The 144,179-nt window shown below is 33.8% G+C and overlaps 2 protein-coding genes and 1 long non-coding RNA gene across 3 annotated transcripts; 2 read left to right on the forward strand and 1 right to left on the reverse strand.

Moving 5' to 3' along the window:
• Positions 1-16,389: 16,389 nt before the first annotated feature.
• LOC123667555 (irregular chiasm C-roughest protein-like) lies at positions 16,390-85,820 on the forward strand. The gene is made up of 21 exons (XM_045601438.1): positions 16,390-16,548; positions 21,524-21,674; positions 26,020-26,100; positions 40,974-41,125; positions 48,611-48,702; positions 49,387-49,495; positions 66,130-66,205; positions 66,516-66,598; positions 67,272-67,374; positions 69,576-69,709; positions 70,849-70,972; positions 74,538-74,683; positions 74,993-75,146; positions 78,068-78,306; positions 78,841-79,008; positions 80,231-80,346; positions 81,647-81,789; positions 82,025-82,198; positions 82,499-82,605; positions 84,421-84,520; positions 85,755-85,820. The coding sequence occupies exons 1-21, from the start codon at positions 16,390-16,392 to the stop codon at positions 85,790-85,792; spliced, it is 2,649 nt and encodes an 882-aa protein (XP_045457394.1). The 3' UTR covers positions 85,793-85,820.
• A 17,385-nt stretch (positions 85,821-103,205) lies between these two features.
• On the reverse strand, positions 103,206-104,813 carry LOC123667637. The gene is made up of 3 exons (XR_006745470.1): positions 104,751-104,813; positions 104,547-104,597; positions 103,206-103,277 (listed from the first exon to the last, which is right to left on the reverse strand). It is a non-coding gene; the product is annotated as an uncharacterized LOC123667637 (long non-coding RNA).
• A 131-nt stretch (positions 104,814-104,944) lies between these two features.
• LOC123667438 lies at positions 104,945-107,707 on the forward strand. The gene has a single exon (XM_045601336.1). The coding sequence runs from the start codon at positions 104,945-104,947 to the stop codon at positions 107,705-107,707; it is 2,763 nt and encodes a 920-aa protein (XP_045457292.1).
• The last annotated feature ends 36,472 nt before the right edge of the window (positions 107,708-144,179 follow it).

A 144,179-nucleotide genomic window follows, 5' to 3' on the forward strand; every position in this document is an offset into this window, starting at 1 on the left:
TCGCAGGACCGATGGCCGTTGGAGTAGACGGGTCCTAGAGTGGAGACCGCGTCTTGGCAAACGCAGTGTGGGACGTCCTCCGGCCCGTTGGACCGACGATCTACGTAAGATTGCCGGTGTAGGCTGGATGAGGATTGCGAAAGACCGGGATGTGTGGCGCGAACTTGGGGAGGCCTATGTCCAGCAGTGGACTGCGATAGGCTGAAGTGTTTTGTTGTTGTAATCGTGAACATGCTTTTGAATGAGTTTTACAATAAACTACATTTATAGTCAGTTAAAGATTTTGCAAGCATGTACAAACATGTGATTTTATTAATGAAACAATCAATTCAATGTATTCCGTTAGTTTCGAACGACTCGATAAACGGAACGATTTTATTAATGTAACCATGCATACTTGATTGTACTTCATTATTTTCACGAACAACTTTATTGTGACACTAAATGTTCCGCGTGGATTCACCCAATTTGAATTTTGGTAGCTTCAGATTGATTAAAAGTATTATAAACTTTAATCCTAAATAGTTTTTAATCAGCCTCAAAAAGGAGGTTATTAATTCGCCTGTATTTTTATAAGAATGCTACCTCATAAATTTTTACTGGATGGACCGATTTTGATGATTCTTTTTTTAATTGAAACGTTGATATGTAGCACGTTTGATGTTTAATTCTTTTACAAAAAAAAATTGATTTTTTAACCGACTTCAATAATGGAGGAGGTACTCAAATCGACTGTATATTTTTATGTGTCATTTTTTATGCCTCATAACTTTTTACTGGATGCACCGATTTCGATGATTGTTTTAAAGGGAAGGTTGCGCTTGTCATGTTGTCTCATTTAAATTTGATCGAGATGTGACTAGTAGTTTTTAAATTTGCTCTAATAATTATTTGACCGTTTTTTCGCCTACGTTACGTTGTATTACTTGTCGATGTAAAGAAAGTCGGTTGTTTTCGTTTGCGAGTTAACGCATTTAGGTACTTACCTATATATAAAAATATTCAGAAATTTTGACTTGGTGATATATAAAAAAGCGTCCCAAAAATAAAAATATCGAATGGTAAATATCTATCGGAAGTATTAGTTTCTTAATAAGTGTAAGTATATATGTATATACTAAAGATAAGTAATATCATTAAAACTATTTTTAATTTTATTTTCTTTTTCAACTCTCAAACTTGGTTTGAAACAAAAAAACAAAAAAAGGGATTGAAAAACTAATTTCAATACTAAATATAGAATCAGAGAGTAATTTGAGAATTTCACACATTTAAAACTGAGCGTATTCTATATTTAAATAAAGACACCTCATTGGCTGACCGGAAACAGTGCATTCTACGTGTTCCAAACACTAATGTCTCTAACGAAGATAAGATCGAGTTTTACAGTCATTTCACTTTGAAAAACGTGTCAGATCAAAACTACCGACTTAAATGGAGGAAATCGTAACGATACTTGGGTTGTGGGTATTTTAATTACAGAAATACCCAACTAACATTACTTCTGTTTTATCTTTTTTTTTACTTTAAATTGGATCTTACTTTTTAAATGGATGGCTTTTTGTTTATCGATTGTAATTGGATTGTTTTAATTATTAAAAGTTCTTCCTCCCTAAGATAAATAGATATAAGGTGCGGGGTATGATGAAAAGTGTGTGTGATCGACTGTCTAAATAGGCACAAAAAAGGTTTACTAGTCTAAGAAAAAGATTAATAACATATCCAATGGTAAATAAACGCATTATTAGAATATTAGAAAACGTAGTCGTTTCTAATATTCTATCACTATTGGGTTCCGATAGACGACAATATTCGATAGATGGCGTTACGAGAAACTTAACGAGGTAATTCGTTTAGCAGATTTTACTCCTCATATTATTTTCATACTGGGGATCTTATATGAAAATCGATTCTGAAGGAGTAAACTCCAAAAATATGGGGAAAAATCGTATTAAATAACGCTGAGCATTGACCCTAGAGAGTGACACTTGACAGAGCCTTTAGCTGTGTAAGATATAGGTATAATAGTATACCAGCATTTACTTACTATACCGATACGAATTGCAAGCGTGGATTTATGGTTTGATTTTAGAGTGTCATTGAATTTATACTTCTTTTGGTTAGGGAAAAATTATGAAAGAAAAAACCGACACCCTGATGTTTGCTCGTCAACGAAAAAGATGTTAACAGCGTGGAGTTGGCTTGCAATGGAGGATAAGTTCTTACGTGCACATACACACGTACTTTTGTTGTTTTAAATATTCTAATAGAACGTCTTAATTACTAAATATGTATATACAGTACTTATTATTGAAGACTAAACTTTTTTTTTTGCGTGTCGGGGCTGACATACACTTTTATTTGCTCTAGAAGCCTTTATTGTAGCATCTTGAATAAGTCCAAGTACTTTCATCTCGTCAGTAAAAACCATTCAACCATATATATCCTACTTTTATATAAACGTATATCCAAAAGTGAATAGTCCCAAACAATTAACCGTTTCTAAATTTAAAAGCGACTAAAATTAAAAATAAACCGCCATTAAGCATCGGATGTGCCATCGTTCTGACTCAGACAGCTCACAAGGGGTGGGTTAAAAATACCCACAATGGACTTAAATGCATCGTTCGCTCAGTCGCGAGGGTTTGTTCGGAGGGACCACGCCGTGATAGTATTGTACAGTAGACGACGCGTGCACGGATAGGGTTAAAAAGAAAATTTTTCAGTTTTGTGTTTTGGTGATTTTTATCTTGGTAAGTTTCTATTAATTTCCTTTTATATATATATATTTAAGTACATACTTACTTCGATGTATCAATTAGATATTATATACAATTATATAACATTTTTTTAATAAATCAAATATGCAATTAGATATAATATATCATTTAAATTATTTATTAATTATTTTAAATTGTGTTTTATATACACATGCGATGCTTTAATTAATTTTTACGAGAGCAATTTAACAGACATAAATATAATATTATAGACAATAATATAATATCATAAATACAAACATAACATAACATAACATAACATAACAATACACTTTATTGTACACCAAAACAGAAATAATACATATTATGAACTTAAACAGAGTATCATCAGGCACAAAGGGCGGCCTTATCGCCAAAAAGCGATCTCTTCCAGGCAACCTAGGGGCAGAGGAGATGGTATTGTGTCAGTGTAGGTGTACAAATTGAGACATAAACGTTTGAATATATTTACTTATTTACATACATACATACATAAACATATACATAAATACATACATACGTACATACATACATACATACACATATACATACAAATATACATAAACATATACATACACAAACACATACATACAAACATACATACATAAATACATACATACATATATATATATATATATATATAATTTTATTCACGTTGAATATCAAGATAATGCTTCCTGACAGCCTTTTTAAAAATAGAAAGCGATTGTACACGTCTAATATGCAAGGGTAAAGAATTCCAAAGTCGAGAAGCTTGAACAGTGAAAGATTTAGTATAAAAGGAAGAGGAGTGAGGGGGAATTTCAAGAAGTAAGGTATTCTCAGAACGAAGACTGCGTTCATGGATATCACTAAGAAATTTAAATCGTTGCTTTAGATAAGCAGGTGCAACAGGGTTAAATAGAATAGAGTAAAGTAAGTTAAGAATATGCGTATTCCTGCGAAAGCGAATAGGGAGCCACTTAAGTTTTTTACGGAATTCAGAGATATGATCATATTTACGAAGTCCAAATACGAATCGTATACATAAATTCTGGATTCGCTCAAGTTTATTAATCTGCTCTTCAGTAATGTCAAGATAACATGTGTCTGCGTAGTCCAGAATTGGTAATAGAAGACAATTTGCAAGAGCAATTTTGGTGGGAATTGGAAGTAGATTACGCAGCCTGCGAAGAGATCCAGCCGAAGCAAAAACTTTACGACTGACTTCACAAATCTGTGGGCCCCATGATAGATGTTGGTCAAAAATAACGCCTAGATTCTTCACACTTTCACTATATGGAATTACAATACCATTAAAAATTACAGGAGGTAGTTGAGATCGATTTATACGGCTAATTAATTTAGAACTTCCTATAATTATAGTCTTAGTTTTGGTTGGATTTACTACTAATCCGTAAGCTTTACTCCATGTAGTAATGGCAAGTAGATCACCATTTATACGAGATACACATTGAGGCAAGTCACTTACAGTAGAATGAGAGTATATTTGGAGATCGTCTGCATAGAGGTGGTAGAGAGAAGTTATAATATTACAAATGGAATTAATAAATATAGAAAATAATAGAGGGGAGAGCACACCACCCTGGGGGACACCAGCAGCAACCAATGACCAGTTTGAAAAAGTGTCATTCAATTTAATTCGCTGCCGGCGACCCTGTAAGTAACTTTGAAACCAATCAGTGGCCTCTGGAGATATGTTAAGAGAACGCATAATGTCACAAAGTATATCAAAGTCTACAGTATTGAAAGCGTTACTGAAATCAAGCAACGTCAATACTGTAACCTCGCGCCTGTCCATGCTAGATCGTATATCGTCAGTTATTTTGACAAGTGCAGTAGTCGTACTATGACCAGGACGGAAACCGGATTGCGAGGTATTTAGGAGACTGTGTTTCAAAAGGAATAGGTTAAGTTGATTATACACAAGGCGCTCGAAGACTTTGGATAAAAAGGGAAGAATAGAAATGGGACGATATTCGGACAGGGATGATGGATTAAGTTTTTTCGGGATAGGTATAATATCAGCATCTTTCCACGTAGACGGAAAAGAGCCAGTGGAGATTGAAGTATTAAAAATTTTGGTTAATATGGGTGTAAGTAAATTAAGGAGAGGAATGATCATCTTACGACTAATGCTGTCAGATCCGACGGAGTTGGACTTAATAGCTAAAATGTTCTTCTTAACATCACATTCAGCCATCTGATTAAGAAAGAAAGTGGGAGTATTAGGAGTTGGCAAGGTTGAAAGTCGATTTCTTGTCAAAGATTTAGTCACACTATCAATGGTAACAGATGAGGAAAAATGGAGATTCAACTCGTTAAGGTCTAAATTTTGAGAGCGATAATTCTGATGCGCTTTGCCAACTCCCAGTGATTTTAGAAAGTTCCAGACTTTACTAGGATCTTCTTCTTCGATGACAGATTTATAGATGTGGCGTCGTTGTGCATCTCTACACACCCTATTACAACGATTCCGAGCCTTGATATATATCTCTCTATTAGCTTCACAGCTATTCAATCTGTATCGTGACTTTGCGCGAACCTTTTTCTCCTGTAATTTTCTAATTTCAGGAGTAATCCATGGAGCAGGGTGATGTCTTACCCTTACAGGTCGAATGGGTGCGTGTACATCATATAGTTGAATTAACAGAGAGTTAAAAACAGCCACTTGGTCGTCGATTGTATCTGCATTACAAACAACCGACCAATCGATTTTCGCTGCATCATTCTGGAGTCTATCTAAATCGATCCCACCAAAATTCCGTTGCAGAAGAATTCTAGATTTAAGTTTAGGGGGCTTGATTTTGTACGATAGATACAACAAATCGTGATAGGAGAATGCATCGGCAGAACATTGACCGTGTTTTTCGACATGGTCAACGGAAGAAACAATAATGAGATCTAAAAGAGATGGAACACTATTAGGAAAAGCATGAGTAGCAAGTAAAGGCAGGATATGAAGATTTGACGCATTAATAAGAGTTTTAAGACGGGAAGACCGGTGATCGTTTTTGAGCAGGCAGGTGTTAAAATCACCCATGATCACTGTGTGACTATACAGAGGAGTTAAATTTTGAAGTAAAGATTCTAATGAGTTAAAGTAATCAACAGTAAGGCATGGGCTATAGAAGACACCAAGAAGAAGTTTTGTATGAGAAAAAATCACCTCCACAAAAAGATGCTCTGCACCACCGGTCTGAGGTTGCGAAGTGTCAATGATATTAAAAGGGATATGAGAGCGGATATATATTGCAACCCCTCCACCAGCCCGACCAATGCGGTCGTTACGGATCAGGTGGAATCCCGGTAAAGAGAAATAAGTAGAGGGCAAACAAGGTTTGAGCCAAGACTCGGAGACTAGGACACCATGAATATTGCCATTATTGAGAGAAGACAACAAGTCTGGATAATGACCAGGGATACTCTGTGCATTTATGTGTACTAAGTTGAAGTTCTTAGGAGTATTCGCAAAACAGGAGTCTAACGTGTCGCTCAAAGATGGAATACTATAATAACTGTCACCACTACTTAAATCATCGGAAGCAGAAGATAGCGATAAAAAAGCATCACTATCATTAATGAATGACATTTATGATATTAAAGATATATAAATAAATTAATAAAATAACTAAATAAAATATTTGTGATGTATATTTCTAAAAATATATTATGATAAAATAAATAAAATAAATAAATAATAATTAAAAACCAATATATATTAAAATTAAGAAATAATAATAATAATAATAGGTTGATATAAAATTATATGTATATATATTATAATAAAATATGTGTAAATACCGTTCAATGCACCCACCAGCTGCATGGAGAGTAATTTAATATACTAAAAATAACAAAAGATTAATAAACATGAGTCGTAACTAAAATAATTACAAAATCATCACTAAACTATTCATGTACTTACTATGAAAACATTTACATGTATATAAAGAAGTCTTAGTAAGATTACGCAATTTCATAGACAAAAAACTATTATCAAATAGCAGTAAATGCATCTATTACCTGTGCACATCGGGTAACACTATCAACTAGCTATCAATATCAATAAGTTAAAATAGCAAAAAAAAGTCATAATTTATACTAAGTAACGAGTTATTAAAATTAATATAAGTTAATACAGCAAATTAAATAATTAAATACCGATGACGAATAACAGGACTGGAGGAGATGCCTGTCACGGTGTAAACTGCAAAACACAAAGCTATTTCTTTAACCCCCGTTTTGGTCGAGATGTAGCCACCTTGCTTTCCGGCTGTTTCTGGACGGCAGTGGTGTTTTTAGACGGCGACTTAGACGCTTCTGTCGAACTGGATCCTGGGATTTTATCGAGGTCAGCCAGACACTCGGCCCGATGCCGCGTTCCGTCCGGGGTAATTACGAAGATTGTGCCTTCACGTGTCCAGCACCGACTGACACCAAACCTCTCTCTAGCCACAAGGAATGCATCATGACGAACCTTAGTTAAGAATTCTGATTGTGTGACACCAGTTCCTTTCAACTTCGTCTTGGCGTACCAGACTTTATCACGGACTGCGATATCCCTAAAGCGAACCACAATAGGACGCGGTTTCCCCTCAGATGGACGGCCTAATCTATAAGAGGTTTTGATGCTGGTACTAGAGAAATTGGCTAGGTTCAAATTCTCAGCAACAATGCCGGTAACTCGCGCCGATGTATCTTCACCCTTGTCTTCAGGGACACCGTGGAAAAGAATCAGCTTGCGCCTAGTCTTCATCTCTTGGCGGTCAATAACTAGGGTCAAAAATTCGACTTGCCGCTGGAGTGCTGTGAGAGCAGAAAGAATGAACCTTTTGAAGTTGTTGAAGTCAGCAGCCAATGATGTGGTAGTCGCATGAGGCGAAGTCTTCAACAAATCTTGCTGAAATTCATACATCTGGGCTTCAAATGTTTCAGTCAGAGATGCCACTGTGTCTTTCAAGGAATCCATATTGATAACGATGTTTAGGGGTGATTTTTAGTGAGAGGAATTACTTGCTGGTGGGTAATGGAACTTAAATATCACAATTAAACATAAATTGTACAAAGATTACTATTTTTAAATAATAAAAGTCTTGGCACAAAATTTTGTTGTTACTACTTATTTGACACCTACCCACGAATCATATGTATACAAACATTAATAGTCTGCAAAAAACTCCTTGGGTAATGTTTTTAACCGACTTCCAAAAGAGGAGGCGGTTCTCAATTCGACTGTATTTTTTTAACCGACTTCCAAAAAAGGAGGAGGTTCTCAATTCGACTGTATTTTTTTTTTTTTTTTTTTTATGTATGTTACATCAGAACTTTTGACCGGGTAGACCGATTGCGACAAATTTTGTTTTCATCGAAAGGTTTTGTGTGCCAATTGGTCCCATTTAAATTTATTTGAGATCTAACAACTACTTTTCGAGTTATATCTAATAATGCGTTTTTACTTGACGCTTTTTTCGTCGACCTACGTTGTATTATACCGCATAACTTTCTACTGGATGTACCAATTTTGATAATTCTTTTTTTGTTGGTAAGGAGATATCCCTAGTTTGGTACCGTGATAAGGAAACCAGGATCTGATGATGGGATCCCAGAGAAATCGAGGGAAACTCTCGAAAATCCGTAATAACTTTTTACTGGGTGTACCGATTTTAATAATTTTTAATTTAATCGAAAGCTAATGTTTATCATGTGGTTACATATAAATTTTATCGAGATCTGATGACTACTTTTTGAGTAATCTTTGATAACGCGTAGTTGCTTGACTATGTTTTCGTCGATCTACGTTGTATTACTTGTCGATGTAATTGAAGTCGGTTTTTTTTTCGTTTGCGAGCAAACACAATTATTAAATGTATGTTACATCAGAACTTTTGACCGTTTGGACCGATTTCGACAATTTTTTTTTAATCGAAAGGTGGTGTGTGTCAATTGGTCCCATTTAAATTTATTTGAGATCTAACAACTACTTTTCGAGTTATATCTAATAATGCGTTTTTATTTGACGCTTTTTTCGTCGACCTACGTTGTATTATACCGCATAACTTTCTACTGGATGTACCGATTTTGATAATTCTTTTTTTTTACTTTTTGAGTAATCTTTGATAACGCGTAGTTACTTGACTATTTTTTCGTCGATCTACGTTGTATTACTCTTCGATGTAATTGAAGTCGGTTTTTTTTTCGTTTGCGAGCAAACACAATTATAAAAACTGAATTATTCACTAAAAACATAAAGTATTTTGTAATAAAAATACCCTTTTTGCATTTTTATGAACACTACCTGATATATAAATTATTTTTTTATATTTACAAGCTACGAGCAACAGTTCCGAGAATTTATATATTTTAAAACATATCGAAGTATAATTACGAATAATTTACAAGATAATATTTAATAATGGCGTCTCGAGTCTCGAGAATGTTTCGTAATCTTCGATCGTAACGATTTTATTACTTTAATTAGTGAATTCCCATCGAATTAGATCATGTACGAAATTAATTCACTAAAACGCACACAAGAAAAAGAGAGATAAAACGGTTTATGCGTTTCGTACGTATTGACGAGAGTTTTGAACGTACACGGTTCCGTAGGGAATTATCCCTGTTAAGTATAACTTATTAATATCTATTATTATTGGTACGCTTTCATGTTAATGTAGAAAATAATATTTTTTGTTTACGTTAGTGCATTTTTGGATACAATTCTTATTTTAAGGAACCTTCACTAATATAATAAATTTGAAGTGTTTTTGAATTTGCTAATCACGGGATATGATGTTATTTTTTCGGCTTTTTTAATATTCTTGTTTGTTTATACATTTTTAAAAGAAAAAAGTTTAATATACTAAGCTATCAGACCACACCTCTCAAAAATAGTAAAGTAAAGTAATACGGAAAGAAATTCACGCTGCTTGTCTAGTCTATAAAAATAACACAATGCTAATTTCACGAATGCTATAAAGTATAACGCTTCAGCCTGTAATATCCTACTGCTGGGCATAGGCCTCTTTTTCCATTTAGGAGAAGGAACAGAACTTAATTCAACTCGCTGCTTCAATGCGGGTTGGCGTATATATTCCCTACTATGAGTAACGAAAATCTATCAGGTATACATGATAGCAACCGGGACCGATGGCTTACGTGCTCTCCGAGGCACGGTGGCGAGATCCACAAGGACTGCACAAACACCCAGACTACGGCAAACATCTGTATGACCAATACAAATGTTTGTCACGCCCGGGGATCAAATCTGAAATCGCCAGCGTAACAGTGACAGTGAAATAGTAGTTTTAGATAGTTTTAACAATTTTATGGTATTGTAAAGCTAACAGTTCAAAAACACTTCTAGTCACTTTTACTCCTATCACCGAAATGATTTATAGAATACACAGATAATATAGAAAATAGAGAGAAGTCTACGTTTTTTAAAAGTTTGTCGTTTCGTCCATGGCTAATTTTACTTTAATGTTGGAAGTCAGCAAAATGATATACTTTAAGATATTTTACGCCTTTATGAGTCATGAATTGATTTTCTATTATTATTATTACAGTGTATAATAGAGTGTTGAGGAATGAATTGTGGTCAACATCGTCCATGAATGGTGTGAGCAGTGTCCTCATACGAGCATTGCAATCTCTTTATAGGGATTCTAGTGCTCGTGTGAGGATAAACACACTGAATGGTTTAATATCGAAAAAAGTGTTAGACAGGGATGTCTAGCATCATCGTGGCTGTTTAATCTGTTCATGGACAATTGTTTGACATATTTAAAAGAGAATGAAAGTGGGTTGAGAATGAATAGGTTACTCGTCAAATGTCTTCTCTATGCTGATGACAAAGTATTACTTGCGTCTTCGGCCGAGGAGTTGCAGGAGATGGTAACTGCTATGAGTGGAGCTTTAGTAAGAAAGGGAATGAAGATGAATGTAAAGAAGACGAAAGTGATAGTGTTTGAAAGAGATGAGGCAGTGACAGACTGCAATATCGTGATTGGAGATGAACGAATTGAACAGGTGAATGAGTTTGTGTATCTGGGTTCAAAGTTTACAAGAGATGGAAGGTGTGAGAGTGATATTGAAAGAAGAGCGAATGCAGGAAACAGGGTGAATGGAGTTTCGCACTTCTTTATGAGCACTCGGAAGGTGTCTAACAAGGCTCGTTTGGCCGTGCATGAGGGTGTGTTGGTTCTGACACTCATGTACGGAAGTGAAAGTTGGGTATGGCAAAAGAAACATGAAATCAGAATAAATGCAGTTAGGATGAGAGCGTTAAGAAGTATGATAGGAGTTAAACTGAGTGACAGGATAAGAAATAGTGAGATAAGGAAATGTTGTGGTCTGAAAGAAAATGTAGTGACAAAAATTGAGAAAAGTATGCTCAGATGGTTTGGCCATGTCGAGAGAATGAGTGGAGAACGATTGACGAAAAAAGTGTATAAGGCGAGTATGAATGGAAGGGTTGGAAGGGTAGACCTAGGCGGACGTTCCGAGACCAAATAAGGGACGTCTTGAAAAAAGGCCAGGTCTAGAGTACCTTAAACCGAAGAACATGTATGAAGGGCATGAAAGTGGATGAGGCGAATTAAGTATGTAGCGATCGTAGCAAGTGGAAAGAAGTAGTCTCTGCCTTACTCCTACGGGATAGAGGCGTGATTATATGTATGTATTATTACAGTTTAATTTAGTTGTACCATTGTAATATTTTAACAGGCTTAGTTACTTAATTGTTAAAAAATCTGATTATTTAGTATTAAAATAATGTTTGAAGTAAAGTTTAAACCATTTGATATGTCATTAGACCAACTTCGACTTTTACTTTTATATTCCTTTTACCTAACTTACTCAACTTGTACTCAAGCTTAGCATTAATATTTTTGTATTTTAGGTTATTTAAATATTGTATTACGGAGCCCTAAAATAAATCGATGGGACGAGACTTATTATCCTCGATCTAAATAAACGAGTTCTGTATTTTTTTTAACAACCATGGAATAATTTTGATTGGATTGCCATGAACGTTTAATATATTTTATTTCGATTTAAATTATATCATATCAATAAATAATACATTAAAATTAAGATATAATTACTTATTTAGTAAATATAATAAAATCAAAGAGACCAATGTTTCTAAGAATATTTTGTGGCTTTTTATTTAATATTTATCTACTTGTTAATAGTTCTATCACTAATTATGGTTGATAACGTTAAAAACCTACTGTAGTAGTAGCCTAGTAGTGCTATGGATATATATTTATTTTGTCGCTACAACCTATCGCAGTCCCCTGATGGACATAGGCCAAGTTCGCACCAAATTTCCCGGTTCTCCGCAGTCCCCATCCAGTCCCCACCGGCGATACCTACTGAAGTTAGTGTATTTTTAAAGATACACAAGTATGCTATATGAACGTTTTTATTCGGACATGCACTATTCTGAGGTTCTGAGGTTCACAATCAATTATGCAGGTGTATTTTAATACGCATTCATTTTGTGACATTCCCAATAACATAAACACAGAATAGAAAAGCGTATCAGTAAAACTGGAAGTACCATAATTTATATAAAGTCCAATCAAGCCGCTTTCTTAATGAGCCATAAGTAATGGTATATGAGAATTCGTCTACCCATCTTAACTGCTTCCGGGATGCTGGATTTTGAAACCTATCAGATATATTGTCTCATATGTTTGTAAATATATGATTTGCATATAAATGATTTTTTTATTAACAATGATTAAGAGATGAATGAACTATTTGCATTATTTTTTATTTTATATTAAAATTCCTCTGCATCTTATGGAAAAAGGTATTCCGTTTTCCGTAACGTGATTAAATACTTTACTAATTAGTTAAAGAAATGGTTTGTGTGTCTTTGGGGATTGTGTTTTACGATCTTTTCAAATGTGGTTTTATCGCGTGGGTTTCATTTGTTTGACAAACATTAAAATGTTTTGATTTAGTTTCTTTAGATGGTAATTTAGATCAGTCCACCAACGCGTTTTTACCTGTGTACGAAACTCACATTGATGACACTTTTGGCTATTGCTACGTTCTAAATGTAACTTTTGCCTTGTTTGTTTGTATAACCTTCTTTAATAATAATATTATATAACTTTGTTTGTTAAAAAGTATCTTTATTGTTTTTCTTCGGTATTGTTGATTCAACAGTACAAATATGGTGACGCTATCTACTACGATTAGTCAGTCACTATATTTGTTGTCTGTTTCGTAGGGTAGTTTCACAATAAACACTGTTATCATTTAAATGTGAGCTTCTAATAATTTTATAAGACTGTATCGTTCTTATTTTGATTATTATTTGTTGAAGTACCGGATGAGCTTAAAGGTGCACCGATCTTCCGAATAGTTAATATTAATTTTCTGATTGGTCAGCCGCCATCTTTGTTAGGTATTGGCGGAATTGTTGTCCTTTAAACATGATAATTTGTAAGTGAAGAAGCACTATTTTTTAATTTTGGTCGGCTAGCGTTGCTGCTCGATAAGTGGCGTATAAGTGATTTGTGTGACAACTTATTACATGTAGTTAGAAGTGTGTATTGTGAATGAATAACTATAGATTTGAAGTGAGAAATAAGTGTTGCCTTGAGTGTTTTTAATTGTGTTCTACACTTATTATAGAAAGAGGTAACGTAATCTAATTGTAAAAAGTATTGAAGACAAAGTTACAACTTTGTTAATTTTTTGTTGACTCCTTTTTTCTTCTAGTGTACTCAAGTCTCAAGTGCTAGTCTGATAAAAAAAGGGTCACAAAGTAATTTACTGTATAAAGTTAAAAGACAGAAAAAATGACAATAACAAGTCATGAAATAAAATTGGTTGATACCTACCAGGCATTAATGCAATGCTAGATAATATCGAAAATTGTACAATTATTGTTCAATTGCCTTTTAGAAGTGCTACGCGAAAATATTCGTATCAGTTCGTGTGTTAGTTTTGGAGTTGTTTCTATGCAAAATGTATGTGACAATCAACAAACGATCATCGAGCAATCACTTGGTAACGCGGTTATAGAGCAATCGATCGCGCGATGACAGTGCATTTATCACAAATTGCCTGCAGGCCAGTCGTTTGGTTTTTGTTGTATTTTTATTGCTTTTCATAAATATATACATGATGTCTAATTCGATTTGTTGAGACATTTCGCTGAATGTCATATTTTATAAGTGAGTTACTATGAACTGACCGAAGTTTTAATTCCATTCGTATTCAAATGAGTTTCACTTAAAATATCGTAAAAGTACACATTGCTAGCTCGCCGGGCGTCCGCGGCAAACAATCGGAAAACTTTAAAAGACAAGCAACACAGAAACTGAAATTATTCCTGCGCGGACCAAGTTCTTGAAAACTTATTTATTTGATTAACTGGATGGTTAAGATTCTTGCTCATTTATTTGAAGAGTGAATTCTATAAATATAAAACTGAGGTAGGGCACTGTGGGAAATTTCCTGCTCATAATATGGAGCAGCCCGACTGGGGAAGTACCTCGACCTTACAGAAGATCACAGCAAAATAATACTGTTTTCAAGCAGTGTTGTGTTTCTGTTGGTGAGTAAGGTGAATAGAGCTCCTGGGGGGAACTTGCTTGCGATGCTTCTGGTGTTGCAGACATCTATAAGCTACGGTAATCGCTTACCATCAGCCGAGCCGTACACTTGTTTGCCGATCTAATTACATTAAAAAAATGTGCACTGTTACTATATGACCTCGTTTACATTCTTTACTTCGTATTTACTGTTCCGTCTAACTATACGTCGTAGATCGTATCGTCGGATCTTATTCCTTATAATTGTCATTTTACTTATGGCTGTAAGCGCTTTAATTACAAGATTCCATGCTGTTAATTATTATTAATAGGACAGATCGATAGTTTATAATAGCATATTAGTACCTATTACGTATAAATAAAACTGTCAGCCACTTTATTTGTGCTAGTTTAGGGTTCCATTTGGTAGATAGCCGCCGCATTGGCGCAACGGTCACAGCGATGGATTGTACCTGTTGCGCTTGTGGTTGCAGGTTCTATCCCCGCACATGACAAACATTTGTATTGGCCATACACGTGTTTGCCGTGGTCTGGGTGTTTGTGCAGTCTTTGTGGATCTTCCCACCGTGCCTCGGAGAGCACGTTAAGCCATCGGTCCCGGTTGTTATCACGTACACCTGATAGCGATCGTTACTCATAGTAGAGAATATATCCGCCAACCCGCATTGGAACAGCGTGGTGGATTAAGCTCTGATCCTTCTCCTACATGGGAAAGAGGCCTATGCCTAGTAGTGGGATATTACAGGTTGAAGCGTTGGTAGATAGCAAAAAAAAAGTTTTGCTGTCGATGATGATAATGATGAAGTGATGAATAATTAAATGAACATATTTATAACTATTTCACACCTCAAATTAAAAATAAAAAGCTAAACTCGCAATATTCATAAGCTTATTTTTAATCTAAAATATTTATGACTGTATTTTTCTGTATTTTTTCTATTATCTCTAATGAAACGTTGAAGGACGGAGAATTTCATAACGTTATTTTCTTTACATTTTCTAGTGAGAATAACTTCAGAATTATCTAAAGAGTTCTTGATTTAGTGTTTGTAAATTAATCTAGGAAGGCTAATAGAGTTCTAGAAGCTTGTTTGCTTTGATAATCGGATTTAAACGCGAACACACTTTTGAAGAAATATTCTGATACACATTTTTAAGTTATGAAATAATGAATTTAAGTTTTATATTTTTTAATATTACATGTTTAAATAAAATTTAATTTTATTTAAAATTAAAATGTCTACTTCATGAACTGAACTTATTAAATGTTTAACGCTGATTTTTAATAACTATATAGATATATGTTTTGCCGTGGCTGTCCGACCCTTCTCCTCTCATATGTAGATGCCCTGCACTGGGAAAACAATGTAGATCAATTCTTCATTCAATTTTTTTTGTAGACATTATAATTAGGATCATCACTTCACTTCAGACTAACGCAGTCCACTGCTGGACATAGGCTCCACAATTTCGCGTCAAAAATGGCGTGAACTCATGTTTGTTGCCCATAGTCACCACGTTGGGCACGCGGGTGGTGACCGCAGGCGCAGGGCTATATATAATAAGAATAATTATTAGCTAATAAACGTTTTTCAATTTAATGTTGGTTAATGGTTCGTTTGATTATGATCAAGTAGGTACTTTAATATGACCCACTTGATATGTTTGGAATTTTTCTTTTAATTATATCCTCTAAAGTGTTACTCAGGCCATTAAAAATAATCTAAGAGCTAGTGATATATCAAATATTAAAATCCTGTAAGCCGTTTAGGACGTAGTGGAAAACATAGAAATCTACGTAGATACACTCGAAAAACATCCCCCCCCCCTTCTGCAGTCGTCTACAAATATACTCTGTTTTAAGAATATTTTATTAAATAATTGTTATTTTGTTTCAGATCACCCCAAGATTAAACGAAAATAGACATGGCGCCTAAACACCATCGTAAAAATATACGATCACTCATCAGATAGGGAAAGTCGAACTTCCTTTCAAAATGTAAAAATAAACTCCGGATATCCCTATGTTTAACTAATATTAGACTACAATGGTCGACTACAAAAGTAGACTACGCGTGACGAGTAGATGTGTGCAACCTTTGTTTCTGTTGTTGCGGACTTGGGTTTGTGTGTTTGTGTTTATGACATGTGTTTGTGTGTGTGGTGGTTACGTTGAACAGAAGTTTGCTATGGAGCCACAGGATCAGGTGAGTTCATTCATTTTGAGATATTTATACACTAAATTTATCTTCATCTATTTATTTACTTGGTATTGGTAAATGAAAACTGCCAAACACAGGATACAAGTTTTTTTTTTTATGTCTCTAGGTCGTACAAACAAGCGTACGGCTCACCTGATGGTAAGCGATTACCGTAGCTTATAGACACCTGCAACAACAGAAGCATCGCAAGCGCGTTGCCGACCCGATCCCCAATCCCCCCCCCCCAAGAGCTCTGGTCACCTTACTCACCAACAGGAACACAATACTGCTTGAAAACAGTATTATTTTGCTGTGATCTTCTGTAAGGTCGAGGTACTACCCCAGTCGGGCTGCTCCATATTTTGAGCAGGAAATTGCTGCTGTGCCCTACCTCAGTGGCCCTTCTACGCAACTTATAGTAACAATGCTTTTTACTCAAAGGATACTCGATTCTCGCCTCAAATATGAGTGTATATATTTGTTTATTAGTACTTACATTCGTCACAAAAAAATATCTAAATAAACCAGCTGTTACCTAAAGACAGGCATTGTATTACTTTAAAACAGGCAACCATATCTATATTTATGTTATTTATTTGCTAAAATTTAATGAACGTAAAAACTTTAAGTTATACATATGTATCCCATAATTGATTCCGATTGGCAATTTCATTATAACTTCCATGATCAAGAATTGATATACATTAATCGTTGCTATACGACTAGTGTTGTGTGTGACAGTTCCTCAACCGCAGTCTGATTGGAAAGAACGGAACGCGATTTATCGCCTTCCTATTCAATTAGTATAACAAGTGTAGTCTATTTCAATAGTAGCATTTTCATAATATTTGGGTTATTGCTTAATCAATAAATACATTTTTGAATAACTTTTATGAATGATAGAAATATATATCATTATTCGTTTGGTTTAATCAATTTGAATGGCACTAAGAAAACACAGATGGTTATCTTACTTACCATTAAGATGGAGAATTATTCTTTCACACTTAGGTGAGAAACATGCAAACACTCAGCCTGATTGTAAGCGATTACTGTAGCCAAACTGCTCTCATAACTTGGAACATTAGGCTGTTGTCGACCGTAACCTCACCAACAACACAGAGTAAGCCAGCTTTTCCTACCTTACTTAGCACTGGTACATAACACTACTTGAGGCTGTAGCTATTTTGGGAGCAGAACTGTTTTGCTGCTAGCTACCTAAATCAATGATGAAAACATTTGAAAAAGCAGTTAAGTTTTGTCATATCCGTCTTCTGCTATACGTTCTTTACTTTTTGATCATTTTGATATCGAGTTGATTAGATCACAGCAAATGACTGCTGTGCTAGCATTTGCTCGTTTAACCTACGCTTAATGTTTTTATAGGCCAAACATAGACATGTTTTTCGCGCTCTGGACATTTTCGATCATGTTGTGTGTGTTCCCGGACTCCTGATTTAGAATTCCACCCTACTAGGTTTTTTATTATTACTAAAATCTTACAAAGTTGATCGAACCGCTCACACACCAATATTTATTATTTTTGAAAAAAAAAGGACTATAATATACCCGTCCCATTGTCCTAATCCATATATTCTCAAGTCGAACCCAAAAAGCACTTGTAGATAAACATTTGTCTAGGACAAGAAAAACATAGTATGGCTATTCCCTGATTCTGCGGTAAAAGAAAAACGGGAAACTCATAGTTTTCGATGTGTGTACGTATATATTAAGTTTTTTCTCTGTCATGTTAAAACGAAAATATTGTGTTTTAACAAAGCAATTTTTTTTAAACATACACACATGGTCGTCTGTCTTAAAGACGAGAAATTTTATTCTTGTTTCTAAAGTACTTATGGCGTGCAGTCTATATATATAAATAAATGTTTGTCTGTATGTCCTTTACAGAATCGTAAACTATGCATTTGATCATGTCATGATCTTCAGCAAAGTGTTGTGCACGAGCCTACAAACGTTTCTGAGTCGGTATGACCAAAAAAAGGGTAGCATCGCCCGCAGGGTACACCTAGTGACCTATAAATAAATACAGTTGATCACAGCTAAATAACACTGCTTGTTCCTGTGGTAAGGTGGGCAGCGCTCCTGTGGGGGTCGGGGGGGTAGAGTCGAGATGTGGTCAAAGTCAAAAATGAGAAAATTACATTATTTTATTTAAAGGGTCCCATAATAAATTATAAATCCACTATCACATAATTTCGAATTCATATAACAATATGAGTAACTGGTATTAGTATTTTAAATCTTTTTTGTTTACTCACTGTCATCTGTTTATAAGGTAAGCAAATTAATCCTTATGTTTTTAATTAACTTTAAACAAAAGAGAGAGAGAGAGACCTATGACCTTAAAGAGAAAATCAGGGTAACTACGCGAACGTATTAGACAAAATTAAACTACATATATATACTTAGAATATAAAAATTTAAGACCGGATATCCAATGTAATATATATTCTACTACAAAACTAAAATAGTTCTCTAATACGCCAAAATATATATACACTAACATATACTGCACACACGTACATAGATCAAACTACAGACACGTAAATAATTATTCAGTATATTTTATGCGTGTGTGCGTCCGTGATTGGTTGCGGATCCTGTACAATTTGTGGTAAATATTTACGACAACTCGTTTCGGCTTATGTTGCTTTGCCCATTTGACAAGCGATAACTTTTCATATAACTAGAATATATTTCAGAACATTTCCAACTTGGTCGCCTATTAGCGTTGTTACGTCAGTCACTTCCCTTACTAGAACGAATTTCCTCCACACGCGTACACTACAAGTTTTATAGTTCACGGTACTAACTAAACTAATGAATGAATATGCAATTTCTTCGTCAGTCCTATGTGTAATTAACTTTAATGTGTTATAGTTTTAAATTTAAGTATTACAATTGTTGTTGCCTATAGTTTCTATTGTTATTAATTAGTTTAGTTTTTTATTTCTTTTATTTAATAAATTTGCTTTCACATCGCATTCAGCCTGTACCATTCCATTGCTGGCCATAGGTGTCTTTCTCCGCGTAGGAGAGGGATTGGAGGTTAATCCACCACGTTGCTCCACTGCGGGTTGGCGGGTATGTTCCCTACTGTGAGAAAAGATCGCTATTAGGTATGATAACAACCGGGACCGATGGCTTAACGTGCTCTCTGAGGCAAGGTGCCAACAAGGATGGATATCCGAACCGGAAAGGAATATTAAAGTGCTTTTTTTATTTTATTTTTATTTTAAAAGTAAATAAATATCATATAACACACACACGGTCGTCTGCTCCTATGGTAAGCAATTTAATGCTTGTGTTACAGGTAACAGCCGACTGTTATAACTAATTTTTTGATAAACATACATAGAAATAATACATATATAAATATGTAAATGCAAGCATTATATTACACCCAGACTCAGGCGGGAATCGAACTCGCAACCCCCAGAACAGAAAGCCACTAGTAGCTTTTAGCAAAGCCACTATAAACTGCGCCAACGGGCTAGTTATTCAATGTTTATACAAAAATCCATTCCAAGCGAGGTTCAAACCCACAAACCGTCGATGTTGCACCACTACACCAGACACGGTTGTTATAAATATATATGTATAATAAAAAATAATATGTCAAATCTTATTTATAGTAATTGTGGTGTATATTTTTAATAGTAAATTACCTCATTGATATTTTACACTTATTGAATTTTTACTAAATATAACAAAATTTCATTTTTACGATTTTTTATCAAATGCTACGCATGCAATAGCTTAACTTTGACAAAACAATATTATTTTTCAGTGAGTCTAAATCGAAGTATTTTTATTTGTATCCATTCCTGGAAAATATAAATATTGAATACTTAATTAATACGTTAAACCGTATAATATCTACTATTTTTCGGGTTTATAAATGCACTGCACTAAACTTTTGACGTAGGTAGGTTAAATTATCCGTTTGGCACTGAAGCCATTGCTTTCAATGAAAGAATATTTCAACAAACGCACAGAACACTGATATTAGTGTCACAATGAACACCGAGATTGGAATCTAGTGTCCCCAAACATAAATTTGATGTATACACTGATTTCAAAATGCGACACTCAAATCAAACAAACTGGATTGAAAGAAAAACGTCTAAACAGATCGCGTTGCTTCCGTTTTCAAATAACTGTACCATAAATCCTCTTTGATTCCCGATGAAGATAAAACAAAACTAATATTAAAATGTCAATTCTAAAAAGGTTCTACTTTATTTGATAAATTAATAAATTTGATAACATCCAGATAAGGACGTGTGACTCGAGTTAGTTCATTTTTACCGGTCAAGATGATTTTAAGATAATGCTTTATTAATTTATGTTAAGACTACGCTTTGGGTGGGTTACTTGACAGGGCTTAATGATTTCCTATTTGGAAATATACAGCTAGGCGTTTATACCTAATAGTCAACACGTATATTATCTAGTAGGTAGTTTGACGCCTTCGATTTCCTGTAACATAGAATTTGGGTGGCTATTTCTCAAAAACCAAAATTTTAAATAGTTTTATACAAAAGATATTGTTTAAAGTATTTGGGTAATTATAACATATCATCGTTCAGCAGATTACTTTTAGCGCACGTAAAAAAATATACTGTTATTAACAATAAAAAGCATTTTATGTATTAAGTTTTATCTGACTCGCTTGTTGGCGCGATTGGCATCCTGATTTTTGCACTTAATCGGGATGTAATATTCATATATGAATAATAAATAATGTTTATTTTTCCATAAGGAAATTAGTATATATGTCATTATTTTAGTATTAATTATTACCCAAATATAGTAATATGTAAATCTGTCATCTGTTACCTCACGACAAAGTTATAAGCATACCTACCTTAAAAACAGACGACCTTGTTTGCATGTTAAAAGTTTAGTAAAAAAATGTAACTAAAGTACGTTAATAACCTGTTATATTTTGTTTCAGACTGCGGTAATGGGCTCCAGAGTGACATTGCCATGTAGAGTTGAAAATAAAGCAGGTCAATTACAGTGGACGAAAGACGATTTTGGTCTAGGTCTGCACAGGGATCTCAGTGGTTACGACCGGTATAAGATGATCGGTAGCGACGAAGAAGGTAAGTTCAAAATAATTATATATTATACTACTATACTTTGTAGGTGGTTATCGCATTAAAAAAATGTAACTTAGTGTGGCTTAAGTATCAAAATTTTTATAGCCATTACTCATCACTTTATTTGACCTTAACTGAAAGAAATATTTTTCAAATTGGATTGCGAAATCTTTAGATAAACCACTGAGATTTTAAATAAAAATGTAAGTGTAGATCTTCAATAAAAAGGCGAACGCAAATATACATTTTATCAATCAGATTAATAGTTACCGATAAGATTAAAGTGCCAATATATTGTTTGAGTTTAAATTATTTTTTAAGGTATAAAAGAGAGATTTACTAAAATATTATTATGTTCTTACTGATTTTAAAATAAGATATCGTAAGATTTTTTTTTAGTAAAAACCGTAGAATGCTTAGTATAGTAGTAGTAACATCGTACTACGATATAGGAGTGAAGCAGTGACTCATCTGACAAGACGTTTAAACTATTCGGTAGTCTGTGTACAAATTTTTCAACAATACTAAGAGTATTAAAAAAAAAATGATAAAAGCAAAATTCTGTATAATATCCCAATTTTAGACAAAGCTCTCTTATTAAAAACAAAGATGTAGAGCTTAACGAAGCTAAACTCATACTGTAAATAAAGCTCGTATACCCAACATCGAGGCATCATAAATAGCTGGTGCATAGAAATTAGCGCATATAATACACTAGCCGCGTATGTTGTATGTAATTTTCAAGCGATTAAATTAAACACATTATGTTATTAAATTTTAACTACCTCGAGAATTAAAACTGAAGATTATGCGGATAAAACTAAAGAAATCAGGTTTAAACTGGTTCATACTGGTAAATGTATATATGGTTATTTCTTGTAATAACTAGTTAGACTAAGATTTAGTCTTCATCTTATATTGCCTATACGTGTAATTACTACGGAGAAAACTTCAACCATTCCATTTAAGTTATCGATTAACGTGAAAACTATGGAATACACTTACATGAAAATAAGTGTAAAAAAATATTAAATTACTTAACTGTACGTAAAAACATAATGAAATAGTTATAATAATGTAGTTTTGTGGTTTTTATTGAGGTAAGTTTAAATTTTGATGTGGCAGCACAGTGTTGGCAGTCCTTTTAGAAATACGAGTATATAATTTTGACAAAGGTAATTATTACTTACTAGCTTCTGTCCGCGACTCCGTCTGCGTGGAATAGGAACAATTCTGTCATAAATGATTTTTGCAAAAGTTTTACTGTTTACGCAGGGCACGCAGTGGGAGCTCTCAAAAGGAAAAAAAAACCGATTTTGAAACATTCTTCATTGGTACTCCACTCCTTTTGGTCTTAGCGTTATGATATAAAGTCTATAGCCTTCCTCGATAAACGAGCTATATAACACTGAAAGAATTTTTCAAATCGGACCAGTAGTTGCTGAGATTCGCGCGTTCAAACAAACAAACTCTTCAGCTTTATAATATTAGTATACTTAGATTCTTAGACTTAGATTAAAATAATAATTTGGGACATTAATATAGCAAAAATTCTGTAAACATTTTAAATGCCAAATATTCTGCCATCTTAAATAAATATTCATTTAAATCAATAAAAAAATCTTACTTCTCGTTAGTATTTACAAATGTCAGTAATTTTAAGATTTTATTACGTTTTGTGTTACATTATTAACCGCAATTATTCCACAGCTTAAAATAGCAGGGATTAAAACATTGATAAATCCTCCTCATTAGCTAAACTACACTTGATTTACAAACCAAATTATTGCTTAAAATAAATCGCGTCAATATATTTTAATCTATCTTGTTTTCTTTTGTCTCTTGTTTTAAAGTTTATTTTTATTTCGAGAAATTCTTAATTAACATAGACGACAGATGTATTTGAAAGTTTTAATGATATTTTCTATTAAAAATATTTTGGGTGCCAGAGGAATCACTTATGTCGTTAGGTTACTTATACGTGTTTCTTATGAGTTATGAGTTAGTAATAGTTCACTTTCTAAAGGTATTGGGCGGTACCGTCGGGTAGTTAAACGAAGCATGTACAAGCTACAATCTATTGGTTAGGATCCACAGTAAAATGTCTAAGTATTAACCGGAGCATAGATAGGTAGGAGCTAAATATTTCTGAAATTTTAAACTAAAACTGTTCTTGAATCCGAACAGTCGCCAAAGTTTACCCTTTTAGGTGAATTCTAACATTTCAGCTCAAATACGACCCTAGATATTCGTCTAAAGATAACGTGACTAGACATCTACGAAGGAAGTGTCACAGTTAAATATTTTATAAATAAACTAGCTGACCCCGCAAACGTTGTTTTGCCATATGTGCTACCCCCTTAAGCCCCCCCCCCCAAAAAAAAACTTAGGGATATGAAAAAATAGATGTTGGCCGATTCTCAGACCTACCCGATATGCACACAAAATTCCATAATATTTTATTAACCCCCTCAATCCCCCCCATTATAACTGAGGGGTATGAAAAATAGATGTTGTTCGATTCTCAGACCTACCCAATATGCACACAACATTTCATGAAAATCGGTCAAGCCGTTTCGAAGGAGTTTAACTACAAACACCGCGACACGAAAATTTTATATATTAGATAAAAATTAATCTATACATGTACTTATCTATATAAATAAAAAGTGATCAGCGAAATGTATGTACGAGCATACCTTCTAAATGACTGCACGGGATCGGATTTTATTGTTTTCGTCATTGTCAGGGTCAAGTAAAAAAACAAAAACAAATAAAACACGTACGAAAAAAAAAATAAGTCGGCACAAGGTTGGTCGTGTCAGCTAGTAATTATACAAATTTACTATACTAGTTAAGCTCGCGACTTCGCCCGCGTGGAATAGTGAATTTGTACAGCATTTTTTGGATATATCTTTTGTTTTACTTTGGACATCAGAATGGTTCTAATATTTTGTCTCTTGTCGCAAACTTATAAAAACATTACCCTTACATATTTCTTTACGATCTTTCATCCTCTATTCCCCGTTGTTATTTTACACCCTTGAGGGTAAAACTTTGACAACCTTGAATGTCATATTGATTTATATCCAATCAGCAGTCTAAAAAATAAGTTCAAGCTTCTAGCTCTAAAAATGACGATACTTCCATACAACTTTTCATCCCCACCTTTAACTCCTTACACCCCTTTTTGCATTAAAAAGTAGCCTATCTCCTTTCTCAGGCTAAATACTATCTGTGTACCAAATTTAATTTTATTTAAATCCAAATTTAATTTAAATCGGTTCAGTAGTCTTGGCGTGAAACCGCAACATACACACAGTAAGACAGAGTTACTTTCACATTATAATATTAGTAAGGATAATATAATAATAATGCTTTTTTTAATTGTCAGGCTTAGAAACATATTGCAACTTCATATAAACCGCCTAGTAAGTGGTCTTTTTCAAATACAATCTTGTCATACAACTACACTGCAGATATAGTTTTATTTAATGAACCACCGAATACATTTTAAATCTCTTACAAAAAAAATAAATAATCTAAAATGTAAATCTAACGTTTTAGAGTTCAGTGGTTAGTTAATAAGTTTAATATAACAAATAGATTGACCTAATTAGAATTCCAAATATTGACAAATTCCATCGTGTGATTTCTGCATATAATCCATTAAACTGTATTTATATTGACTAAGGGCCAATTTCATAAATAGCTGATAAAATTTAACTGCCATACAAGTTTCTGATAGGACATATTTATGTTGTATAAACAAATATACTTTAAATACATCATGAAATACAAAAAAATCTAATCAAAAATAATTTAGGGTAAAACCATAAATCTAATCAAAAATAATTTAGGGTAAAACCATTTAAAGAATAAGGTGGGAATCAGTACGAATCTATTATCAGAAAATTTGAGAATAGGAATATCTGACAGATAAAATGGAATTCGATTGTGGAACAGAGTACACACGTCAAAAATGTCTATCTGTTATTCAACAGATGAATGTCTGAACTTTATCAGCAATGATGATATTTATGTAACATTGATCCTAAAGTTCGTTAGTTTATCTCTAACCTAGTTATAAGTGTAAATTACCATCATCATAATCATTCCAGCCTATTGCAGTCCACTGCTGGACATATGCCTCCACAAGCTCGTGCCAAAAATGCGTGAACTCATGTGTTTTGCCCATAGTCACCACGCTGGGCAGGCGGGTTGGTGACGGCAGGGCTGGCTTTGTCGCACCGAGGACGCTGCTGCCCGTCTTCGGCCTGTGTGTTTCAAATCCAGCGGTTAGACGAAATGTAAAATATATAATATTTTAATATTGTTTTCTTGGCAGGTGATTACTCTTTGGACATCAGAGAAGTTACGTTGGAAGACGACGCCAAATATCAGTGTCAAGTCAGTTCTGGTTTAAGAGGTGAGTTCTAACTTTTTTATTCCATCATTAGTCAGTATGTGTACTGTGTGGCTACGGTACTAAAGAATATAGCCACCTCCCTTCCCGTGAGTGTCGTAAGAGGCGACTAAGGGATAATACAGTTTCACTCCAACCTTGGAACTTAAGAAGCCGACCGATGGCGGGATAACCATCCAACTGCTGGCTTTGAAATACACAGGCCGAAGACGGGCAGCAGCGTCTTCGGTGTGACAAAGCCAGTACTGCGGTCACCAACCCGCCTGCCCAGCGTGGTGACTATGGGCAAAACACATGAGTTCACGTTATTTTTTGCGTAAACTTGTGGAGGCCTATGTCCAGCAGTGGACTATATAGGCTGTAATGATTAGTCAGTATTAATGGCTTTGACTACTGTCATGATAAAAGTCTACGAAGCAGACAAATTAATGCCTGTATTGTAGGTAAAAGATATACAAGTTTAAAATATTTCATTTAAATGAATACATAAGTGATACAGTCGATGTGAGAACCGACCTCACAGCTATTGGAATGCAAAGCAAACTGCATCAAAAGGCCAATCAAAATCTTGAAGCAATACCATATGTTCCAAACGTCGGCTGCACAAGCATCTTTTCTCTAAAAGCCGGCAACGCACCCCCACTTCTTCTAATGTAGATGTCCATGGGCGACGATATCCATTTAACATCAGATGGCTCCGTCTGACCACATTTTATATATAAAAAAGCTGTACCTTGCGCGCGTTGCTACGCTTTTTTCGTTGGTCGTCTTTGTGGGTTCATGCACAACACTTTACTGAAGACCATGACATGATCAAATGAATAGTTTACGATTCTATAAAGGACATACATACGAAAATTCGTTTTTATAGATATAGTCTGAACCTCTTGCTTCATTTGAACAGTTTCAACGAAACATCTTCTGTGAAAAACGAAACGTTCTAAATAATAGGAGGATCTTTACTACTTCTCGTAACTTGGATACAAAAAAAAGGTTTTCGTTTCATCATAATGACACGGACGTCCAAATTACATAAATACGTTTTAAGACGTCTCACGATATCTGTTGTTTGTGAAACAACACGTTAATTATAATGCTGTTGTTCAAACAGCCTCTTGTTAACGTCAATGGTAGCTGTATAAAAAAAATAACTAGTAATTTTCAAGTCAAGCCACGAGCGTGGTAAATCATTTGTTTTTCAAAGTTATAGATGTTTCATATAACGATAAATTACGGTGAGCGATGGTATTGTGTAAGTAATACTTAGAAGTGGTGTTATATTATAGTTGGTTCTATAGGTCTGATATACTTTTGATGCTAACGACCTTTCAAGCAATTTCGGTATAAGTTATTATGATATTAAATATGATATTATTATTATTATTTTATGTTACAGATCAATTTATTGGTTTTATTTGTTGCCTATACTCTCTATCTTTATTGTAGGAAATTTTTAGTAAAAAATAATAATAAAAAAAGTTTCTTAGGGTGTTTATTTTTAAAGTACTCTACAATTACAAATACGTAATCATAGTTTAAAAAATTAAGAAGACCAAGCGAAATATTTAACACGTTTATAATAATAGCATATACATTAAGAACTATCCTCTTATTTACTATATTGCTAGAAACATATGTAATTATTTTTGCGCTAAAATAAACAATATCAATCGTACTCGTAAAAAAATCGTAAATATGATTTATCAAATGAAAAGCGCTCCCAAGTTGTAACAATTTTCAATATTTTCTTTACACAACTATTGTTTTCCTTTTTCGTCCAGTATCGAGAAATTGTGTTTGCTTTTAATAAATTGAGAATATCGCCGCTAGTTCCTTTGTGTGTCTTTTGATAGAAACGTATTATTAAGGAACAACCCTTCACAAATACTCTACAACTACTCAGTTCTATATAACAATTATTATTAACTGTTAGTAAGGAAATATAGGCGACGAAGATACGTGAATGTATTGTAATTACTGTGGCAGAAATGGCGTGATAAACGTATAACAATTAAATTTAGATATTGTGTACAGTTTATAGATTATTTTTTATGAATTTTTATTTCTAACGAAGGAGACTTAGATACTTTCCTGAGGAGGGAGGCGACCTTAGTGTTCGAGGGAGCCTCTCAAGAGTTACGAATCGCGTCGAGCTTGAAAGGCAACCGCTAGCGGTATCGCGGAAGTGCAACTGTGTCCCTGTGATTCCGCCCAGGCGTGTCGAAGGAACACCCCAGAGGTTTTAGTCCGTGCGACTCGGACATACCCTCCAGCTCTCCTGGGCTGTAGGCATCCGTTAGGGATTTCCTCTAGGTAAAAAAAAAAAGACTTAGATACTTAGTCTAAACCAATTCGTTTGTAAATAAATCAAAATAAGAATGATATTTTCTCATTATTACGGAGCGATTTTTAGTAACTAATATTTTCACAGTATACTAACATCGACGCCATTTTATTATAACACATTTAAATAAGTAAACATTTCAAAGTATAAATAATTAAAAAAAACCGGGGTCAAACATCACAATATACTTACAAATGGTAACTAAATACATATAGAAACAAATAATTAACTTATGCTTATAAGATCCATAGCATGCGAGGGTGACAAATTGATTTTTTGCGGTGCATTTGCTATTTCGTGCTTAATTGTACGGTTATTAATAGTCACACATACACAATATGCGAATTTGTTTCTCGTGCTTGCTGTATTATGTACCTTTTTTTATACAACTAGATCGACAAAAAAGCGTACGGTACACCTGGTGGTAAGTGATTACCGGAGCTTATAAACGACTGCGACACCAGAAGCATCGCAAGCGCGTTGTCAACAGTATCCCCAATTCCCCCAGGAGCTCTGGTCACCTTACTCACCAACAGGAACACAGCACTAAGCTAAAATAATACTGTAAACACATTATTATTTAGCTGCAATCTTTTGTAACGTCGAGTTACTATCGAAATTTCCTGCTGTACCCTACCTTAGTTAAACCTGCAATTAATTTTATTATATAACTAGCTTCTGCCCGCGACTTCATCCGCGTGAAATAGTTACCTGAAAAAAACCCCGATTTTTTAATATTCTGCATTGGTGCTCCGCTCCTATTAATCTTAGCCTGTTGATTTATAGCCTAAAGCCTCGATAAATGGGCTATCTAACACTGAAAGAATTTTACAAATCGGACCAGTATTTCCTGAGATTAGCGCGTTCAAACAAACAAACTCTTCAGCTTTATAATATTAGTATAGATTTTATTAGCTATCTTTAAAAAATGAATATTTGTAATTGTTATAATAATGTTATTTGAATTAATTAATTCAAATACAGAATAATTTCAAGGGAATTCGTTCTTCTCGGAACGGAATTTGTGAACAGTGACCGAATACAGAATACCGTTGTGTTATTCCGTTTATTAATTGTTATCATAATTTTTCATTAAAACCTTATTAGTTAAAGTGACGCAAAAAAATCACTAATGTCAAATCTTTTGAATTGTTACGATAACAATCAAAGAACTGAAAGTTTAATTCTAATTTATTTCCCTTAAAAGTTATTTATCCTCCCTGACAGACTAAATGATTTGTCCATGTTGTTTTATTTATAACTTGTACATCTTGATTTTTTTAAAGTAATGAGTATGTCCAGTAGGGTTCTTTAGTTAACATTCGATAATAAATCTTTTAAAATTTAAAATAATCTAATTTAAATGTGAAGTATTTTTTAAGAATTTATTTCCAAGGAGGAATTCGTTACTCGTAAATATCCGCTTGCGTGTGTTCCCCATCCTTAGGGGATAAAATGAGTGATGATAGTTTTTACGGTAGTTCTGTGACCGTTGAAGATAAAAAAGTAAAAATTTAGGTTTTAACTGTAGAAAACAGAAATTGCAGGTGTATTTTTTTAAATTTTACTTTTAAGGAGGTGAATATGACGTACACTTTTGACGTGACAACGTCAAATAAATCAATGAACGCCGGTGGCATACACGAAAAAGGATGTCGCATTGTACCGTTACCCCCATTGTCCTGTTACGTTAAGTAGAACACACTCGATTGGCCTATGCGTCCGAGGTTTTGTTATGACGTTGTCACCTTAAACTATCGCCCGCAAACCAACTTTTCAGACAACCAATTTTTTTTATACATAAAATCTTACTATAAACATTATTGTATCTATTATATTTCATCTGTTTATGTTTTTGACCTTTTTTCTGTTGTAATTATAAATGCAATTTGCATGTTTAGAAATATGATTTATAAATTATTGCAATATAGTGAACGACTTTCAAAATAATTGTGTATGCTCGCATACGGAAAAAACCGACTTCAATGACATCGACGAGTAATACAACGTAGGGAAACGAATAAATAGTCAAGCAAATACGGGTTATCAAAGATTACTCAAAAAGTTGTTATCAGATCTCGATGAAATTTAAACGTGACCACATAATAAAACATCAGCTTTCGATTAAATTAAAAATGATCAAAATCGCTACACCCAGTATAAAGTTATGCGGTATAATACAACGTAGGTCGACGTAGAAATAGTCAAGTTAAAACGCATTATTGGATATAACTCGAAAAGTAGTTATTAGATCTCAAATAAATTTAAATGGGATTAAAGGCCACGCACTATTTCTCGATTAAAAAAAAAAATCATCGACATCGGTCCACCCAGTCAAAAGTTCTGAAGTACAGTCGAATTGAAAACCTTCTACTTTTTTGTATAATAATATAATAAAATATGTAATATAATATAATAATATATATTCAAATACCTTTAAAAATTGATTTTAAGAGCAGATTTCGTCGATAAACAAACAAAATAGGGTAAATTTTATGCAGGTTACTTTTAGGGTAAACTGGGTAAAGATAAAGAAAATAGATGGACAAGGAAAAGTCAGGAAAATGTCAAGGAATTTAATTAGGGAGCTTTTTAGTTTCGAACATAAATTCCCCATACGCAGCGTGAAGTACCCATTGTTTCCCACATTCCCATTTGCTTTTGTGTATATCTTTTTTCATTTCAAATTTTTGTCTTTTACCTAAAATGAAGCAGAGAGAAACAGCAGGAACTTACCTTGTTTCGATTGAATTAAAGCAAAAGAAAAACTTGCTAACGAAAAACTAAGAAGTTTATCATGAAATCGACCACGATTCTGCATGTAACATCCCACTGTTGGGCATAGGCTTCTCCATATACAAAAAGGATTGGAGCTCAATCCAAAACGCTGCTCTTTTGCGGGTTGGCGGATTAAAAATTGAGATTTAAATGATATGTATTATTTCCAAATATTTTCTCGGTTAAATTATTCTCACTACTCCTTAAATAGAAATAGAATGTAATAGAATATTATAAAGAAATAATATTAAATTTTAAGTAAAAAAAAATTAATAATCATTTCAATTCATACAATTGAATTAGAAATTCTAAATTCAAAATAAGCGCATATCTACTAAGAAAATACCAAATACCCTTCATTTATTACATTTAAAGTTAGTACGAAAAGTTAATTAAAAGAAAACACAGTTCGCTAAAAATATTTTTGACACTGCGATTTAAAATTTTTAAATAAATTTTCCTCTGTACATCTCCAGCTTAAAGTTTGTATGAAACGTATCTCCTTCAAACAATAGACTATCTAATTGCGTACCATAAGCCCGTGTGTATTGTATTTTGAATTAATTTAATGACAATTACTTGAATTCATTATAGCCGTTCCTATTAAGTGTCGGGTTCTCGATTCATTTAGCATCTAACCCTATTCAGACAGGTTTACAAATTAATTTACATAAGCTTTTGTAAGACTTTTGATAAATTCTGCTCTCAAAATTATGTTGGTATATTCTTATCGCCGAGTGCCTCTCATGGGTCCTTCGGCTTTTGTTTGAAGATTTAAGTTAAACTCTGTATTTAAGTAATCGCTGCTCTTATTTCCTTTGAGGCATTAATTAAATTTGATCCCGATTTGAGTAATGGACCTCCTTTACCTTGCTGTAGACGTGTGGGTGTGTGTGAGAACGATAAAGTTAATTTTCATGTTTGTTTCTTGTAAATACCTACACGTATTAGTAGATTTAAAGTTGTCAGTTGTGTATTGGATACGTGTGTACCTACCTATAAGTAAACAAACTTTATGAAGTCAGTCGGCATTTGTGACTGACACGCATACATGAGTAAGTTTTTGTATAAGCAATGTCCTTCGAATTAATAAATGGTATAGTTTTATGGGGTTAAAATTTCGTTTTATGTTTTTATTACTTGATTTTGAGAATGAAAAACGTATAAAAAATCGTCAGTCATTCTGATTTCAATCGTACTAATTCCTACGATTATATTATTCTATATCGCATAACTATTATTTGTATGTAAAAAAATTAAATAAAATTTACTATCATAAAACCTGGTACAAAAATAAAAATAAAAACGAGTGTTCTTTAGACATCACGACCCCACGACTGAAGTAATACTTCTTTAACAAGAGGCCTGCACAATAGGCCTGTACTGTGTCTTATATATACGAAACTTAACTGGCTATGAGAGGAAGAGAGAAAGAAAATGTATGCCTGCACGTCTCTCTTGCTTCGATCGCTTCGCCCGATCATAATTTGCGTAACGATCTCGTCACGTAATCATCGGCTTACTCTCCAAGTTAAACGTGCGTAAAGAAATTGTACTTAAAAAAAAATGTACAAAATACGTCTGTATACTATATATAGTCTATTGGTTTAAGCTTCCAACCTTAGTAATTTCTATGCGTTTTTAATTACAGTAGTTTACTCAAAACACATAAAACGATAATATACTACATTACTGTACGGCGATAGTGTATCTGGGTAGTTTGTTGTTCGAAACGGGCTTAGGGTATATCAATGTAAACGTTTATGACCATAGGATAGGTGTTGAAACATTTACATTTTATGTTTAAATTATCGTGAGAAGTTTTCAAATAACTTAATTTACATAGAACGTTTGAACTAAAACTAGTAAATGATGTTTTATTATTTCTCATACAACCAGTAGCCATTCTATATTGATACGTAGAGCTACTGAAATGACGGCTAAATAATTACTTATTCTAAATTTTACGGCTTTTCTCTTCGAGGTTGTAAATTAGGTTGGTAGTAAAAGTAAAATATAAGTAATTAATAGTATTGGAAACCATTAAAATATTACGGGTTGTTCACATACTAGAACTTTCGAAATATTCCTTAAATGTATTCAGAATGTTAATAAAGAGTAATAAAAATAAAAGGCTTTATTTAAAAACAAATACGCTATTAACAGTTACATAGTAATGGTGCGTTAGTTCCATTCAAACGAAGGTCGCAAGTACGATTCCCATCCTGATCTAATATTTGTATCTGTAGATCCCTTTTTTCTGATCTAGGTGTTCCTTGTGAGCCTTCACACCGTTACTCGACGAGTAAATTAACTTCAGGTAGCCATTAAAAACACGTTTTAGTCTTCAATAGAGGCATACAATATTATCTCATTCAATTATATTATCTCATTATTAATAGTTGTCGTAAGGTTACCACTAAGGCTTGCATTCAAAATGGTCTATATGCTGAGAAGGATCGCCAAGGAACTCAACAATTACTCTTTATAAAATAGTTATAACCGTAAGTAATACTGACATAGACAACAAGACAGCCAAATTTCTACAAGAAATTGCTATGTTAATGACTGTACATACTATACATAAATATGTATAATAAGGGCTAAGACCTATTTTTAAGAAGAATAGACGCAACATGGACGTAACGCTCCAACACTTTTTTTTTGTACCAGGAGAAGAGAAATCTAGCAATCGGACATTTACTCATAAGTCTTATTTGAGTTCACTTGTTACAACTAATATTAAAACAATTAAAAGCCAATAAACGCCTCGATTAACCGTGTATGTAATGAATAAAGTTTTATAATATGAGTCCCGAAAGGAGTAAGTTAGTTCTTGTTTTATATAATCCAGAAAATTCAACTAGTATCAAAACTCAATCAGAACTTAATGACAGGACTTCAGCCTAACAGACTTAAGAGTTAATTGGAAACTTTCATGACATAAGCTCCTTAAGTTTTCGAAACGTCCAACTTTGTTTTAAGTTTTCATTGATATTGAAAAATTATATAAGTGTTTGTTAGTGGAGAAATCTTGAGCTGATTATGTTATTGGTATTAGTTATAGATTGCTATACACAGTCTTTGAAATTTATAATGTTTAAGCGATTATAAATTATAATGTTTATCCGTCCTCTCAAAAAGTGTTACTGAATATTGATATATAAAAAAAGACAGACGACATTCCAATTCGTATTGAAATGCTCAAGTTTTGTGGTAATTTCAGAATTACTGCAGCCTATATAAAATACGGAAAGAAAGAAAAACATACAATTTCAACATACCGGAGGACTTGTTTTTTTACATATAACTAGATCGGCAAACAAGCGTGCGGTTCACCTGACAATAAGCGATTACCGTAGCTTATAGACGTCTACAACACCAAAGACAAGCGCGTTGTCGATACCATCCTCAGTTCCCCTCAGGAGCTCTATTCACCTTACTTACCAACAGGAATACAACACTGCTTGAAAACAGTGTTATTTAGCTGTGATCTTCTGAAAGGTCGAGGTACTACCCCAGTCGGGCTGCTGTATAATTTCAGCAGGAAATTTCCTGCTGTGCCCTACCTCAGTTAAGTCAGTGTTTCAGTTGTATTATAAGTACCTACAGATAAAAAAATATGATATCTAAAACATTACAATTCCACGCAATTCTGCGTGTTGATCTGTGTAATATTTCTAACACATGAGTCAGTAAATTAGAAAGCTTCGGAATACCTGATCCAGTATTATCTATGAGTTTACTGTAAAGAACTATGCGATAATACATAATTATCATCACCAAGTTTTCGTCCACAGTTGGACATATGCCTTTTTAATAGCACACCAGGATTAATCATCATCATTACGGTTCCGTACCTCAAAAGGAAAAAAACGGAACCCCTAAAGGATCACTTTGTTGTCAGTCTGTCTGTCAAGACCCTTTTTCTCAGGAACGCGTGGAGGTATCAAGCTGAAAATATCAAATACTCAGGTCTACTGTCCCTTGGACCTGTGAAAAAATCTAACTTCTAAGCCAACGCAACCAAAAGATACAGCCGTTTATGCTGCAAATTTTCGACACTCGCAAGGGAATCAAAACCTAAAGAGACTTTTTACAGACTACTTTACTTCCCGACTTTTACTTCTACTTTTTGAGACTTTTTTACTTCCCGCGAACTCAACATCTTGAAATTTTGTACGACGCATCGTCTTACAGCACAGATAAAGGAAAAGTTCCGCAAAGCATAAATTTTAGTTATATCATTTATTAAAAATATTTTTAATAATTTTGTTTCTACGGAACCCTCGGTGCGCGAGTCCAACTCGCACTTGGCTGGTTTTTCTTTTAACTGCTTTCAGTTTTCACGACGAGAAAATTTATCATGTCAAAAAAGTCGCTCACACTTCACTTTAGCCTATCACAGTCCACTGTTGGACATAGGCCTACATAAGTTCGCGTCAAAAATGGCTTAAACTCATGTGTGTTGCGCATAGTCACCACGCTGGGCAGGCGGGTTGGTAAGCGCAGGGCTGGCTTTTTCGCACCGAAGACGCTGCTGCCCGTCTTCGGTGCCTCTTACGACAGCCACAGGAAGTGAGGGGGTGGCTATATTCTTTACTGCCGTAGCCACACAGCTTACTGCTCAGAAAAGTATATTTATCTAATTTCTGATGAAAATTAAAATAACCATCATAAAAATTATTCAATGTTTTCATTTTTTATCAAGCGCAACGTACTTCCGTCTAAATTGTACAACTTTGCACTATTTAACTTTGAAACTAAGTTGGGGACTTAGTTTCCCTATAGAAAACTACCTGGATAGCGCTCGCTCTGTATTGTCTTTTCACCTAGCACACGAGTGGATATTTTGCGCTATTATATAAAAACTTGCGGTATTAACTTTTAGTTTTATTATTTCGTTTTTCGTATTAAGTTTTATATTTTAAGTTATGCTTATTTTGTAATATGCTTATAGTTTTATGATTAAAGTAGTGTGCATAATATCTTCATATCATCATCATTCATATCTTATATATTATATACGTCAGTATATATTTTTGTATAACTTTGATTCTTATTTAAGTTTTTGTTGTTTATTATCTACAATTTTAGTAAGTATACGAATTTAAACGAAATTATTGGGTTATTTTGTATTTTTTAATAAGTAATTACAAAATTATATACCTAACAATAAGTGACGCCGCGTTGACGCAACGGTCACAGCCATGGATTGTGCCGGTTGCGCTGGCGGTTGCGGGTTCGATGACATGATAAACATTTGTATTAGCTATACATGTGTTTGCCGTGGTCTGGGTGTTTGTGCAGTCCTTGTGGGTCTCCCCACCGTGCCTTGGAGAGCACGTGAAGCCGTCAGTCCCGGTTTTATCATGTACACCTGATAGCGATCGTTACTCATAAGTAGGGAATATATCCGCCAACCCGCATTGGAGCAGCGTGGTGGATTAAGCTCTGATCCTTCTCCTACATGGGGAAAGAGGCCTATGCCCAGTAGTGGGATATTACAGGCTGAAGCGAATAATAAGTGGAATGTTTGCCCATATTTTGAAAGGGTTGAAATGATAGTAGATGTTTCATCTTTTTATCTGACTCAAAGAAATATGAATATTTTAATTTTATACATGTATAATATTCTTTATTTTTTTAAACATATCCATACGAAAAAAGCAGCTAACTGTACTAAACTGTTGTGTCAAATATATTTGAAAACCGCAAGCATATAGTTAAACATTTAACCAACTATTTAGTTCATTAGTCGGTGACGATCAGATTTAAAATTAGGTCAAATACAATCTTTCTCGACTTCAACTAAAACCTCAGAGAGAATTAATTTCAACGGTTACACCTGCTTGATTGGATAAGGTATATTCTAAGTTTTAAGCTTGAAGCTTCTGTGTAAGGGTTATTCAGTTTTCGCGTTAATATCCGACTAACGAGCTATTGATTGAAGCTGTTTAAGCTGTAGTCTGTTGAAGCCATTAGCTGTAACAATAACAGTTGTTTATTTATTTAATGATTTATTGCACATCTATAATTATTATATGAAATAAATAACAATAATTTCACTACAAAAGTATAAAGGCGATCTTTTCACTAATGATATCTCTGACAGACAACCTTTGTCAATAGAGAAAATATTGATAACATTACACAATTTGGTAAACGACACAAAAAAATATAAATATTTATTTAACAAATAAATGTGTATCATATTGAAAGTTCATAAGTGTTACCGTAATTATATGATAGCTATATATATATATATATATATATATATATATATATATATATATATATATATATATATATATATTTAATATTTACAATACACACACGGTCATCTGTTCCTAAAGTAAGCAACTTAATGCTTGTTTTACAGGTAGCAGCTGACTGGTATAGCTACATTTTTTTTCTATAAACATACATATAAATAATACATACTGGGGGTGGGAATCGAACTCATAACCTCCGGAGCAGAAAGCAGGGTTACTAAAAACTGCGCCAACGGGCTAGTCTATATATAGTATTATACGTGGCAATATCTTAAAATTAATTTAAGAAAACAAAAAATATAATTCATAACAGTAACAATATTTATTTTCATAAATTTCATTAAGTAAAACGCAAAGCGAACAATACACACATAAAAATGTACCATGAGCATCATTTTAAATATTTATATAATGAATCGCATGTAACTGTCAATTCAATAAGTTAATACATTTAAAAGAAATGATATCGTAAAATGATTTTTATATTTTAACAATACGAATCTGATTCATCGTATGCTTTTGTTAACGATAAATTTATCGTTAAAACACAGTTCTTTGTATGGTTTTACAAAATATTGTTTAAAGGAAACAAAGGGAAAAAGTATAATTAAATAATATCAGTCCGAGCTTTTGATCTCGTCCCTTAAATAAAACATAATGTACCTATTAATTTGTCATATTTCAGTCGAGACAGCGTAATGGATTTTTACAAAACAATGTTAAATGAAATTTTCGGACAAAATTTTCTTTCGTTTTTTGGCGACGACCTTGGAACTTAATTACATTTCTGAGATTTGTAATAGCTTATTGTCTTCTTGTGATGAAGATTGAAGAGACCAGATATAAATTATTTTTAAATATATAATTTTATGCATTTATAACTACAATTTTCGTAATTATATATCTTTATGAACAGGCGGATGTCTCGAGATATAGGCCTCATTAATCGAATTCAAAACAGAATATAAGTAGTAGCAAATATTTTTGTAATATTTTAGTTCTTTTTTTCAAATTGCATTAATGTCTTGTGATTTTTAACACATTCTTTACTTTTAATAATTATAATAAAACGCAAATACATTAATCGAATAAAAGTTAAAGCAAAGCGATTCGTAACAGGAATTGGTGTATCACCTACTAATCCATGAGCTTTGGTATCTCAGGAGCGCAGCACTTTCAGAAGTTTAGCATTACTATCGCTCGATTTCACATTACAGACCTGTGTAAAGTTTCTTAGCGGGGAAACTTGCATTGCGTGGGGTTGATAAATTTTGAATTAAGAATTTGTCTTGTTTTTGTTTTTAAAATAGAACTACATAACTGTAGTAGTAAATAAAAATTATTATATTAATTTATCCCCCCTCTTATAACTTAGGGGTATGAAAAATAGATGTTGGCTGATTCTCAGACCTACCCGATATGCACACAAAATTTCATAAAATTCGGTCCAGCCGTTTCGGGGGATTATTTTAACTAATATTGTGACACGAGAATTTTATATATAAGATAGAGCTGTGAGCTTTTAAATCTCTTTGAATATTGATTTTAATAATATAAAAATTATGATTCGTTTTTATTCAAAAGATGACTAGCCCTTTGGCGCAGTTTGTAGTGTCCTGCTTTCTGTCGGCTGCCACATAACACAGCCATTACGTTACTTACTTTAGAGGTGACTGTGTGTGTCTGTTATAGATAAAAAAAAAATATGCAAATAAGATATATTATACTAACCGTTAGAAACAGTTTTCCTCTTTTCGTTCTTTGTTTTTTTACAGGAAAAATAATGTGAGGTAAAGAATTGGTAAAAAGTCTTATTTCAAATTGTATGTTATCTTATATTACAGGAAAAACATATCCATTTGTTTCTGTCGCTCAGAAAAATATTCCTAACTCAGAATCAAGGTAAACTGTGACCGGATCGAAACGACATACATTTTTTATTTACTAACCCATAACATCTCTAAAAATTTATAAACATTTTTTAATTTACCTACAAACTCAAACTGTAAAGGCCACTGGTTATTTTAAAAGTCGAATATTTTTAGCTTAAGTGTTTAAGCAGAGTCCGCATTAAAGCTTGAAAAATATTTCAGTGCGCTGAGTGAGGCGGTGTAATAATATACTAAGTGAGAAATTTTAACGTACAGCTCGAAACATTTTTACAATTTTAGGTCATATTTTACAACCTACGACGAGAAAAGGGGTTTTATGTTTGATACCAATTTCTCTGTGTCTGTCTTTGATATTGTAACTTTTGAATGGATGGACCGGTTTTCATTCGGATTTACGAGAACCTTTTTAACGTTTTTACGAGAAAGCGTGTCTTACGGTCGTTCTTAGCTATATTTGTTAGCAGCTGGAAATATTTATATACAATTTTAGGTCATATATTTAGTAACCATCAATGCGAAATGAGGGGTGCTTGGTGATGTCCGGATGGGCTTTTTATATATTCGTATTCTGTACACAATTAAATACAACTATCGAGAATACAATAATAATACAAAAATAAAGCTATACAAACTGGCAAAACATTTTCATGTAAAAAAATAAGTCAATTTCTTTCGATCAAATATTTGAACTATAAATAAATAATTTCATCAACTTTCCAGTCTGTACACAAACGCTGTTATTGTTTCTGTTACAAAAACGTGAACGCTCACAGTCCTCGTTCAGTTTTCATTTTCTAAAAGTTATAAAGTTAAACTATTTCCGTGGCTAAAGCGCTAAAAACAACGTGTTAAAAAACATACCTAAAAAGTATTAATTCTGGACTTGTTGTCGGTCCATCCATATGGTATGCGTACAGCAAATAAAATAAATTTGACTAGCCCGTACGAACGGGTGCTGAATCTATTTTTCCAACTGTTGTGGTTTTTAATCCCGCCCATAGCCTGGGTGTAATGTAGGTATGTGTCTTTGCCTCTTGTGATGAGTGATATAAGTCGAGTCACATAAATCCTTTTTTATGATGTGATCGTGGGCACTATCAAAAAAAAAAAATTATGGTCTGATTCACGTTCTTCTGTTTGTTAAGGAGGCACAGATGTATTTACTTATATATGAATATGTATTATTTATGAAAAAAAAAATATGTAGCTATAGTATCCTGCTATTAATTATAGCATAAGCATTAAGTTGTTTATACAAGCGATGGCCGTGTATATGTTATACTTAGATATTTATTTATTTAAAGCTGACCCTAACGACGTCCTGTCTTGCGAATTGTCAAATGCATTATGTTAAATTGATCGTTATTTTCTTAAATTTTCTAATTATTTGCGCAGGTTTTTTAACCTTTATTTTCGTTAGAATCTTTTACAATGTATTTGGAAAACCTTATAAAAAAATCGACTGGAATTATTGCAGCCGTTCTTTAGCTTAGCTTTAGCGACACATTTAGCAATTCATTTTTGTTTAATTATACAGATTTATTAAAATTAATAAATCAATAATAATAATTTTAACTCTTTGTCCAGGTGAGCCAGCAATCAGGTCACGCTACGCCCGCTTGACTGTTCTAGTGCCGCCGGAACCGCCGAAAATATTAGAAGGAAATTTATTTACCGTGTCAGTGGGTAATATGATTCATTTGGCATGTGAATCCGTTGGAGGGAAACCCCCGGCCGAGGTGAGTTGTCAACACGCATTATTTTAAAAACATAAAAACTTATTATTATTTTTTAAGTTTTCTACTGATCCTGTACTGTTATTAGTAGTGTAACAAATGCAGTAACTATGTGCAATGTGATACGACACGAGGTAAATAAAATATTTTGAAACAAATGTTAAACTTTGACGTTATGTATCGCTATACGGGACTTTATGCGATTGACATTTTGAAAGTCCCGATATATCGGCGACGTTGCAGAAGCCGTTGGCACGACTCAGTGGGCGATTCAAAATGAGTTGTTGTGTTTATAGTGACCGCGGAAGTTTAAAAACGTATGTATGACTACTATCATAAATTACCGCTCATGATAATTCACGTTGTGTAAATTATCGCTTCATGTCGCATCAGTTACTTAAGCAATTATCTGACACTTCTTAACAGAATCGATATCTTGATTTCAAAATGTGAATTTATAACTTTTATTAATTTAAATAAAACAACCGCTCTGGTGTAGTTGCCTAAAACACGGCTTGCGGGTTTGATTCCCACTTGGGATGGATATTTCTATTTGTACAAATATTTCGTTCCCGGTTTAGATGTCTTACCTTTTGGGTCTCCACAATGTGCCTTGGAGAGGACGCTAAGCCTTCGGTCCCGGCGGTTATCATAAAAACCTGATAGCGAGCGTTACTCATATTTGGGAACATATCCGCCAAACCGAAGTTGGAGCAGCATGGTGGATTAAGCTCCAATGCTTCTCGTACCTGGAGAGATAGGCCTATACCCAACAGTGGGATGTTACAGGCTGAATACGATTAATCTAAATATAGATATTATATTAAGTAAGCTTGTATTAAGTACATTTTGAGTTTGTTTCAACTCGATAAGCCGATACTTTTAAGTATTCTATCAAGGGCTGCCACTGCATTTGAAAATTCGTTTTATCTTGTTTAGCCTATTTTTAAACAAAATTGATGAACAAGAATTTAACAAAATTAACTATTTATAAAAACTAATTAAATATTATTAACGATGTATCATATACGCTATGAAGTATGCTTATTTTTCACGACAAAATATAACGTTCGTTTTGTACAAACAAAATACGCTAGGTTTTAGATTTGAGATTCTTTATTTACTTATATGAATTTATAATTAATTTATGGAATAACTTATACTGCGAAATGATAAAACTTAATTACAACAGGTGTAGTTACAGACATGTGCGGTACTTGTGGAATAATTCCAAAGTAATTATGTAATTTATCATTCAAATATTAGATTCAATATTATGTGATGTATTTTTGTGTTATATATTTAAAAAATGTAAAGCTTTTGATTACACATATAGTTTAATATAAATACCGTTATAAAAGTAAATAGATATAAACAAAGAACTAAATTAATGCGAAACATTTGCGGTTTTTCATCATTTGACCATATAATATTGGACAGAGTGGAAAGCACTGACTGTGCCTTAATACCGCAGTTGAAAATAATAAGGGTTTTATTTATATTTGAAATTTTAAATGAACGTTTTAATTTACTGTTCCTTTAGAACATAATGGTAACAAGATATAGAGATAAATTAATTTTGTAAGTAACATAATTCGAATATTTTTTTATAAAAAATTAATGAAAATTAAGTGTTTAATGACATGCCGTGACCGCACCATGATCAATATTGTTTTAGAAATGTGACTACACTGATATACATTTGAAAATTCGACTGCTAATTAAAAAAGAATAAGCCTATTTTATCAAACACTACCTGGCACATTACCTTATTACAGCATATACTTGACTATCAATACATATGTCTGAGATGCTCTGTAACGGTATGTGTCTGTAAAACTAAATTTCTTGCAAATAAATGATTAATCAACAAATAATCTGCTATATCGACCTTTGTCATATAATATAAAACTTTATATATTTCTTCGTTGTACTCGTTAATTTCAGTTGATCAAATCGATTAAATTTAAATTTATTTATTAGTAGGTAGATTTAAACAATAAACAATCTAGCCACTAGCGGTTCCCCTTACGACGTCAGTGGCGGCTTTGATTTCTGCTCAGGACAGAGAAATGAAATCTAGATTTTGCTAAGGCGGCATGAATTAACTTTTGAAAATTGTCAGTATATTTTGTTCCGTTTTCAACGTTAAATGTTCTTTAATTTTTAACTTTCCGCGCGCTTATTAATTTAACCAATGTAATGTCAGAATGTCGTCTCAAAAGATGCACGCTTGTGTATTTGACCAATGAAAGCGCGCGAATCACCAGCGCGCATGCGCATTCGAACCTCACGAAGAAAGCAGCGCCCGCGGGGGCCAACAACTATAACCTCTGTCATCTAACGTGCGTAAAGTCGCCATTGCGGCCGTTGAAACCGAAAAATTAACCTGACTGTCTTAAATATACGTTAAGAGTAAAGTTTGTGTGTGGCGTGATTAGTGGACTATTCATACATAAAACATGGCCGGCTGGCATATGTCCTAAAAGTCGAAACAATATTATCAAGAACCACTCCGTCTTCCGTTCCTGCTGAGCACGGTGAGTTGTGCATGATATCCCTCGTTTATCTATTCAAGTCGTGTACCGTTGATTTACCGAGTGTATGTTTATGCTCGATCCAGACTGCACGCAGATTGACATTGCATTATTATAAAAGAACCGCATTCGTTTGTGTACACATTTAATAGCCACCTATATAATCATTTGACCTGAAAGATGGCGTTTAAGCTTAACTTAAATCGCACAGCCTTCAACACGACTAGACTTTATAGTTACCGTTCTTCTATAAATCTTCTCTTTGCATAATGTGTTATGGCGAAACTTCTTCCTTAGCTTATAATTTTATGGCCTATCTCTAAACTAACTTCATTAACACAACGTTTTCCAAAAATAACGTTCTCATTTGAACTCAAACTTCAAACAAAGTCTTTAGCACTGTATTTGGATAGTAGCTTTACACTCGAGGATTCGCTCGCGCGAAACCAAAAGAAATTGTATTTATATATATGATTATGATACAGATCGGCCTCGCTTCGCTAATATTAGTTGAAACTTGATGTTATATAGCCTTCCTCGATCTCTATCCAAAAATTAAATAATTTTTCAATTTGTATCAGTAGCTGTTGTAATTAACACGTTCAACGATACAAACTCATTAGCTTAATAATATAGTATAGATAATATTATAAATAAGTAACGTTTTTTTGAACCGACTTCAAAAAAGAAGGTTTGATAACCTTTTGATAATTCGACTGTATATTTTTGTGTGTTAACTCCTAACTTTTTACTAGGTGAAACGATTTTGATGATATTTGTTTCAATCAAAAGCTGACGCTTGTCGTGTGGTCCCATTTAAATGTTATCGAGATTTAACTAGTACTTTTTGAGTTATTTCTAATAAAGAGCACTTACGTAACTATTTTTTAGTCTTCTACGGTATAAACAAACGACACAAGCACAAACGCTAAGACCACGATAAACACTTATATGGCCAAAACAAACGTCTTTCGTAACGGGGATCGAACCCGCGACCGCCAGCACAACGATCAGTGCTGTAACCGCTGCGCCAGCGCGTCGTTTGATTTGATATTTCTTTTTTTATAACGAATAAAGTACAAAACTATATGAGCGATTGAAAAAAAAATCTTTAATCAGTATATTAATGACTACGTTGTCACTGAGTGATATAGGCTATTTAGTTCAAAGTAAATGAAACAGCCAAAATCATAATCCGAGAGAGTTAAGCCACGGGCGAAAAGATAGTTATTTATAAAACAGAAAATAAAATTATTTTAATGGCGTGTGTTTACAAGTAATTAATGTCCGGTTAAATTTTAGCATCGTCGAGTAAATGACTTGCAAACATTTTTGGTGCTTAAATTACCGAGACTTTTAATACAAACGACCGAACTCTTCACCCTTCTCTAACTTTTCTTTAGATTTATTAATTTTAACATTTTTCGTTAGATTATACTTTTAATTTGTCTCTAATTATCGTACGGGACCTTTTGAAATATATATAAATGAAAATTTATCGTTGACATGTATTCACACATCACACATGTCGTCAGAATGACTTCCATCAAACTGAATACTTCTTTTTTATTATTCTTATTGAAAGAATGTGAAAGGAAATTTAAAAAAAAAAACCGAAAAAAACCGACTTCAATTACATCGACAAGTACCTAATGCAACGTAGGTAGACGAAAAAATAGTCAAGTACGCATTATCAAAGATCACTCCAAAAGTTTTAATCATCTCGATGAAATTTAAATGTGACCACATGATAAACATCGGCTTTCGATTAAATTAAAAATCATTAAAATCGGTACACCCAGTAACAAGTTATGCGGATTTTGGAGGGTTTCCCTCGATTTCTCTGGAATTCTATCATCAGAGCCTGGTTTCCTTATCATGGTACCACACTTAGGATATCTCCTTTCCAACAAAAAAAAAAAAGAATTATCAATATCGGTTCATAAACGAACATACATTTAAAAAAAATATGTATATATGTAGACGGTTGAAGTAAACTCCTCCTTTTTTTAGTCGGCTAAAAAAGAAGTTAGTTGTGAGTAGACATACATTTCGGCGATTGATTTTTATTTGTAAATATTTTAATAGTGCGTAAAATACAGTTCGTTTTTTTTTTTAATTTAAGTTGACAAAGAGTATTCACAATAAAGTTTTACTTAATACAGACAATATAAACATTATGACACTAACACCGTCAACTAAAGATTATAATTTTTATAATGGTGAATGACGTCCTTGTACAGATGATAAGCTAAACACAACACCTAATCTATTCAAATTGAGTACGTATGTTTCCCGAGAGACGAGATACAATTAGGAGTTAAATTGAAAATGATGTCACGACGAAACACGGATACTCGGGAGAGACTAAGCTTTTAGAGTTTGAAATATTTACGTTTCGAGAACGGTCCTGTTGTGGTTCTCTTTATTTTATTCAGTCGTTTAATAAACCATGGCTTGCGAACGTTTTGACGTCAAAATAAACTTGAATATGTTCTGTTTTGTGGAAATATTGCATTGTTTGTTTTAGTATTTGAATCATGCTGTAATTAGTATTTTAATTTGTTACAAACCCCTTTTAGTTGAGATAATTGGACTGATACTACTTTAATAATAATTAATTGCTAATTTGAGGTACCTGAACCTTACTTAAAATCACAGCTAAACAATACCGGTCTTAAATAGTGTTGTGTTCCTGGGGTGAGTAAGGTGACTAAAGGTGACTAGAGGTCCTGGGTGAGATAGTGGGTAGGGTTGCTGCGCTTGCGATGCTTCTGGTGTTGCAGGCGTCTATAAGCTACGGTAATCGCTTACCATCAAGTGAGCCGTACGCTTGTTTGCTGAACTAGTTGAACAAAAAGTAATAATGAACTAGGTCTGGTTTGTCTTAGCTTGGTATAAATGTGTTTTTGTAACTATTGTAGTTGTAAATGTTATAGCAATATATAATATATAATAAGTGTTATATAAAATGTTTGAGACTGTTACTTGCGGACAAGCCTAAGGGCTTTTGTAAGTAAATGTATTTAATGCATGCTTTTCTTAATATTACAAATAAATAAATAAATCTAGAATATGTTGATAGTACCTAACATGTAGGTTACGATATAGATACATAGGTTATCATAGGTAATATAATTTTATGCTGCCGTGTCACAACTCACTAGGGATGTACGCAAAATACGACTTTTAAATTAGACGAACCAATTAGTAAGCACTCAATAAATAAACAAAAATACAAAAAGTATTATCATACATACTTTGGTCACCTTACTCACCAGGAAAACAACACTGCTTGAAAGCAGTATTATTTAGCTGTGATCTTCTGTAAGGAAGATATTGTTTATTTTGTTATAAAAATGAACAGAACTTGTGTGTGTAACAATTTATTATTCATCTTAAAAGGACTATAAGTAATATTTTTCTCCCAAATATTATTAAATAATATTGTTATTATCCTTTCAAAATAAAGCGACGGACAATAGACCGATGTCATGATTGGATTTGACCCTTATCCTGTTAAGATTTCGCTTCGTCATATAAAGCAGCCAATATACTTAATACCACGAGCAAAAACATAAATTAAAGAGAAAATAATTACATTAAAGTAGTTTCTCGAGTCATTGCGGAGTATCTGATACTAGATATCTATTGTGTTTCTACTCGTATCAAGGTTCGCTTTCTTTTTTTTTTAATGAGTTTTTATGCTGCTTTTGTGTCCCTTCCCCAAAGTCAAAGCGTAATCCTTTGTAGTGTATAACTGTATACTAACTTATAGAAAAAAGGCTTATAAAGCCTTTTTTTTAAGAAAAAAAAGGTCAACGAGTTCAAACAAAATAATAAACATTTTTATAATTAATGATAGATGTACTGAACGAAGTTATAGCCAGTTTCAATATTCCATCTATCTCTGAATTTGCCTACGATAATTAATTACTAGAACTTTAACGTAAGCTTCATACAAATTATGTCAAAAACGTATCGTTAGTAACAAAAAACTGAGATATATAGATTACTAGCTGGTACCCGCGACTTCGTCTGCGCAGGATTAAGTACTTCGAGTAGCTTATTATCCTCTCAATATCTATCTTTACACCAAAATTCATCAAGATTGGTTCTGCGACATACGTAAAAATCAATTTGTTACAACCAAATGTGCATTAGAAATATATTATCAATTTTTATTGTATTTTATTTTCACAGTTCTTCCGGTAACGGCTTACTCATAAAACATAGATATATGCTGTCGCAGACTTTTTTGTAGGACTAAATAAGATAAACGTTTCTCTTATACATTATATACGTGTAAACTCTACAGTTTTTGCACCGTACGCCAGAATAGCTTGCAGATGGCAGATTTTTTTCCGACTTACTTGACAATTATCGCTATGTTTTGGACAATTCACACACAATCTTTAAAAATTCTAGCCTATGTGTTATTCTAATGTATAAGCTGTAATTATTATTGTAAACTTTCATTAAAATCCATTCGGTAGTTTTTGCGTGAAAGAGGAACAAACATTCATACATCCATACATACAAACTTTCGCGTTAATAATATTAATAGGATAGTAAACGACCGTTAAAGTAATCTTGCGAGAAAGCAGTTTATTGGAAAAGAATTACTACACCACGCTTTTGTAGTGTAGATTAGCGGACACACCTCAAAATTTCTTCTGAAACGTGCAGATTCGACTAAGAAATTTGTCATCACATCTCAAAATGATATTGTATACTAAAAGCGCTTAAAAGTTGTGTTAAGCCAATTGTATACCTCGTGCTCATTTACAAGCTTTACCCACTGGGCTATCTCCAATATTGATAAAGTAAAGATTTAACAGATTAATATTCCCATTAACTTGATCAATATTAGCTGATCAAAATCTTCTTTTATCAGAACCCTTTTGTTAGGGTGAGTTGAGATTGTCTCATTAATTTCGTTTAATTTTAGATCACGTGGGTTGACAGCAACGCCGGTGTTTTGACGCAGGGCCTTACGTACACCGTGGAGCCTATGAGCGATGGACAGAGATTTACGGCAAGGTAATTTACTAGCCAACAAGGTGAATTGTATACAAGTATATAAGGATATAGCTTTTTCATATAAAAGAAAGATCACATTTTAAACTTTAGTTAGGGAAACGTAAATTTTAATATTGTTTTTTTTTTTTCGTGTTGATTATTTTGTTTTTTAACTACGTAAAAAACCTTTTTACGTAGTTAAAAAACAAAATAATCAACACGACAACAACAAAATAATCATTTAAATGTAGTTTCAAGTATGTGATCTATAAGTATAGATATATATGAGACGTAAAAATACAAGGCTGAATGACTTTGGCTAATATGTAAATTTTATATTTGCTTTCAATTGTATTTCAAAAGCATATTTTATTCATAATACACCTTTATATATGTTATTAAGTTAACAACTACCCATAACACATATTTCGTTTCTAACAATAATTATTACAAGTAAATTAATCCTTTGATACTTTCCGATACAAAAACATAATTTAAACCAGTCTATTTATTATGAAGCGTATTGCAATCATTTGATTTATTTCTGTAATCAAATATAATTATATACAGACATCCATAACGTCTTAATTTATTACCGAATCACTCAACACTTTTAAATTACTCAAAGTTCAATGACATTTAAAATTGTATTAGTTTTATTACTGGGAATTTCGATATTGCTTTAATATTATATCATTGTTGCAGGTCAATTATCAGAATGCCGGCGAAGTACGAGCACAATAATCAAACGTTTACCTGTCAAGCTCAGAATACAGCCGATCGAGCTTACAGAGCTGCTAGTATCAGGATTGAGGTTAGTCTGAGAAGTATTTATGTTTATTTTTTTTGTATGAAGTAAATGATAACGATATGTTTAGCATCACTCTAACATACATGATATATAGAGTATATTAACTATTTCAAATCCCTTAACGTTGTCTGAATGTTACTTACGTATTTTTGTGTGTGACGTACTCACATATCTATGTGAGTACGTCATCATAGTGTGATCTATATGTATATAATTGAACGTTTGTCTGCATGTCATTTATAGAATCGTAAACTATGCATTTGATCATGTCATGGTCTGATACAAAGTCTTGTGCCTACAAAGGTTCCTAAGTTGGTACGACCAAAAAAATAAAATTAAAAAAAAGCGTAGTAACGCGCGCAGGGCTAGCTAGTATGTATATAAATTTTCACTTTAGGATGATATCGATCCTCAGTTTTTTGATAGATGTCAACCATTTATATTTTAGATTTATACATTACGATTTATTATTTTCTACGAGCAGGTACTTAGTTATTCTGTCCTAAAATAAAAGCTCGTGGAACTTTTAAGGTTATTTCATTGCATCTCCACTACACTGAGGTAGGGCACAGCAAGAATTTCCTGCTCAAAATATGGAGCAGCCCGACTGGGGTAGTACCTCGACCTTACAGAAGACCACAGCTAAATAATACTGTTTTCAAGCAGTATTGTGTTCGTGTTGGTGAGTAAGGTGACCAGAGCTCCTGGGGGCTGGGGGCATGCTTCTGGTGTTGCAGGCGTCTATAAGCTACGGTAATCGCTTACCATCAGGTGAGCCGTACGCTTGTTTGCCGACCTAGTGACATAAAAAAAAACACTGATGACCCCGACCTTTGGTTGTTTATTTTTATAATTTATTTCATTATTAAGGTAGATTTTAAAAAGGCAGATAGGTATGTAGGTTCAATGGGTAAGGTAGGTTAGGCTGTAATCATTACTTTATGTTTTATAGTGGTGTGATAACAATAAGAGTAAATGACGGGAGGCAAAATTTCTTATAAATGAAAATAACATAAATTAATTGTATAAAATATCTGTTTGAATTGAGATGCGCTATTTCGTATTTTGGCAGCAAGCACGATCTACACTGCCATAGGATGAAATTGTCTCTGGAAAGGGTATGAACGAACTCAACAAAAATAAAACTAAAAAACACAAATCTATAAGTAGATTTATTTATTACATATACTTTTTGATATTAACATTTATAGTTTAACATGCGGTTAAATACGAATCATTTCACTATATTTTGTAGCGTACAATATTCTTTAGTGGTCTTTATTATGCAAAAATAATTATTATTATACAAATCACACTAACCAGTTCTATAACACCAACCATCGATGTTTAGAAATTTCAAAACTACTATAACTTCACAGTATGTGATTTCAGGTACCTTTTTAATCAGTCACAACTTCAACACTATATATAAATCTTACATTAAATACATTTTTTCTTAATTAAATCTTATATATATGTATAACCGTATAACTTTTGTAGTTTTTCTATCATTACACGTGAAAAAAAAAATACTAAAATATGTTCACACAAACAAACAGTCATCAAGTTTACAACACAAGACCAAATACCATTTCTAAAATTTCACGTTCGTTGTGATAGAAAAGCGCGAATAGAGTGGAATGAAAATAAAAATCGATGTTTACGGCGTTGTGCTGCATATTTTGTACTGACAGTATTTTCAAATTGGATGTTCCATCCAGCGAATACGGAATTAGGATTTATTTCCATATAAAGCGAATAATGGAAGAAATATTATGAATACTTATTTAAATACTAGCTGTGGCCCGCGGTCTGAACCGCGTTAATTTGAGGTAAACGTACGAAAATACTGTACAGCCTAGCCCTCTCTCGCCTAGCCACTCGGGGCAAATTGACTGTCAAACAAAAGTGATTTTTCAATTCGAACCAATAGTTACAAAGTTTAGCGTATATATGTAATTGTGTATTATAGAATAGAATGCGGTGGTTTGATTCCCGGTTGGAGCAGACAGTATTAGTACCAATATTTTTTTCCGGTAAGGGTTACGTTCTATGAATACGTTCTTATGATCTTGCAATCCGATTGTTAACTGTAGAAAACTGATAGACTCGTGGTAGGAAAATTATCCACTACTCTGCAACGAAGGAGCGAGGTGGAACTACCTTCCACCTTTATCCTGTTTGGAGGAAGGCCAGGATTGCAGGCCTTTGCCCAGCAAAGGGACGCTTGGAACATTTAAATATTAATTTTGTTCAGCTCAGACGATTACTATTGTAACGAGTTTCGTATATTTTATCCTTACACGTAAATAAAGAAAGAAATGAACACAAAGAGAATTCTTAACTTACTGAAGTAACAGGAAGATTACATTCGCCATGCCGTCTTCAAAGGCGCGCCTTATTTACTTTAAAAGCTACAAAATATTAGGGATATGAAGTAGAGAAGTAATGTGATTATAACACAAGTCAAAGTGATTTAGAAAATTAATTAAATGAAATATGATTTTAAAAATTAAATATGTAAACTTTAAATTTTTCAAAGTCGAGAATGAAACTAATTAATAAGAACTTCATTCTTTACGACAGATCGAACTACTGTATCAATTAAATCAATAATATGATTTAAGATACCATATTGTCTAATAACAATTAATATACACGAAATATAGGTAAATAAGTGAAGAAGAATGTACGATGAAGTAACTTATACTTAAAAAAAATTGTGTACATTTTATGTAAAAAAAATCGTATTATCACTTTACTGTAATTGTACATACACCACTTTTTCGTGAAACCCTAACATTTTTAAATAATTTAAATACAATATAATATAATTAAATATGATACTGGAATTGCTTTTCAAATTTCGAACTAAATCATGTTGCAGTTTAACAGTGATTTAGAAATCTATAATATAAAAATGAGTTGCTGAATGTGTTGCTAAGCGCAAAACTCGAGAACGGTTGGACCGATTTCGCTAATTCTTTTTTTAAAATATTCCTTGAAGTATGAGGATGGTTCTTACGGAGAGAAAAATTCAAAAAAAAAAAATTAAATTTCCTGAAAAAGTCTAAAAACAACACTTCTCTATACTCCCATACAAAAGATTTGTGATAATACTTAAAAGTCAATTTGAACTTTAATACCATACGATAAAGTTTGTGTTAGGCGATACGAAGTTCGCTGGGAATTGAAGAAATGGGGTATGTTCTCGATTCGACTTAAATGTTTAGCGAGATCAGACGAGTACTTTTCGAGCTATTCCCGATGTAATATTAATATGTCTAATACTTAAGTGTGTGTTTGATATGATATTCAAAAATGTTTAGAATTCCTAATGTGTGGGTACACAAACGTACATATTAAAAATAGCATGGTGTCGTCTCCTGTCAAAGATTTTCATTGTAATATGAAACTTTGAATAGTTACGGGTCTCTGTAAAGAACTCACTATAGACGGCGCCACGGTTCGCTTAAACCGAAAATAAAATCATCATATCAAGAATTTCGCTCTAGCGGGTACATCGTTCCATAGCTTAATTGGCTAGAGCGCTGACACGGTCAGTCGGAGACGCGGGTTCGAATCCCGCTGGAGCGGTCAATTTTTGATATGATATTCAAAAATGTTTAGAATTCCTAATGTGTGGGTACACAAAAATAAAATCGTACATATTAAAAATAGCATGGTGTCGTCTCCTGTCAAAGATTTTCATTGTAATATGAAACTTTGAATAGTTACGGGTCTTTGTAAAGAACTCACTATAGACGGCGCCACGGTTCGCTTAAACGGGGTACATCGTTCCATAGCTTAATTGGCTAGAGCGCCGACACGGTCAGTCGGAGACGCGGGTTCGAATCCCGCTGGAGCGGTCAATTTTTGATATGATATTGAAAAATGTTTAAAGTCGTTTTTTTAACTTGCTGTGTGATTACGGCATTAAATAATATAGCCACCCCCTCTCTTCCCATGGGTGTTGTAAAAGGCGACTAAGGAATAACACAGTTCCACTACCACCTTGAAACTTAAAAAGCCGACCGATGGCTGGATAACCATCCAACTACTGGCTTTGAAATACACAGGCCGAAGACGGGCAGCATCGTCTTCGGTGCGACAAAGCCAGCCCTGCGGTCACCTACCGGCCTGCCCAGCGTGGTGACTATGGGAAAAAACACATGAGTTCACGCCATTCTTGGCACGAACTTGTGGAGGCCTATGTCCAGTAGTGGACTGCCATAGGCTGATGTGATTTTTTAACTTTCAGCATTATTTTGAATGTATGTGTGTATATAAAACTAAAAATGCACTTAATGCCATCAATCCTCCTTCATTCTACCAAATTCCTCATTACTGTCACACTATGTCACGATATCGTTAGCGATTGCGTGCAAATTGTACCATTTTACGTTTCATGCGGCAAAAGCATTGATTGTCGTCACAATTACTGTCACCAAACTAAAACGCTTCGTTAGACCGCTTATTGAAGCTATTGCAGTTGGTTATCATAGTATTTTCCTTTGACGTTATACTCAGTCAAATATTTATTTCTATTCAAAACGAACCCATATAATGATATGCTGTCGCTTCAAAATGGTAGCTTGTGGGTAAGAGCAGCAAGAGATTTAATGACAATTTCAATTGTAAGGGCTGGTTTGACTTGTTCTGGATTAAGTCTATAAGACTTAATAGCAGGATTACTTTTAGATTCATATAGGCGAAAAGAACTTTTTCATAAGTATTATGGAATACGATAGTAAAAAAAGAATAACATGTCAAAATCTTTTATCTGTTGGATACCGTCATCGGTTAAATAGCTTTATCCGCCATTGGTGAAAAAGGTTCTATGGGTAGCTTGAGAATAGTACAGTAACATGACAGACAAAGGATCCGGGTTTCGAAGTATAATTCACGTAGAATCTCAAAGTTGGGTTGAGGACAGGTAACGGAGGACATTGTAGAAAAGGGTGACGGTAGAAAATTTGATGAAGCGTTAAAGCTGAGAAATAATATAAGGTTTTCCACTTTGGTATTGAGTATATTAACTACCTGGTTTGTTTAAAACCGTGAGATGTTCTGTCTACTTGACTTAGTAGATTTAAAACCCGCCATTTTTTTTTCCATATTTATCCATTTTCCAACAACACAAAAAGAATCATTGGTGCAGTCAGCTATTTACGTCGATTTTTTTTATTGTAACAATATAATACATATTTACAATTCACAACTTAAGAACTAATCATAATAATTAATTACATCGATTCAGCCTGTAACATCCCATTGCTGGGCTTGGGCATCTTTGTCCATGTAGGATCAGGATTGAGGCTTAATCCTTCACGCTGTTCCACTGCGAGTTGGCGGATATATTCCCTACTATGAGTAAAATCGCTATCAGGTATTTATGATAACAAACGAGACTGACAGCTTAACTTAGACCCACAACACACAGTAACAGGAATTTAAAAATACAAATATCCACCCCAAGCAGGAATCGACTCCTTCGTCGATCGAAATCGTTTTTTTTTTTTTTTTTTTTTTTTTATCACTAGGTCGGCAAACAAGCGTACGGCTCACCTGATGGTAAGCGATTACCGTAGCTTATAGACACCTGCAAAACCAGATGCATCGCAAGTGCGTTTTCGACCCAATCCCCAATCCCCCAGGAGCTTTGGTCGCCTTACTCACCAACAGGAACACAATACTGCTTGAAAACAGTATTATTTTGCTGTGATCTTCTGTAAGGTCGAGGTACTACCCCAGTCGGGCTGCTCCATATTTTGAGCAGGAAATTCCTGCTGTGCCCTACCTCAGTTAATCGTTAATGTTTAGGGGGTACATGCACCAGTACGCCAGAGCGGTTGTTAACTATTATAATACACAATATCAATAAAATAAATACATGAAAATTTCGGCTTCAGCATTGTATATCGAAGCAATGTTTCCATCAAATATTTTCCCTAGAAAATGTATTCGTGAAATCTCCACGTCATTTCGATTCAAAGGGATTTATATAAAATTTTCAACTTAGGCTGTCTAAAATATTCATTGGTTATTAGCATATCCGAAACATCGTTCCTTTGATGAGCAAGATGTTCATCAATTTCAGTAATATTAATGTCTTAATGTATTAATTTTGTCTTAATGTATTTTTGAAATGTATAATTATTATTTCTGACGCACACGAAGTGTGAGTGTAAAACAATATTTGTATTTTTTTTTTTAATAATTAACTTAACTCGATTCCACTAACGTAATGAATTTTTCGGACATTGACAAATTAATAGCTAAAGCTTAGTATGCAGTGCAGGATTACATAAATGATAAAGATGTGTGGACTTGGTGTCGCTGTATTTCATACAAAATATTACCAAATTTGTAAAAACATAGTTTATATATTTTTTCTAAAGCGTAACTGCGGAGGTTCTTGCCGATTCTTCTCTGCAGAATCTGTGTTCCAAACCGGAGGTTGCTTCACTTATAAAAATAATTTAAAATTTGAAAAAAAAAAACTGACTTCAATTATTTCGACAAATAATACAACGTAAGTAGACGAAAAAAAATAGCAAAAGTACTAGACTCAATCCATTACGCTGATTACAAAAATAAAACTAGGTTCCCTAATAAACTACCATGTTTAAGTTTCAATTCTGAATACGAATTAGTTTTTGCTCAAAGGATATTTCAAGAATACATCTAAATGACCTAAGTGAGAAGTTGCTCAGATCGCAATAAATATGTTCTGTCTTATTACAGAAATTACCCCATAATAATCATAATATAATTCATTCCGTTAATATTGTGTTCATAAATAATAATAATAATAAATAAACGCCTCACATTCAACGGCCCCGGTGACGGCAACAGTGACTTTCTGTAAAGTCGAGGTACTTACCCTGTTAGACTGGTCCAGATTTTGAGCTGGATGTTTCCAGTTGTGCCCCACCCATTTTATTTTTAATTAGTCCGTAGTATTGTTTCTTCAGTCCTTTTTTATAATATGAATAGGAAATACATACTTAAACACTAAAACATTTATAACACTTTCTTCCTTGTGGTCATAGTGATCAAAACAATGCATGCTCAGGAGCTCTAGTTATCTTACTCGCCCAGTAATACAACACTACCTATTTGAGACAATCACTATTTCGCTGTGATCTTCGTTATGTTAACTTGAGATACATTCCTTATCGGGCTGCTTTCTTTCTATTCTTTCTATTTCTATCATTATTTTTCTATTATAAAACACTCATTCAGTAAAAATAAAAGAACAGAAAACTCAAAAAATTTTGAGCAAGATATGTTACCACATAATTACCCAATAATTTCAATATTTCTAATAATCATTAAGCATTTTAACTAAATAGGGCACAGCAGAAATTTCCTGCTCAAAATATGGAGCAGCCCCGACTGGGGTAGTTCCTCTACCTTACAGAATACCACAGCACAGTTAAATAATACTGTTTTCAAGCAGTGTTGTGTTCCTGTTGGTGAGTAAGGTGACCAGAGCTCTGGGGGGATTAGGGATTGGGTTTGCAACGCGCTTGCGATGCTTTTGGCGTTGCAGGCGTCTATCAGCTACGGTAATCGCTTACCATCAGAAGAGCCGTACGCTTGTTTGCCAACCTAGTTATTTATAAAAAAAAGCTTTCCATCGTTATTTTCGAACAACATAAAAAAAAGTATTCATAGCCATTACCAAGTATCCCAATTACGTTTATTAGTACAGCTTCAATATAATCACCTATACATTCGTAAAACATAGGTACGCCACTAATTGGCATTATGTGAACACGTCCTGGCATAATGTATTGTTTTGTACCTGTTTACATATTCCTTCCTCGTATTTTTCTTTCCGAGGCCCTTTTTGTTGAAGGTATATTTAAGTATTCCGTTTGTATACGAAAAGGGTGAGTTCGTACTACATTATTTATATAGTTACGATTCGGAGTTCAAATGATGGTTTTTTTTTTATATAGACAGGGATAAATCTCAGTTTTAAGTAGTGTGTCTAGTGTATTGATTATTTTTTTTTTTAAATCTAAATTGACTACTCTCTTAGGTAACTGTGGTACGTCTTTGTATAACTATTGAAAATTATTTTTTTGCAAAAAAAATCACTTATTATTTTATCTTGTTTTTTTTATTTCGACTAAATATTTCTTCGCATATTAATTTGTAAAAACCATTCTGTAATAGGCTTGAAATATATTTATAGATGTAATTTTCTCACTCATAAGTTGAATACTTATACCTACTGATACTGAGCCGATAAAAGTCATAGTAACTATAATTTGTGCAATATTTTGATTTACTAATTGTATGTTATAGTCGATAATGTTATATGACCATTTAATTGAATAGCCCTAGCATTAAACAATGCCATTCAGGTAAACGTCATTGACACACGTGTATTAGCCGATTAGCTGAATATGACATTCAGCTGTTTGAATGTAAATTTGAAATTATAATTTAATCTTCAAGTATTTGCCATCAAAGTAGTTGTCTCCTATATATATTATAAATTCCCGATTCTGACCCTTCTACATGAAAAAGGAGCTTATGCCAAGCAGTCAGATGCCACAGGGATGATGATAGATGTCATTTGTTACTCTTTTACGCAGAAACCCCTAAACTGATCGTAACGAAACTTGGTACTTAGATAGCTGAAGGTCCAGAATAACACACAGGCTACTTTTTATCCCGACAATCCCACGGGATCGGCACTTACGCGAGTGTATCCGCGAGGTGTAACTAGTTTTGTATATTTACATATGTTGTATATTTTATGCACGTGCGTCGACCCGTTTAATTGACCTATTTCATATAAATTTTACAATCGTATACGTTACGTTATCACGGTTAAGCCGCTGAAATGATTTAAATATAATTTATGTTAATATAATGAAGGTGAATTCGTTTGTGTATTTTAATTTGCGTCCTGTTTCTGTTTAAATATAATGCGTTTGATAGCCAATTGGCAAACATTGGCTGTAAAATATGCTACAAGTATTTTATATATTATTACTAATAAGCATGCAAAGGCGGCCTTATCGTTTATTTGTTTTCTATCTAATGGTTCTAAATTGCATTTTCTTTTATGTGTGCAATAAAATTTTGACAAATAAGTAAGTAAAATATTTTTATATGTGGCTGGTAGTTGTTGTTAGCATATTTTCTAGATAATAGGCTACAAAATATATAGGCCTTGTAACATACAAGAATCACAAAAGCTCACACGGTGCGTTTGTGATTCATTAAATTAATGTTTCATATATTTGCTCTTGTATGAAGTTTATAGGCCATATAGCATCGTACTATGACTGAAAATAATAGTAACAGATACGAAATGTAAATACAGACGAAACCGTATACTACCGCTGGAACATGTTTCCGTTATTAAATCTAAATGTCAAAATAATATTTCAAATGATATTCCACGGCAGCTCTGTCCCAGGTATTCACAGTGAAACGAGGTAATTAGGTTGAAAGGTCAGTCGACAGAAAGGGGTTGTTACTACGTTTTACGTGTCTTGAGCTCTACGTGCTATATATTTACCCACGTAATTTGTAACTTTATTTTATCTTTACGAAGTTCCTTTTTTAAATACAACGAGAAAGGAGGTTTTTAAATGTCGACTAAAAAGGTTTTAATGTACAGTCGTTTTTATCCGTTGATTTATACTTTGACTTGATATGGATACGTCAATTTTAAAATGTTATGTTACTATGAGGTAAGATTCCACATTATTTCATTTTAATTATAATTATATGTACACGCGTTTTCTAAAAAGAATGTAAGAAATTATGAGATTTTTTTTTTACTGAAATTCTATTAAGTTTTATTGAAATCCATTTAGTAGTTTGGCGTGATTCGCGACCAAGATAGAGGGAGACACAGACATGGGGTTTAAACTAAGATATTTGTAAATGTGACAAAAAATATAAAATTTCTTTTTTTTTTGCTCCTCAAAATTTAAAAGACCATAAAGAGTATTTAAAGTACCTTAAATTAAGAAATAAGAATATCACATATAAATTAAATAAATGTTCCTTTCTTTAACTTATCCCCATTTCTCTTTAATCAAATTTCGTAGAAGCGAAATATAATAAATAAATAAGGTAAGCAACTTAATGCTTCTGTTATAGGTAACAGGCGACCGCTGCAGCTAAAAATATATATTTTTTGATAAATATTCATGGCAATAATACATATATAAGTACAAATATTACACCCAGACTGAAAGAAAGAAGCACTACAAACTGCGCCAACGGGCTAGTCACAAAGTCAATTCATTGCTATGACGAAATAATTGCAACATAATACTCCCAAAATAGTATTAACAATAAACTTGCTAGTATAATTTATTCTAATGTACAAGGAAGAATATAAAAATACAATTATGTAGGTAATATTATTTTTATTACTATCATATCGTTACTACCATACCTTAGTCCGTTGCAATAAAGACGATATTTGAATAACACTAAAAGTAACATAACGAAAAATAAGTACTGATTTCATAAAAGTAAAATATTTTACGTTAAGCGTAGTTATATAAAAAATATTGTCCTCGAGAGTCGTTTGGGTGATATTACCGTACCCTGTCACGGTCAAACATACTCTGGATATGGCGTTTTCAAGTCTTTATAATGTTGGCATTAAAGTTTTATTAAATTCGGTTAGATATTAGGAATATTACGTACCAATCGTTAAGTTGAATCATCGTCGTTGCTATTAAATTTCTGTTTCTCGAAAAAATATAAGTGATAAAACACATTTCTAACCGTTTATGTTATTATAAGACTAGAGCTTAAAGAAATGTCTAGAAGTATCCAGAAATATTCTTATGTTGATGAATGTAAGATAAGTGTTCGTCTATTGAAGAAATGTATTTGGACAAAAAAATCCTTCTCTGGTCTAGTTCTAGCCTTGTTAGGTCTCCCATGCTTCAGAGAGAACTTACAAAATGCCAAACATAGTGTAGCGACAAGGTATTAATCTTCAACCTTTTCTGTATAGAGGAAAAAACCACTGCCCAATTGTAGGACATTTACAGGCCGTTTCATTTAATAGTGATGTTATTTAGAACAAACTTACTAATATTATGAACGCGAAACCTCGTGTGTATAAATGGATTGATGTGTGTTATTCTATTACGCAAAAATTGAATTGATGGTAATGGAACTATTTACGTAGATAGCTGAATATCAATAGTAACAGATAGGCACCTTTTCATTGTGACATTCTCACGATGTCGGATATTAGGTGGGTGAAACCGCGAGGTGCATTTTGTTTTTATTGTAGTGAAACTTCTTTAGGAGTTAGGCGCGTGAGGGTAAAATTTTTACGAATGAAACGGCAACGTTTTGATGTTACGGCAACGTTTTTGTCGATGGCGCTGGAACGGTAATCTGAAGCTTCAGATTTGTATAAATATAACCGAGACTTAAAAATTAGTTTGCCAAAGAAGTTTCAGTTTTGACATAACTTTGTACGCACGCACTTTTTTTTATTTTGAATATCTAGGTCGGCGAATAAGCGTACGGCCCACCTGATGGTAGGCGATTACCGTAGCCTATAGATGCCTGCAACATTAAAACCCCCAATCCGTCCCAGGAGTTCTGGTCACCTTACACACAGGAACACAACACTGTTTGTAAGCTGTATTATTTAGCTGTCATCTTCTGTAAGGTCAAGATACTTCCCCTGGGTTGCTACAGATTTTGAGCAGGATTTTCTGCTGTGCCCTGCCTCAGTTGATTTCATCTGTGTATTTATGTAACTCTCTCTCTTTCTATCTTCACTAACTTATATATCCCTCTCAACTTCAGTTCCCCTTGCCGATCACACTTTAAGTAACGCTCTCGGCACGCATCCACCCAAGTCAAGCGTGCATAAAGGAGTTTTATAGTAATATAATAATATATCTCGGATAAATTCATACTTGTATTTTATATGAATAAAGTAATATATTTACTGAATAAAGAGCACGATTCGTTTCAGGGATGGATTTTTATAATCGAATTGAATGTAAACAAGGATTAAATGTGATTTTTCGTATAAACGTAAGTGAGTGTAACGTCGGTTGGTTCGAGCGTGACTTTTGATTGAAATGTGTCGTATATACCCATACATAATACCATACATGTATGGAATACTCGATTTTTTTAATACATTAAAAACGATAGCATTTGATATATTTTTTTAGCAACTGCACCGGTGTAGTGGTGCGCGTAGTCGTCTAAAACACTGACAGTTTGAGGTTTAATTCCTGCTCAATATTGTACAGATATTTCTTTCCGGTTTCGATGTCTATCCTGGTGCGTCTCCCCACCGTGCCTCGGCGAGCATGTTAAGCCGTCGGCCGTTGTTATCATTAATACCTGTTACGTATCGTTACTAATAGTAAGGAACATATCCGTAAACCCACAGTGGAGCAGCGTGGTGACTTAAAATCCAATCCTACTTTATCCTACGTGGAGAAAGAGGCCTATGCCATTTTTGGTGTGAACTCGTGAAGGCTGATCAGCAGTGGACTGTGATAGGCTGAAATGATGAATGATGATTTAAATATAGGAATTAGGATTAAGAGTATCTTTGTGAATGATTATTATTATGTTGTTTACATACCAAAGGATCTTAACTAAAAACATAAGAATTTAACGTTGTGACAAAAATCATTGCTTATTTACTCGCACCCTGGCATTCAATCTAGAAAATATTTTACCGCGTAGATCGGCTTATTGACGGCTGAACTAGACAGGCGTCTCTCGAAAAATTTCATAAGATTTTAATATAGATACCGATACAAAATATTTAATTAAATAGCTAAATATTACGTAGCTAAAAGTCCTAGTAAACGTTTAGACAACCCTGAAGAGGCCAATATCTGTAGAGGATTGTCTGTGAGCTGTAGTGAGCTGTCAGTTGCGGACCAACCTATAGGAATTCTAGGCAGTTTTAGAACTGATGGTCTGAAGTTAAACTATTATAAAAAAATATGCACGCCGATAATAAAACAAATATATTATGTAGTAAAAATGTCATACCGCTGAGAGTGACAATCTTACAGCGTTATACGTGTTTATGTAAGACCCCGTGCCCACTTCGTTGGCGTTAATTATTTATTATTACACATTTTTGTGATGCAAATATATAGTAAAGTTTTCATCTCACTCGAATTTCTCCGATTTACATATACTATTATTTGTCACTGATTATTTTGTTCAATAACAATAAATTATAGCCTATATCACTACTGAATAGTGTAGCTTTCTGTTAGTGAAACAATTTCCATGATCGGATCAGTATTTGCGAAGATTACCCACTACAAATAAACAAGGTTAGAAACTTTACCTCTTTAAAATATTAAGTGTAGATATGGGTATAATAGTAGGTACACTAGCAATTAACTGTACCGATACGAGTTGCAAGCGTTAATTTATGACTTTATAGTTTTATTGTTTTAATTAATCATAATTTGATTCATTTAATATAATATTTTAATTTTTAAATATGACAGTAGTCGCTAAGCAGTAAACTCTCATTCAGTGTCAGAGCTGAATACAAACTTTTTTCTTTGGTATTTCACCCTGTCAAGTAAAAATGTGATTTATTAAATCTACAAAAATCCTTATTAGAAAGAATAGACATATAATAATTCTTCGCAATCTCGCAATCATCGTTTAAGTTTCGCGTGTCAATAGAACGGTTTCACTTCAGCCTATTGCAGTCTCTACTGCTATATCTCTTATTTCGCGTCCAGACGGGTTGGTGATCGCAGGGCTGGCTTTGTCACAACAAAGACGCTGCTGCCCGTCTTCAGCTTGTGTATTTGAAAGCCAGCAGTTGGATGGTTATCCTGCCATCAGTTGGCTTTATAAGTTCCAAGGTGGTAGTGGAACTGTGTTATCCCTTAGTCGCCTCTTACGACACCCACGGGAAGAGTGGCTATACTCTTTACTGCCGTAACCACACAGTAAACTATTATTTACTATAATGCTCATAAAAAAGATACGTATATATATAATCTAATACATCAAGGTATACCATCCATTCTATCAGAAACATTATTTTCGAGCCGAGGGCGGTTTGTTTATCATGTATTTTCCTTGGCCGTAAAATAAGAACCCTTTTTATGTGCTACCCAATTACATTTTATGGTCAGATGGACAGTGATACCCCGATATGATGACTTTCTATTTGATGCTGCTTTTTAATGGTCGATAATTTTCGACGTTTTGGTCTTTAAAGTGATTTTTGATATTCTATTTTTATGAGGTGTTAATGATTTATTTATAGTTTACTTATATAAGCAGTAAGTTTTAGAAAGTTTAAGAATATAGTCTTGAACGAAAAATTACGTCGACCCAAATTAAAGGCTTCAATAGGCACTTTATATGAATAATATATACAATTAGTGTTATTGATATTGTGTCAAAATATTTCCTATCTTGTTATGAAATCATGATGATGCAAAGGCTCAAAGTAAAATACCACTGCAAAAATTTTTTAAAAGGTCTTATTTCTGTGCGAAATACATAGTTTTGAAAACTTTTTCCTGAGTTCCAAAAAACTGATCTTCTGGTTTTGTCTCATCTGAACTATCTCATTTACATTCAGCCTGTAACGTTCTACTGTTGGGCATGGGCTTCTTTCTCCATAGAAGAGAAGGATTGGAGCTTAATCCACCACGCTACTCCACTGCGGGTTGACGGATATGTTTTCTATTATGGTTAACGATCGCTATCAAGTATTTATGATAATAACCGGGACCGAAGGCTTAACATGCTCTCCGAGACATGTCGGGGAGAGCCACAACGACAGACATCCAAACCGGAAAGAAATATTTGTACCAATATCCATCCCGAGCGGGAACCGAACCCGCAAACCGTCAGTGTTTTAGACGACTACGCGCACCACTACACCAGAGCGGATGTTATCTGAATTATCATTTAGCGTATTTAGTTATTCCATTCTGAATTCTAAAACGCTGTTTACTTCATAAAAGTTAAAATACACAACTCGTTCAGTGTTTCGCTCCTCTAAAATATTCACCGACTAAAAATTAATTTGTCGTTCAATAAAAAATACTAGAACGTTTGAACAATAAACAAAATTCATTACGGTATGAGGAAAAAAAAACATAAATTAAACGAGAACAGAGCCATGCTATAAACTGCGTGAATAATATATCTTGGGCAGCATTTTTAATCGCTGGCAATGCAGACTAATCTATTGAAGTTGATATTTCGTTTTTCAGTTTAAACCGGTGATAAATATCGTTTCTATGGCTGCGTTTTTTTATTGGTTATAGTGATTTAAGGTGTCATCTTTGTACGATGTGCAGTTTTAGTCAAAACGGAATTAATGATTCGCTTAAACTATGATTTTTTTTTAATTTTTCCACTCCCACTTCTAATTGGTTTTTTTCGGTTTTGTTTCATTATAACTTAAATGTCACCCTAATACAAAACATTGGTATAAATAATCTGTATTAAGGATCTAAGATTTCTGGAAAACAATTAGACGTATATAAAATTGAGTCCCTAAAGTCGTAGAATGCTTAGATTAATATTCGTTAATACTCGAAGTGGTTCGGTGAGAATACTCCAAAACACATTATTTTTCTAAAGTACATTATTATAGCGATTACTTTTATTGCATACCTACATTATTTTTGTACTAAAAATGATATCGATATTGATAGAACTTGTTATTGTATCCTGAAATAGATTCTGTTATTTGATTGGAGTTAATAATAACTTTCGCCACCACTATACTAGGTAAGGCGTCGTTCAAAATGCCCAAACCTCTGACCAGTGGGCTACATAGTTGCCACACAAACGCAACTCACACATACACGACCCCAGCTAACTTTATTATCTACATATCCTTAGAGACAAATCTAATTTAGGTTCTCGTTTAATCTCTAGACGTCTAACGCAATTAATTTTCGCCGTTCAAGGTGATACCTAATTGTTTTAATGTTTAAAATGAATCGTCCTTGTTTACGTACCCTACGTTTAATAGCTAAAATTAATTAACAATTGTCTTAAATTTAGTGCAATGGGAACTAAAAATTTATATCAGTTTTTGATTGACTGTATTGATGTCTATGTTACCTCATTTTTTTTAATAGCGATTTGATGATTGCGATTTTTCTAGTTAGTTTCAATAGTAGGTACTTATTGTATGGTTCAAATTAAATTTGATCGTGATTTGACGAGAAATATACCACACATTTTGATGTAATTTAAAGTAATTTTTTTGTTTGATGATAAATGCAATTAATTACTCCTTAACAATCGATTTTCATGTAAAGCCCTCAGTGCGAAAAAAAAAAATATGAGGAGTAAAATGAAAAAAATAAAAATAAAATAAAAATAAATAAAATCTACTGAACGAATGACTTCGTTACGTTTTTGTGCGCCATCTATCGGAATGCTTTTATATTCCGATAGATGGCGTTACGTTTTCTAATAACACTATCTATCAGAACCCAATAGGGTTCCGATGGATGGCGTTATTTGTTTCGTTTATTTACCATTTGATGTGGTATTAAACGTTAATCTTTTTCTTAGACTAGTAAGCCTTTTGCGTGCATCGGAGTTGACACACATACTTTTTTCTTTGTTCGCAGGTGACATATGCGCCAAGAGTGAAGGTCCACGTAAATCATGGTAAACGTGTTCTAGAAGGAAAAAATGCGACAATAAGTAAGTTATTACTCTATATCTGAACATAGTGTATTATATACCTCTTTTATAAATAATAAATACATCTATTTTATAGTTAAAATCAGCGTGTACACAAGTTTTTAACACTTCCACATATAATGTAAGATGAATAGAAATCAAAATAGCACAACCGATTAAAATGTTACACTAAATTCTTGATATTACTCTGTCGTAAGTAGCATAATTATTCAGCTACATAATGATCTTGACAGTCTCACAGACACTACAGCAAGTTCAATTAAGTACTGCTACAGTTATGTATAGATATTACAATATGTAAATTTTACAGATTGCGTAGCAGATGGGAACCCTAATAATCTAACTTACAAATGGTTCATAAATGGAGTGCCGTCTGGAAATACATCTGAGCTGGTAAATTTTATGTTCTAATTGTTGCGGTATCACCTGCTTTGTTTCGATACTTGATATTGTATCAACTGGATCGTTGGATGTTTTAAAGCCTAAAATTACTTCTATAAAGCTTAAACAAGAAATTACTTTGATGTACAATTTGTTCTATGATATTAAAGATTACACCTTTAATTGAACTGTTAACTATACATTGATTACAATAACTAATATATAATACTATGAAGATAACCTTTACTATGGTGCTTTAAAATAAAATTAATAATATTTGACTAGCTCGTTTGCGTAGTTTGTAGTGACCCTGCTGTCTGCTCCGGGGGCTGTTGGTTCGATTCCCACCCCGAGTCTGGGTGTAATATATATTTATTTATATATATAGTATTTATATGTATGTATATCGGAAAAAATGTAACTCTACCGGCTTTAGTGGGCTGTAAACTATAACACAAGCATTAAGTTGCTTACTTTAGGAACAGGCGACCGTGTGTGTGTTTAAAAAAAATGATCTGTACAAAATTGGTAATTTTTGTCGTATCTGTAAAATATCGAACTATTGAGGATTATGTCGTAAAATTCAGAATATAACTTACATGTACAGTTTTAAGCATTACAACTAATGAAAAACAACAATCAAAATAATTTTTGCCTTATATTAATAAAAATAAACTTTTTTTAGAAAATCACAAATGTAACAAAGGCACACAATGGCGCTGCTTTAAAATGCGTCGTTCAAAATGAGGTCGGAAGAAACGAAGACATCGGCTATCTTCGAGTTACTTGTAAGTATTTGTGATATAACATTACTGAAAAGTATTAAAACAAATTATTGTAACGTTAGGACAAGACTTTTATAACAATTTAACAGGATAATTGTCCCTTGACTTTGTTCAATAACCGTAATTAGCGATTACAATAATTTTGGAAATCTGCAAATTGAATCTTATCAGTACCAGTCAGTAGTCTGTTAATACATTTGTATTGGTTATTGTCAGTATATGCATTGGTATCTTGTCCTTTCGTTTTGATCAAAGTAATGTTATAGTTGAATTTCAAAATTGTCCCTTGACTTTGTCGAGTAGTTATTATTAGTATGACTGTCGATTTTGACAATGCTTTATATGGTAATATAGTATCTGTGAAGAGTTTTAGTAGATTATTGAAGTAAAACCTCTTTACGCACGCTTGATTTGGGGAGTAAGCTGGTTAATGTGTGACGAGAGCGTTACGAAAAGTGTGATCGGGCGAGGCGAACGGAAGTTGAGGGGGAGATATAAGTTAGTGAAGATATAAAGAGAGAGAGTTATATTTCGTATATTACCTACTGTAGGAGCTTTGGGGATGCGGAGAAATGAGGTGTTCAGTTCCTCGTCCGCAATCGCAAAGGGAGGATCCTCCAATCAGACGGGTGTTGTGTCTGGTGTGCTACTACCCTGACGGTTGTTGTCGGGTTCTTGTATATATACTCAATCGCTCTGAAAACTTTGATAGCGCGATGTAGCTACTTCAGTTTTTCTCTAATTACGTAGTTAGTATGTTGCGCGATAGATGTCGCCACAGATCCAAAGAAGTTTTACTTCAGTCAGCTACAGTTTTGTCAGTTTCAGTCAATTCAGCATTAGGTTCTTTGTCTTTAGTTGAAAGAAGTAATTCAATACTTGAGTTTGAAGTCTATTTAAGCAAATTAGTCTAAATAACTGTGCCTTGATTTTGTTTAGTAGTTCTTGGTATTAAAACTGTTGATTTTGACAATGTTGGTAAATTACTAATCTAATATTATTATAATGATTTAGAACCTTGACCTTGTTGCTTTTTTTTATAAAAGAATTACTATATTATGTTAAAAAACTTCACACTAATAAAAAATTGCTGTCCTGCAAAATATGTACTACATGTATTCAGTATTATTCAGCACTTTCACGAACTCCACCTCAATGGGTCATTACTTCAGCAAGGTTATGCATAAACTGTTCGTTAAAATTTAAAATATAGTGAACAGAATACTCGCAATTTGGATTAAAGCAAGTGATTTAATTTCAGATGTTTTAATTTCGAAGTTTCTATTTTTTTTAGAAACGGTAAAATCAATTCGAGTCCTATTTCGTAATAATTTCTATTTATATTTGGAATAATTTATTCCTCTTAACTGTTTATAACAATTCAATATACGAATGTTTTTAATAAGTCCCAGTAAAATGAGTCGTGTGGTTACTTTGAACAACTATTGTTGTTTCAGAAAATACACTACAATCAATTTTAACATAATATTTTGTAAGAGTTCTAAGAGGTATTTTCTCTCTTAAATTTGTGTGGATGTGATACTTATGAAGTGTAGATTAGAAGTATGTATGTTGAAGTAGGATTGTTGATTACATATATTATGTGCATAAAATCCAATGTACATACAATATTTTTTTTATTAGCTGCAATAATAATAATCTAAATTAACACAATGTCACTTTTTGTCAGTAAAAAAAAAAATCAAATGTGTAACAAAATTTGTTTAAAAGAAATGGAAAAATACAATAATGGTGTTTGCTGGTAAACGTAAAAAAACGGTTTTAATTACATCGACGAGTAATACAACGTAGGTAGACGTAAAAATAGTCAAGTAAATACGCATTATAAGAGGTAACTCAAAAAAGTACTCGTTAGATGTCGATTAAATTTTATTGGGATCACAAGAAAAGCGTAACCTTTCGTTTAAAAGAATCATCGAAATCGGTGCACCCAGTAAAAATTTATGAGGCATAAAAATGACACATAAAAAAATACAGTCGATTTGAGAACCTCATCCGTGATTGAAGTCGGTTAGAAAATAAATAGAAAAATGTTTATAAAAGAATTGAAAATCAAACGTGCTACATATCTATTGTAGTGTCATGAAAATATAGAAGAAAGATGAAAATAATAAACAAAATGGAGTGTGCGTGTCAGACTATTTCAATGTTTACTAGTAATAATATAAGTTGCATTTGTTTAGATCCACCTTCATTTCGAAACCGACCTCAGGATGTTGAAGCTGAAATAGGAAAGTCAGTGACATTAAGCTGCGATGTCGATGGATATCCAGCCCCAGAAATTGAATGGTTACATTATGAGGAAGATACTAATATTGTAAGTATTTAATTTGGTATCATTATATTTTGTTTTCATTATTATATTAGGAATATTTGTTGCAATAGTAAAGTATTAAGTTTCTTACCTTAGGAACAGACGACCGTGTGTTTATTATAGATTAGAAATTATTGATTATAATAAAATAATGTGGTCGTTGCCTTATCCCAGTAATTACTTTACGAATTTAACTATAACTAAGCCATTTTTTTTAATTTACTTCCGTATAAACAAGCCTAATTTATATAAATCTTAAACAATAGTTTAAATAACAGGGTGCCTAAAACAAAACATGACTCGTGCACGTGATCACACATTCACTTACTACTTGTTTTTATCAAGATTAGCCACGCTATTCCCTTTTTGTACAACATTAAAAACACATTTTTTCAAAGTATAATTATACTTTTTTCTTTCTTTTAAAACAACTGCAATAATATCAATAGAAAATACGTGTGTACACATCTTTACAATAAAAAATATAATTTTTTATGTAATAAATCATGCAATGAAAGTATTGAGTCATACAACTTATTATTTAAAATAGACGTGAATTTATGCATTTAATTAACTATGTATGCTTATGTTTATTTTAAGAACTTATTACTAAAATAAGGTTCCACCTCTTTCACCCCTATAGGGATTAAATTTCTTAAAATTCTAAAAAATAAACGACGCCTACGGACTACAGTATAAAATCAATATACTCACCAAATTACATAATCCTTTAATAAGTCATTTAGGCTGGGCGCTGATATGTCAGTCGAATAATTACAAATTGTATGAAAGATGTTAAGTTAATCTTTTGTAATTTTACAATATTATATTACAATTCACACCTTAACAACGAAATATTTACAGATCATTATGATATAAATCATATCTGCGTGGAATTGTGGCAAGAACGCTGGCATCATTTCCCCGTTAAATCGCTATGCCGATTCTCTGGACAAAAGTTTCACCAGCCTTTTGTTATGTAGAAGGCATTCAACAGTTGCCATTAAATATTTTGCTATCTGAACTAGTGTACTCGTAATACGTTATATTACGAGTATGTCATATAGTACCTATGTTATTGTCTAAACTCATACTTGCAAAACACCATAATTATGTCATTAACTAAATTAATATTGTTTTAGCGAGTGGGTAAAACGGCAAATCTTAGTCTTACCGTGGACACACACACAGTTGGCCGATATTTGTGTAAAGCCAGTGTCGAAGGCTATCCGGACATCGAAAGTGAAGCATCTGTATTTATTAAAGGTAAGTCACACATAAAATATTAACTATCAATATCAGTAACAATATTTCCTTTACTTATAAGGGTTTATCTGTAAGCGACCACTGTTAGTGATATGATCGCCTTTGTACTTTGTTAAGTTATAATATTGTCACTTTCTGTAATGTCATTCTAAACGCCCAATAAAGTATTAAATAAATGTTTCTGCGTGACATTGGCGAAATCATCTGTGCTCATTTGGCACTATTGAAAGCCATTTTAAGAAAAAGGAGAAGATTAAATAAATGAATAAAAACTAAATTGAAATTAATTTTAGTGAGTCTCGATATTTTTTAAATAAATTCTTATTTCACACATCAAATGTACAAATATATATATTGATATAGTGTACATGATAGTAACCGGAACTACAGCTTAACGTGCGCTCCGAGGCACGGTAGGGCCCACAAGGATTAACAACCAGACCTGAAATAATTGTATAAACACAAATATCCACTCCGACCGGGAATCGAACACGCGACCGTCGGTGTTTAGGCGCCGCTGACACGGCACACGTACCATTGCATCAAAGCGATCGTCAGTAAGTAAAACAAAAGAAAAATATTAAAATCAACTCGAATATACGTTAACCTTAAGGCAACATTAAATCGTTGACTTGAAGCTATAATGAATTGAATTTTATTTGAGAATAGGTGGTATGCTATGTATGAAGAATGCTAATAAAACGAAACCCTTTATTGCAACCGAATTACTCGCCTATTCACATAGAAAATATATCACCAACGTCAAAAGAAATGGAATCTAGGACGAAATCGGTCATTAATTAAACATATTTAACAAAGCCTTATAGCAAAACCATTCGGAAAAAATCCTTAATTTATTTCTCAGGGCGTACAGAAATGTGCTTACTATGTATGCTATGTGGAAAATAAAATCGTATGAATATGAATTGTTTGACTTTCAAGTATTATTTAGGAGAAGTATAAGCGTTCTTATCATACGCCTGATAGGATTTCTCATTGATAATACTTTGAAAGCGAAAAGCCTACGTGTTGTAGTTTCGTCAAATATCTATGACCTACCGATGACCTATATATGATCTACCTACATAAATATCAATTTGTTCGAAAATAAATATTCTAAAATGTTTGAATAGAATATTGAATATTCAATAAAGACTCATTTTAGAAAGGTGTATAATTAACCAATTTAATACCAATTTCATAAATAACAAGTAAAAGTTACAGTAAATAAGCTAACTTTAACTAAATATGTGTTTAAGAATATAAGGGTAAAATAAAATTAAGCACAGTCTAGTTGATGAACTTGCAACATAGACGGCTGTATGTTTTGATTGCATTGGGTTAGAAGTTTGATTTTTTCACAGCTCCAAGGGACAGTAGACCTGAGTATCTGATATAAATTTTAGCTTGATACCTCAATGTGTTCCTGAAAAAGAGGGTTTTGACAGACAGACGGACAATAAAGTGATCCTATAAGGGTTCCGTTTTTTTTTTCGGATACGGAACCCTAAAAAAATGTAAAACATGTTTAATAAATATATCACTTCTAGATGTTTGTTTAAATTATTATTATTATTTATTACAGTCTAAAACCGTCTTTTGTATAATTCCTTCCAGGACAATTAAGCTGTCAGTCACGTGTGCTATCATAAATATTTAATAACTTTTAATATTCAGTCTCTATGGAAAATAAATTATTATTCAAGTCGCGTGTTTTGTTAAAATTTGCTATCTAAATATTAATTTTATTACAAAAACTTTTTAGTATTTATAGAAATCTGTAGAAATCTAATTACTTAATTAATTAACTATGTATATTTTTAATATAAACTTCTAGAAATAATAGGCATGTAAATTTTAACAACCGCTGTATCAACCTCTGGTGTATTAATCGCTCTGGTGTAGTAGTGCGAGTAGTCGCCTAGAACACCGACGGTTTGCGGGTTCGATTCCCGCTCGGGATGGATATTACTTTTCGGTTTCGATGTCTGTCGAAAGCACGTTAAGCCGTCGGTCCCGGTTGTTATCATATATACCTGATAGCAATCGTTACTCATAGTAGGGAACATATCCGCCAACACTCAGTGGAGCAACGTGGTAGCTTCAATCCTTCACCTATAAGGAGGAAGAGCCCTATGCCCAGTTGGATGTTACAGGCTGAATGCGTGCAAATTATTAAATTTTGAATAAAAGTTTACCACTTTGAGAATAAAAGTACCTAAACGCTTTAACTTAAATACATATACGCGGGTAAAATCGCTTGAACGATATTCGAATTCTCTTATGACCTTTTTCAAATTATGTCTAAGAATTGTTTAGCTTCAATGGCACAATTATAAACTCTGTTTAATTTATCGTCGTTTCCTACATTCGTCGATTCAAAATTCTATTTCGTAGATGCAATCGATTTTAATTAACAAAATAAAGAATTTAACTCACACCAAATAGTACACTACGATCGATAGGATACTAAAATAGAATATTCTAATCAAATTAATGGTAAACTGTAAATTGGTGTAAGAAAAATGACGTTGATGCTGATTTATTATTAAATATTATAATGTGAAAGGAAAGACCGTTTACATGTATTTATAATGATAATTTTATTCATAAACCAACGTTTCTCGATATAAAAATTAATAGTGTTGTGAATGAAGGAGTAATTAATAAAATATTCGTTACGTATATTAAAAACAAAATAACGTGTGTGGTAAATCCAGATTTGATGAAATATGACAATATTGATGGTTTATAGAATTAGTTTTCAGATCAACAAATAATTTTACTAAAATTTAAGGCAATGTATTGTGCATATGTATATTAAATAGTTTATGAATATGATACAACATTTTTTTACTCTAACTATGACGGATAACTTAATGTTATCTAGAATTTAATCTATTACTGCGCTGACGGAGAAGTATGAAATATCGCACACTTATAGTTTATATAGAGAAGTGCAGATTGCTAATATTTTTTTTAAATATGCATAAAAAATACATTAAATCAACAAAATAAACATTATCCAGATTACCATATATTTGACACACACGCTCATATTATATATAATCTTTTGTTTGATTTTTAAACTTATAATTGAAATTAGTTATGGTCGAATTTCGACCAATGGGAGACCACTAGTATTAATTATACGGTATAATTATTGTAAGTAATATTATATGTATAATTTATATCTATAAAATAATATCAATAGTATTTATTTGCTCATAAGATAATATAACATGTTATCCGGTAGGAGATTATATCAAGGATTAAGCTGCTTAGATTTGGTAGTTCTGGCTTTTGTGCTAGTGGGCATTTTTGGCAGTTCTTCAAAGACAACCTTTGAGCTTTTTTTTCTCAGCAGAATCTACATTAAGATTAGGTGATAGCTTTACGTAAACTGTATTAACTAAAGAGTAATATATACTTTGTCACGCGACAATCCAAAATGCTTTTGAAGCCTACATGTATAATGGAATTTTTGAATTTGATTTAGATGAGTTTAATTTAAAAAATTATAATAAATATGCAGATTTTTTAATGTCAAATGTGCTTGTTATAGGTCCACCTAAAATTATTTCAAATCATACACAGTTTGGCTCTCAAGGTGATACTGTTAATATTGAATGCGCCGCTTTTGCCGTTCCTAGAATAGACAACATCGTTTGGACGTTCGATGGAAAGGAAATCGATACGATACACGATCAAGTAAGGCATTTAATTTCATTTTAACATTTTTTTAGCTTAAAATTAATTACAAAAATGATATCACGTAGTTCACTAGTATTAATAAAGGGTTCGATCCCACTTTTGAAATCGTTTGTATGGAACACACAGATATTTGTCTTGGCCTGGGAATCCATCCTATTAGAGGTCGAAGGCTGTTAGATGTTAATTTATTTATAGTTATTTCATCACTTCAAGTAATGCTATATTTTATGTTATTTTAGTTTGTTAATATACGCATATACCTAACCATTTATCTATATTACATTTAAAAACATTTTTTTTTACTAGGACTACGCCTTCCTGGAGGAGTTGCAATCGGGAGGTATCGTCAATTCGACGCTAACGATTCGTGAGAGCCAATCTAAGCACTTCGGTGTTTACAAATGCAACGTGTCGAATGAATATGGAAGTGACAGCATCGAGATCATCTTGAAGTCCAATAGTGAGTATGGAAATGCCATCACTAACGTCTTAAATCTTGCTTTAGAGGACAATTGCTTTAGAATAAAATTAATTGTGTAACCTTACAATTATGTTATTTATATCTGTGTTAAGACGTCTTTCAATCTTTGTGGTGCAGTAGTGCGTATAGTCGCAAACGCGAGGGTACGATTTTCGATCAGGACTATATTTGTATTTATAAAAAAAAAACTTGTTATTTGTATGCTTTTTGGGTCTTCCCATCGTGCATTGGACGTAATTTTGTTTGTCCTGCCGTGCTGTAAATACACCAGATAGTGATCACAAGTAGCTTGGTAAAACTCTGACCCTTCTTCCCGACTTGCCAGCAGTAGGACATTATAGCCTGAATCATTTTCTATGTCCATTCATGTGGAACTTCAATTTTCACATAAAATTATCTATTCAAATATAAAATATATAATATTTCGATGCTAAAGATTGGAATAGTAATTACTAGGAAACAATAATTGAGGCATTAGAAATAATTAATGATATGAATCATTTCAACGATGTTCGAAACCGATCACTTAACTGCGAACAATGGGAGTGTTATACTAGAATATTCATGGTAAGGTTTCCATTGTACGTAGTATAGAATCAGAGTCGATTCAAATTCACTTTCTCCCACTGGCGTCTGTCATAATTGTCAAATGTCAATTACAATCTGCAGTAACAATCAAACATTTTACAAAAGTGAGGTTTATATAAGCATAGAAAATGAAAAACTAATCCATCAGCTTATCAAACCTTTTTTTAAGTATTTGCTTTCGTTATAGTACATTTTCTTTTTGATAAGCTGTTGGCAAGAACTACAAAAATTAAGAGGAATAAGTGTTCCTGGTGTGTTTTTGTTGTATTTTTTTTTTTTGTGTGGTTCTATTCTATATATCGAAGTGTGATATTAAATCGCCTATAATCTTCCGCGATAAATAAGCTGCATATCATAGAATGCATTTTTAAACGAACCATTACCTGGGTATAGGAGTCCAACCAAAAAAAATATCATCAGCTTAATAATATTAATATAGCTTCAGCCTATCGCAGTTCACTGGACATAGGCCTCACTCCAATTAGTAAATCGGTTTAAATTGTTTTAAATCCACTTTATAAACTTTAGGACAGTCCATTTCAATCTTATCAAAAAACAATTATTTCTCGTAAAACAAACTACATAATGCATCAGTTTCTCGTTAAAATTTGAAAGATTTAAACACAAAAAATGTACGATACATTTTTCTTTGAGCGTAACTTTTTCAATCCGGCTGCGAAGATTTAACTTGAATGTTTGAAATCGGAACGTATTTCAGTTTTAAAATCTAAACTTCACTCCACGTTTGTGTATTACCCCCGGGGAAACCCGAGACATCTTATTCTTCCATTGTATAACTTTTATAACCCGGAGATAAAAATCTTAGAACGCGTGCATGATTCCTGAGATTTTTTAATAGGAATATGACGCCTAGAATAAATAGAAGTTGTATTCAAAATCAAAATCAAAAATAACTTTATTCAAATAGACCCCAAGAGCACTTTCGAATCGTCCTTTTACAGATTAAAATTTTAAGGTGTTTATTATTTTTATAAAAGTAAAGCTACCACCGATTCTGAATGTAGATTCTGCAGAGAAGAATTGGCAAGAAACTCCACAGTTACTTTTTTGAAAATAATATATAAACTTAGTTTTAGTACAAAATTAGTAAGATCTTGATGAAATATAATATGCATAATAGATACATCGTTTCTAAAAAGTCCAAAGTTTGTACTTAGAACAAAATTCTAACAATGTGCACAATGGTTTGTGCGCCTTAGCTTAAGCTAACTTTTTTGAAAATTGTATTACATGTTAAGAATACACTTTTCGATAAATTTTTATTCCTGTTTATCGACTTCGAGGTACGTAAAGTATGTGCATGTGCTTGACTTACAAAGAGTCCCTGACTGGTCTATTCTTAATGAAATACAAGAACCATGACCTAGTATAGTATTTAAGACTTTTAGTATTGCTTTTATGTTTCTATCTTTTTCAATCGTGATAATTTTTTTGTATCGTTGCAATATTTCGAACTGAAATAAGGTTTAATCTTGAAATTCTTTTCTGGTACACGTTTTTGCAATATAATCGACACCATAGTATGTTTTATTCAGAGCGTTTGATCTTTAAAACTACACACAAAGCGCTCGAGTCGAGCGCGGTTATAAAAAACTAAATTCATCTTCGAGTATAGTTCGAAAACACGAAAGGACATCGGTATTATTCTATAGACATTGACGAAGCTCCATTACGGGTCCAACGACCACACATTATCGTAAATGTATCGTCATTTTAACTTTACGCCCGGCGCATAAAAGATGCCATCTGTCACTGAAAATATTTTAGGTTAACATATTTTTTTGGTAAAGTTCGACCCTATTCGGTCCTTTTTTAAGTGTTTTTATTGGCGTTTCACTTTTAGAAGATTTTAATAGCTCACCCTCGGCTTACTATTACGTACGTTGTTTTAAAGATTAATTACGTCGTTTTTTTTTTTTTTAATATATATAACTAGATCGGCAAACAAGCGTACGGTTCACATGATGGTAAGCGAGCTTCCCAGGACACAACACAACACTGCTTGAAGGCATTATTGTTTAGCTGCGAACTCCTAATCCCCCCAGAAAAAAAGCTCTGGTCAACTTACTCACCGCAGAAACACAACACTGCTTTTTGAGCACGATATTTCCTGCTGTACCTTAGTATCGTTATTCCCAAAAACAATTTTATAAATTAATCTTGTTGTAAATGTATTTGGCTGTCTGAAATCTTCTATTCTTCGACAAAGTTCTCCACTCTTATTGCGAAGAAAAATGCGTAAATGAACATAATTATCAATTAACTAATAATTAAATTTAATTTATTTTTAGAAAGCTTCCCCTTACTGCTGATTCTGTTCGGAGTGACATCAGGAACGATAATGGTAGCAGTGGTCATAATGCTGGTAATTCTATGTCAAAGAAAACAGAGAAAAAATAAACAAGTACAAGTAACAGAGAAGCCAGACGTTACGGTTACTGCCGAGGAACTTTTCAAAGAAAACGATAGAAATTCAAACATAAGTGATTTGAAACTCGAACTGAGACAGGCGAATGGCAGTTGCGAAATTGTAAGTAGTGATTTTATTAAAACTTTCAAAAATAAACTTTGAAATGATATTGTTCGAGATGTAAATGTCGATGATGAGAAAGTTATATTTCTTATTAATGAATAACCGATATCAGATATATGTGGCTGAACTTAGTTTCTTTTACTATTATTTTACGATGTTTAAGCGTTGTTACGATTGACTTTTATAACATTTTGACTATCAGCATTTTTTATAGTTTTGCCTAATTGAACATTTTGTCCAAAACCCCACTCTTGAATCTAAAATTCCTAAAATGCCTTGTATCAAAATCTGTCTATATAACAATGACTAACTAGGTTAATATGTTAAAATAAAATAGCTGTGACGAATAAATGATTTCATTATCTGATGTATTTGTTGTTTTTATAAAAAAAAAATCAGCTAATTTACCATTGAATACTTAACCGAAGATCATATCGAACGAAACTAAAAATAAATCGATCTTTTCATTAAGTACTACAAAAATAACGCGACAACGTGTAACAAATCGCTTGATAAATGATTTCTTTACAGGATTATTCGAACACCGGATCGGATAGTACATTATGTTCTAATGCTAAATTAGGGAGTGGTATCCCTTTGGCCGGTACGGTGCCGCTGTCTTCGATAAATCAAACTAACACATATCAGCCGTATAGATACAGCAATGACTACAGCGATCCGGCCTATTCGGACTATAAGGTACTTCATTCACACGATTATTATTTTTTGTCTTAGTATTTATTTAAGGAACATCAATGTTTTATCAATTTTACGAAAAGCAAATGTGTATAAAATTCTACTTAGAGGCGTACATCACAACGTGCGTTTTACACAGCAAGTCGTGAAATTATTTTAAAAATTGTAAATATTAAAAAAAAAACGACCGTGCTTTAGACCATACGACTGAAGTAGAACCTCTTTACCACGATGAAACTTATATCTCTCTCTCAACTCCCGTTCGCCTCACCCTTTTCGTAACGCTCTCGTCACACCAGCTTACTCCCCAAGTCAGGCGCGCGTAAAGAAGTTTTACTTATATTTTACTAGCGACCCGCTCGTGCTTCGTTTGGTTGCAAAAACTATCAGTGCTACTCTACTATATTGTCTTTATTATACATATAAACCTTTCTCTGGAATCACTCTACTTACTAAAGTAAACCACATCAAAATCCATTGCGTAGTTTTAAAGATACAGACAGCGGGAAGCGACTTTTTTTAATACTATGTAGTGATTTATAAATGTGTTAAGTATTAGCATTTATTTTAGTTATTAATAACTATTATTTTAATATTTTTACACGTTTGAATCTATTTAAACGTTGATTTAAATTATAATGAGGTATTTCGTGGTAAATTGTTGATTATTTCCTGTTTTGTTGAATAGTAATTAATTGGGTATAATTTTGTCATTAGATTTGATAAAAGATTTATTAAGAATGTAATATTGTCAGTTAATTATGTATTACTGGGGAAGATTTTATTTAAAAACCAATAACATGAAAAGAAAATGAAAAGATAATTCTTACTTTTGATAGTAAAGTCTTATATATGTATGTATGTATATGAACTTGTATCTTCTTAATTTCATGCATCTCGCATGAACCCTCTAAAACTTAGGCTAATAAGATCTCTACCTTAAGAAAAGGTGACCTATATTTGTGTAAAACGTATTTATTTTTGACGACGTGTGGGCGCAGCAGTTACACTGACTGTTGTAGTGGCGGTCGCGGGTTCGATCCCTGTCCATGATATACACTTGCATTGGTCATATAGAGGTTTTTCGTGGACTGGGTGTTTATGGTTGTGTATTGTGTGTTCTCGGATCCCCGACAGCAGAAAATCCTACTGGAGGTCGTTGAAGCGCTTATTTATGTTATCAAATATATATAAATATGTATATATATTTTTATGACACTCGTAGGTAAATGGTTTTGGTAACGGATACCAAACCTATGTCCACTACGGTCACGACTATACGCCCGGATCATTACGAGTGCAATCGCCCACTATGGCGAGTGACAAGCTTACACCCAATAGGTAATGTAACTTTTTTATTTACTCTACACTTCATTTAATTTTTTATTTTACCTCAAATTGAAAAGAGGTTCTATATTACATAATCTTTGTCAATAATACCATGTGTTTTTTTTTTCTTCTTGAATACTACGCTTTTTTTAATGATAGTAAATTTTTAAAACTTATAAACCTTAAAAAGTTCTTGTAATTTTTTTTTTGAGAATTTGGTCACATTTACCTAATTTAAATTCCAATAAAACTAAACAAATATTATTACAATAAAATGATTCTAGAAAATATAATTTTGTCACGACAATTAAAAAGAAAAAGAAAATAAAATATTAATTAATTTTTATGAATAACTTTCTCTTAAGTACTAAATTAGTTAATTTTATTTCACATTAAAGAATTAACATTTTCTAACATTATCTTTCTCCATCTCTAATTCTAGACTTCAAAGCTAAAAATACGCATAATTAATTATCTTTTAAGCGATTATATGACCAATTTAGCTTATAATTAAATTTAAAATATCATCATGTTAATTTCTCTATTAAACGTAATTAAAAACACCGCTTTAGTAAATTATAATTAGTAGTATTCATTTACCATTTCTTTAAACGAAGTGCTTATAAAATTTTCAAACGTCTTTAATTTAGATTTTATAGAACACAATAATATAAAAGACTTAATGACAGTTTAAATGATTGTATCGTAGCTTTTAAATTATTCAGAGAACGTACGTGTAATGATATTTCTAATAAATAAATCGCTCGATGTTTTCAAATCACCATTGACATTTGTACGAACATTAAATACGATAAGTGATATAATCTAAATTATACTTTATTTTTCTATGACTCGCCATTATATCATTTTTCCCTGTTTACTTAGAAAATAAAACGAGAAAAAAATATATCCTTTCTTTAACTATTACCTTCTTTTTAATATTCGTCCTTAATAAAATTTGTACTAAACCAAAATTCAGATGTTCTATTTCTAAGAGTATAACTTTAAAAAATAAAAAGTCAGCATATTTGTATGAATTTTGTATCTGTTAGTAATATTTGAATGAAGCAATGTAATATAATCTGTATTAAAGTTGATTTTTCTTCGACAGTAAACTGGATATTTTTAACCTGCACTATTACGTTCTTATAATAAGTAATTCTTAAATCCAGACATCAGCTTACGAATATTATAATATAACAATAATGAACATTTCCAACTTAACATTTCTATGAATATTTTAAATGCAAAATATTTCAGTAAAACAATGAGACGCTTCATTGAAGTAAATTTTAATGTCATTCCTCAATAGGTCTATAAACGGCAGCCTTCCTAGGAGCGTTGATACGCCTTCAGTACAATACAACGCGAGTAATGGATCCCAGAGCAATTCTTTGCAGCGTGCAGCGAAACGGCAGGATAGCAGTGTGGCTTTGAATAATTTGCCGAATGAAGGTTAGGACCTTTTGTGGACAAAATTATTTTCTACCCTCTTATCACTATCTCTTGGCTTTTATTAAGTTTTAGAATGATTTTTATCATGGGGAAGAAATACTGAATTTTGCAGGCGTATATTTACCCTTAAAAACTGTTTTTGAGACGGTTGTTTGCCTTACCATTTCTTTTTTAGTTTAATTTTGACGAAGAATTAATATCAATTATATACAGCAATTATTTATATCACGCATAGGTGCACGAGTACCAAACGGTGGTATAATCCAAGGAGTAGACGTAAGATACGCAGCGACGTATGGAAATCCACATTTAAGAACAGGATTAAGTACTGTACACACAGCTAAACCAGCATCGACTCCCGCACCTCCGCCCTATTCATCAGTTAGAAGTTCAGTTATAATACCTTCAGGTAATTTAACTTTTATATTTACCAATTTAGTAATTAGAACTCTTAAAGTATCAATTAGCATGACACGAAACTTTGTCTGAACCTCGAACCCTTTCCATAGTTGCTTGAAATGATACATTTACAACGAAAACAATTGTAAACCTTAAATTATCTTCATTCATATACTTTTTTAGATTTATAAGATTATTTCCATTTCTCTAATACGTTCTACTGAAGCTACCCTTCTGTATATACATCGCACTTTATCAAACGGTTGAGCATGTGTTTTAAATAGATTTAAATTAATATTTTTCCTATTAGGTACATCATCACATTCAATAACATCGCCAACAAGTCTTGCATCACCACAATGTGCCACAAGTCCTATCACTAATTCTACTCTGTCTACAGATAGCGTACAGCCTACGGTAAGTCCTATAACCACTGTTATAGTACAAAAATTTATTGATTGTATAAAATCATGTACATATACTATACTCATGTCCTTAGACCAAATATATTTCGCCTCGCTGCACCTTGTACGTTGTTGGAAAATTTATAAACCTGAACTAAAATTCTTTACCTATTTCTCATATAAAACTAGTACTTTTAGAAATTTTTAACTTTTCACAGATGTTAACCTATGATTTTTATATATTATGTGCAGGTACGTACGAATTCAACAATATTGCTTGTTATGAAGATTTTGCAAAGTCTGTAAATTTACACGTAATCCCACAATGTTCGGCGAGGTTTCAAAACCATTGTTAAAAGCCCTTTTGTTTCTGAAATTTCTTCTAAATATAGCAATCCACCTAAAAATACCTTAGCAAACAGACTTAATGTATGTATTATCTTGTAATTACTTAGCGCTAAATATTCTAAGACCGAAAGACCAAATGCATTAAATAATACGCTTACACTTGTATTTATTTTTAGAAGTTGAAACTAGGTTTGGTCACGTGACCTAAGACAGATTACATCGGACCTAGATTAGTACGTGTATCCTGTAATGTCATCGTGTTGACCGATTAGTCCAAAGCCATTGGTAATCTCTTAAGCGCCCAATCTCCATGTTGGTGTACATGTCGCCCGAACTAATTACACTCATTTAACCTGGAAACGAAAATAAATCAGTCCAACCGAATTTACAAACTGAATTATTTATGATGTTATAATTATATTTAATTTAATTTTAGAAAAATAGCTACGTATATTTTTTTTCTTAAATAAACTACCAGGACTCAAAATTCATAATTCTGAAAATTTTGTACATAAGTATATAAACAGAGCAATACAAAAAAATAAATAATATTCTTTAGAATTATTATACTGATGCAAACTGTATGTGTTTTATTTGTGTGTGTAAACTAAGAAAAAATAATACGTAGTTAATAGCTTTATAATGGTTTATGTATGGCGTGACATAGGATGATAATTCCCATTTATTGTATAAATTAATAAAAACATATACAGAACACTACCCCATATCTTTAAACCCGTGGTCCAGAAACAACAAAGTCCCATATCAAGTCGAATATGTGGCCTATAAAAATGTTTGTTTGTCACAAGTGGGGATCGTAACCACGTTCTTTATTGCAATATGTCATTATAACGATCACTGTGCAAACTTTCATCGATAATAAAAATAATAATAATATACTAAACGCCACTTCCGTCGGTCTCATTCGGGCTTTTATAACTTGTTTTATTTATTGGAATATAAAGGCTAGCAATAGTGTCAAAATTACAATCTCAACCACACTGATCATTCCCCTTCGTGTCTTTTCCATCCCACGTGAAATTGGCGAAATCGACAGTGCCCCCTGGCACAACTGAAAGCCATTATGCCCAAGAATAACAATAAGTGTCAAATTAGCACAAATGTTTTAGTCAATGTCACGTATAATTGATATAACCAATCATATTTTTGAGTACCTATTAATAGTTAGCCTTCATAACGTCACTGGTTTGGGGGTTACTAAAATCCAGCCCTGAACAGTGGACCGTTTAAAAGTACCCGAAAAAAAAATCAATCATATTTGTTGATACTAATTTAGTGCAACATTAAGATCCTTTCTATGAATCGTATCTCTATAATCTATATCATTTTTGGATTACCTAATTGTATGGTTAACATCGTAGTTATTATAAAAAGTGTACAAACAAATCACAACAGTACATTACTTATAAATATAGATACGGTAAAGATACGTGTATTTACGTTTTATTATGTTTATCAGGTCGGAGTGACCTCGTCGACCACTCCTCAATCGCCGAGTTCGCACTACATACTTGCTCCATCGAATCGATCCTTAAGTAACACGACCGTTACTAAGAAAGGTAAATTTATTTTGATATAATATATATATTTTATCTATCGAAACAACTCAGCATACAGACTTAGTACTCTGACATTTTGAGTAGTTTGGTAAGTTGATTATTTTAGCGCTTGAGTGTATAATTGTGTAAGCATGTAATTATGTTGCACATTTAAAATTGTGTCCTTATTTTTGTATCTACTGTTGAGATCTAAGATAATAGTAGAAAAAGTACATGTACAGTCCACTTGTCCTGTGTTCAAATGGCAGTTCTATTCTGTTATTCTCTTTAAAGTAATTTCTCTTCTTTTTGTTTCTAATTTAGAAAACGGTTTAAGGAATTATTTCAGCCAAACAGATTTAGAAGTGTATTTAACTTATGAACTTTTTACTTAAAAGCATAGACTACACTACAATGGCTAACATAGTTACAATGTCAAATGGGTTGCCTTTCCACGAATTCAGTTCCTATCGTTTTAAGCTGGCAGCTATAGGAAGTATGCTGGTTAAATTAAAAAAAAAACTCAAATCCAGTTTAAACCAGTTTTTTTTCCGGTAAAAACTAGTCAAAATCTGCTTACTGCTTTAGCTGTTATTACTTTGTTGTCTATGTTACAGTAATTATACATTGCTAACGCTAGTCGATCGTTTATCTGTCAAATATTGAGACTACCATTTATTCGATAATTTGCTATACAGAGATCGTTAAACCTAAACATTAAGGCGAGCAACTAAAGATAAATTTACAACACAAGCTATCTAGGCCATCTTACTTTAAAGGACTTTATTGATTTCCAAAGGTTCAGCTTAAACATTATAAAGATATTGGAAAATTTTTAAATATTCATGGATAAAAACTCATTTTATTTTTCAAGTATAATAATTGAAATGTGAAAAAATTGGAATATGAGCTAAAAATATATCATAAAAAAAACGTACTCCCAGACATGTATATTTATATTTTTTTTTTCTGTTGCTCGGTACGTGAGTGTAATTCTCATTTGAGTTGTTTGATGTCAGTTGCAAAGCAACGTGACTTTATCGACTTTCATTGTTATGAAAAATACAACATTTTGTAAAATATAAGTTAGCTTAAAACTGGAAAAAACTTGAAGTATCTGGTTGGGACTGGATCTAATAATAATTTAATTGTTAATTAATTTATTACTTATAATATATGTTGTAAAAATTTCGTGTTTATAAGATTGCTATACAGGTATACAGTGCTACAGGTCTAAGATTTAACTTTTTTTCAGGTAACGGCAACCAGCAACCATTAGCGACGCATGTATAAACGTTCCTAAAACTGTTTTCTAGTGTTGATTAAAGTTTTTTATTGAAATCGATACAGTGTTATGGATTAGTGAAATTAAGTGAATTTTCATATGAAAAGTGTAATCATTATTAAAAGTGAACGTTTTTATGTCACAAATTCTATTTAAGTATTATAAAAAATATTTGGTAACTTTGAAAGTTTGAATATTAATGAAATTGGATAATAATATATATTTATTTTTGATGTTTTAGTATGATTTTTACGTTAGTTTATTGTATATTTTTTTTTTATTAACGTACTGTTTTTATTGTTATTTAGAAAGGCCATAGATTTTAAGTTAAAAAAGATTGTTTGTATAGATTAAAAAATAAAATGATTTATTTTATCTATACTTAAAATAAAAAAAAATGTTTAAAAATAGAATGAATATATTACTGTCCTTAGTGAATACATAAAACACACTTATTAAAATTGTCATAAAAGTTCTTTTGTCATAAATTCATTTTAAAACATTTATCGTCATGTAAATTATTGTCAATTTGAAATCATCCCATTGAGACTGGTCTTTGCTATGTATATAAAATTAAAAAAAAAAAAAAAAAACTATTGTACGATAGGAAATTTTAAACATTAACTTACCTTTTATCTCATGTCAGAATTTTAACTTATCTGATAACTCATGTCAAAACTGGTCAACAAATGAATCGGTGACCATCTTTTTTTTTTGTATTTTAGTATTCGGTCTTCACCTTGCACTCCTTTTGTGCCTAAAACTAATCATAAAGAATTTTATTACAAATATTATTATTTAAAGTATATAAATCTTTTATTAATATGACTTTTTGAATATATTAGATAAAGTAATATTTTAATGTGAAGAAAAAATAACAAGAAAATTTAAATTTTTAACAAAATTATTCAAATAATTATTATTTCACGTGTACTTTGCAACCATTGATTATTTGTAGTATAAAAATCTCATTTGCCTTGAAGAAAATTTATTTACAAATTATTTAACCAATTTTATTTAAAAATTAAATGTATATTTTGTCTTCTTCTAACATATAATAATTATATAGTGCATGAGAGAGATGTGTATCAAAATATTATATTAGGAAATAATTATCACTTTTTTATTTTATTTTACATAGTTTATCAAAAAAATTAAATAATCAAAATTGTAGTATCTAATAGCTTTAATTCAAACAAATATTTCGTGCCATTACTTTACATATCAAGATTTACCGTTAAATTTAAATACGTTACAAATTTATTGTCTGTCTACCCACAAATTTACAAACACATGCAAATTGAACAATACAATAACACTTATGTATTGTACTGTCTTTAAAAACGTAAATGGAATATTAATATGTATTATCGTATCAATTAAATAACACATAGATTTGCTTAAAAATAAAAATTTGAAAATATTTTTTTCAACCATAAGGTGATCCACGTTTAAAAAAAAACAGAAATAAAATAAGTTAACGTAGCAAAAATATCAATCAGTTAAAAAAATCTACATCTAAACATGCTTTAAGTAAAAATGCAAATTGAAAAATAAAATGATATCGATGTATTACGTTTCAATGAATAAATGTTGATACAAAACATAATGTTGAAATAGCGTGCTCATGTATGTCAAACAAATTTATCACGTTTAAGTACTTTATCGATTTCATTCGTCATATACATGTTTAGATTTAAATTTAACGGTAAAATTAATAAACAATATCAAAATAAGTTCTTCCATTTTATTTTAAATGTTATTAAAATTAAAACGTCACATATTATAACATTTTTAGATAAATATCAATCTAGCTTGTCACTAATGCTCAATAATTATTCTATAGATAAAAATTGTTTTCTTTAAAATTTCGATCTAAGACTGATTAGACTAACAAACATACGAATATTTCATATTTCAATGAATTTTTACTTTATAATTCACTTTTTTCGATTGTAAACTTTCATAGATACATTAAATTTTATTATATATTTATGCAATATTCGAAATTTTTTAACCATATAACATATATGATGTCATAGTCACGGGCCACTCCAGTTATTCAAAATGACAATCGCGGTAATTTCCATATAACTAAAACTTTGATGATCCCTGATGGATTTAAAAAGTTATATCGCAAATGATATTATACAAAATCCAATAAATTTAAAACGAAATCGAATAATGAAATCCGTGTAAAGTATTAATAAAAACTTTAAGAAATAAAAATTAATTAATATTGTATAGCTATGAATGGCCTAGCAATATGAGTTAAATTAAAAAAGTAATAAATGCTAAACTTAATCCTTTTTTCTTTCATAACTGTACACTTGTTCCAAAACTTTCAAAATTATAGGGATTACGAAACTATGCGAAGCGCTTTATATAAATACTTAATACATATATTTTAACAAATTACGCTATTAACCTCGAATGTATCGATTGTACATCACTCGCCACGCTTTTAAAATTGATGATACGTTCCTTGGTATAATTTGGCCCGCTACAATTAGATGACCTATTAAAATTTCATGAACTCCACCACAAATTGCCGACAATACAAAACAAAATCGACAGACTATAAATAAATAAAAAATAAAACTATTTTAAATGTTAAAAGGTTTTCTTTTCTTTGACTCGTAAAAATTCGTTAAATATTCAACTGTTTATTATACACTTTTACCGCATGTATAACATCGCATTGCACATTTATATAAAATACGACTAATTGTATAACTCACCTCACTAGAATGTTGACTACTGTTATTGTAACTTTTTTAAGTTAAATAAAAAATCTATAAGAAACGAAATAAATTTTCGAATGGCCTAGAAAGATTTAAGACTCATAAAAATCTTTATATGAATTTGCAAACTATTGCTTAAAATCATCTCATCCGTCTTTATCTATTAAGTATAACTCGATCATTTGTGATTTCTTAAAATACATATGTATATTCTATCATGTTTTATAATAAACGGAGAATTTTAAATTGTAATGTATATATTCTAAGCTCTATTTTACTTTTATTCTACTATATGTATTTCATAAAACTAATTTATACATTTAAAATTATAATACATTACATAAATATTGAATAGAAAAACGTATCTGTCAATTATTATTCATCAATTCATTTAGAAATCACAAAATTGAGTTTATTCCGTAGCTAAGAAATTTGTATATAGATAAATTTGCTTATACAATTACTATTAACTTTATTAGAAATGTTGAAATGTTAGTGTATAGTTAACTTAGTTACTACACATGAAAACAGGCATATTTCATTTCTTTAAAATCACAAATGTTTAACCGACTTTTATAGTAAAAATGTTTTCTAAATTTGGTGTATAAATGAACACTAATCTAGATCTATAATGTATAAAAATATCATTCACAGCGGTATACAAACTGTAAAATAGATGTATAATTTAATGATACGTCAAACAAATGCTGTAGATGACATTTTTATACGATGTATAATTATTTTTTCTGTGATACATAGATTAAAGTGTGTGATTTCTGTTGTAAATAATCAATTGTATAATGAATTATATTTAAGGAGTATGTAATTATTATACTGTAAAGCTTTCAATTTGGAACCTACTTTAGTTATTAGGGTAATGGTTTTTGTGGAGTGAGAAAATAGATAAAAAAGAGAATGAGAGTGTTATAAATTTGAAAGAAAAAAAAATGTATGTTAGTAAAATTGTACAAATTAAGTACTTTTCTAAATAAAACGAAACTTTGGCCTATGTATTTTCTCGTTTTATTTATTATATAAATTATTTATCTATCCTACAATATATATGCCTATAATTAAAAACTATTTATTCACTAATTTGTTTGACTTTCCGTTGTTATGCAGCTGCTATTATGGCATTTGATATTTTCATTTTTAGGTTATTTTTTGTTTTGTTTTTTTTTAATTAAATGTTAAAATTTCATTTGCATACAATTTTAATGAAATTAATTTGCCGTGAGACGTAAAAAACATTTGTAAAATATAAGGAATTAAAGTTTTGAGCAGACCCTAACTATATTTTTGTTTAAACGAATCCCTAATTTTTTACCAATTATTCCTATCGAAATATTTGAAGCGTATAAAATTAATATCCAACTAAGCCTCTTTCATATAAGCCTCTTTTTCTAGGTAAGAGAAGGATTGGAGCTAAATCTAACCAAGTGTTGACGGATGTTACTTAACTAATTATAATCGAAAAACGTAATAGGTATATTTTGTATCGTATTAGAATCTTTTCTGTCAACCACAAAACAATAATTCGCTGAATTCCTTATTAAATATAAAATCAAAACAATTTTCGGTCTTAATTTTTTTTAATAATTTAATGAGCAATGGTAATTAATTAATGTTAATAGTAATTATAATTACTTATTATATGATTTCATTCAAAATAATGGTCTTTCGATAAATTGTATAATGTTGTTTTAGTTGAATTTGAAATATCACCATTTAATTTAAAATCTAACATTTCTATGACAATTACGTATGTTGTTATGATACTAGCTATTTTTCGCGGTTTCACCCGCATAGTTTACGATCCCGTGAGAATTTCGGGATAAAAGTAGCTGACTTATGTATCATTCTGGACCCCCATGTTACGAAGACTTACGAAGTTTCATTAAAATTATGAACTAATAGTTTTATATGAGTAACAGACATACATCGATCGTCACAAGCTGTCGCATTTATAATATTAATAGGTAGGGGGGGGGGAGTTATCGTGAAAATATGTCACAGCTAACCTTTACTTTACATTCATAGCTTAAAAATTTGATAACAGAATGTACATTTCAAATAAAAATACGCCCGCTTCGGTTATTGGTTATTTCTGCTTTATTTTAACGTTTCGTTCGGTTCAACCTAGTTCTAGACTTTTATTGGAATTTATAACAGGGCGCAGTTCATCTCTATTTACATTGTATTCCGTTGTTTGTATAAAAAACATTTTATACGGTTATTTATTGATTTAATTAAGAGCATATAACATTTTAAACTTACAATAGACTAGCTGTGACCCGCGTTTTGTTTGAATTTGAGAACAATAGCCTATAGTTTTCCTCGGTAAATGGACTATCAGACACAAAAAAAAAATCAATTTGAACCAGCAGTCTCTGAGATTAGCGTATTTAAACAAATAAACTAAATTAACAGCTTTATCATATTAATATAGATGTCACTCACACAACAACTTCGGCCTATCGCAGTCCCACTGCTGGATATAAGCCTCCACAAGTTCGCTTTAAAAATGGCGTTAACTCATGTGTTTTGCCCATAGTCACCACGCTGGGCAGGCGGGTTGGTGACCGCAGGGCTGGCTTTGCCGTAACGAAGACGCTGCTGCCCGTCTTGGGCCTGTGTATTTCAAAGCCAGCAGTTAGATAGTTATCCCGCCATCGGTCGGATATATATATCAATAATCTGGTAAAATATAAATGTTGTAAGGAAAAATTGTATCATAGGCGAAAATTTAATACATAAAGTAATCAATGAATGTTCACTTATCTGCAAGAGAGAAATTTGCCAGTTTAAGCTAGTGCGATTACTTAATTGATTTGTCCATAGCAACTGTCCTGATGCAGTGATATGAGATAAAATGAGATACCTTAATCCCAGCAGTTACGGGTTCTTTCTTGAAGCAGATTTGGTTGGGTCTAGTTTGGTTTTTAGTTCTCGTTTTTCCGCCGGTGTGACATAAAAAGTTTTACCTATATCAAGTTTTTATCCATTTAATTTATAAAAAAATGTATGAGAAAACGATATGATATATAAAACATTTATGAATAAAACACGATATTTAAAATATAAAATAGTAACATAAATAAAGATATACATTTTAGTAAAAGAGTTGTTGCGGGTACAACGTTCACGTCAGCATTAAATATGAAAACATCTCCTGAGAAATTTTTTCATTTCCGCCATAAAAAGGATTTTATACGTTGACTCCATGTATGAAGTTTTTGTTTTCCTATATTAAAACAGATAAACAATATTTTGTTTCATAATGTTAATAAGGACTATTCATACTTATAGCACATATAAAGTAATGCATTATTAGAGGCATAATTGAGGTAGGATCCAGCAGGAATATCGTGCTCGAAATCTGGAACAGCCCAGCTATAGGAGTACCCCAATTTTACAGAAGGTAATAGCCAAGTTATTCTGCTCGTAGTGCGGTGTCCCTGTGGTAAGTAAGGTAGCCAGAGTTCCTTGATGCAGTATATTCACAGCGGAGTTAGGACAGGCAAGGCGCTTTCGATATTTCTGCTATTGCAATCGTCCATATGCTATAAAAAAATTTGAATATACTTAAGATGTCTTCTGAAATATAAAAAAAAAAAAAAAATAAGTAATGAAAGACACGTTTAAAAATCACTGACACGACCCAACTTTGCTTATGTCATATCATCTATAATGGTCTATTTAAAAGGAATCCTTGGGGATCTTTCAACAAAACTGATTTCTATTTTAGAAAACAGTTTCCTTACAAGAAGAAAAGGATTTTTCAAATCCAATTTCAATAACAATTTTACAAACAAATAAGCTGATTTTGCTGTGACAACAATGGAAAACTATGCATCTATGTATAAGTCTTTCTGATCTCGTTTTTATAAATATTCCAGACACGTTTAATTTTTTTCGTTTATTTTTTAACTTGTTATTTAATTTAATGAATATGCGCTCAATTTGCAATTAAATTATTTGTTGTATTTCCTCTGTAACCATTATTATAATATAATTGACTACCTCGTTGACGCAGTTTATAGTGGCCCTGCTTTCTGCTCCGCGGGTTGCGAGTTCGATTCCCGCCTGAGTCTGGGTGTGATATTTGTATTTATATAATTATATTTGTATATTGATATTTCTATGTATATTTGTCAAAAAAAAAGTATTTAGCTATAGCACAAGCATTAAGTTGCTTACCCTAAGAACAGACGACTGTGTGTGCATTTTATAAGATATTTATTTATTATTTATATTTATTATAAAGAAGTATACTTGTATGAAATAATATTGCCTTTGAATATCAGCAAAATCTAAAGATTATGTACTAGTGACTATTGATACTATTCTTAATTTAGATATAGGGGACTTCTTCACATTTCTAATATAGTTTACACTAGTGAAATTATGTGCGTCAATTCTCTTGCATTTTTAGTGTTTTCATAGTATCCATGACTGATAAGCGGACTTATTAATATTTCGTTTTATCTATGTGTTTATATAGATTTATAAAAAACACACATAGACTTGTATACAGTCGCCACTTGCCTAAAACACAGGCATTACGTTGTCTACCAAAAAAGAATAGGCTATAACGTGTGTTTAAAATATCCATTTTATATTTATCCCATAGTATACATATACCATATAGCATTTTCTTTTCCTTCAAACTATGTCCATATTAAATTTGTCAATAATGTAATTTTTTTTAAATGTAATTGACAAGTAGAAAGCCGAACATCGGTGTCTGTTTCAAATATATATTAGTATGCGTATGTAAGGAATTATCACACTGCGTTACTTTTCCATTTTTTTTTGACCGCGTGACCTACTAGCGTGTGTGTACAGGTAATGAGCACTTAATAAAATGGCTTTCTAGACTTCTCTAGTGTTACAGCAATATGCTGAAACTTTACGTAGGTCTCTCTCTTCAGCCTGTCGCAGTCCACTGCTGGACATAGGCCTCCCCAATGTTGCGCCAAACATTCCGGTTTTAAGCAAACTTCATCCAGTCTCCACCGGCAATCTTACAATACTGGCGGTTCAGTAGGCTTGAGGAGTTATTACATTGTTTGACTTCGATAACTTCTGGATTCGATTTCTATATTTAAGATTATAATGAAAAATAATTGTGTTTGCTTGCAAACGAACACAAAAAAACTGACTTCAATTACATCGATCAGCAAACCAACGTACGTAGATCAAAAACTAGTCAAGTAAATACGCGTCTTTAGAGATAACTCAAAAGGTAAAGTGCAAGTGTTTGCTAGTGAGGCGATTCCAGCATCAGGACGTCGCAGACATAAATGAATGTCCTACCTATTAAATAGCCAAAATACAACTTTATAGAAACGATAACATAACAAATAACAAAACGTTATATAAATTAACAATAGAAAAAGGCTATTCCGGTTGCATTTGGTTTTTCGATGGCCATTGTTCCAGAAAGGCTTGGATAGTGCTTTCTATAGCGTTCTATTTTGCATAATGTTAGGGCTGAGGAGATTGTTTCGCCTTTGTTGCCACGTGGATTATTCCACGACATGAATTTATACGGGCAACGGGTTTTTGGAGGCTTTGAAGTATTTTCTAGGTAACAATTGACGTTATTCCTTGTTGATTTTCAAACTTAAGGTTTTTTTAGGCGTTCCTATAGCTGTGTATAAAAAAATTATACTTTGTTCTGTCAGAAGTTAATAGTAGTTAATAGTAAAGTTTTTTTAGTATTAAAACCCCCGTGGGCCTTAAGGAACATACAAAAATAAATTAGCCGAATTGGTCGAGCCATTCTCGAGTTACGCGCTTAGCAACATTCATTTTTAATAATATAGACTATTTTCTTTTTAACCGACTTCCAAAAAAGGAGGAGGTTCTCAATTCGACTGTATTTTTTTTTTTTTTAAGTATGTTACATCAGAACTTTTGCCCGTGTGGACCGATTTCGACAATTTTTTTTTAATCGAAAGGTGGTGTGTGACAATTGGTCCCATTTAAATTTATTTGAGATCTAACAACTACTTTTCGAGTTATATCTAATAATGCGTTTTTACTTGACGCTTTTTTCGTCGACCTAAGTTGTATTATACCGCATAACTTTCTACTGGATATACGGATTTTGATAATTCTTTCTTTGTTAGGAAGGAGATATCTCTAGTTTAGTACCATGATAAGGAAATCAGAATCTGATGATGGGATCCCAGAGAAATCAAGGGAAACTCTTGAAAATCCGCAATAACTTTTTACTGAGTGTACGGATTTTAATAATTATTTTTTTGTTGGAAAGAAGATATTCCTAGTTTAGTAACATGATAAGGAAACCAGGATCTGATGATGGGATTTCAGAGAAATCGAGGAAAACTCTTGAAAATCCACAATAACTTTTTACTGGGTGTACCGATTTTAATAATTTTTAATTTAATCGAAAGCTGGTGTTTGTCATGTGGTCACATATAAATTTTATTGAGATCTGATAACTACTTTTTGAGTAATCTTTGATAACGCGTAGTTACTTGACTATTTTTTCTTCGATCTACGTTGTATTACTCGTCGATGTAATTGAAGTCGGTTTTTTTTCGTTTGCGAGCAAACACAATTATACAGAAACAACACCAACCAGAAATATTAATTATCTAATCTGGGGTTGTTGTGTGAATATACTTTTAATTTAAACCAATCGCTGTTAATGTTTTTTTTAATGCTTAATGATGTTTAATTTACTTTAAATTCTAGGCATCTAACTCTTTGCATAGGCCTCTTTCCCCATATAGGAGAAGTATTGGAGCTTAATCCAACACGCTGCTCCAATGCGCGTTTTTTTTATTGTTAAGGAACACAAACAGTTAAAAATAAACACTTGCAATTAAATTTATAAACATAAACCAAAACTGTGTCCACAAATAAATTTCACAATCAGGTTGGCAGGTCCCTACTATAAGTACCAACCAGCAGCCTGGATCGACGGCGTAACGTACTGTCCAAGGCACCTTGGGTTGGCCCACAAGAACTGTACAAAAACCCAGACCACGGCAAACATCTGTGCCATGAAGTAGTGCTATTTAAGTATTATTTTAGAACATTTGAAGAAGTTTTAGTATACCGACCCACGTCATCTTAATATTTATAACTCGAACATAGTTATTTTTACCTCGTCGTCGTCTAAAATTCGAGATTTCTGCCCTATTTTAAGATATAAGTTATTTTTTGCTTCAAAATGTGAAACAACCTTAATTGACGTACCGGAGAAGATGTAAGTGGGAGTAATATGTTCCTATTTAAAGGTAAAAAGATATATATGGAGGTCATATAGTCATGTAGGTTTTATATTGTACAATATATTTTTTAATGTTTTTTTTTTCTAATCACCGTTTAGAATGTGAAATTATATAATTCGTTAACTGTGCCAGGGATTTTTGTTTATTCTTCTTTAAGTTTAATAGTTTGGAGATTTTTGGCTGAAACTAAAAATAAATAATATGTACTTATTTAATCAAAACAAAAATTTATTTAAAATGAAATTAAAAATTAAATGAATTGAAAACATTTACGAGTATTTACCATGAGGTGACACTAACAAACGTCAAAATGAAAACTAAATTTTTGAAACAACTAAAAATAAATCACGGCGATATAATCGTGTTATATTCGTATAAATTGATACATAGTAACAATAGGTACAGTACAAACTTAGATGAAGTACCCACTACCGACCAAAACCCCTTCGGGGGCCTTCAGCCGCTTTAATTGGAGGGTCCCGGATTTGCAGGCAACAGGATCCCTCCAGCGACAGGCTGGCCTCGGCGAAAAGACCCGACTTCTCCTCCATGGGGACTGTCCGGCTTACCTCTGAACAATCCCGACGACGCCATGTCTAGCAGGACCGGGTTCCCATCCCGGCCCGACATGGGCACAGGGGCGTTACTGGACTACTGGGGCGAAACGCATTAAGTAGCGCCTCCTACGCACCCCCGTTCATCGCCTGCGGACGGAGGCCTCGTCGGCGCCCCCCTCTCTCATCTGCTCGTCGTTCTCCTTCTGGGACATTACTGTCTCGCAGAAGGAGACCATCGCCTTCCAGGACTCGTCGTCGCCAATAGATGAAGTACCCAGTGCTATCCAGAAATATTAAGTCATAAATTAATAATGAAAATATAATTTAAGTTATTTTATTTATGGATGTCTACTAAATATTAAACAAAGTTATTAATATTAAGAACTTCATATAAATTAATTGAATTGAAGCATTATAAAGTATGTAATTTTATAGCTAAGATTTTCGTTGGTTTCCTTATAAAATTTTCTTCCAAATATGAAAAATATTATTTCGTAAAAGCCATTTGATCTTTTATGTTCACAGACTTATTTTTATTGAATAATTAAAAATAAATGTACGATCGGAAGTATATAGTTATTCTCATATGCTATACATATGGCTATACTATATAAAGGCTTTCCTCGTATTACACATAAATACGAATTTGAATAATATGACAAAATTCGTTTTTTCACTGATCGAAAACGTATTAGCTTTCCGATAAGAGTACAATTTCTATCTTCTAAAGAACCCGTTTCACATCATTTAGATAAAGTCGCTGATAAGCTAACAGAAACTTATCTGTGAGGTAAAATACAATTTTTACTTTCAACATGATGTAAAGTTTAGAAAAGTAAAGATTATAAAATAGACAATTTATACCGGAAATTTGTATCTGTTGGATACAAAATTAATATCAGATAACTATCTGAAACTTTATCAATAATCATTAAAATAGGTTCTAAGTGTACAAGATACAACACACAATACCAGGAACACCTTTTGATTGGTTGATTGATCGACTCAGGCTGTAAGGTCCCACTGAATAGAGGCCTCTATCTCCATATAGAGCTCAATACATTAATACTTTGTGCATTGGCGGGTAATTTCGCTGCAACAAATAACAATTGCTATTAGGTGTTAACGATAACAAGCGTAATACACTGACCACACCCGATTATAAGGGCATACACCCAGACTAGAAACAAAAATTTGTACACATACAAATATCTTGCCCGAGTAGGAATCTGCCGGTTTTACTGCACCAGTAATGTTATTTCATTTCTAGGCTAGCTTATCAGACATCTCAGTTCCCATCACAAAAACTATAAAACAAAGTTCAAAAGGTTACAACTAATTTGCCAAATACATAGTAAATTAGGCGGTACAATCACAAAGCTATATCCTTAAAAACTTTAAGCATAAAGCTATCTCTTTTGACCTAAAACACTCGACAGATGTTTTAACATTTCATTTCAACGAAATTCCTAAAGATGTGTTGTCAAAAATATCACGTACTATCTTTACGAGAGCCGCGTTTGAACATAAAAAGAAGTTTACACGACTCCGACAAACGAAGCGCCGTATTACGTGTTTCATCTGACAAATATATTCAATGGAATATTCACCTAATTCATTATACATTAAAGACGACAATTGTGTAAAACTTTTCGGTAATACGAAACGATCGTTTTGATGATTTTTTTTTTCTTTATCGTTTTATTTCGCGGCACCCTTGATGGCAGGAATTGTGAAAAATGTGTCTTTTTATTATTTGAAATTATTCGCTTTGTTTCCTTGTGATGCAAAATATGAGCTGAGGCTAATAGAAATAACCGTTTTGAAAGGAAGATATTCATGAGTTTTTAATTTAGTCATTAACATCGAAATCATTCTTTCCCTTATATATACAAGATACGCGATTACACTTACATTATAATCTTGTAGCAAAGCTATAATCTATCTCTAGTAATCTTAGCCTGTTTTAATGAAAATACCCTCTGATATAAATAAATAAATATTTACAACATACACACACGTTCACTTCACATCTGTTCCTAAAGTAAGCAACTTAATGCTTGTGCTATAGGTAACAGCCGACTGGTATTGCTATATTTTTTTTGATATACATACATATAAATAATACATATATAAATAAATATATATATTACACCCAAACTCGGGATGGAAATCGAACCCACAACCCCCGGAGCAGAAAACAGAGTCACTAAAACTGCGCCAACGTGCTAGTCAATGTATATTATGTTTTTTTTTTTTAAGAATTAAACTCCCAACTTTTGGAGGAATAACAATGTAAAAATAGACTTAATAACTGCTATTTAAGGACATGAACAAACTCAGCTTTATAATTTTAGCTATTTATGTATCGATACAAAATACCTACTTAACAGGTTGATATCTTAAAGTAGCTCATATCCTAAACATAGCAGGAAATATCCTCAAACTCAGGAGAAGTACGCCGACCTAACAGAAGATCACAGCTAAATAGTACTGCTCTCAAGCCATGTTGTTTTCCTCTGGTAAGTAAAGTGACCAGAGCTCGTGGAGAGAATTGGGGTAGGGTTGGCAACGCCCTTGCGATGCTTCTGGTATTGCAGGTTTCTATAAGCTACGGTAATCGCTTAATATCAGGTATGCCGCGCGTTTGTTTTCTGAACTAGGCGTATAAAAATCCAAAATAGATAAAAATCGCTCAAAGAATAATTTTTTTAACAAAAATACACGATTCTTGCTAACGATATAAAATTTAACACAATTCGGTAATTCCTTTACCCTGCTTATTATTCTAATCTAAATCTAACATGTTAATGATTTTTCAACGATACCTAGAATAAATTTCCATATTGTACAACGATAGTTATCAGGTGTTTATGGAAACAAAATAACCCTTTCCACTGACCATAAAGTTAGATGAGAATTTTTGTGACCTAGAAAAAATATTCGTATTAACACAAATATTGAGCAGGAATCAAATTAGCGACCGTTTGTTTCATCATGTATTGTCAGTTTTTTTACGCCTCATACACATTTTATTAGTTGAACCCTCTGCTTCTATGGTAAACCTTGACCATGGCGCTTGTAACAGTGTTGAAATATTGAGCATAAAATGGCTGAAAAATTATTGGATATTTGTGTTTATATAAATATTTATTTCCGGTCTCGTTGTTAGTCTTTGTTTGTCTTCCCACCGTGCCTCGGAGAGCACGTTATAACGATCGTTACTCATAGTAGGGAATATATCCGCCAACCCACATTGGAGCAGCGTGGTGGATTAAGCTCTGATCCTTCTCCTACATGGGGAAAGAGGCCTAGGCCCAGCAGTGTATTACAAGCTGAAGTGCAACTTAATGTAATCCCATGGTTGGGCAAAATTCCTCTATATACAAGGAACTCATTACTGTATGTTGCAGTATATAAATTTATAATAATAAATGTTTTCATATTGTCTTAGTAAACAAAATGAGTGAAGTTTTATTGCAGTTAAAATGTCTATTTAAATTTTACGATCAACATTTTTATTGGTATTATCTAAAGCTGAATAGGAAAAGCTTTTGTTTGTAATCAGCTTAAAACTCGGAACTGTTTAGCCGTAAAATGCTTTGTTGCTATTCTATCCAATCTTTTGTTCGAAATATTTTAACAAAAAATGTTAAAAAAATTAGTAATAAAAAATGGAATATCCATTGCTCGATGAATACCTTAGAAATAATTTACGATTAATTTTATACGAACTTTCAATAAACTCCTCGTGCGAAAACAGAAATTCCGAAGTTGTTCATCATTTGCAATAGGCTTTAATAACTCATTCTCTGTACCGTTCTAACTTACGTAAAATGAAAGAGGTAGCGACACTTTCATCAAAGAAAAGATCCGCACTGACTGATTCGAACAAGAGCTCTTAATTAACAGTATGACGAACGTCAATATAATAAAAGGTGAAAGGATAATTAAACGTCTTTATCTGCAAGATAAGCCAGAATGGTCCCTGAATGAAACAGTGACAAAAAACTCTTAATGAAGAAGGGTAAAAGTAATTTGAATTCGTTACGATGCCCGCCATCTGCTAAATGCACTTCATTAAAACGTGCTAACCGTAGCACAGCCTGGTGACGACTGACTCGAAACGAATACGAAATTCTAATTGCGGCGCTCTTTTTTCGAATTTCGAACGAGTCGCGGCGGGAATGGATTCTCTTTTTTCGTTCGAAAACTGATTAACCCTTAATTTACCCGGTAGGTCCCTGGGACTCCATTGAAAACTTTACGCGCTCATAAAATCGTTAGTTTTTGGATTTTGAAATTGTGCGTTCCAGTACCTTCACACAGTGACGCACCGAACGCGGGGGAGAGTGGACGTTGATGTACGTGACTCCGATCGGTAAGTAATCACGCTAGTGGAGTCCGTGGGACTCCACCGGGGTATTAATGTTACTGTGATGAACATTAGCGTTTGTGTTTGTCTGGGTGTTTACTATGTATTATAAGTATATATTTACAAAAAAAAAGAATATAAGTATTATATCTATTATCTAGTACCTATATACATATCTATCTTATATTTATTTATTATTGTTTTAGCCTATTTACAGTATTTTTACTGTTGTTTTTTTCAGATGATATAATGGTGTCTCACAGTACGATAAACGTATTTGACGATGGTGCTGAGTCTGTAATAAACAACTGGCTCGCACAAGTAAGTGACAGCGACACGGATGGTGATGGTGAGGATCAACAAAATATAGCGTTGAACCAGCCTAGGAGACTAGAACCTAACGAGGTGGTGTCTGAATCCGAGGATGACTGCAAGCTCTGAGACCACAACTCTAAATTATCTTGTCTCGATTTCATCAAAGCTATTACAACCGAACTCGATGAAAGCAATCTAAAAAGTAGATTGTATAATATAATACCAAACTTCCTCGGCAGTTACGCGTTATCATTTCGGAGATAACAGGCACTCCAACTCCACTTCACTTACCTGTAGAGAGCAATAATGAGTAGAAACTGCCCCGAAATGAGAGAAAGTATTGTCACCTGTGTCCACCGCGTCTAAAAAGGAAAACTGCATATATTTGCCATAGTTGTACTAAGCCTGTGTGCCTTAGCTGTGCAAAAAAATATGCAATGACTGTGTCACCAACCGTGACTAAAAGGTCTTGCACGTTTTTTGTTTTTGTTCGGGCCATGTTCTTTGTTCAATGTATGTTTAATTATTGCTTTGTGGAACAAAACACAGATGGCGTTGATTGTCTGTTAGATCGCGCTATCTTTGTGCCGTGTAAATTTATTTAGTCAAATATTGCGTTTATGTTCGGTACTGATTTTATTAGTGGAATATTGATTATCATTCATTAAAGTTTAATTCCTCACATCAAAACACTGGTAGTTTTATTGAGACGCCAGAGGGAGCTGAAAGTTCTCAGGGTGAACTAGCGTGGTCGCTAAGTACTACAGTCTTGTACATGGTTCTTCGAGACGGATGTTGAGGAATTAGTCGGTCTAGCACACGACAGTATCGTGCCTTTTTGCCATATCGGATGACCGGACAAGTGGATCGCTTGTGCAACTGGTCATCATCAGCAGCAGCGAGTTGCATGGGATTGCAAACAGGCTACAGCGGACGGCGCTTGGAGATCGCGCCTGTCAGGAGAGGAGAGGTGAAAAGGAAGGAAGTGGAACGAGGGACGAAGCCGCGTGACGCGTAAAGTATACAGTCCATTGAAGTTATCATCGGAAAAACTGTGAGTGATTTAAAATTTCAATTATTTAAAACTTTCAAGCTAAATTAAACCTTAAATTCATTAGTGCTACAACTTTGAAGATTTGCAAAGACAATCGTTAGTTTAAAATTGTTATGGTGAATTTGAACTTTATTTATAAGAGAAATTTAACTTAGTAAATTTACAGTAGAATAGAACTTAGTGTAATTAGTTTAAGTTATAAATGTGGTTGAGACGGGGAACCTATGCCCGATTTTGTTAAATATTCTAATTGTTAAAACACTTGTAAAATTTTTAGTCATTAACTTAGTGTCTTTGGACATTTGTAATTTGTTCTGTGCATTTAAACTTCATAAGGGTCTCAGTGGGATATTGTTTGTTTAGTTTATTACAGCAAATCAACTTGAAATGGAGAATTTAATTAAAGTGCAGATGAATCTTTATGATCGAATGTCGAAGGCTTTAAATAACTATAAAAAGTCTCCCAAAGATCGTATAAATAAACAATATCTCGAAACTAGAATGGAAGTTTTGGATGGGTTTTGGTCTCAAATTAATGATAATCATAGTAATATCATTAATATGTCCAAAGGGTTAACCGAACCATATTTCAATGAGGATATCATAGGAAACATTGAAAATTTATATCTTGAATACAAAACTATCTTAAAACTTGCTTTTTCATCTTTACAAGGTACCAGTAAGGATAATTCTAATGTAAATGTTCCTAGTTTTAATATAAAATTGCCGCGAATAGTTATTCCAACATTTAGCGGTCAGTATTCAGAATGGACTACTTTTAGAGATCTTTTTGTTTCACTTGTCCATTCCAATAGTCAATTAGATAATGTTCAGAAGATGCACTATCTGAAAGGATATTTGTCCGGTGAAGCCGAACAGCTTCTGAGACAAATACCCATAGCGGATTCAAATTATGAGAGATGTTGGTCTTTACTTAATTCTAGATATAATAACAAAAAATACTTGTCGCACTTTATTCTAAAACGTTTATTAAGTCAAAAAAACATTACATGTGAATCGTGTTATGGTTTAAAAAATTTAATTGATACTACAAATGATTGTTTGAGTTCACTGACTAACTTGGGCATAGACGTAAGTACCTGGGATATCATTATTATTCACATACTTACCTTGAAACTCGATCCGGAGTCCAGAAAGCAGTGGGAATTCTCTGTAACTAATAACAACACTTCTGATGAATTACCTACATTTAAACAATTTACAGAATTTCTAACCAACCGTTATCGTGCTTTAGAGTTTTTAGACTCAAAAACAACACCTGTAAATCGAAATATTAATGTCCAAAATAACAGTAATAATACTTCTAAAGTAAATACGCTTAAGACTTTTCATGCTTCTTCATTTAAAAGTCAGTGTGCATTTTGTAAGGATAATAATCATAGTATTATAAATTGTAATCTTTTTTCTCGAGAAACTGTAGAAGCTCGACGCAATTTTGTCCATAACAATAACTTATGTTTCAATTGCTTGGGAGGGAACCATTCAGCAAAATTTTGTCGAAACTTAAAAACATGTCGCATATGCAAAGGGCAACACCATTCCCTATTGCATCCAAGTAATAAAGGTACTGCTGAGACAAACCCCGTCAGTACAAAGAATAGTGATACACTGCCGCCTAGAGAGGTTACTTCATCGTGTTCGAAAGTTGAAACACCCGTACACGTAGCGGGAAATTCGACTCCATTAGCCACATTATTTTCTACAGAACAAGCTCGTAGTCAAGTATTGTTGGCTACTGCGTTAGTCAAGGCCGCGTCGAAGACTGGAGAACATGTTATTATTAGAGCGTTGTTGGATCAAGGATCACAGGCATCGTTTGTTACAGAAGCAACTGTTCAGTACCTGGGATTAAGGAAAATACCCATAACAGAACATGTATCGGTGCTAGGAGGTGATAATAAATTATCTCCAAAAACAATGGTGTTAATAAATCTCAAATCCTTGGTTGACCCATCTTATGACATCAATGTGAAGGCTTATGTTTTAAAAACAATCACTAGTCTTCTACCAAGTAGGAAGCTAGATATATTGGAATGGCTCGAAACTCTTGAGATAGAGTTGGCAGATCCGAATTATCGCACACCTAATAAAATTGATATTTTATTGGGTGCTGAGGTTTACGGCAAGGTAATTCGAGAAGGTATTAAAAGGGGTCCTCAGGGTTCACCGGTAGCGCAATGTACATCTTTTGGATGGATTGTGTCTGGTGAGATAAAGGCAGCAGATAGAGATATCAAATTAAATGAACATAAAACTTTTCACTGTCGGACGGACGAGAATGATATGCTCAAACGTTTTTGGGAATTGGAGTCGGACTTGGAACTAACAAAGCACCAAACAATGTCAGACGAGGAACTAATTTGCGAAAAACTATTTAATAGTACTACTAAAAGGAATGAAGACGGTAGATATGTAGTTCACTTACCCTTTAAAACAGATGACCCAGATTGTAAACGTAGTTCTTCTCGGGATATAGCTGAAAAAAGATGGCAGAAATTAAAATTAAGATTAAAATCAAATTTAGAATTTTGTAATAAATATGAAGCAGTAATGGAAGAGTACTTACATCATGGTCATATGGAACCAGTACCTATATCGGAAGAAAAGGTGTCAAATGCAGTTTACTTACCTCATCACGCAGTAGTGCGAGATGATAAGGATACCACGAAGCTAAGGGTTGTATTTGATGCATCTGCAAAGGGGAAAAATGAGGTTTCATTAAATGATTGCTTGTTGATAGGCCCAAGTCTTCAACCAGATCTACGGCACATTTTGATGCGTTGGAGGATACATCCTATTTGCCTAGTAGCTGACATTGAGAAGATGTACCGGATGGTCAATGTAGCAAGAGAGCACGTTGATTTTCAGCGTATAATCTGGAAGGATAATAAATCAGGTGAAGACAGAATTTTCAGACTTCTTACTGTTACATTTGGCACGGCTTCTGCACCATATCTTGCAATAAAAGCACTTCAGCAAGTTGCAATCGATGAAGGCATCAATTACCCTTTAGCAGCAAAGGTGACTTTAAATGATTTTTACGTTGACGATCTGTTGAGTGGATGCGAATCTGTAGAGCAAGGGCTTAAGTTATACAACGAGATGAATGCTATGTTGAGCAAGGGTGGTTTTAAATTACATAAATGGTCAAGCAATAGCAATACAATGTTAGAAAGCATAAAGGGGGTAAATAGTAATGAAGAAACAATAGAAGGAATACATCTTAAACTAGATAATGTATTAAAAATATTAGGAATTACCTGGGACCGCAGCAGTGACTCCTTCGTGTACTCGGTGAATCTTCCAGAGATGCAGCAACCTGTAACAAAAAGAAAAATATTAGCTGATGTGGCACGTCTATACGATCCGTTGGGTTGGATAGCGCCAACCATTGTACTAGCAAAAGCAATGATTCAAAAGCTATGGTTGGCCGGGTTGACTTGGGATGAGATAGTGCCCACAAACTTAATGGACGAATGGATCACTTACCGTGATAAGTTAAAAGGGTTATCAGAGTTTCGCTTACCTAGATGGTTGGGTACTACTTCTAATAATACCACGGTGGAATTGCATGGATTTTGTGATGCCTCCAAGATGGCCTATGCAGCAGTTATTTGCATTCGTGTAATTAATCCAAACGGTTTTATTCACAGCTCACTTATTGCAGCAAAAACAAAGGTAGCCCCAGTCAAGCAGGTGTCTATTCCAAGGCTGGAATTATGTGGTGCCGTTCTACTTACCAGATTGATTTTAGAAGTAGCTGAGGTCATGAATATTCCGAAGGCAAATCTGCATGCATGGACTGATTCAACAATCGTTCTTGCGTGGCTCAACAGCCATCCCAGTCGATGGAAAGTGTTCATCGCTAACCGCGTTTCCGAAATTTTATGTTCATTGGACTCACATCAATGGGCACATGTAATATCCAAACAGAATCCAGCAGACTGCGCCTCAAGAGGTTTACAACCTTCTGAATTAACACATAATGAATTGTGGTTAAAGGGACCTGAATTTCTTACTGAAGGTACAATACAATATGCGAAACCTAAGGATATTAGCACTGACTTAGAGGCAGTAAAGACACATTGTGCTGTAGTTAACACTCCTTTCATTGAGAGGTTTTCTTCTCTTACGAGATTAACTCGAGTTATAGCTTATTGTCGTCGTTTCATTGCTAAGACTAAACGATCCAAAGATATTGAAACCACTTACCTTTCGAGCGAAGAATTAGCCGCAGCGCTAGAGGTGTGCATTCGATTTGTTCAACAGGAATACTTTAAGGAAGAATTGTCTGCAATATATCAAAATAAGACTTTAAGTAAGAAAAGCAAACTCTTTTCTTTAAATCCGTTTCTCGATGAGAAACAATTATTACGAGTTGGGGGCAGATTGGAGCAATCCAATTTAAGCAGGGAGAGAAAACACCCAATTCTGTTGCCACGGACATCTAGTTTGTCGAAACTAATTGTTGAAAACGCACATAAATGTACATTACATGGGGGACATCAATTGGTGTTGAATTTTTTGCAATCCAAATACTGGATTTTAGGGGCAAAACAGCTAGTAAAGGCTACCACAAGAAATTGCATAACCTGTGTAAAAAATGCTGCTATCACCAAAAATCAAATGATGGGACAGCTTCCTACAGCCAGATCCACACCATGTCGTCCGTTCAAACGCAGCGGAGTGGATTACGCGGGTCCCATTCACTTAAGAACTTCTAAGGGTCGGGGACATCACTCTTATAAAGGATACATATGTTTGTTTGTCTGTATGTCCACAAGGGCCATACATTTAGTAGTTGTAAGCGACCTCACCGCTCAAGCTTTCTTACAAGCTTTTAAACGGTTTGTTGCTCGCAGAGGCCATTGCCAAGATATCTGGAGCGACAATGGAACTAGTTTCACGGGGGCAGCTGCAGAACTAAAGAAAATGTTCGCTTCTGAAGCTGCAGGAATATTTAAGGAGGTAGCGGAATCATTGGCTATAAATGGAACAAACTGGCATTTTATCCCTCCCCATTCACCTAATTTCGGCGGTTTGTGGGAAGCTGGTGTAAGGTCCGTCAAATTCCACTTAAAAAGGGTAATCGGCGATTCTACTCTAACTTTTGAAGAGATGTCGACAGTCTTGGCACAAATCGAGGCATGTTTAAATTCTAGGCCACTTTGTGGTGTTACTGACGATCCGAATGTTGAGGTTCTGACACCAGCTCATTTTCTTGTGGGCGAATCCTTGGTTACACCACCCGACTATAATTACGAGCACGATGGAGTAGCGTCTCTTCGAAGGTGGCAGTATACACAACGAATGCTTCAATCTTTTTGGCGAAAATGGTCTCAGGAATATCTAACCAAATTCCTACACAGATATAAATGGGCGACTCCATCTTCATCACCTGCCGTTGGTGATATTGTAGTAGTAAAGGAGGATGGTTTGCCTCCTTGCAGATGGTTATATGGTAGAATTATTGATACTCACCCAGGTTTGGACAACGTTGTTCGGGTAGTCACGATTAAGACGAATAAAAACACTGTATTAAAAAGGCCAACATCAAAACTATGTATTTTGCCAATTGAAAAATAAATTTAAGTATATTGTTAATTTGCTGTAATTAGTTTTATAAGTTTTTGTCTATTATTGTAACATTTAAAGTGCCCATGGTGGGCGGTTCTTTACAAGGACATCACTGTCCTCATGGTTAGCGGCTCTCTATAAGGACATCACTGTCCTTATGGTGGGCGGTATGTTCAATGTATGTTTAATTATTGCTTTGTGGAACAAAACACAGATGGCGTTGATTGTCTGTTAGATCGCGCTATCTTTGTGCCGTGTAAATTTATTTAGTCAAATATTGCGTTTATGTTCGGTACTGATTTTATTAGTGGAATATTGATTATCATTCATTAAAGTTTAATTCCTCACATCAAAACACTGGTAGTTTTATTGAGACGCCAGAGGGAGCTGAAAGTTCTCAGGGTGAACTAGCGTGGTCGCTAAGTACTACAGTCTTGTACATCTTTTTTTGCTTTTTATAAAAATTTATTATGTTTTTGTTATATTTCTTAAAAATTTACTTTGAAAAATTGTTTTGTTTTTGAAATGTTGAGACTAGAAGTTAGGTCTCGTAATTTTATTACAAAAAGTGCCATATTCTAGAAGTTCCTTAATTAAAGGCTGTCATTGTATAATTTTAAGTAAAAACTTATGCTATTATTAGACCAAATATATAATAAATAAATATAAGAAGCATTTTTATTTAAAAAAGTATTTATTTCATGTTAAAATTACCATTTTTTTCCGGGAGTCCAGGGGACCCCACCAGGTAAATTGTGTATGTATGAAGTCACCGGGTATATCAAGGGTTAAAACTAGCTTCAGGACGGTTAGAAAAAATTAAGTTTAAGTTCTTTGAATTTTGTTTTAAGAATGGAACTGGCAAGAGTGGGGAGTTTTATTTTTGAAATAGCTTAGATTCACGCATTTATTGTCATTATTATTCCTCCCCTCGCACATTTAATTTAATAAAATGTACCTTTGTAACGTAACTAACTAAAAAAAAATCTACATAATATATTTAAGAGATGAACTCCTTATATTATTTTCATTCAGCCTGTAACATCCCACTGATGAGCCTCTTTCTCGTGCTCTCCGAGACACGGTGGTGAGACTCACTAGGACATACATCCAAACCGGAAAGATATATTGTACAAATTCAAATACCACCCCGAGCGAGAATCGAACCTGCAAACCGTCGATGTTTTAGGCGACTACTCGTACCTACACCAGGGCGGTTATTATAATCGTCGGGATTGTTCAGAGGTGAGCCGGACAGTCCCCATGGAGGAGAAGTCTGGCCTTTTCGCCGAGGCCAGCCTGTCGCTGGATGGATCCTGTTGCTTGCAGATCCGAGACCCTCCAATTAAAAGGGCTGAAGGCTCCCGCAGGGGTTTGGTCGGTAGTGCACCCCCAAGTGTTGAAGCCGACATACGGGCTAGGACTGCCTACCCGGGCGTCCTGGATATCACCCGTAAATGGGTTCCCCTGCGATAACAAAAAAAAGGGCGGTTGTTATAAAAAAAAAGTATTTTTTATTTATTAATAAGCTAGCTAGGTTCTTTCATTCAAAAGAAAACCTTTTAGCATTACAACATTATGATACCTATATAAGACGTATAAAACACAGCCAAGCATTCAACATTCACAAAATACAACACACTCAAATAAAACTCAAGCCATCCACAATCTCCACACGATTTCGTTAAGTAAAAGCCAACTGACTTGGAAATCAGAATTTCTTTACGCTAAAAGACCTTTGGTAACTTTGCGTTTGTCTTGTCAAAGAAAATATTTGATTTAACTCCGCACTTTATGTTAATGCTTAATATCTGACACGGTTTGATACAACATTTATTAGAAAAGTATAAAACCTTATTGCGGGTTAAGACGGAAATTGTATCATAAAAAGTACGGATTTATTACATATATGTTATATATGTTGCATACTATGTTACTTGTGTTATGTGAACATTTTATTTATTATGTTTTTGGAAGTTTATGATTATGTATTGTTTTCTAATGTTTACGCGAATTTCACTCATTATAATAAAACAACTTTTTCGGATTTTATCGCGGTTTATTGTGTTTTTTACTATGTTTTTTAGAAGCTCGATTTTTCGGATACTTCACAGCAATCATGGTCATCCCGTAACCAATCTCCGGGCTGGGCTTGTTGTTGATTCATTATAATTTATGATTATGGATTATCCAATTAATTTTATAAATAATATAAATACAAAAACGCGTAAAAAACCAAAGAAACAATTAATAACCAAATCGCTTAAATATAACACAGTCAATTATTTTTTAATCCGTATTGGATCAGCGTTATGGATTAAGAAGATCTCTGATCCTTCTCCTACATGAGGAAATAAGCCTATGCCCAGCTGTGGGATATTACAGGCTGAAGTGTATAATCAATTCTTTACATTCCGATATAAAATGACAATTAACAATCGCTATTAATGTAATAATGGTTTGGTTTGAAACCATCACCAATATGTAAAGTAGTCATAATTAAATACTAATATTTTAATCTAAAGATTTCACGCTACTCGCAATAATATCGCACGCTTAGTTATCGCTTTTGTGTTGAAAATTTCCGCTTACCTATTACTAGTTACGTAATAACTTGGCAGTTTATATTATTATCTTCGATTCCAGGAAATGTATGAAGTAAACTATTATGGACAATCCCATTGTTAGAAAAACAAAAAGCTGCTAACTTTTTTTTTGTTTGTTAAAGAAACAAAATATAATTTCCATGAAATTAAGTCTGCGACTAATTAATTTTCAGAATTAATTTAATTCTTATTATGATTCCTTCATTGCAAAACATGTGATATTTATATATATATAAATAAAAAAATACTGGTTATTTGGATTCACCTCACCTCATTCACCATCATGACAAGAAAACGAATAACGAACATTGCTGTCATATATTCACACAAACGAAACATAAATTTACTCACACGTGTATACGTACGTAAATATGTCATAATGTACCTCATATAATACATACCACAGGATACAGTATTATTATAATAAAATGAGACAATAGAAAGTTAAAAACTAAGACCTGATTAGGAAAAAAAAATTGCTTGTCTGTAAAGTTGTTTTACAGACGATGGTTTAACGTGATAACTTCATAACTAAACATCTCCTCGGATGCATAAGGCCAATCGAGCGGAAGGGAGATAGATGCGGCGCAAGCGTACAATGAGAGTAACGGGACAATGAATCATCCTTTTTCGTGCATGCACCCGGCGTTCATCGATTTATTAGACGTTGTCACGTCAAAAATTAGTACGTCACTTTATAACCTATATAGGTCGCCACATTTAATATAACGTGATACCATATATATAGTCTATAACTAGCGGATAGTTAAGACGCTTCTAATGATACCTAGTTGTCTAAATATGACAAGTAGTTTGGGAGATATTCGGGAACAGATGAACACACATACATTCATACATACATACATAGACTGCAAAAATTATAACCCCCCATTTAGCTTTGCTGTATTCGGGTAAAAACAAGTATTGAGATAATATTTTTATGGAATTATCTTTATGAAGGTTTCGTATTTCCTTAGTCTTGTGAGATGATTCTAGCTAATAAAGTAAGGCGAACATTTGCTTTTTCTGTAAGTAATAAGTCAACCGTATTATCTGCGTAATGTAAGGATTTGTTCACAATATACAATATAATAACAGGTTGTTAATAATTTTGTCTTATATTTTTATTTGGGCGAGGTTTTGTTAACAATGGCTCTGGTGTATTGGTGAATGTACCGTATCGGAGACTACACCGGCGGTTTGCAATTTCGATTCCCGCTCGGGATGCCTATTTGTATGTATAAATATTTGTTTCCGGTTTGGATGTCTGTCGTTGTAGGTCTTCCCACCATGCTTCTAATGGCACGTCAAGCTGTCGGTCTTAGTTGTTATCATAATACCTGATAAAATCAAAATCAAAATCGTCATTTTGTTTGGACAGCGATTTAAAAAATATACATAAACTGTGTTTTTTTACAAAGTTGTTTATAACTTACATGAAATACAGCGTCACACAGATAGCGATCATTACTCATACTGTAAAATATATGCGCTAACCCGCAGCGGAGCACAGCGCAGTATTAAGCTCTAATCCTTCCCCTTTGTGAAGAAGGAGGCCTATGCACAGCAGTGGGAGGCTGAATCGTGATCTTTATCGAGTTTTTTAGAGTTATTATAAGTTACACGTGATACATTTATTATTTACTGTTATATATTATACTATTATATATATTTATATATTATATATTATTTACTATTATATATATTTATTGATTATACTCAATATAATTTTATTGGTTTCTAAATTAATACAATTTTCCAATATTTCACTGTTAATTATCGTGCGTGCGTTCGTTGTGTTATGCTTCAATAAATCAACTTTCTGACACAACATGTTTATTTTAAACAAGATTAGTGTGTTTCAATTCATAAAAATTAAACTTTTGACCGTTTAAGAAAAATAGATGGTACTCAATTCGACTTATTTTAAATGTGTGTTAGTTACGTCATAACTATATACTGTTTGAACCAAATCTTATGTTTTTTTTAATTATTATTTAATAGCTGGTGCTAGTTATGTAGTCTCATTTAAATTTGATGAGATCTCACAACTAGTTTTTGGGACACGTCCAGTATTGTTTACGAGGTTATTTTGACGATATTGAAGATGTTCTTATTCTATTAGCTATCGATGAAAAACGGCGTCAAATTTTTCGTTTGTGAACACTTACAATGATTTTATAATAAAGTTCATAGTAACAGTTATGACATGATAACTATGAATATGCTTAAAGCTTTATTATTTATTGATTATATTTACCAAAATCCTTCTGTAGTAGAATCAAGAGTGACATAAACTTTATCTTCGGTCTTACTAACTATGTATAACTCATATATTATTTAGATGTCAAATAACAAACTTCAAATTGGAGGAGTGATGGGCAAAATGGACGCCAGCAACAGTGCCCAAAGTGACCCGCCATTTTATTATGTAAAGGGATATTCATTAATCGAGAACTCAAATAATTTTAACTATTTTAACTCTATCCTTTTACAAATATCCCGAAAACTTCGCACAAGAGGGTTTTGGTACCCTAACGTTCCAACTAAATCTCACCAAGGACGGAGTTCAAATTTAAAGAACGGTTCTTGTTAGGAATGTTTATTTTATTTATGGCAGTAGTAGAATATTAGAAAACAAAATTTGTATTTGCAATCACATTTTTTTTTAATGTCACTAGGTCGGCAAACAAGCGTACGGCTCACCTGGTGGTAAGCGATTACCGTAGCTTATAAACGCCTGCAACACTAGAAGCATCGCAAGCGCATTGCCGACCCAATCCCCAATCCCCCCAGGAGCTCTGGTCACCTTACTCACCAACAGGAACACAATACTGCTTGAAAACAGTATTATTTTGCTGTGATCTTCTGTAAGGTCGAGGTACTACCCCAGTCGGGCTGCTCCATATTTTGAGCAGGAAATTCCTGCTGCGCCCTACCTCAGTTTCATTGCGTTTGGAGAGCGATAGAAATCAATCTCCTGCAATTAACTATGATGAGCGATATGTTAACAAAAATATACAATTACCTCGATATTAATATGCATTAATATACATGTAAACAGTACATTTATAAATAAATATGTATACTACATCAACTCAGGCCGTGAATCAAACCCAAAACCTCTGAAGCAGAAAGTAGGGCCAGTCACTGGCAAACTGCGCCAACGGGCTGGTTAAGTCAAGTAGGATTATTTCAAAAGAAAATAATCACAACGTTAGCTTAATCACTTGTGCAACGATTGTTCCATTATTGCAAATCGTGTAAATGGTAAAATTTTATGGAATAATTTACTACTTAAAAGTTTTGAAATATTCTATCTTTATACACACATCTTTACAATCAACGCAACGCCTACTTTATTATGCAAATGGATAAAAGCGAATTTGCCTCGACGTAACGGAACGTAAATTCAATTTTCCACCTTTTATTGGCCGACCTTCAGAAATGAGCGAAATATTTAAGATCCAAATCGGGCGGAAAAATTGCTTTGATAACATCACCGTCTAAACCTTGGTCATTTCATTCGACGTGAATTATGACAGCTCTTTAATAACTTCGTATGAATTCATTTATTTACAAAAGATTTCCAAAAAAAAACACCTCAAATTTTTACAGCGTATTACGTTTATGTATTACAACATAAAGTACAATCACAATTCAGCTATCATCTACATCTAGGAGAACGATTGGAGCTTAACCCACCACGCTAGTCCACTGTGGGTTGGCGTATATATTCTCTACTATGAGTAACGTATAACTAAGTATTTATAATAACAACCGGAACCAACGGCTTAACGTACTTTCCGAGGCACGGTGGAGTGACCCAAAAGGACTGATATCCAATCGGGAAAGAAATATCTGTAAATACAAATATTCATCCTGTAATAAAGTACAGAAACATTATTAATTTTATTCCCAAAGTTGATTATTATAGATTTTATATCATCATACGTTCCCTATCCAATTAAGACTCAAGAATACATCGTACATAGTCGGTAACACTTTCACAAAATATCTGTAAACGGAAAACTGTTTCCAAGGTTTTGAAATTTATTGTGATACTACATTGTTGCTTAGCGCTTCCATCAAATCGCGAACAGTACGAAAATTAATGTCTGACATTTATGTCGCGCTCTCTGCCGTAGTCTATTTAAAGTTATAGTGTAAGGTCGATCAACTTTATTAACCATGTATGAAATTCGAAGTTAACTAGGGCAATGAATCTTCATTATCTTTGTAATTTTAAATTGTAATATTATCAGTTTTTAATCTGTAGGTGTCTGTTACATCTGCTGCTGTGTGGCTACGGCAGTAAAAAATATAGTATTCCCTTCTCTTCCCGTGGGTTTCGTAAGAGGCGACTAAGGGATAACACAGTTCCACTACCACCTTTGGAACTTAAAAAGCTGACCGATGGCGGGATAACCATCCAACTGCTGGCTTTGAATTACACAGACTGAAGAAGGGCACTAGCGTCTTCGATGCGACAAACAACGCCAGCCCTGCGGTTACCAACCCGCCTGAGCAACGTGGTGACTATGGGCAACACACATGAGTTCACGCCGTTCACGCCAGCAATAGACTGCGATAGGCTGAAGTGGTGAATCTGCCACGGTTACACATTTTAGATTCTACAGGACTTACTACGATTATTATTTTGAAACTCCCGATATGTCGCCGTTTTTGCATACGCCATGGCTGCGTGTGACCTTAGCACTAATATTGATAATCATTAATAAATATTCTGTCTGTAAATATTACTGTTGCTCAACCACTCTTCTATACCATATAAAGTATTGTTTGTATTTTAGTTCGACATGCCAAAAACCTCAACTAAGATGTATAAGGTAGTGATATTCCTTTGAAGTGAAACGATAAAGAGAGTATTAATTATAATGATTAAGACCAATGGCCAATTGGGAAGATTTAAAACTATGAACGTAGTTTCTATATCATGTCCTATGCCCAAAGATTGTCTGGAAGAGATCGCTCTTTCAGCGACAAGAGCGCCTTTGTACATCTTTTGTAACACCCAGACCAAAACGAAATATTAATTTCTTATTGTTAGTTACTTTTTCATATGGAAATACATTTTCATCAGCAGTATTCCCCATGACCCACTTTATGAATATAAATGAAACATTCTCAACAAAATATAAAGAAATACTCCTCAAACGGTAACCAATCATACGTATTCATATAACTCTAGTCAATGTCGTCCATATAACTCTAGTCAATAACAGCAGAACAATAATTTTATCACTCCATTAATTTAAGGCTTACTTCAAAGCTGCTTTAAATATACATAGATACAGACATTTTACCTCAAGAACGTAGCACTGACATTGCAAATTTAATCTCCAACTTACCAGACAAAACATGAAACACCTTGAAATTTCATTAGCTACCCAAATTAATTCAATATTACGTATATAAAGCCTAACCTTTAGACCCGAGTTCTAGTCTGGACCAGAATAATTCTGTCGCTGGTCGATACTTGCAGACTGACCTAATTTGTACATTTTAATATCAAAGGCTCAGTGTTTTCTGTATTAATTTACGAGTTATAATAATATTTTTATGAGAAATTAATTATCGCAATAAAACTACTAATAGGTAATAATAATAAAACTCTTTCAATTGAAATTGCTTTATTTATAATGGATATACTGATATAATTATACTCGTATATAAGGCATGTAAGCAAAATTATTTTGTGATTACTTTTTCTCTTACGATTCTTCCTAAATTAAATGAATACGAAGTTAATTATAGCTGATATCAAGATTAATTAACATAATTAATAATGAACTCATGAAAGGGAATGTCTACCTATCCGCATTGGAGGAGAGTGGTGGATTTAGCTCCAACTTATGCTTAGATCTGTGAAGCTTGCAGACTGATTAAGTTCATTCAATAATAAAAATTTCATTAATCGCTGTATTGTAAGTATTATTATTTAATATTATTTAATAAATTTATATTATTAATAAATTAAAACCCCTTATTTAATAAATTAAAAATTAAACTCAAAGTGGTAAAGATTATAATTTTCTTCCAACATAAAAAGAAATGTTAAAACGTAAAGGAAATATTATGGAACCATAATATTATAAATGTTATGGAACCATTCGTTAAGTGATTCCGGTTGAAGTACTAACTCCGCTCGTTATACGGTTTGGTGTGGGCTTCAAGTGTGACAATTTTAGACGTCTCGACCTAAAGTTGAAAGTTTACCATCTTGTCGTTTAATTGAAATGCGGATGTCAAGAGCTTGTATTTATTTAAAAAAAATGTACTGATAGTTGTTTGAGTTTAGGAGAGATTTGGGGTCACTGGTCATAGTTGTTTAATGCATTTGAAGGCGAATATAGTTTTAAGTTTATTATGGGAGTCGTGTTTTTGAGATATTTTTAATAATTTAATCTTATTAATATGTTTGTAGATACCTAAAAATAAAAAAAGGTTGAATATAAGCAGCATCTTTTAATTTTTTCTAAGACAACGTTTTACCAACTGCTTTAAAGACGTCTTAAATTCGCTAAAAATTATAGAAATACATTAAAAAAAAAAACACTTTTTGGTTAAAAGACTGCTAGTGATTTTGTTTTGAATTTAATAAAGAAATATGAACGAAACAATAGGTATAACATAAATATAAAATTTAGACAGAAAATTATACAAATATGCTACTATTATTATTATTTTACGAAGAAAAAAGTTATCACTGCAATATAAACAACAATAATTATTCCGTTTTCAAAATTCGAACGTCGGAAACAGCAGTGATAAAGAACAAAAAAAACTGCACTCCCAAATATGCCACAAAAGATCAACAACCAACAAGTTCATATATTCCATCCGATCGCGTGATATTTACTCCCTTTGATGTGTTAATAGGAGTCTGAAACAATAATAGAAGATATTTTTACGTTTATTTATTTGTCGGAACTGAGCCTGAGCTTCGTGTATTTTTGTTAGGTAAGGTATACGCTTCGTGCTGAACAATGGACAAAAGGCTGTGCTCTCCAGCATTATGATCTTACACTGCAAATGGAAAAATAGATAAACGTGAAAATTTTATGTTTCTCTTCGGCTCTTATATTTTTATGGTCCTTATGTAATCGCTTTGTTATTGTTTTATGTATTTGAGAAATGACTCGGTTTTTCCTTAGAAGCTTATTTGACTTGTTTTTTATATGGTGTTTTTGCCTTGGACTCTGTTCTGCAATAGACGTGTTCGTTTTATATATTATAAATTATGTAAAGATATTGTAATTGTAAAATGGTTTCGTAATATTTTGCAGTATATATTAAGCGTTCAGTATAGTTTCACCACTTAAGAATTAGATTTATTAGTAAATAGAAAACTTTTTTTTAAAAGAAAAGACAAGCTCACACCTGATAATAATACTAAATGATGATAAATATAAACTTTTCTAAATGTCGCTAGTTAGAAGAAAATAGGGGAATTGAACGGTGCAAGTCCGCATGATCTGCGGTGGGAATCTAACACACTACCCCTAAGAGCGGTAATGCAAACTGAACTAAAAGGTCAAAAGTGAATAAAAAACTAGGGACGAAATTCATTTTTCAATTTCTCTTTTAACTACAACAAATTCTAGCCAAAATTAACATAGGAAAAGTGACAACATTAACATTTAAAGGAGGCATTTGTTCAGAACCCTTCCGCTACATGGATACTTAATCATTGTTTTTTTTTTTATAATTGTAATTTAGCTGTAAGTTTTCTAAATTTAAAAATAAAAATAAAATTAAATAAATGAATAAAAGGCCTGTTCCATGCGTTAGGATATTGTAGGTCGAATCAATCAACCAAACTTCCCTAGAAATGGAACGATTAAGGGTCCAAACGTACATTTCAATAAAAACCTATTTCACAGGCTACAACAGTCTAGCCAACTCAAATTTCCTTTACATTTAAACGAAACAAATCCGCTTAAATGTAGCTCATTAAATAATTAATACTCATTGACAGTTTCAGGGTTTTTAGTTCGTTAGTTGCATTGAGACAGTTTGCTGTTCCAACTAAATTGGATATTGTGTGATTTGGAGATATATAAACAACATAGTACTTTTGATTTTTTTAAACATATTATCGCTAATTTGACTAATTTTAATTAATAAATTATCGCTAATTTGACTAGTTTTAATTAGACCTCTTTTTTATCCATTTTAGTATTCTATTGTATAGTTTTTGAAATATTAAAAAAAAATTGTAAATATTTCAGATTGAGTTTATTAACACAATAATTATAAAATATATTGTTTTTCATTTCAATTAAAAATAAGAATGTTCGGTAATAATAATAATGTTAGGTAATAATGTAGGTTGGAAAATAAACGTTTTTTATATAAACATAATTAGCGATAAGAAAATAGGACTCTAGTTTTATCACCTCAAAAAAAGATTTATGGTAATTCATTTAAAAATTTGTCTTTTAATAAGTAGTTGAGATTCTAGTTAAGATTCAGTTACAGATGGCGCCACGGTCTCGAAACTAAATGGATGCATCCTAACAAAGTTTCATCACTGCATTTACTTATACTCAGAATAAATAAATAGGTAAATATAGTTATAACACACATACACACACTCGCACACACACATACACACACACACACTGTGTATACTGTTTTCATCAAAGAATTATTCAGTTCAGCCTATTGCAGTCCACTGCTGGGCGTAGGCCTCCCCAAGTTTGCGCCATACATCCTGGTTTTTCCATAATGCTCATCCAGCCTACACCGGTAATCTTATGTAGATCGTCGGTCCGACGGGCCGGAGGACGTCCCATGCTCGTTTGCCAAGACGCGGTCTCCACTACAGGACCCGTCTACGCCAACGGCCATCGGTCCTGCGACACAAATGACAAGCCCACTGCCACTTGACCTTGCTAATTCTGTGGGCTATGTCAGTTACTTTCGTTCTCTCACGAATAGTCTCATTTCTAATCTTATCTTTGGGAGTAATCACAAGCATAGGCCGTTCCATTGCACGTTGAGTGACTTTAAGCTTGTGGACCAGTCCCTTCGTCAGTGTCCACGTTGCGGCTCCGTATGTTAACAGAGGCAGGACGCATTGCTCGAAGACTTTTGTCTTCAAGCATTGCGGAATCTTCGAAGTGAAGAAAACCGTCGGCGTCGGACCACGTCCTAGTTTTATTAGCCAGTCACAGGACTGTCGATTTGTAGTTTTAATGATAAATCACCCGTGGTATTCTAAAGCATGTTTGACAAAAGGCATGGGTATTTTGAGCCCGTGGATGTTAATTTTAAACAGTAAAAAAACACACACACAGACACGGCTGTCTGTTTATGGTAAGCATGGTAAGCAACTTAATGCTTGTGTTATAGGTAACAGCAAACAACATAGAAATACAAAGAAATACATACATATATAAATACGAATATTACAGCCAGACTCAAGCGGGAATCGAACCCACAACCCGCCGAGCAGGAAGCAGGGCCACTACAAACTGCGCTAACGGGCTAATCAATACTTAATCTACCGTCAGGTAAGCTAGGAAAGTAAAAAACTAAAATAGTCCAGTCATTTTGGTAAATTTTTGCGATTCTTATTATCTAAACTTATTTGATGATTAAATATGAGATTATATATTATAATTTTGGTTTTTTATATGTTTACACTTAATATAAAATTAATAACGTTAATTAACGTTTAAATAACGTTAATATAAAATTAATCAAAAATTAATAACGTTTTATAGATTTTTAATTCATACAAATAAATAAAATTGGAGAGTCTGTTCGTAATATTAAAATAACCGCTTTTTATTAAATGCATATGCAAATGGATGTATACACGGTACATAAACCAAAATAACATTTTAAACAATTTTTGTCTGTCTGTCTATCCATTTGTCTGTCTGTCTGTCTGTCTATTTGTTCCGGTTAATCACTGAAACGGTTGGACTGATTTTGACGGGACTTTCACTGGCAGATAGTTGATGTAATAAGGAGTAACTTCGAATATTTTGACTTTAGAAATGTATATTTTTTTATAGCTCTGTGAATAACTTTTTGTTAAATTCCACACTATAAAAAAAAACGAACTAGATTTTTATTTTATTTTACATAAGTACTTTATTGACCAAAATTTGAAAAATAAAAAGCAAAGGTCGTTTTTTATTTTGATAGGGCAGAGCAAAATTTTACTCATAATTTTAAGCAATCCGACCGGGAAAGCAACTCAACCTGAAAGAAGATCACAGCTAAAAAATACTACTCTTAAGTATTGTTGTGTTCCTTGGGTGAGTAAGGTATCCAAAACTCCTGAGGAGGGTCGGAGATAGGGAAAAAACGCTCTGGGAATGCTCTAGATGTTGATGGTATCCATTAGCTACGATAACACTTACCATCAGGTGACCGATTTTTTGACAGCCAAACAAAAAAAAATAGTATAGTATGGTGTAGGTACTAAATTTGTCTCCCTTGGGTGGTATAGGAAAATATCTAATTCTATTAACCCGTCCCTTTTACGTATACGCGTAAATAAAACCTACCTATATAAATTTCGACAATAGTTTGAAATTTGATCATAGATCGGGCGGTACTATCTCGAAGAGCGAATGCTTTGAGGATATGTATTCAATACGTTACAGATGAAAACGTATGATTTTCAAAGGATTGAGGGAAGATTGTTTCCTCGTAAGTATTTGAGGATAAAATTATTTCCAATAAGGTGAATATTTGTGAGGATATATTGTTTTGTTATACGTTTAAATGAATAAATCTTTTAGTATTTTTAGTTTTATTATTTTACATTCAAATTAAGAACAATTTGGAGGTTTTAGTTCAATTTTGTTATAATTTTTGTTGATGTTTTTGAAGTGAAATTTCTTTATAATCGTTCTGATATGAAACTTGATTAAATGAATAATGCGTCACGAGTACGAAAGAAACACATAAAAGCAACGCGTTTTGCATGGCACTTACGGCATTTTTCACGAGATCGTGATCAGTCGTGATCGTCGACAGAACAAATCGCAACAACATACCTTCCTACGACTTTTCAGAAGACTCGATTCTGCCGTGTGTGAATTGCACACACACACACGCTTAATATAGTAATCTTTTATATGACAAAATATCGTGTATTAAATATATATATATATAAACTTCTTAACATCGTTTTATATTACCGTACCGTACCATATTTTTAATTAGTCACGGAGATCCGGGACTAAGTTGTTCCAAAAATAAATAAATAAGGAAGTTCTATTATTCATGTTATTAAATGCATTAGTTTATTAAATATAACACAAAATAAATCATTTGAACTAAAACTGTTCTACGTTAATGTTTTTAAAAATCGATTCCTATAGAACCTTAGATCTAAGTCCTGAGACTGATTGAATTAAAAATTCTCAAAATTAAAAATGACAAATAACAGGTTTTGTAAACATTTTTAAACATTTACAAATACATATTTACTTATTAATACAATATGTCAAAACGAATTTACTACATTACATTAATTACAAAGTGTAATATGTAATATATTTAATTTCGTATACTTTTTATATTTTCTTAAATAGGTAAAACCAAAACGTGCATAAAAAAATTTGATTCTGTTTTGATGATTTCTAGGCACAGTACATATAAAAAACATACACAAAAAACCATTTAAATAAACCCTTCAAATAATAAACATAGTTTACAATTTTAAATCTTAAATTCAAACCATATATTGCTTAGTACTACCGTATAATTGATTTCGTCCAAGGCCCCATCGGACCGGGATAACACTCTATTTTCCGCTTGCCTCCCTTCACTACACTTTATTATTTCCCTTTTATTCTCGAATGAAGATCGTTCGTAAAATAAAAATAAGTAAAGGATATTATCATAAAGTTTCTTCAGGATCGATCACGCGTATTTCTTTGTTTTTAGTTTTTTTTTTCAGAAAATGTTTGTGACATCTGTAAGTGATCTGTTTATGTTGTGGATTTTTGTGACCGTTCATGATAGATGTATGAGTCGTATATAAGGTTTGGGTTCATGTGTTTCTGACTAGGATTTTATTTTTCCTTCGGATAAACGTTAATTGTGATACTTTCGATTCATAAATATACAAATAAATAAGAACAAAAGTAATTTCCAAATTTCGTACTAACTTCAGTTCTATGTTTTCATCAATTAATTTTCGTAAATACTTTTTCCTGTACAAGAAATTTATTTACTTAAATACCTTTTATGACATGTCTATATTCTTATTCACTACAAACACGTTACAATAGAATAATATAAATTTAATTTAATGTCTTTGAATGTCCAATCTAAAGTTGGAGCCAATGCATTCAGCCAATTAGGCCAAGCATGTCAATGTGACAATGTTCAAGTGTCACCACGGTCGCTTACAGCTAAATAGATGCGTCTAGACCTAACACCGCAAATACATGGATCATTGTCGAGTATTTCTGTCGTTGAGTATGTGTAGCAACAAAAGCAATACCGTTTTATTTGTTTAATACACACATGTGTTTAATAATTTTTGTGTGTGTGCTATAACATATGTGAATGAACAAGTGTAAATGATTAAGTGTAATGATTGACGAATAGTTTATATTCTTTATATGACTAAAATATCTAATATACGTCTTAAATATATTTTTAAATTTCCTTGATAACTTTTGTAAAAAAATGGACTAGAAAACGCTTAGATAAGATCAGAAAGGCAAAAAATAAATAATCAGACCTTCTCTAAGAGGATTGAAATAAACAATAATAATAATAATAATAATAATTGGTACTTTTTTGTTGGGAAAGGAGTACGAATTATAACAACCTAATAAGTCTTAAATTCCAACTAAAGGAAACTAAATTAAATTCTAATTGAAGTGCCTGATTCTTTTATAATATTATTCGTTTTAATTCAAATCAAGCGGAATCCGGTCCACGCGTCTAGTTTAGAATGAAATTAACCTAAGGTGTGTAAATACATTTATACCTGACGGAGTTAATGTTTTCATTTGCGTTCCGACTTCTCAAGCCGGAATCTTAATTCAATTGCCGGTTCGTTTGATGGAACTATTCTGTTGCGGCGGGAGCGTGGAAAGTGTTTGGTTCAGTTTATAGTACACACTGGTATTATTGTACGAGTATTATTTAGTACACAGTATTAATAGTACTTTGTAGTATTGTATATTGTGGTTTTGCGTTTGAGAATTAGAAAATATGAACGTGATGATTTTAAGTTTTCTTTGACATTCATTTATGGAATTTTTATGGAAAACATACTAGCTATAATATGAGAGTACGTTAAGCTATCGGTCCCGGTTGTTATTATGTACACCTGATAGCGATCGTTACTCATACTAAGGAACATATCCGCCAAACCTCATTAGAGCAGCGTGGTGGATTAAGCTCTGATTCTGAAGCTTTCCTTCTCCTACATGGGAAAAGAGGCCTTTGCCCAGCAGTGGGAAATATCCCTATATCAGACTGAAGCGAAAGCGATGAAGCAATACTAGTTATAGGGTAAAGTGGATTTAGATCAGATTTAGTGGATTTAGATAGCTCTTTCAGCGATAAGACCGCCTTTGCACATCTTCCATTTTATGTTTTTTTCTCTGTTGTTTCTTTTAATGGTGTACAATAAAGAGTATTATTATCATTATTAGATAGAATGAGGAAAGCGTCTTGTTACTGTATTATAAATTGGCACAGAATTTTAATCTTCTGGGACCTATTGAACCTGAAATATTTATTGTATTTCTCTTAGAGCAGAAAACAGAGTCACTATAAACTGCACCAATGAGCCACTCATTTTCCCAAAATTTATTTCAGACAGACTTGGACTATCGAGACATTTTGCCGAAAAGCTTGAACAGACCGATGAAGTGTATCCACCACACAAAAGATCACAGCCAAATAATGTCATTACGCAGACTGTACGCTTGTTTGCCACCCCTGTACGCAGTTGTATATAAAAAAAGACTGTCTCAAAATCTGGACATAACTCTATTGTTATACACAGTTTAAAAGTAAGTGTAGTAAAAAAACGTGACAATTTCGTTTTGTATTGTATTCCATCACATAAATATGTAGTATACACCTTTATCATGAATGAAACTAAAGCGCACAGCTAAGTAATAAAGATTATTCTAATTTAGTAAATAATAAAAATAATTAATAAAAAAAAAATATTTTGTTTCAAATAAGTACATTGGTGTGGTTTACGTAATATTCTTGTGGTTTACAAATAAGTTAAGCAAACGCGTCGAAAATGACCAAAATGGACGTATAATACACGTAATTACACCAAAAGCCATCGAGTTATTTTACTAACTACGATTTGATTCAGACAAACACCACAATTTTCTTGTCAAGTTCGTTATGTTCTATAAATAAAGTAGTTAGTGTACGAAAAAATGTGCTTGAATATTTCATAGGCTTTCATGAATACTAATAGAATAAAGTAATTGAAAGAAACCGCAGTAAAATTGATTTATGTTAAATTTAAAAGATAATTTTTTTCTATATATTTTTTTTCAGGTACTTATAAAACCTTATCCTTAGATTCTTTTTAATATTTTATCTAAAGACGAATTAATGATATTTACGATTTTTACTACTTAAAACTAAATTACAAAAAGTTATTGACAATAGATTGTGAATTCTATTTTGAATAGAATTTTGAAAACATTTAATAGTAAATTAAGCTTTTAAAATATCTAGATAATATAAATGAATAAATTATATTTTAATAACGTGATAGAATTTAGATTTTAAGTACACAACTCAATAAACAGGACCACTCAGTTTGTATGGAAGTAATGTTAAGGACACACAAAGAAACCAGCGCCATCTAGCGGCAACCATTGAAACCACGCAAAGACAGAAACACCATGAAACTCTCTACTCAATACTAGATGGCGTTAGAGGAACAACTGTGGAACTATATAGAAGTATAGTCTCGAAAACCGGGTACATGCGCGAACTTTCCAGAATGGTCTGGGCTTCGTCTCGGCCGATATAAATAGCCGCAGCGAGGCGAGCGAGGATAGTTCAGTTTGAGCGATCTTCGAGGCGACTTCAAGAGTGAAAACTTGTGATCAAGAGTGGTACCAGCGAAACATACGACATTGGCTACGACATAGGACATTGTTAGTGCTTAGTGTTTGAACCTAGTGCTTTGTGTTGGACCTAGTGCTTGTGAATAAAGTCTTGAAAAGAGTCAGCAGGTCTTTCTCTCCAAATCCTTCAAACCCTAACACGTAACAACTGGTGTCGGAAGTGAGATTTGGAGATGCCATTGACTCCGAGAGAAGACTTTAAGGACTTCAAGGGCGTCAGGACAAGGGCGCAACGAGCTGCGGAGGCCACACCTACTGGGGACCAAGCTCCGCCCACCGTGGACCAAGCCCCGCCCACTGACCCCGCCTATCAAGCCCCGCCCACTGACCACGCCCACCAGGCCCCGCCCACTCGGGCTCAGGCCCCGCCCACTCAGAGTCAGGCTCCGCCCACTCCGAGTCAGGCCCCGCCCACTCAGAGTCAGGCTCCGCCCACTCGGACACAGGCCCCGCCCACTCAGAGTCAGGCCCCGCCCACTCAGAGTCAGGCTCCGCCCACTCGGACTCAGGCCCCGCCCACATTGTATCAGGCCCCGCCCACCGGACCCGTCCACCATACCACGCCCACCAGTGACACCGTAACTTCTACAGACCCTCAAGTGGCTCTTCAATTAGGAAGTTTAATTAAATTAATGGAGTTGCAAAGGGCTGAAATTCGGAGTGCTTTGCAAGAATCACAAGAGTAAACAAGTTTTAAATTGCAAGAATTACAAGAGCAAACAAATTTCAAATTGCAAGAATCACAAGAGCAACAAAAGGCTGCAATTCGTGGTGCTTTGCAAGAATTACAAGAGCAACAAAAAGAGCTCCAAGAAAAAACGCTTTGGGCTATAAAAGACGTTAGCGACGCGGTGACTAAGCTTCGAAAAGATGTCGACGTAGTGGAAGAACGAGTTACCGGGTTAGGATTGGATCTTGAAAGTGTGAAAACCGGCCTCGCTGAACTACAGAAGAGAGTAGTACGCCTTGAAACCATGAGAATCGCGATGTCTAGTGGAACTACCGGAGTGGGGCAAGGAGCAAAAGTGAAAGTGCCTCCATACGACGGCACTACTTCGTGGAACGCTTATCGTCGACAATTCCAGACTGTTGCTACTGCCAACGGATGGACGGAAGAGCAATGCCTGACTGCTCTCACTGTTGCGCTCAGAGGGCAAGCTTTGTCGGTTTTGGAAGCACTGCCACATACAGGAAACGGGTTCCAAGACTTGATGGAGGCACTTGAATCCCGATACGGGGAGCGACACCTGGAGCACGTGTTCCGTGCCCAACTACGTGACCGAGTTCAACGCTCAGGAGAAGGACTACAACAATGGGCGTTGGAAATTGAGAAACTCGTAAGGAAGGCACACCCAGGAGCAGACACCAAGATGGTAGACACGAATATTGTTCAAGCATTTGTCGACGGAATCAAAGACCTGGAGGTCAGAGCTGCAGTGAGGCTTCGTCACCATACATCGTTAAAGGAAGCATTGGCACATGCTTTGGAGGTCGAGGCTGTTCGCCATGACATACGGCATAAGATCCGCGAGGTTTCTGAGGAAGTCAAGGTAGTTAAGGCTCCTACGAAGAAAAGTTCTGGAGTCATGTGCTACAAGTGCGGCGAGAGGGGCCATCTTCAGCTCAACTCTCCGCAAAAGAAGACCCAGATAGCAAGGATGAAAAGGATCGAGGAACAAATAGAGGAGCTGAAGAAGCAAAGGATTTCGCCCCCTGCCCGGGATCAGGAGTATGACTTCAAGACGAAACACCGCAGCGAAAAGATGCATGGGAATGCCAATGCACTCTCACGAAGGCCGTGTTCGGAAGACTGCAAACATTGTGTTAAACAAGAATCTAATGAAGTAACATTAAAGCTAACAAGAACAAGTCCTTTGGGTATCTGGGAGAGTGATGCTATGAGGGAAGCTCAAGAAAGAGATGACGACCTTCGGCACATCATCACATGGAAGAAACGGGGTGACGTAAAACCAATCTGGAGTGAGGTTGCACCCACTGGCGCTGTCACTAAGGCGTACTGGGCTCAATGGGACAGTCTGATACTTCAAAACGGAATACTCTACCGGAAATGGGAGAAGACTAATGGCAGAGAGTTCCACCTTCAGATAATTGTCCCAAGAACGAGAGTACCAGATGTTCTCCGTGAAATACATGATGGCGTATCAGGAGGTCATCTAGGTGTCAAGAGGACGTTAACAAAAGTGCGAGAACGATTCTACTGGTTGCATTGTCGAGATGATGTGCAGGATTGGTGCCGCAAATGTAGTACTTCCGCTGCTGTAAAAGGACCACAGACCAGGAGCTGTGGGAATCTGCGGTTGTATAACGTCGGTGCACCGTGGGAACGAATTGCAGTTGACGTAGCAGGGCCATTTCCTGTAACGGAATCGGGAAACAAGTATTTTATGGTCGTCATGGACTACTTCACCAAATGGCCCGAAGTGTTCGCCATACCAAACCAAGAAGCTACAACAGTCGCTACTAAGTTAGTCGAAGAAGTGATATGTCGCTTTGGCGTGCCTCTAGAAATCCATTCCGATCAGGGCAGGAACTTCGAATCGCAAGTATTCCAGGAAGTATGCAGAATTTTGGGCATGCATAAGACGAGGACCACCGCGTACCATCCACAGTCTGATGGAATGGTTGAGAGATTTAACCAGACCCTTGAGAGGCATTTGGCGAAATTGGTAGACGACAAACAAAAAGATTGGGACAAGTATATACCGCTCTTCCTTCTGTCGTACCGAACCGCCGAGCATGAGAGCATAAAAGCTACCTCGGCGTATGTCAATTACGGTAGAGAATTACGAATACCAGTAGACCTATTGACTGGAGGGGCACCGGAGGGACCAAATACCGTACAAGACTATGTCAGTAATTTAAGGGAAAAAATGCGCTATATACACGCCTTGGTTCGGGAAAATAGGTTACATTCAAGCGAGAACATGAAAACCAGATACGACCGGAAATCGAACACGAGCGGCTTCAAGGAAGGGTCACTGGTGTGGCTGCATAACCCAACCCGCCGGAAAGGGAAATCGCCAAAGTTGCAGACCAAGTGGGACGGTCCATACAAAGTGGTTACTCGACTGAATGATGTGACTTACAGGATTCAAAAGCAACCAAGAGGGACATTCAAAGTGGTACACATAGACCGTCTGGCGCGTTACCATGGCAGTAACAACGATGCTCGGGACGAGCATCTTTAAGAGGGGAGTAGTGTTAAGGACACACAAAGAAACTAGCGCCATCTAGCGGCAACCATTGAAACCACGCAAAGACAGAAACACCATGAAACTCTCTACTCAATACTAGATGGCGTTAGAGGAGCAACTGTGGAACTATATAGAAGTATAGTCTCGAAAACCGGGTACATGCGCGAACTTTCCAGAATGGTCTGGGCTTCGTCTCGGCCGATATAAATAGCCGCAGCGAGGCGAGCGAGGATAGTTCAGTTTGAGCGATCTTCGAGGCGACTTCAAGAGTGAAAACTAGTGATCAAGAGTGGTACCAGCGAAACATACGACATTGGCTACGACATAGGACATTGTTAGTGCTTAGTGTTTGAACCTAGTGCTTTGTGTTGGACCTAGTGCTTGTGAATAAAGTCTTGAAAAGAGTCAGCAGGTCTTTCTCTCCAAATCCTTCAAACCCTAACACGTAACAGTAATTACTAAGTAGACATAAAATTGTACCTTATACTAAAATTTTGTAATTTTCTCAAGCCTGCCTTGTCTTTATTTTGAATTTTTTTTCTAGAATAAAAGAAATTGTCCATAAATCAAAGAAACGAATGGTTAAAACTAAACTACAAATCCATTAATAAAGATATAAATAGAAGCTTGAAAAGTTCACGTATGCCAATAGCTCTGTAATAAAACAGTGTATGTGTGCGATTTTCACAGAGCAGAAGTGAAACTTCTGAGAAGTTGTAGGAAGCTAGGCCGTTGCGACTTGTTCTATCCACGATGATCACAGTCTTACGTGTTATAAACAATAATGTATTTTATCTCATTCTCTCCTATACATTTATGTGTTTCTTTCCTTATCGTGACTCATTTTCCCTTCATAGAATTTCAAATTATAGCAATTCAAACAAGTTTCACTTCAATATAACTCTAGCAAGTTAAAAAAAGGGCATGAATGCCATTAGTAACATTGAAAACAATACCGTAGTAATACCAAATCAATGTTCCATTAAAAGTGAGGGTTTGGAGAAATTAAATATGTTATTTACATTTACGACAAGTTTGCTGATAGATGAATTTATAGTATTTGCAGAATGAATATTACTAAAATAGACAATTTCCTTATAAAAAATAAAGGGAAATATTCTTATAGGGAGTATAATCCACCACGCTGTTCTACAGTGGATTGGCGGATACCCACCAGGAGTGATGGTTGTGATAAGGTGTTAATGATAACTACCAGGACTACTTTAACGATTTTATATATTATATTTATATATTATATATTATTTATATATTATATATTAGATTTCATATATTATAACTCTTTGAACCACGGTAGAAACACATAAGTTTTTGATAAAAACAGTATAAAATTGAATTCTGATTATTAACGAAAATTGAACTCACGACTGTCAGCGTTTTTAGAACCTGCGTGCAAAGATGCAGTATACCAATACAATCACTACACCAAATAATTATTATTTATTCTGGTATGGTAACAGACAGGAGACCGGCAGCCAAGGCAAGTTCGCCTTTTGAAACAAATTTTTAATTATTCTTTTTTAATCGTTAGGTTCCATTTAAATTTAGTCGAGATCTGATCAATACTTTTTGATTTATCTCTACTAATGCGTTTTTACTTGACTATTTTTACGTTTACCTATGTCGTGTTATACCTCAAAACTTTTTACTACCTTTTTAAATTTGATTGAGATCCAAAGAGCGCTTTTTGGGTTATCTGTAATAAAGCGTATTTACGTGACAAATTTTTCGCCTACCTGCGTTGTATTAGATGGCGATGTAATTTAAGTCGGTTTTTTTTGTTTGCGAGCTAACACAATTATGGGCAACGTATTCATTATAGTTTATTGAGAAAGGCCACTGCGAGGAATATCCAGCTTAAAATCTGGAGCAGCCTTTTTGGGGAAGTACCTCAACCTTATGTTCTCGTAGAATTCTTTATCGCATTTAAAAACACATTTACAGTTTTTAATTACAAAAAAAGTTGGCAAGGGCGAACTTACCTCTAAAAGACTCAAAAAATTACAATTTAATAATATTGCTTTCAAGCAGTGTTGTATTCCTGTGGTGAGTAAGGTGGTCAAAGTTCCTAGTGAGTGTTGGGGGTAGGGACGACAACGCGCTTGTGATGCTTCTGGTGTTGTAGGCATCTATAAGCTACGGTAATCGCTGACTCAGTGAGCCGTACGCTTGTTTGCCGACTGAGACGTACAAGAAAAAAGTTATGAAATATAATGAAATAAATAATATACGTTTATAATGGATTTAAATAAAATTACAAGTATCAATATAATTAAATTTATTCGATCTTTAATATTAATTTCTTTTGATTCGTTCAACGCTATACTACGACACTGGAACGTGAGCGGAATATAGGAGAAATAATATTTTAAGACTCGCTTTTGGCAGCGTTTTCACCATGTCAAAGGCATGCCAAATATCCCTATTTTATCTAGGGTTAAAACTGTGGGAAGGGGGTGAATGGGGGATTTAGAAACACGTTTTGGCATGTCTAAGCTTACATACAGGTGAAAAATGTGTAAATGTAGGTATATGTTTCTTAATTTTTTTTTGTATATTTAAAAATGTGTTTAGACAAAATGTTACAAAATATGTCTAAGTTTAACTAGCAGGTGGTGTAGTTGGCGGTAGCCACGCGTTCTGCTTCGCGGATTTTGGATTTGATTTCCACCCACACAATTAATTCGATGTCATTATTTACCGCAAAAAAGAATTACAATTATTTTTATCAGGCGGCTGTTACCTGACACATAGGTATTGAGACACAGCAGATGACCGCGTGGATAAATATATCTATCTTTATATTCATATCTAATTAATTTCTATGGTAAGCGCCTTTTTTGCCATACTCTCAATATTGAGAATCTATTTTAATCATTTTATTCCATTATCTTATGAATAGCTGTGAACAGCGGTTTCACACACGTTATTTTAAGTCAAACAAAAATTGCCTTGGTAATAGGCCTAGCCTCGGCAAATGAGCTATCCAGCACTAAATTAATTTTTCAATCCGAAACTAACAGTCATTACTCAGATTAGCGCGTTTTTTAAATTATATTAACCATATCCACGGGCTCTTAGTTGCCCATGCCATTTGTACGACATAATTTATTTATTTGTTGTATAATTTGTTTTTGTTTTTCTATCGGTGTGTATTTTTTACAATAGTTTTAATTTCAAACCAGCAGTTCTAAAATAGTCTAGAAAGAGAGATTAACGTGCTTAAGCAAACAAAGAAACTTCATAATATCATTAAGTAAGATAATATTCATAATATTATTATTATGTAAGCAGTACAGAAAAGATAAAAGTCTAAATTTGAGATTTTTATCAAATTAGATTCCAATCCTTCATACAAGTTCATGTACTTCTAATTCTGTATATTATACCTCTCTCTTTTTTGTCATCTTTTAGATAAGTGTTATTCGCACTTTTATATAAATCGTAACGATGTTTTTCAGATAACAATTAAAAATAAAAATAAAATAATAAAAAATAAAATAATAAAAGTTTTACGATGCGTGGGCCAAATTTGAACAAGCTTTTAATATAACTTAAGTAGTCTTTTAAATCATCTTTAATTTTATTGTTACAAATATTTATCCAAATAGTCTGTATAAAAATGTTAAAACCTCTTAGATTTAATTTAAGATAAAGTTATTTCTATAAAGAATAAATTTTAATCAAATGTAGATCTACGAAGTGTAGTGCAATAAATTCCAACACCGGGAAACATTCGCAACACTGTCTCAACCAAATTACTCAATTTGTTAAAAGTCCTATTTGTTTCACTTACACATCGAAGACACAGGAAATACCCCGGAATTACATGGCCCTTCGTCGACTGTATAAATCAGTCAGACTAAACGAACTGGCCCGTAGCCAGGGCTTGCCAACTTTTAACATCAGTTAATCTAACACAGGGGACCGTTGGCGGCAATTCAAGTTTATTTTTTATTTTTTTTAATTTTGGCACTGGCACAAAATAAAAACCAAGCACCTTAATTGCTTTGACCCGAATTGGCGCTTCCTTTGCATCGGTGCTGCGCTAATTAAAAAATAAATAAAATCGGAGGCGACAGGATTCGAATTTTAAATGCATCGGGTTTGAGAGTTTTAGGATATGCAATGAAAAGTTCGTCGTGTTTTGAGTTTATCAGCGACGTTGAAAAATCAATTTTCTAAATTAGTGGTCTTGCTTTGCTTAACGAACTAAGCTAAAATAAAAAAGGCTTGTGTGATAGTCGTTGAAAAGTTTACATCAAAACTTCTACTAGATAAATTAATTTAGTTCCTAAATGCGTAAATGAGACTTATACTTTTGACGTGATGACGTATTATAAATCAATGATCACCGGCTGCACGCACGGAAAAGTGTCACGTTCCCCCTGAGCCTGAGCTTGCAAGCGAGCGGAACAAGCGGTAGAGAGGCACGATGGGCCTAAGCGTTGGCTTGTGACACATTTATTTCTCCTCGCGTGATGTGAGCGCTAGCGATTCGAAATAATTCAGTGATAAATATAATAATTCAATTCGTAAAAGCATGCAATTTTTCACCAATGTTTCTTGATGACGTTATCACGTAAAACTATCGTGCGTAAACCGACTTTACAGACAACCAATTTTTTAAATAACGAAAAAACCTTAACTCTAGAATGAAAAAGTAAAAAATTTATATTTTTTGGCTACTATCCTGTTCCTTTAAGACATAGTGATATTTCTTACTGTTTGAGATATAGAAAAAATATATAATAAAGGGGCGCAAATGGCTGTAGTGCTAGCGATATGTAAAATAAAAAAAATATATATAGGTATGAATGTCCGATGAGGTAGATTTCTCTCGCTCATCGTCTCAGAGTACTCGGTCTACTTTGGGCTTCAGTGGTCAATGTTAAACACAATTTATAATATCGCCAATTTATTATGACACAGGAATCACTTAACAGAAGTGTAACGCAGAACGGAACGTGGGATAGTTATTAGTTAACGGGGCAGGGAAATTACTTTCTTAGCATTCGATGGATACATCGTGCGGGTGCCGGCCGGGTCCATCGTATGGCAGAGGGAGAAACTCAGAGCAGTTCCTAGGACTTGCGACCTAGGTGCAGGTTTACGGAGACCCCCTTTGAGATGTACATCAACGCTCACCTTCACTGCTCGAGTTGTCTGCCCTGCCTAGCCAAATTATAGATCGTTATGTAACAATTAATTCGTTTGCACAAATTAATCACTGAAAGAGTCTAGGTTAAGTTACTAGCAAGATACAACAAGTGCACTGTGCCAAGCCAGAGCCAGGACTGCCTTAGCACGGGATTGCACCGATTGTTTTATACACGTCAGAATAACTCGAGTAATATAGTGAGTGAGGGTAGGTGACTATCAAACGATGTGCTAGGTGGGGTGATCAGTGAATCTGTTGTTTATAAATTCCTTGCTAATTGCGTACGACAACGCAAGTGCCGACAAGTATAATTATAAAAAAAAATCTATCAGGTCCCTTTCACTCAACTCGCGTTTGAACTGATTTTCAAAATTCAATTACACTATGAAGCATGATTTTTATATTTAAGATTGAATAGAGAATTTATAGCCTTTTAAATTCTTGTAAAACCAGCGTGATACGCTATAAACCTTGGCCCTGTTTCGACGACCTCAAAACAAAAGAAAGAGCGTCAAAAGGTGCCCATTATGACGAAAGCATGTTGTATTTGTAAATGTATTTGTTTCCATTCTTGTAGTATTTCCTCTGTGTATAAAATATATTGTTAAGCTACAAGGCAAGCGGATATGGAGCAGGTACTACATATTTGTGTACTATTATTGGAGTGTTTGTCTGTTAGTATGAAGTATAAATTCTATATTTTATAAATATGACCTGTATTGTAAAGAAAATAATGGATAATTTCTTAGTACAGGGTGTTTCTAGATATCGTTCTGGTGTAGAGTGATGAGCGTACCGAGTAGACGCTCTCACACCGGCTATTGGGAGTTCAGTATTTGTATTTGGCAACTATTTCTTTTCAGCCTGGTTGTCCGATCGTGTGGGACTCCCCATCGTGCCTCAGAAAGTGCGTTAAGCAGTCGTTCCCGGTTATTATTAAAGACACCCGATAGTAATCGTTACTCAAGTAGGAAATATATTCGCCAACTGTGACCGAAAATGTGAATTAAGCTCCAATCCTTCTCCTACATGAAGAGAGGTCTATGCCCATTTGTTGGATGTTACAGGCTGAATCGTTACGTCTAGAATAGTAACAGAATACTTTGTAATAGAAAAAAGTAATATCACACAGAGAAATTGTTACTTTGACCTACATACAAAATATATATTTAGGAAAAAGAGCGGGTAACAGATTGTAATTTTAGTTATTGATATGATTTTATAATTTTAGTTGTTTACTTCTTAAGATTCGCTAAAAACCCGTGGTATGAAAAAATGTTGCCAAACATAACGGGTATGGTTCGAAACCGTGACTGCAAGAATAACAGTCATTGATATTATACCGCTCCGCGAACGAATTTTCATAAACATAATTAGGTCGGAGAAAAGAGCTTATTTAAGAAAAAGCAGTTTTTTTTTCGAGTATTAGATGTGGTACGGTGCTCGATAAATTGTTAAAATTTTATTTTTATTTTTTTATAAAGGTCTCACAATGGCCACCCCTAGGATTATCTCCTCTGTCAGGGAAATCCCCAAGTCATCATTTATTGTTAGTCTTCATTATATACTGATACTTACTTAATTAGTTAAAAATTTAGTAGAATAACAAAAACAACACAGACTTTGAATAAAACGTACCAAAAAGAATTAGTCGCTTGATTGGAAAATACTATTTAATGTTTACTCGATATCACTCTAAGAAGCGAATAGCAGCCTTACTGTTTGATAAAATAGCTGATTTCAACGTCTACCAACAAAACTTTCCACAAGACATTTCTTTCTTGCAATTAAGTCCGTTAACAACAAATGAAATCCCGTAGATTTTTCTCGAACATAAAAATAAATTTCACTTTAAACTTTCAACAAATCTTTTATTAAGAAATGTTACCAGGGTTTGTCGCCAGCATCAATTATTAAGAGTTATAAGCGGTGAATCTTTCACAATTGCACGTTTCCTTGGATACCCTATGATTTCTCCTGGGGTTAGAAGGAACGTACTAAATTCTTAATACGGTTATTTTCTTTGGTTTCCTGGGTTTTTGTTTAACGAAACAAACGTAAAAGTTTGAGGTAGAAAATTTTACCGTAATTGGTTTGGAATTATTTAATAATTTACTACATTACCTTTCGTTTTACGTGATTAAAAATATATCGAATTTTATGTTTTGTTTTGTTACGATTTACCTTGAAAGCTTTTACAATAAGTTCAATTGTTTTGAATTAATAATTGTATTAACGTACATCAATAATATATAACTTGATGGCCTGAATTTTGTTTTTTGTTTTAATAACTAGGTCGGTAAACAAGCGTACCGCTCACGAGATGGTAGGCGATGGTAGGCGATGGTAGGCGGCTTAAAGACGTCTGGAACACCAAAAGCATCATGGTTACCTTTCTCACCACAAGAACACAACACTGGTTGAAAGCAGTATTATATAGCTGTGATCTTCTGTAAGGTCGAAGTTACTACCCCAGTCGTGCTGCCCCATATTTTGAGCAGATAGTTTCCTGCTGTGCGCTACCTTGGTTAATAATCTTTTGTGCAGTTTATTGAGAGATTAAATTGGAAATAATTGAAAGTTTCTTCTTTTAGTTTGACAGATTTTAATATTGTTAATAGAGCATGGCGATTATTTTCTTTTAATCCTTCATTTTGAAAGTGGTCAGTTGTCGAGTTATATTTAAATTACTATTATCAAAGCCTGGAATTATGTATATTATCTAACTTTATTTTAAAACTAGCTGTGCCCGTGACTTCGTCTGCGTGGAATTTAACAAAATAATTATTTCGCAGTTAAAATAATTAGTTCTCTCAGTTATAACCAAAAAAAACTACAGCCTTAGTTACTCCTTATTACCTCAGCTATCTGTCAGTGAAAGACCCGTCAAAATCGGTTCAGCCGTTTCAGAGATTAGCTGAAACAAAACAGGCAGTGTAAAATTATAAAAAATGTTATTTTGGTATATGTAGCGTGTATACAATACATAATTATGAATTTAGTTAAAAGCGTTTATTTCAATATTACAAATAGACACTCAAATTTTATTTATTTGTATGGATTCAGATAGTTATAAAAAAATATATATATTCATAGAAATACACACGAAAGTTTATTTACGGACTCTAATCAGTTTATGTTGTCCAAATTGTTGTGACAATATTTCGAATTATTATGAAAATTGAATAATATTATTGTTATTAAAGCATTTCTATAAATAAAACTAGACAATCTAAATCATTAATGAAACGATAATTATAGATACCGGAATAATTTAACTAGACGACTGTCATGAATGAAACCGGTGTGTTAAATTTAGATATTTTTAACATTGATTACGTAATCTGAACATTAATTGGTCTTATTCGCTGATATTCTATGATCTGGTGTCATTGTGAAAATAAGATTTCGGCACATTTACATTACATTGTTTGTTAGTGTATTCATACTTTTTATACTATGTTATATCTAAAGTGTTGACATATGCAATCTATATATATACTAGCTGACTCGGCAAACGTTGTCTTGCCGCTAAACGCTATTTAAAAATAGGGGTTGGTGGTAGAAGGGTGAAAATTTAGGGTCGTATGTATTTTTCAACGCCAAATCATAATAAAATAAAAAATAAATAATTTACCAAAAAATTAAAAAAAAATTGTGGTTGACTACCCTTAACATTTAGGGGGATGGAAAATAGATGTTGTTCGATTCTCAGACCTACCCAAATGCACACAAAATTTCATGAGAACCAGTTAAGCCGTTTCGGAGGAGTTTAACTACAAACACCGCGACACGAGAATTTTATATATATATTAGATATAAATTTCATGTCACGATGTATGTGGGCGATAAAATTCGAAACTACTGAATCAATTTTAATCGAATTTTGTAAGCATCTTTAATTTGGTCCAACTTGGTAGATAAGGTAGTTTTTATCACAATTTGGCACGGTAGGTGGCGCTGATATTGGTATATAAGTAACTCCGAAACTACTGAACAAATTTTTATCAAATTTTGTAAGCATCTGTAACTTAGTCCAACTTGGCGTGTGTGTGGGTCTTCCTGACAGGCCCGAGGGTCTGTCTGGGTACGGGCCTCGAGGTTTCCCTCTTTACCCGGGCTTTCTTCTCCGGAGGTTCACCTCCGGGATCATTATTTTGGCCCTATTTGGGCCAGGGTCTCATTGCCCTTGGGGTGTTCGTCTTAATCTTGGGGTGTTCGCCTTGATCTTGGGGTGCTCGCCTTAAAAATTTGGGGTGTTCGTCTTAGTTAGGTAAGCGACGAGATGTCCTCCCCCGCGTCGTCCGGATCGTCGCCACTACTGTCCGCGCTGGGTCGGCTCGGCGGTGGATGCAGGAGCTCGCGTGGCAGAGGACGCCCTTCTGGCGGTCTCGCGTGTAAGGGGGCGATTCCGTGGAGGTGTACGCACGCGCCTTTGTCCGCGCGAGGACATGGCGCGCGCCAATCGGCGCACGTACTCCTCCACGGTGGGCGTCCTGGTATCTCTGTGGAGTATGTCATTCTTGACATACCATACGTCATTCTTGACGTACCAATTGGGAGATGGGGTGGTTTTTATCTCAATCGGACCCGCTAGGTGGCGCTTATATCGGTATGTAACTTTGAAAATACTGAGCCACTTTTTATCAAATTTTGTAAGCATCTTTAATTTGGTCCAACTTGGAAGATAGGGACGTTTTTATCACAATTGGACCCGGTAGGTGGCGCTGCGGCTATTGGTATGTAAGCAATCAAATTTGGCAGCCATTTTTCGGGCAGAACAATGTCTGCCGGGTCCGCTAGTATACACATATATATTTTTACTTATGCGGGTATTTTCAAATACATAAAATTTACTGTGCATCTTCTCCATTTTACGTGACACTGGAAATATAATCTATGCTATCTTGGGACTAGTTAAAGTCATTAATTCAAAATAATAACATTAAGGGCCTGTTACACCAGTTGCTGTTAACGCAATTTTGATTTTGTAAATTTTAGTTTATTAATTGAGGTGAAACAGGCCCTTATATATAAATTTTACCTAATGTTCCTGCTGTTATCCGTATTCGCATTGTAACCATTATATCGTCATCCACAACCAGGGAAATAGGCCCTAAATAATTTAAAGTTTCTGATACAAATAATTCAATATAATGACCGCCTAATTTATCTAATTAATATACGTAATTTAAGATAGGAACAAGAGTTTCTTTTGTTTAACACAAATGAGCAAGATATTTGCATTATACATGCAAAAAGATTTCAAAGCGGAAGATTCTTATAAGATATTCTTGTACTGCATTTTCTCAAAGAAATATCTTGACTATTTTAATATAAATGCAAAGTTTGCTATGATCTTTGTATTTGTTTATCCGTTACTTTATTTTATGGACAGTTTTTTATCTAACCAATGTAACCTAGTCCTATGGTTTTAAAATCATGGAAATTTTCGAAGCAAAACTTTTTTTTGTGTCAAAAAATATATATTTCACAAGCCCCAAGGGGGTTAAACAGGGGATGGAAGTCAAATGTGTTTACTATGTTGATAGAAAGTCTCATCGGAGGAAGCTAGTAAGCAATAAATCATGAACATTTTTACTGTTTTCCAGTAGAGTATTATGGATCTATAAAAAAATTTATAGCCTTCATAGCGATCGTACTCCCTATTGTTTTCATAGAAAAAAAATGATGCCTCAAAAATGAAATGTCCCTAAGGTCTTAAAATTCGGATTTACGGTAGAATTTTTCACTACAATTTTATGGTGTCACCATGGAGATACGTCAAATTCAAGATCTTAAAAATATCAAAATCGGCTTAGAATTAGTAAAAATACCAAAAAAAAAAAAAAAAATAAATACAAAAACAATTAATTAAAATTTAAATTCTCGGATTTTCAAATTTTTTTTTTTTTTTTTTTTTTTTACACAATGATAGGCTGGCGTTTGACCGCTATTTCACCTGATGATAAGTGAAATGCGGTCTAAGATGGAGCACGCTTACCTAGAAGTAACCTATTCACTCGCGACTCAAAGATCCCCAGGTCATAGCTTTCAGGAAACACAGACGCTGGTAGAGAGTTCCATTCTTTGGCCGTACGGATCAAGAATGTACTAGCGAATCGCTTAGTGCGTATAGGGGGAATATCTACCATATAAGGGTGACGTAACGCAGAGCGTCTGGTTGTACGATGATGGAAGGGGGAGGGGGGAATCAGGTCATGGAGTTCTTGCGCACACTCTCCGAAGTGTATCCGATAAAAAACCGACAGGCCGGCCACCCTACGCCGATGATGTAAGCTTTGCAGCTTTGTGGCGACCAGTGCATCGTCACCGATGAGCCTCCTGGCTCGTCTCTCAATTGATTCAAGAAGCTCCAGCTGGTACTTGGCTGAGCCATCCCAAAGATGAGAGCAGTACTCCATGCATGATCGAACTTGTGCTTGATATAAATTCAGAAGCTGTTCCGGAGTGAAGTACTGTCTCACCTTCGAGAGGACGCCCAGTTTTTTGGCAGCTGTTTGAGCTTTTGCCTCTATGTATGAGCCAAAATTGAGGGTGGATGTTAGAGTAACGCCAAGAAGCTCCAGGTGGCCGGATATGGGCACGGGCACACCTCGGAAAGAGGGAGTCAGTTGGAAAGGACTCCGTTTTGCCGAGAAGAGACACGCCTGGGTCTTAGAGGCATTGAACTTGACCAGATTTGCGTCACCCCAATCAGAGACGGCTTTAAGGGACAAGTTCAGACGCTGAATCATGGCTTCCCTCAGCGACTGGACCTCAGACCCACTCGCTCGTGCGTCGGACATGTAACGCTCGACAACGGTGCTGTCATCTGCATACCCAAAGGTCCCGGGTTTGAGCAGGTCGTTGATGTGCAGCAAGAATAGCGTTGCCGAGAGTACAGACCCCTGAGGGACCCCGGCATTGATGACCAAACGATCGGACTCGCAACCGTCTATAACCACGCGAATTGATCGATCCCTCAGGAAGTCAGATATCCAAACACAGAGAGAAGCGAGTAGGCCGTATGAGGGAAGTTTGCTAATAAGGCCATCGTGCCAGACCCTGTCAAATGCCTTCGAGATGTCGAGCGAGACCGCTATGGCTTCCCCGTGTTTCTCGATAGCCTCACTCCAAATGTGTGTGGCATACGCGAGAAGATCACCAGTGGACCGCTTGCGGCGAAAACCGAACTGTCGGTCGCTAAGAAGATCGTTCTCCTCAAGGTGTGCCAGAAGCCGATTATTCAGTATACGTTCCATACTCTTACAGAGTATGGACGTTATGGAAATTGGTCTGTAATTGACAGGGTCAGCTCGACTGCCCTTTTTGGGCACAGGCTGCACGTTAGCTTGCTTCCAGGCTTTCGGCACTTGTCCTGTCGCTAGAGAGAGACGAAACAGACGTGTCAGGATTGGAGACAACTCAGGTGCGCAAGTTTTCAGTACTATGGCAGGTATTCCGTCAGGACCACTAGCTTTATTCACGTCCAGATTGCGCAAGGTTTTAAGGACCTCTTTTTGACGAATTCGGACTTAATTAATAGAAAATATAAAATCTTACACTTTTCTCATTTGTCCACTTCGATCTTACCTACTTCCTCCCTTATTTATTTATTGTCCTTTGCATATAAAGACCCGGTCTATTAGGAAGCTTCTGGGAACGTACGCCAAAGATAGCGTTCACGAAACACAATTTTCTTAAGTATTTTACTAATTATGGTTACTCTCATAGAAATAACAAATTGTTACAATTATAATAACAACATGAAATTTGTTTATTAACTAGCAATAGATTTTGTTTGTATATAAATTTTAATATTATCCCATATACTGCTCACTTACCCACTCACTTCAGCCTATGGTAGTCCACTGCTAGACAATGCAATGCTACGTAGATCTGCGTCTACGTAGGCTGCAATCTTACGTAGATCGTCGGTCCAACGAGCCGGAGGACGTCCCACACTGCGTTTGCCATATGTACTACAATGCAATCAAAAAAAAACCTCGTTTTGTAATATTTATTATCAGTGAACATTATCTCGTGTTGGTCATAGCGTGATGATATATTGCCTATAATCATAATCTATGAACGAAACATCTGACATCAAAAGGATGTTTTAATTTGGAACAGTAGTTCCTGAGACTTTGAGCTGAGATTTCCTTTTCTTGAATCAAACAAACACCCCAGCTCTATATTGTTAAGTAGAGATCTTTCGTGAACTTTATTACTACACATACAAATTATCTTAGTCTATTAGAATTTGCTCAGGATGGTAAAATTCAAATTGTTACTGTGGTACATGGAACCCGTGTGGGCAGTTAACTGGTTGACTTGCAGCAGTTTCACGTCATACTTGAGTAGTTTAAGATATGTGTGTTTGGCGTTTTAAATATATAATAAAGTATATTATTTTATATAATATTGTAATCCTCTAATTTTAAAGTAATAATTGTTTTTATAGGAACTCTTCCATTCATCAATAAAGTAATTACCTTATATAAACCTTTTAATGAAACAACTTTTTTAGGATTTTATCGCGGTTTATTATTATCTTTTGATTCCCGATGTTTCGGATACTTTACAGCAACCATGGTCACGGGGGGACTGGTTGCTGGACCATGGTTGCTGTAAAGTATCCGAAACGTCGGGAATCAAAAGATAATAATAAACCGCGATAAAATCCGAAAAAAGTTGTTTCATTAAATGAGTAAAATTCGCATAAACATTAGAAAACAATTATATAAACCTTTATTAATTTATAAATGTTCGTTTAATAACAAAACTTTTGCTAGGAATTCTAAATAAACGATGATCTCTAGGGATTGAAATGATGGAATCATGACCACGTATCAATATCTACATCGCAGTAGAACCCCTGTAACTTAAAAAAAATCACGATGGTCTGTAATATAATGTAATAGCAATGTAACATCGAGGTTTTTAGTCTACTGCAGTAGAAAGTGAAAGACAAATAAAAACAAAAGTAAAATAAAATGTAAGTTTATGACTTAAACCATACCATTCTGAAGATCGCGCGTCTTACACATATAGAGGTATATACTGAACTCTACGAGCAAATACGAGACATCTAGGTGCAATAGCAATGTTACTGACACTACAAGAAACGTCATACTTCTTACATTTTCTCTAGGGAAGCATTGAGAAATTCTTAAAAGTTATATGTTTTTGTGAAAACAATACAGAATTATTTTACTTATCATCTTTAACGAGCCGTAAATCTACATCCATTATCCGGTTTTTAAAGTTCAGTAAACAAAGATTGTTTACCTTTAAAGATTACTGATATTTATTATATTACCTTAATAGGTAGCTTGTTAAATTTTTCACTAAAATGTTTTATCGAAGTTTTAGTACATTTAGATTATTTAATATTTTTTTTTACGAAAATGGTTTGACTTATACTTAACAATGCAAGACATGTCAAACCTAATTTAAACCTTTTTTTTTTTTTTTTTTACGTGGGGAAAATCCATCATGGATACCCTCCAGCGCGGGGGCGCTAGAGGGTTATGTCAGACTCCTACTCTGACTAAAAACCACCACGTGTTAGCAGTCATCCGCCTGGGTGGGGCGAGAGGGGTCGCGCTAGCATTCGCCACCTCGCCTCAGCGGTAGGCCCGGACAAAGCTTCCGGGCCCCGGCATGATGGTGGGGTGGCCTCGCTCACAACAAGGCCACCCCCAGACGTATGGGGTCGTGTCGTCCGGCCGGCCGAAGTCCCCCGACTATCGGCCGCCGACCCCACTATTACGAGGGGGGGAGGAGGTGGGCAAACCGCCTTCTCCTTGCCCCCGTACGTCTGCGCCGGAGTGGGCCAGCTAAGGCGTCTTCCTCTCTGGCCCGCTCCGCGGTCTCCTTCTGCGTCATTACCTCTTCGCAGAAGGAGACCACCGCCTGCCACGATCTCTCGTTGTCAAGCATGGCCTTTACGACACTCGGCAGCGAGAGATCCCGTCCGATAACCGCTGAAAGCGTGCGCCGCTGCGGTTCCCAAGTGGCGCACGCCTCCAGCGTGTGGAGCGCCGTATCTTCTGGCGCTCCACACTCGTGGCAAGCTGGAGTCGCCTCCCGTCTCGCGATTTGGTGCAGGTACTTACCGAAGCACCCATGTCCGGAAAGCACCTGCACCAGTCGGAAGGTCAGCGGCCCGAACCGCCGCCTCACCCACTTCCGGAGGACCGGCTTCACTGCGTCCACCGTCCACTGCCCGGGGACTGGCGAAGCCAAGTCCTCCGTCCACCGCCGCAACAGGGTGTCCTGCGCCAGCCTCTGCATGCGTGCGAGATCCTCCCACGTAGGAGACTCCCCCCGGGATCTCCTCGCCGCCAC

The sequence above is a fragment of the Melitaea cinxia genome, chromosome 28 (genome assembly GCF_905220565.1).
Source record: "Melitaea cinxia chromosome 28, ilMelCinx1.1, whole genome shotgun sequence".
In the NCBI taxonomy this organism is placed as follows: Eukaryota; Metazoa; Arthropoda; class Insecta; order Lepidoptera; family Nymphalidae; genus Melitaea; species Melitaea cinxia.

Excerpts from the sequence above, each read along its gene's own strand:
- LOC123667555 (XM_045601438.1), top strand. The coding sequence starts at position 16,390 with ATGGTCGACTACAAAAGTAGACTACGCGTGACGAGTAGATGTGTGCAA. Across the intron at positions 78,307-78,840 it reads CGAATGGCAGTTGCGAAATT|GATTATTCGAACACCGGATC; the intron begins GTAAGTAGTGAT and ends ATTTCTTTACAG. Across the intron at positions 80,347-81,646 it reads GACAAGCTTACACCCAATAG|GTCTATAAACGGCAGCCTTC; the intron begins GTAATGTAACTT and ends ATTCCTCAATAG.
- LOC123667438 (XM_045601336.1), top strand. The coding sequence starts at position 104,945 with ATGTACCGGATGGTCAATGTAGCAAGAGAGCACGTTGATTTTCAGCGT.